We start from the raw sequence: 144,179 nt of genomic DNA on the forward strand, positions 1-144,179 counted from the left end.
AATGCCCTTGGAAAATGTTCCTACAGTTTGATGACACAACTTTTCTGATGAAACCTGTTAAATGTTATTAATTACTTTAATGTTGATGTTTTTATTTGTTTCAATATTTACTGCAGTTTGGTTAATAAAACCCAGATTATTTTAAATATATCTAATGTCCTTATTACATGGTTGCATACAATGAAATGCAATGTTTTGGGGTAAATCTTGGGAGGGATTTTGATAGTAAACTAAACTAGTTTATATGGAAACCGATCTCTTCAACGCCGTTACAGTATTCAACCGTGTCACCCTAGTCTCAACCCTGTCACATAACAATATTTGTTAAATAAAATGGTAAAGATGAATAAATAGGAATTTAAAGTTTTCTGAGTTCAGTCTGAAATGTTAAGGACAATCCCAAAAAGATTAAATAGGTTAAAATTCTGAATTGAAAACATTTATTTAAATGATGATCCCACTGACACATGTCTATTTCAGTGTTTAATATAGCAAAATTCTGAGATTTTACATACATTTTATATTTATAATTGAATTTGTTTAGGGGACACGTGAGCATTAGGTACATGTTGATTTACATAAGTATCTTTCAGAATCACATTCAGACAACTTCCATATTGTCTGGGACGGGGTTGAAAATAAATGGTTTCCATATCCGACAAAAATTGACAATAAAAGAGCTTTAATGCCTGAGGTGCTAAAATATGTTTTCTTGAAGGTTTAATATGTACTTAATGTTGTGGGGGTTTCAGAAAACGCATTTATTCTTTATTTAAAAACAATGTTATTGCAGCGCAAGAATGACTCCTATCATAAAAACATGAATGTGCTTTTTGGTTTTAAATTAAGGTTAGGCATAAGGTTAGGTTTAAAATCACTTTTTAAGAAGATACATTGTAGAAATGTGTGGGGTTTATGACTTTGGCTGTGGTGTGAAGACCAGGCACAAAGTTACCAGGATGTCACGTGTCCTACTTATCAGTACACTCGTAACAAACTAATCATTACGAAACTTCTATTTGATCAAATAAGCCACGTAGCAATAAGCCCTTCATATTTTAACCAAATTCGACACTCATTGACCGCCATACAAAAACGAATGACTTGGTGAACGAAAAACGCCACCTGCTGGACAAGACCGATTTCTGACCCAGTTATCCTTCTCGTTTAGCCCTTTGCTCTCTGGTGATAGCCTAGCAACTACATCTTTTGAAATAGGTTTATTTGAAAGCGCATGAATGTCATATGACGCATTTTTTTGTCAAAACCTACCACAGATGATCTGATCTATAAATCTACCGACTGTCTAAACAACTTGGTTATGAACAGGTTCTTATGTTGCAATGATTAGCATAGCACACACCGACCCTCTTGAACAAACACCTACCCGATACCCGCCAATAAAGACGCGCCCACAGCTGTGGGGGTTACTTTATTGGCTGTTTTAGATTATACATCTCCGTTGATTGGTACAGGAAGTGTCTTTCGAGTGGGCGAGTGCACGGTTGCCGAAAAGGTTGACGCCTCTGTTGATACTTCAGGAAGTCGGTGTAGAACAAGACGTTCTACTGCTTCGTCGAGTATTACTTGTTCAGATTGTGGATCAGGTAGAAAACAAAGGTAGGCATTCATAACATCTTCTTATGCATTTCAGGAGAGTCGCTTATCATGCCTAAAAGCGTAATTGTGTGTTCATCGCAAATCCCCATTGTGTTCTGCAACAGTAACCACTGTTGGACTAAACAAAAGCTATTGGGGTCCTTTTAAACCATGAAACCGCTACATGAAACGGGAATATACACTGCACAATGCATTGAAATGTTGCTTTCAGATCGTTTTAATGTAGCCAGAGATGTAGGCCTGTTGAAAATCAATCACAAGTGTGGAGCTTTGTTGTAAAGGATGATAATGACATCTATTTTCACACCCGGCTCACATACATTCAGGAAGTAGAAAATCAGGATTAACATTAGGTAATTCAGACAGACTGTAACTTGAGATCTAAAGTTTATAACTTCGGCTAGTCTTTGCCAGTGTATCCCTATATTACTAACTCCTCCTCGTCATACGATGTCCATGTGTGTTTTCGTGTAACATTCTGCGGCTGCTCTTTCTGGGTCGAATGATGAAACATTGATACAAAGTTTTCAGAAGAAACAGTGTAGGCTATCTACTCCAAACTAGCACCAGTACTGCATTGTTGATTGGTTACATTTTATCTCCAAGGTTGTTGTTGGTCGAAGTAGCTGAACATATCCTGCCTGTCATGTATCCCATGTTCACATTCAGAGAAATAGAAAATAGTTGTATAAATACATTTTGGTCGAGGTATTTGTTAGACTTGTGAAACTAGTCACCCAGAGTTAACTGCGTTCATGTTAGTCTGATTAATCAGGCTGTAATACACAATTAATTGGCCTGAAACTAATGCCAATATACCAATTAATTGTGTATTACAGCCTGATTAATCAGACTAGGTTCATGTTAGCGGCAGTAGCGGTGCATAGGTAAAATCACTAGGAAAGCCAAGCCATATTACAACCTATGTGTTGTGATAATTGCGTTGTTTGTTTTATAACCTGTTAATTCATATGCCTTGCGACCATGATATTCAGGCCTAAAGGCTGAGACAATAAGAAGACACAATGGCAGAATAAATTCAATCACTTGTTTGGACCAATACTTGTTTGGACCAGATAGCATCAGATATCTACACGTAGAGAGACAGAGGGGCGCTATTTCGCTCGCTCGGATGCTTTCTCCTGTGAGTTACATTCATCCTCTTGCAAATTGAAGGAAAATTATGAAACAGAGAAACTAAAGATATTTATTTATTTTGTATATATTTGGGGAGTGGGGGGGCTGGCTTCCCTTGGCATCCATGAATACATGCCACTGGTAAGCGGCAGGTAGCCTAGTGGCTTTTGGGCAGTAAAAAGGTTTCTGGTTTGAATCCCCAATCAGACTAGGTGAAAAATCAGTAGATGTGCCCTTGAGCAAGGCACTTAGCCGTCATTTCTCCTGTATGTCGCTCTGGATTAGTGTCTGCCGAAAGAATAAAATGTACATATAGCTGGCTAAAATGGCCATAACAGTATCACTCCTGAAATAACTTCCAACGCTCAAAAGGCTTGGCAGTATAGTCTCAAGCTTGCCAGTTGCCCCTTTCTTGTTACAATTGACTCTGACTCTCTCTTCCCTTGTCTATCTCTCCCCCAAGTTCCAGATGTCTCAGAAGATCAAGGCAGGGTCGGTGGTGGAGATGCAGGGGGATGAGATGACCAGAGTCATCTGGGAGCTCATTAAGGAGAAGCTCATCTTCCCCTACCTGGAGATGGACCTGCACAGGTGAGTTATACCTGCTGACTGTATTCATTAGTGAACACCGTAGAAAAGCGTTTTGTAACGGGAAACGTCTTTCAATGAAAATGAGCGTTTCTTATTGAAGAAATTCACGTAGACCCTCCCAGTTCGGGGGGGGGGGGTTGTTAATGGGGGGTGGGGGTAGAAGACTTGTCACACCAGACGAGCTTGTCAACACCTGCTTCAGCTCCTCTGTTATTCAGTTTTTTACCTGATTTGTCGATACTCTCTTTTTCCTGGTCAGGTCACGTAGTCAGGAAAACCCATTTCCCTGTAATTTCCAGGAGTACACACAAGTGATGTGGAAATGCTGATAGTAGCTGTGCACGGCACTGCACTACGCTAACCCTTGACACTAGCACAATATCACCAAGGACACACCTGTGTGTTAGTTGTCACTGCATATTATTGCGCATTATACAACGGGTGGGTCTAATCCGGAATGCTGATTGGTTAAAAATGCATTCCAGCCGTGTCTATTCCACCAGCTAAATCTATGACGTTAAAATGCCTATTTACTGATTGCGCAATCCACTGTCTCATCAGCCCAGCCAAGCAATTTATAAAATTGATCTCCACTATAAAAAGCATCTGGACATTATCTCACATTTCTTTTAGACTAACATTTAGTTTTCAACAGTGACGATTTGTATTAATCTTGCTGTCTGTCTCTGACATTTGCAACATTGTTTCAATATTTAAATTCAATCTCCAGCTGTCCCATGGTAATGAACGTGTCGGGACGAGACAGACAGGCAGGCAGTTTTTCTCCGCCAGTCGAAATCATGAATCAGCTGGCATCATTTTTATGGATATATACAAAGGAATGTCAATTGAAAAAGGGTCAAATGAAATTAAGTGCAGCTAGTTTGCAGTCTTTCCAGCTTCAGTTTGAAGTGATTGTGTTAGCTGTGTTGTTGACCAACTCCTCTGAACAACAGTGTCCTGACGAGTGAACAAATGTTCTATGCCAGACGAAATCACACCTCATTAGCTCATTGTTATGGATGTATCCAAATAAATGTCATTAGAAAACAGCTTAAAGAAATGCAAATGCTGCTACTTTACTGTTATTCTGTCTACACTTTTTGACGTGACTGTAAGTTAGCCGTAGTTGGCTAGCTAGCAAGCAAGGGATAAGAACGTTGCCAGCCAGTATGGCAATGGAACATTTAGAACAAACGACTGGGACACGTCCATAGATACAGAACAAAAAGACTGAATGACTGGGTCGTGTCTAGCAACCAAACTGATTGGCTTGGGTAGCAACCCTAGATTTGTTTCTGGACTATATCTTGTGGAAGGATGAAATGTATGAATAAATTCATAAAAAAATACCTTTTTTAATGAAAATGTCAATCATTTGAATATGTTGGTAACCCGTTGTATAGAAGTGATAATAGCCTTGACGCCGGTGTTTGGAGGATATATTGTCACGGTTTGCCTAACATCACCTGTGCCAATATACCCTCCAAACACCGGATTCTCTGGCATTATCACTTAAACCTGTTTTTTATTGTACTCTTATGCTACCCAGTGTTAGATGTCTGTTCAGCATGTGTGGAGTGTTTCAAGTATTAGATAAGAGAGAAGTGTGCTTCTGTTGTGCTGCCCAGATCAAAGGGAGTTGGTATAATAATTGATCACTTGTATAGACAAATGCATATTCAAATTCTGAGGACAAGTCTGTCCCTAGGTGTAGCATAAAGACCAATGTATTATCCAAACCTGCAGACAATCTGATCACATGACATCAGCAGTCTACTGTACATTTACATTACATTCAAGTCATTTAGCAGACGCTCTTATCCAGAGCGACTTACAAATTGGTAGTTGCTACTCTACTGACTGACCTAGGACGATCAAGAAAATATAATTTTCAAGATGTACAACTCTGGTCTGTATATCTGAACAGTTATAGTCTCATTCTCTAGTACCGTCCATCGATTTCCCACTCCTCCTTTTTGCACAGCCAGTATATGCCCTTTAGACTGTGGACTGATGACACACACACCAGTGTTAATTTTGGCACAATTTATTTTTATTTCATCTAGTCTTCTTTCATTAAGTCTTAGTCACATTTTTGTCATTTGAATATTGATTCAGTCTATTGTCAAAATGACAAACAGTGCGCCATTTTAGTCAACTAAAAGCCCTTTAATTGTAGTCACATCGCATATTTACTGCCTCATTAACTTACAGTAAACATAAATCACTGACTTCCATGTGCACAAACATATTTTTATGCATTACATTCTATCGCATGATTCTCTTCCCAACAGCCAAATTGGCAGAAGAACACATTACTCAGCAGCAGATTGAAAATCCCCCCTTGACAGGGCTCCAGACTAGCATTTTCTCCTGGTGCGACTGGTGCCAATTACTTTTTCAGTTGGCGGCACCAGCCCATGATTTGGTTGCACCAATTTCCCCCGCGGCATCACACCATATAAAAAAGGTGTTATCACATCATTCACAGTGCTTTAGACTGTGTAATATACTACTGAGGTGGTAGGCTATTCAATAAATAAGTTGTTTCATCTAACATGTCCAAGCAGGAATGCATGATTCACTCGGAATGGCCGATCCATGCTTCCTATCTTAAAGCCATATCAAATATCTTGGTTGTAAAATAGTTGCTATTGAGCTCAATATTAAGAGATGACTAATAAAATAAAAAATATAGCCAAAGAAAGTTGAGAACAACAGTAGTTGCATCCAAAGCTTTGTATTTCCCACAATTGCATTTTGAAATGTACAATCAGAAGCCTTTTTTCCCCTCTCCCGGAGCACATCCGGGGAGAGAGAGGGGCTCGCTCATTATTGAAGCAGGCCCAGGAGCTGGGTAGACTTTCATTAAAGGAATTGTGAGGATAATGCACTTTACTGTTTGACCAAATCATGGTTTTATCTGAAAAATAGGACGTTTTGAAACGTTTGATTAATGTGACCCTAATGATGATCAGCTGGCACTGATGCAACCAAGTCAAAATGTGACTAAATGTTTGCAGTCTGGAGCCTTGCCCCTTGACATACTGTAGCTAAATTGCAATTAAAGTTCTGTCAAGAGTGGTCTGTTAGTTTGCTCCAACCTAACTAGCTAGCATTATAAATATTTTATTACCTGAACATATACGGTATATTGGGATGGTGCGCTTTCAGATTTCTCTTGAGGTTGGTAGTATTTTCCCCAGTCAACTTGTGGGTGCCAACGCTGTCTACTCCAGTGGTGGAAAAAGTACCCAATTTTCATACTTGAGTGAAAGGAAAGATACCTTAATAGAAAATGACTCCAGTAGATGAGGAAATTCACACAGTAAAATAGCACTTGAGTAAAAGTCTAAAAGTATTTGGTTTTAAATATACAAAAGTATCAAAAGTTAAACTTATAAATCATTTCACATTCTTTATTAAGCAAACCAGACAGCATGATTTTCTTATTTTAATGTATACTCCAACACTCAGATATCATTTACATACAAAGCATTTGTTTTTAATGAGTCTGCCAGATCAGAGGCAGTAGGGATGACCAGGGATGTTCTCTTGATAAGTGTGTGAATTGAACATTTTTCCTGTCCTGCTAAGCATTCAATATTACAATAACTTTTTGGGTGTCAGGGAAAATGTATGGAGTAAAAAGTACATAATTTTCTTCAGGAATGTAGCAAATATAATATGTAGGTAATATAAACTCATCAAAAAAAGAAACGTCCTCTCACTGTCAACTGCGTTTATTTTCAGCAAACTTAACATGTGTAAATATTTGTATGAACATAACAAGATTCAACAACTGAGACATCAACTAAACAAGTTCCACAGACATGTGACTAACAGAAATGGAATAATGTGTCCCCGAACAAGGGGGGGTCAAAGTCAAAAGTAACAGTCAGTATCTGGTGTGGCCACCAGCTGCATTAAGTACTGCAGTGCATCTCCTCCTCATGAACTGCATCAGAATTTGCCAGTTCTTGCTGTGAGATCTTACCCCACTCTTCCACCAAGACACCTGCATGTTCCCGGACATTTCTGGGAGGAATGGCCCTAGCCCTCACCCACCGATTCAACAGGTCCCAAACGTGCCCAATGGGATTGAGATCCGGGCTCTTCTCTGGCCATGGCAGAACACTGACATTCCTGTCTTGCAGGAAATCACGCACAGAACGAGCAGTATGGCTGGTGGCATTGTCATGCTGGAGGGTCATGTCAAGATGAGCTTGCAGGAAGGGTATCACATGAGGGAGGAGGATGTCTTCCCTGTAACGCACAGTGTTGAGATTCCCTGCAATGACAACAATGATGCTGTGACACACTGCCCCAGACCATGATGGACCCTCCAAATCGATCCCGCTCTAGAGTACCGGCCTCGGTGTAACGCTCATTCCTTCGACAATAAACGCAAATCCGACCATCACCCCTAGTGAGACAACCGAGACTCATCAGTGAAGATGACTTTTTGTCAGTCCTGTCTGGTCCAGCGATGGTGGGTTTGTGCCCATAGGGGACGTTGTTGCCGGTGATGTCTGGTGAGGATCTCACCGGACACAATAAGTACAGTGGCTCCAAAAGTTGCCCCCTTTTCTACGGGGAGCTTGTGCCGTGCACCGGGAGAGTAGCCATGGTGTGTACCTTATTTGCATCAATGATGTGTTTCCGCCAGATTGGAGAGCTGTTCAATCTCTCCAAAAACTCTTGCCCATTCCATTTACTAGTCAGATTTTAGTCACAGAGATAATTTAGTCTCGTCTCATTTTCGTCAACTGAAATTAAAAATAATTTTCATAGAGTTTTTTCTGTGTCTATTTAGTCAGTTCTCGTCTAGTTAATTGCCACTGAAAATAGGTGTAATGAATATTTTCATTATTTTTGTTGACAAAATTAACACTGACACACACACACCCACACACACAGGAGTTTAGCTGCAGTGCAGTTAATATCACAATTCACATGACCTCACCCTCTGTCCTAACTCAACTTCAAAACTGAGTTTTGGACCGTTAAGTTAAAGGCCCGTAATAAATCCATAAGGTCGGTTTGTAAGAGCTGATTTCACAATACTTTCAGTATTAATGCAAGAAGATAAGGTGTAATAGTATTTTTTATAACCAACAGAGCCACATGAGCACAGTCAAGTCATGATACAAACCTCCAAGTGTTCCAAACCCATGACCTAACCTCTGTCATCACAAATGTCCAGGGAATTCTTTTGTAATTTAAAAAATGTATCAAATTATGGCATCTGTGAAGTTGGTCAAGCAAGAATGCCTAACTGATAGCTTGAGGTGGGGGGGTTTCTCGGTGGGTTGTGTTATTCCTGCTGTCTCGGTTTCTGTGTGTCTGTAGGGCACCCTCATTAGTTTCAAAAGTTTTAGGAATGCATTCATTGTGGTGTGGGTGGGGGATGTGGGGTGAGTGGACGGGTCATCTTGGTCAATCCCTTAGACTGCATAAACAGCCTTCTCAGGAGGCAGTGCAGCTTATCTCCATCACACACAATTACACAAAGCCTGTAGTGCTGTTTCACACCGTCTCAGAGATTGTGTGTGGTGTTTCACAGTGACATTGAGTTACACCTCTACTGTGTGCTGATCTGTGGTTGTGTATCCTAATATTTCTTATCTAACGTACAGTATTTCTGTGGTGCAGCACATTGTTGTAATACTAGGCTACGGGGAGGGGAGTGGAATGAGAATCTGAAAAACTGGATGAAAGGTAGTTTCTGAAGGCCCAGTTTCCACAAGGAAAGGCCTACAAGCAAATTATGGGTATTTATGCTTAGTCTTGTCTTTTTGGAAGTACGAGTGCACACAAAGTTCTATTTTTGTGGTGTGATGAAACTGGTTTTCCTTCCTACACTAACTTGTTTTTGTGAGCAGAGCATCCCCATCCCTTGCGAGGATGTGTTGGGTCTTTCAGAGGAGTTCTTTTTGTTTGCATCTTCTACAGTGCCTTCAGAAAGTATTCACACCCCTTGACTTTTTCCACAATTTGTTGTTAATAAGTGGGATTAAAAATGATTTTAATTGTAATTTTTTTGTCAATGATCTATACAAAACACTAATGTCAAAGTTGAAATGAAAAGGGGGAAAAACACTAATATATCTTGATTTAGGTAAGTATTCAACCCCCTAAGTCAATACTTGTTAGAATCACCTTAGGCACCGATTACAGCTGTGAGTCATTCTGGGTAAGTCTCTAAGAGCATTCCACACCTGGATTGTGCAACATTTGTCCATTTATTAATTCTTCAAGCTCTGTCATATTGGTTGTTGATCATTGCTAGACAACCATTTTCAGGTTTTGCCATAGATTTTCAAGTAGATTTAAGTCAAAACTGTAACTCTGCCACTCAGGAACATTCACCGTCTTCTTTGTAAGCAACTCCAGTGTAGATTTGGCCTTGTGTTTCAGATTACAATCTCCCAATGTATGATGGAAAGCAGATTGAACCAGGTTTTGCTCTAGGATTTTGTCTTTGCTTAGCTACATTCAGTTTTTTTTTAATCCTGGTAAAACACCCCAGTCGTCAACGATTACAAGCATACTCATAACATGATACAGCCACCACTATGCTTGAAAATATGGAGAGTAGTACTCAGTAATATGTTGTATTGGATTTGCCCTAAACATTACACTTTGTATTCAGGACAAGTGAATGAATTGCTTTGCCACTTTTTTTTCTTCTTCAGTATTACTTTAGTGCCTTGTTGCAAACAGGATGCATGTTTGAGAATATATTTTTATTCTGTACAGGCTTCTTTTCACTCTGTCAATTAGGTTAGTATTGTGGAGTAACTATGTTTTTCATTCTTCCTCAGTTTTCTCCTATCACAGCCATTAAACTCTTAACTGTTTTAAACTCACCATTGCCCTCAAGGTGAAATCCCTGTGCGGTTTCCTTCCTCTCCGTCAACTGAGTTAGGAAGGATGCCTGTATCTTTGTAGTGACTGGGTTTATTGATACTCCATCCAAAGTGTAATTAATAACTTTACCATGCTCGAAGGGATATTCAATGTCTGTATTTTTTTCCCATCTACCAATAGGTGCCCTTCTTTGCGAGGCACTGAAAAACCTCCCTGGTCTTTGTGGTTAAATCTGTGTTTGAAATGCACTGCTCGACTGAGGGACCTTACAATTATCTGTATGTGTGGGTTACAGAGATGAGGTAGTCATTCAAGAATCATGTTAAACACTTATTGCACACAGTGAGTCCATGCAACTTATTATGTGACTTGTTAAGCACATTTTACTCCTGATCTTATTTAGGCTTGCCATAACAGATGGGTTGAATAATTATTGACGCAGGACATTTCAGCTTTTCATTTGTAAAAATTTCTAAAAACATCATTCCACTTTGGGGTATTGTGTGTAGGCTACTGACAAAAATGTAAACCGAAAGACTTTGTTTCCTGGGTCCCATGCTGCTTTGCTACAGTGTAGCTCTGTGAACTGGTAGAGCAGGTGACTCCATGGTGAGGTGGTTCAGTCATCTGAGGTAGCGGTTTGGATTGGGAATCCCCACTGACTTCATTATAATTATTATAAAACCAACATAAAAAAACACACTAATTATATCAGAATTAAATATGATTGTATCATAGTATAGCCAACTGTAAAACAAATAATATGTCAGATTAGTTTCACAGCCCCACGCACTTTTCATGGCATTTTCCCTCCCATGAAACCTGCATGTAACTAAATTCTACTTTCTCCCTACCCCCTTCCCTGCTCCTCTCTTCTGCTACCCTCTCTGCACTTCCATCAGCTACGACCTAGGCATGGAGAACCGCGACGCCACGGACGACAAGGTTACCGTTGAGGCGGCGGAGGCGACGCAACGATACAACGTGGGCATTAAGTGTGCCACCATCACGCCGGACGAGAACCGGGTGGAGGAGTTCAAGTTGAAGCAGATGTGGCGCTCGCCCAACGGAACCATCCGTAACATCCTGGGAGGCACCGTGTTCAGGGAGGCCATCATCTGTAAGAACATCCCCCGCCTGGTGCCCGGCTGGGTCAAACCCATCATCATCGGCAGGCACGCCCACGGAGACCAGGTAACCTTACCAACCGTTCAGCAGTAGAACCCTTACTAACCATTCATCAACCCTTCTTTACTCCATGCACCCCTAATGAGTCTCTCAAGGTCGCTCTCTAGGCCCTTCTTCGTCCCTCGCTTCCTTAAATCTACCATTTCTGAAGGTAATTCATTACCTCAAAGGTGGAAGGATGGATGCTAGGCCGTAGGTAGACGACATAATGTGTTTATTAGTTCCTTGTATCTGTTAACACGTTTTCAATGAAGGGAGATCTTGTACACCAGTCTCAAAATCAGTAACCGACCCAGTTGATCACATGTAAACTTCATGCCGACTAGAGCTGTGGTTGTCAGGCCTGCTCACAGGGAGACAGATGGGCAGGCAGGGGCCTGGTGTTGTCACTGAAGGCTCAGTCAGTCACTGATTAAATGGATCTGTTGCCCTTTGGACCATGATGTTGACACTTGTCTCCCTGGATCAAAGTCTCAAACTGCTACATCATTCATACTGTACAGCAGCTAGAGGATAATAGAACATGTACGTGGCACCATACCATAGTTAATATGCCCAAATGACAAATGAGGTGAGCGCTAGGTTGATTACTGATTGTTGAGAATCGTGTCACGTTACGGCCTGGATGCATGATACATGTTTTGTTTTACTGCTATTTCTCGATTTGCTTTTTCTGTTGCATCCACACTCCTGATTGGTAGAAGCCATTCGGAACAATGTTTCATATTAGCCCAATATACAACAGCTTTGTAACCTGTCATCTATTCATAAAGAACTGTTAGCATACCCCCCTGAGACGCCCTTGGAGAGTGGGGTCACAACTAGGGTCTGCCATTATTACCTGTTGCACCAGACAGGGGGTGGCATTGCTGTTTTTCTCCACTAGATGGAGTCCTGTCTGTATTACATCTATTGACCTCTCCTCCTGCCTCTTTTCACAGTACAAGGCCACAGACTTTGTAGTACCAGGGCCTGGGAGATTGGAGATGAAATTCACACCCAAGTCTGGGGAGCCAATGAACTTTGTCGTCCATGACTTTGAAGGTAAAACAACATGTTTACTTGTCGATGAAAATATATCTTTGTTCTTGTATAGGCAATAATGTCCAGTACAGATTGTGTCCCTTATATAACACTGTGTTAGTCAATATGATGTACCCAGGCTGGCACCATAGGCTATCTTTACGTTATGTTTGCAGTGTAAATATTACAAAATGAGAATAGCGTTATCTGATTTAACTCTGCTTGTAGGATAAATCAGCCATGGACCTCCCTTTCCTGAACATACTCTAGACAAACCTTGAACTTTGATTAAGGTTGGCTCCATCGTTCTGTTTGAATGAGAAAAGGCTGTCTTAATGAGGCTGTGTGTGTTCATGCATGTTTCTTTGTGTGTGACTGTGTACCGTATCTACATGAGAATGATGCATGTGTCTGTCTCTCTGTCCTCCAGGTTCAGGTGGCGTGGCTCTGGGGATGTACAACACAGACAGCTCCATCAGGGACTTTGCCCACAGCTCCTTCCAGATGGGCCTGGTTAAAGGCTGGCCTCTGTATCTCAGCACCAAGAACACCATCCTCAAGAAGTATGACGGACGCTTCAAAGATATCTTCCAGGAGATCTACGAGAAGTAAGACTGCCTAACCTCAGAACATTTAATCAAGTCGAGTAAATCATTATTGTCCCTACTGGCAATATATTTTTCAGGAAGTAGATCATACACATGAAATATGATCATTATAAATAAAGTATGGTTGATATATGGTCAATGGCAGGCAAGCCCCCCCCTACTACCATGCCTCTTTTCAATGTATGGCTCACAAGTTTAGAATGGACAGATTAAGGTTTTGGTGTGTAAACCCTGTCCTCAGACCTGTTCCTGTGTGTGTCGCAGGGAGTACCGCTCTAAGTTTGAGCAGAAGGGGATCTGGTATGAGCATCGTCTGATTGATGACATGGTGGCTCAGGCTATGAAGTCTGATGGAGGATTCATCTGGGCCTGCAAGAACTACGACGGAGACGTTCAGTCTGACTCTGTAGCACAAGGTGAGATAGTCTACATGTGTACTACAGTAGCTAGCTCTGAGGGATAAACAGTATCACGAGGTGAGTTACTGTTTAGCTAGGCTTTCTGAATGAAAACAATGTCATTGGCTACATTGCTATATTTCTCACCTTAAATGTAGGTTTTCAAGGCAGACTATACACTGTATTCTGATAGAAATTTAGTTATAATTTAGCAACAGGAGTTCCAGGATAATGAGGAGAATGCTTATTTAGTTGTTGTTTTTTGCCAGTCACCCCTTCTGGCTGTACAAGCTTTTAGCTCTAGTTTGCTGTTAAGCACTTTGCGACAGATGTATTTAATGTATTTGTGTGTCCACCAGGCTATGGGTCCCTGGGTATGATGACCAGTGTGCTCATCTGTCCTGACGGCCGTACAGTAGAGTCAGAGGCTGCCCACGGTACAGTAACACGCCACTACAGACAGCACCAGCAGGGCAAGGAGACCTCCACCAACCCCATTGGTAAATAACACATATATAGAAAGAAAAATAGAACATGTTGTATCTATGACTGATAATACCTGCTCTTAAAACTTCTAGTCTAGCTTCTTCCTTTTCACTGTTTTTATATCTGAATGTACCAGCCAAGAGAAATAAAGGCAATACAAGGACCTAGGAAAAGATTTCCCTTATGTGTTGTGGTCGTGTGTGCGCAGCGTCCATTTTTGCGTGGTCGCGGGGGCTGCTGCACCGGGCGAAGCTGGATGACAACGCAGAGCTGCGTGTGTTTGCTGAGGCCCTGGAGGTCGTCTGCATTGAGACCATCGAGGCTGGCTTCATGACCAAGGATCTGGCTATCTGTGTCAAAGGCATGGCAGAGTGAGTCACACACACACACACACACACACACAGTAAACTTGATTATGAAACTAGACTGATTCAAACTTTCTTACTTTTCCCCTCTCCTCCTTTCTTAGTACCAAACGCTCAGACTACCTGAACACCTTTGAATTCTTGGATAAGCTGGCGGAGAACCTGAAGATCAAGATGTCCAACCAACCCAAACTGTGATCTCCTCATCTCTCAATTACACACACACACTGTTGACACCCGGGACTATGGGTCCCAAGCCAACACTAAACCACTGACGGAGGGACTGTTTGACCCAGTACTGAATCAATCATTCCCATCTCCAGGAGTCTGTCTGCTAAAGGAGATTCCTTGTCCAGGAGGAGGGGATGTAGGCTTCAGATGTAGGCTGAGCTGAGGCCCCTCCATTGATCATTCACCACTATAGCAAAGCCATATCTTATGATAACACTCATCCAGTCTAAGTGTCCTGAATCTTAACTTGAGATCCATGAGCATAACTCATGTTTATCATGATTTTAAGAAATCTGTGAGTTAAGTGTGATTATCCAAGTTAGGATTCTGGCAAGTATGATATTATGACTGTCAATACCATCACATACAGATGGTTCCAGAAATCAGACTGGACACAGAGTCAGTAATATATTTTACGATAATTGCACTGTTTTTTTGTTTTTTTTATAATGACGTGTGTGTTTTTAAGTGTTGTCAGTCAGTGATCAGTAATAGTGGCTTGTCCTGCCTGAGTTTGTCTGAGGGTTGTCTTACCCTTGTTGCCTTATTTGTTTTATGTCAAGTAATTGATCTCAGTGTCACACACAATATATTCCATGATGACTACTGTGGTAGACGAAAGCCTGCTTGATTTGACTATGTTGACTTTGATTCACACAAAGGTGTTAGCATCACTTCCTCCTTATGGATGGTTGTGGAAGGGGTTGTTGTGGGCCTGCTCGTTGTCTTTGTGTGTATAATCCATAGCGTAACACTTTACTCCTCAAATACAGAAACCAGTGTCAATGTACGTCTGCCAGTATCAGGGGTTGTTGGTTTGTATTCCACGGTGTGTGTGGTTAGAATATTAACTCAATAAATATTTTATTTTATTGTGGTCTTGTGCTTTTAGTTTTTCTTGTCTATTACCCCATCGATCCAAATTTTAAAAAAGAAAAGAGAACTGTTTATTTAGCTCCACTATATCTTACAAGAACAGATTTGGAAGTTTGTAGAAATACAATTTTCCTCTTAAAGTTTGCCACCAGATGGTGCCATAGTAATCCATGTGACATTGTCATGATTGGTTGTCGTGACGATGTATGTGCATATTCCTTTTAACTGCTCTCAAAACTCTGAAGATAATGGTAGGTTTGCAAAGTAACACTGGGTACAAAGCAGTATCTGTGTAATCATACAAACCGACAAGACTACTATTAATGTACCGTATCATAGGCTGTCAGATTGAATTTGACAACCTGGACTGAGCCATTACTCAGTCACTGAAGTGGAATGAATATATCATCTGTAGCTTCTTTAATTTCATGCAGAGATAAGATAGGCTATTCATATCCAATGTATTATCAGTTGCAGCACGACATCCCTATAATCCTAATATATCACTGTATGGATGACTGACTGGGTGATGCATCCACATTGGGAGTATAGGCCTACAGCAGTGCACTGTCCTCATACACACTCAGGGACACCCTTGACATGATTAGCTTTTTGCACCAGATGGCATCCACTTGGTTAATCCTAGCGGAAGCTGAGATGGGTGGTTAGATAGACACAGAGGAAGGGAAAGCAGAGGCACTTGGTTCTCTCCATCGGATGTCCAAGGTTTCCAAAAAGGTATCAGAGCCTGCAGGGCTGCTACTATTGTCCCAAAGTAATTGGATTTGGTCCGGGGGAAGTATGTCTCATTTGCCAGTCTGAGGCTCCACAAAGATGGCTGTGCCACTGAAAGAGCAGGATCATTATCTGTGAATGTGAACAGTGGTTACTGTTTTCAATCAGGGATGGATGGGACAACATTGCATGTTGCTTGTTGTTGATATCTCTGTGTTATTGATCTGTCAGCCCTCAGAGGGAGTAAACCCAGCTAGCACATAACATTCTGAAAATGTTTCTTAGAGCTTGGTGAGAGTGTGGTTGTCCTATGGTTATTTTGCATTCGGCCATCCTAAAACTTTCTGAGAATGGACCAGGATAGTGGCTTGGCTTTGGAACATTCTCAGCACATTTTAAGGAACTTGACAAAAAAATAATCTCTTGGTACTTCATTACTTTAACAGAACATTTACTGAAAGTTAAAACATGGTTACATTTAATGTTGGTAATTTTCTAAGAACATTATCTAACTGGTTTGACATTGGGAATGTTTTCAGATTGTTCCCAGAACATTATGAAACAACATTCTGCTGTGGGAATGTCAATACTTCAGCATAACGTTTCCTCGTGGTTCTATTTAGTCATGTTCTCATATTGTTCCAAGAACAAAGAAAATGTTCCACAAAAACCACAACTTTAGCAACGTTCAGAGAACATTCTAGGAATGTTATTTAAAAACATATGTTCCATTCTTAGCATCAACTAAACTATTTGTCCTCTTGTTTAGGTGTGTTGCCCTCGCTTGCTATTTGGCCACACCTGATCTTAATGAGTTCTTGTTTCCTTTGAAATGGGGTATGTTTGAATAGACTAAAATTAACAACTTTATATGTGTAAAAAAAGCAAGGCACTACCTCCATCCTGGTGGTGCAGTGGACTTATTCCATTGATAGAGAACAGAAGATTATAGGTTTGAAACTCACTGATGCTGCTGAGGGGAGCGCCGCTCATAATAATGGCTGGAATGGGGTGAATGGAATGGCATGTAACACACAGAATCCATGTGCTTGATGTACAGTATTTGGTACCATTCCACTAATTTCCCTCCAGCTATTACCACGAGCCCGTCCTACCCAATTAAGGTGCCACCAACCTCCTGTGCTTTCTATAGCTGTATGTCTATGGCAACTACAAATCTAGCACATCATGTTGTAAAAACCATATGTTTCTTAGAGCTTGGTTAGAGTGTGGTTGTCCTATGGTTATTTTGCATGCAACCTTTCCACAACTTTCTTGGATTGGTGCAGGATAGTTGCTTGGCTTTGGAACATTGTCAGCACATTTAAGGACCTTGACAAAAAAAACGTTATTCACTTGGTATTTCATTAATGTAGCCCTTTAAACTTTTTGATTGGTGTCTAAATTTAAACGCAGCGGTTGTACAGTAACATTCTATACATGACGTCAGAGCTCTGGGTCTATGCTTTACAGCTCTGATTGGGTTTTGACTGACAAGAAGTTGCCCCCATCCTTCCCGCTAATTGGGCAGCTTTTGTAAAAGACAAATGTACGAGTGAGGGAAATACTGTAAATTAAGGGAACTCAATGTATTTTAAAAGATTAGAGGATTATTTTATTATTGTTCGATTTTTTTAATCCTGTTTTCTCGGTATCCAATTGTTCGTAACAGTCTTGTTTCATTGCTGCAACTCCCACACGGACTTGGGAAAGGCGAAGGTTGAGAGCCGTGCGTCCTCCGAAACACAACCCAACTAAGCCACACCGCTTCTTGACACAATGCCCATTTAACCCGGAAGCACCAATGTGTCAGAGGAAACACCGTACACCTGGCAACCATGTCAGCGTGCACTGAGCCCAGCCCGCCACAGGAGTCGCTAGTGCGCAATGGGACAAGGACATCCCTGCCGGCCAAACCCTCCCCTAACCCAGACGACGCCAGGCCAATTGTGCACCGCCCCATGGGTCTCCTGGTCGCAGCCGGCTGCGACAGAGCCTGGACTCGAACCCAGAATCTCTAGTGGCACAGCTAGCGATGTAGCGCCTTAGACCACTGCGCCATTCGGGATGCCCCAGGGTGTCATGTTCAATGGCGCCCTGAGACCACTAAGTAAAAGATTAAAAATATAATACAATAACAAGTACACCACACCAAAACATCACCATTTAAATAAATCAAAAAATAATTGCACACCTCGGTGAACTAATTTATCATCAGGGTTTTAAAATGCCCTAGTGGTACCAGGGAATCCAAATTTAATTAATTTTGTAAGTGATTCCAAACATGTGGAGTGTGAAAACTAAAAGCGGATTTACCTAGATCGGTGGAGACCCGAAGAATCTGAAGAGTTAACCAGCCCTAAGAACGGGTTTGGTATCTCATTATTTTATATGTTAGCAATGAAGTTAGGTCAATCAAACAAATGTATTGATAAAGCCCTGTTCACATCAGCAGATGTCACAAAGTGCTGTACAGAAACCCAGCCTAAAACCCCAAACAGCAAGCAATGCAGATGTAGAAGCACGGTGGTTAGGAGAAACTCCATAGAAAGGCTGGAACCTAGGCTCTGAGCGGTGGCCAGTCCTCTTCTGGCTGTGCCAGGTGGAGATTATAACAGTACATGGCCGAGATGTTCAAATGTTCATAGATGACCAGCAGGGTCAAATAATAATAATCACAGTGGTTGCAGAGGGTGCAACAGGTCAGCACCTCAGGAGTAAATGTCAGTTGGCTTTTCATAGCCGATCATTCAGAGTTAGAGACAGCAGCACTCTCTCTCTCTCTGGTAGAGAGAGAGAGTTGAAAACAGCAGGTCCGGGACCAGGTAGCACGTCCGGTGAACAGGTCAGGGTTCCATAGCCGCAGGCAGAACAGTTGAAACTGGAGCAGCAGTACGACCAGGTGGACTGGGGACAGCAAGGAGTCATCAGGCCTGGTAGTCCTGAGGAATGGTCCTAGGGCTCAGGTCCTTTGAGAGACAGAGAGACAGACAGACAGACAGACAGACAGACAGACAGACAGACAGACAGACAGACAGACAGACAGACAGACAGACAGACAGAGAGAGAGAGAGAGAGAGAGAGAGAGAGAGAGAGAGAGAGAGAGAGAGAGAGAGAGAGAGAGAGAGAGAGAGAGAGAGATTATTAGAGGGAGCATACTTAAATTCACGCAGGACACCGGATAGGACAGGAGAAAATACTCCAGATATAACAGACTGACCCTAGCCCCCCGACACATAAACTATTGGAGCATAAATACTGGAGGCTGAGACAGGAGGGTTCGTGTGACACTGTGGCCCCGTCCGGCAATACCCCCAAACAGGGCCAACCAGGCATGATATAACTCCACCCACTTTGCCAAAGCACAGCCCCTACACCACTAGAAGGATATCTTTAACCACCAACTTACTACCCTGAGACAAGGCCGAGTATAGCCCACGAAGATCTCCCCCACGGCATGAACCCGAAGGGGGCGCCAAACCTGGACAGGAAGATCACATCAGTGACTCAACCCACTCAAGTGACGCACCCCTCCTAGGGACAGGATGGAAGAGCGCCAGTAAGCCAGTGACTCAGCCCCCGTAATAGGGTTAGAGGCATAGAATCCCGGTAAATTAGAAGCTAATAACAGGGATGCAGGGTTGTGTTCCAAACAAAACAACTACAAGTGTGCTTGCTCTAGTTCGTCAACGGCACAGCTAAGAGAGCTCAAAAAAGCACCTTATAGTTGAAGAGTCTTCTTTGAGTCATAAAAATGCATTTAAATTACTTGGGAACTGTGCACAATGTGTCACTTGGAGTCACCAGTTTTACCTCTCAGTCAAACCCTTGTGATTTTTTTGTTTTATGTTGCAACTAACCCAAATTATCCAAGAATATTCTTATCATATTACTGAATGTATACAGAGTATTTTCAGATTTCGTTATCGACAAATGCGGCGAAATGTACAGTAAATGTAAAATGCACATAAAATCAACAGTGTAATGTTTGGATTCAGTCTTGTGTCAGGTGAACTGTTGTGTCCTCAGCTTTAGTTTAATAATGTTTCCATAATCTCCAAACTGTTCCCTTTTAATTGCTATCATGGTTATGCATATGCTTTCATATTTCTTCTATGAGAAACTTTTAAATTTAGCCCTATCCATATAGGCCAATTCCCACTAGTGTAAAGGGTTAACAGAATGTTTCCTGAAAGTTCAAACATGGTTACATTTCATTTCAAATTTGGTAATGTTCTAGGAACATTCTCCAACTGGTTTGACATTAGGCATGTTCTCAAATAGTTCAGAGAATGTTAAGAAACAACATTCTTCTGTGGGAATTTCAGTACTTCAGCATAATGTTTCCTGCAGGTTTCCTCATGGTTCTATTTAAAGTCATGTTCTCAAATAGTTCTGAGAACGTTAAGAAAACTTTCCATGAAAACCACAAGAAAACTTTAGTAATGTTCAGATAACGTTCTAAGAATGTTATTTAAAAACATACATTCAGTTCTCAGTATCAACAAAACTCTATCTTGTTAATTGTGTTCAGGTGAGTTGGCCGCACCCAATAACAGATCTTAATGAGTGCTTGTTTCCTTTGAAATCTGTTTGAATAGACTAAAATGAACAGCTTTGTATGTGTAAAAAAAGATGGCATGCTAGCTCCATCCTGGTGGCGGGGTGGACTTATTCCATTGACAGAGAACAGAAGATAATAGGTTCAAATCTCACTGATCATTTAAAAAAAAAGTGTTTTCATGATTATTGTTTAAGGAAATTAAGTTCCATGTGTCCTATCTGTGCTTGCAGTTCATAAAAGTTAACTCAAAATAAGCTAGCAGTGTTACTAAAAGTCATATTGAAACATTCAGTGAAAGTTTTAAGGAAGTTATTCAAAAACCTCCAAATAACCTATAATTTCAGTTCTCAGAGCTTTAATAAAACCTCCCAGGAAAACGTTCAAGGAACCAGAGTAAAACATTCGCAGAACCTCCCTGCAACCTAAAAATACTATTCCCAGAAAAGTCAGGAAACATATGGCTTTGTTCCCACAACAAATGTGAAACCAAAAACATATATGTTCCCACAACTTCCAAGGAACCAAATGTGCCAGCTGGGTACATCCAGCCAGGAAGCTGTCTCTTCAGGTTGGTCATATGTTGATACTGTTGGTTTAGTCAGTGCTTTGAATGAACACATTCAGGAGGTCTAGTTTTGTAGTCCTAAATGTTTACTGCTATACATTGGGCCCCCTTTCAATTAAGTCTTTGTCCATTCTCCCTCTCACATCCTATAGTCATGATATTCATAATTATAACATACTATGCCCTTTACAGGCCCCTATGGAACAGCACATATAATGGCAACATAATGGCATGATTATGATTGTTCTGTTTTACATAGATTGAAATGCACTAGATGTCTACTGGTATGTGACTTAGCCTTGCATAGCAAACAGACATCCTGGCAAAATATGCCATTCCAACATGAAAAAAAACAGATCATAATACACAGTCAAATTGCCCCTATTTCTCCTGAAATCACTTCCTTTTCACAGATTTATAAGATAAGAGCTGTGTTTTCCTTTGTGTTCTTCTGTCTGTACTCTAACTCTGTCTCTGTTCTGTGGTGAGGACACCTTGCTCCGGTAGGGAGGACATAAGAGGCCCCTGTGCTGCCGTTTCCATGGGGACCCAACAGCCACTCTACTCTTCAAAAGCGGTCGAGCAGAGCAGAGGTAGCGGGCCCTTTGTGTTGGAGAGGGAGAGAGCAGAACAACACTGGCCAGATGAAAGCACTGCCATCCTTAAACCCAATCATAATTTAGTCATCAGAACAGGAGGGTATAATCAAAATATAGGGGGGAGATGGATGGGAGAAACAGACAGAGAGAAAAGAGATATAGATAGATAGAGTGGAGTGCGTGGGTCAAGAAACGAGAGAGGGAAAGAGTGCTGTTAGATGGAAAGATGAGGGGATACGGACAGAAATGGTCTTGTTCTTGATGTTGATACTCAACCTTATTTGCAATGTCAATCTTGTATCCAGGCAGCGCACTTAGATTGAAAGTTTTGTTGTGTCTTGCTGGATACAGACACTGTGGGAGGAAAATAACATATAATATGTATTATTGTATTACACAAATAAAATCATTACGTGACAAATTTGCATTTATACTTTACTTGGTGAATTAACAATTTTTCCTTCAAGTCTCTGAAGGAAGCAACCAATACCATTCAATGTTAGTAATGTCCGTGCTACAATTGTGTTCAATGCCATGATGTCCTTGAGGTTATCACATTATATACTGCTCTATTTATGTGTATATTATTTCAATATAATCCCATTTCAAAGGGTATTTATCCATTATAGTATTGAGCTATAAAACAGAACTACAAGTCCTTCTCTGCCTCCTGCATCTCTCCCAAAAGCAGCTAGGCCTAATCCCTGACTGCCATAAATGACTCTCCTCTCAGAACAAAAAAAAAGAGAGGAGAGTTTGCTGGGACAAATAGAATTGAGCAGGAATTCACATGCAGCTCTATGTAGGCCATGCACAATATGGCGTCTGCAAGTTTACACCTGGGGCTCATAGCACCATTATCCCACAACAATGCTTCGGAGAGGAACTTATTTGAGCCCATTAGCCCGGGCCAGTCCCCCTCATTAAAAGAAGGCTTTTTAAATGAGCCTAGACAATAAGCACACAGAAAGGGTACAGTGGAGCACTGAGGGACCGAGTGAGGGGAGGTCGGAGGTTTAGCCAGAGAGCCCACGATAATTACTGTGTTTCTCTCTCTGGCCTGAATGAGACTTGAATAATGTTTCTCTTTCTGTGGGGCAAGCACAATGGACGCTGGGTAGCTTCAAGGACCGTTAGCTCTGCCCTATTAGGAAAAATATGCTCTGTTCTCTTTCCTCCACCCCTCCACTCAGATTCGTCATTAGAGAAATGTCTTTATGACCTCTGTAGGAGGACTTTCATTTTGAAATGTTCCCCCCGCTGCTGTCACCTGCCTTAGTCATTAGATTGGTATTATACTGGTCTTGAAGCAACTGTAGGTTAATTTGTGTGAATTAAAAAATACAATTAATGGTAAAAAAAATATATATGTAATAACAAAAGGGGTGATTGAGACAGAGGGATACAGGATGAGGCAGTAACTGAAAGGTTTAGCAACTCACCAAAAGGTTGTCCATTATTATTACACACTTAGGTTATTTCGATTAATGTTGAGATTATAGTAACACCAGCATTATCATGTTAATATTACCATACTATTACATTATTACTTATACAATAATTCATTACTATGCATGATATTGAAGAATGTACAACTCTGTACAGTAATTCTTCTGACCTGATCTGGGGGAATGCATGGCAAACTCACACAAATTGTAAGACCATGCAATAACTCCCCCGGCAGAATTGAGACGGAACATTTAATGACGGAACTATCAGTTCCATCCGGTGAACGTTTTCGCTGACGGACCAGAAAATTACATATTTGTAAACAGATTCAGGTGAGTCACGATTTATATATTTGTTTTTTCTCGGAACCGTACATGTGGGTATTTAGCTAGCTTTATGTTGTTTTTGAAATACAATATTAACAAATATTGATAAATATTTGCGCGTGTAGATGGTTTTACCCCTGCTATCAAAATGACATTGTTCAAGGATGGAGGCTAGCTAACGTTAGCTAGCTTGCTAAGTTAGCTAGTTACAGTAGAGGATGGACGTTCACACCTGCTAGCTAGCTGAGTCGTTTATCTAGATTGGTACCGTTAGGCAAACTCTACAAGCTATCTAATTATTGTTTCAATGACGAATGTTGGAAGTGGTCTAATATTCTGTGCTAATTTGGGGCTTGCTAACTAGTTATGTCAGTGAACCACTCAACAAAGAAGTGCATAGTCTCTCTAGCTATAGACTATATGTTCATGCTTACAGACAGACACACTGATGCTAGCTACTGCCCTAAATCAAAATGTATTGGTCACATACACATGGTTAGCAGATGTTATTGCGAGTGTAGCGAAATGCTTATGCTTGATACCCTAAGGGGGGATGCAATGCCTGCTGTGTGAGAGGGATATAAAAAGTCAGTGAGGAGGCACTGTGTGCTTCTGTGTCACACAGGGTGGTCTGCTGGGAAGGTGAGGACACAGTCGTGACTCAGCTGCTGGGGGTGCTGCTAGCCTCAGACAGTCATGCACTTAACACATTACATGCAACCAAGCCTTTTTGAGTCAAGGTCACTCATGTCAAATGTCATGATTTGTGTTTCCCTTTTTACCGTTTGCTCTTGGGGATGGTTGAATATGTTTTCCTGGTGTTGGGCATACTCTTTAGTGCAGGATGATTGTCTGGATGTTAGTTTTCTATGAGCATACAGTACATAGCCATGTTGACATAGTGTTTCATTAGATGCAGTGAGGTCATTGCTGAAGAGAGATTGAGTCCGATAGCTGCTGAAGCTGGAGTCACAACCTTCCCCAGCCTCTGGCCAGGGTTGTTGTCACGGAGATAACATTCCTAAGCACAGCCTCATCTGGCCTGCCTGCTCTCTGATCCATCCACCTCCCCACCATCACCCCCTTCCTCCACATCACCCTTTCTAAGTGAAGTACTGACTGTATGCCGTCCAGCGATTGGCTAATGGTGATGTAATGCCCTCTAAATAATTCATTACTGGAAGAAAGTGAAAGACCCTGAGCCAGAAGGGGCAAGGGAGGGAGGCAGGGAAAATCGATGGGCCTGTCCGTGAGAGAGAGAGAGAGAGAGGTAGCGATGGATGAGGAGTCAGAGGTTGCATCGGGGAGGAAGAGAAAAATAACAACAAACCCTGACAGTGAGAGGCTAAACTGGCTGGGCAGATGAAAGGGAACCCCGCTCCAACCAGGTTGGTCCATGCCTGAGGCACAGGTTGGCTGTGTGTTGGACTATTCCATTTACTCCCTCAAACTGGGATGATCCAAACATTTGAGGGAGCGTCTGATGATGAGTCTGACTTTGAGGAGACGTCCATTTGAGACCCTTTTTAGCTGATGATTGAGGGTAGGTTCAGATTGATTTACAATGAGTTAAGATTGTTGGTAGTGAGTGTTTAACTATTTTTAGGCTATCTGTCAGGATAATGTGCATGTTCTATTATAATGGGAAATGTGAAGCTTGCTAAGCCTCGTTCAGTGCTAAACCTAACTGATGTTGACCCTGTTCTGTGTTTCTTACTGTCCAATAATCAACCCTGACATACTTCCTTTTTTTTGTTCCCTCTTTTCCATGACACAGTGAATCTTCATATTGACATCATCACCCAATGTGGAGGAGGAGCATTCTTCTTTGTTACACACATCCATATGTGGATTCATGTGAAAGCTCTCTCTCTCTCACTCACACACAAACACACAGCACGTCAGTTCTTCAAGTGTGTGTGTGTGTGTATCGGCCTGTGTAAGAAAAACAGTGCCACCCAAAACTGTGCCATGAGAATTTCTGGCAAAGGCCAGACCTACTCCTCTTACTGTGCCAATCTCTAGCATTAACTCAATAGGATCGTCCGCCTCTAGCTAGTTGATTAACAGAGCTGTGTTAAAGAGGGATTGTTGTCCTGGAAGGAGCTTCCTGCCCTCGAGGAACACCATCCGCTCAGACTGCCTCCCTCTGAGGCTCAGGCGGCAGATGCTCCGGCTGCAAGTTCCAGAGCCACCCTGCCCCATTGAGGACCACCCCACCCCATAGAGGACCATCCAGCCCCATAGAAGACCACCCCGCCTGCCCTAACAGCCTCTCGGAGGGACCCACCCCAGGAGCACCATGGAAGGGCTGGAGGTGGAGGACATTAGTCCTGCCCTGGAGGCCACTGAGGACTTCCTACACTGCCTGGATGGGGGTGGAGGCCAAAGCCACTGCCAGGGTGGGGATGGGTTCCGGCAGCCCAGGCAACAACACCCCAAGCTGCAGGAGATGTCTGCAGCCCTGGGGAAGCTGAGCTCTAGCGGGGTTTGGGGCCTGCTGGCCAGGGAGCAGGGGACTGAGGTGTCCCCCCGTAACGTGGCCTGGGCTGACCAGCCCTCTGCCTTCAGTGTGCTGGCTCTGAGGCAGGGGAAAAGGAGTCGTGCTCGTTCCACCAACGACCTGGCTGCCCACACCAAGGACACCAACAACACCACCTCTAATTCCTCCAACACCGCCTTTAAGAAAGGCCACAACCGCTCACGTTCTGATGTCAACTACCGGCCGTCCTACACAGACAACACTAATGGCCTGCCTGCTGTGGACAAGAACATGCTGAAGAACATTGCTCTCAACGACCAGAGAGAAGAAGGTAAGGCAGGAAGGAAGAGTATGTCCTTCTTTGGTTCGCTGATAAGGACACACAGCTTATGTATTATTAGTTAATAATAGGGCTGTGACGGTAATTGAATAACCGTGTGATGGTTATGGAGGAAGACAGTCATGAAAATAAAATAACTGTCAAAACCATTTAAAAATAGGCCTACATAAAAAAAATTGAAAAACGTTTTTAATAAATATATTTTCATATAGATAAACTTGACCTATTAGCGGTATTATTAGCTAACAATTATAAGCAATTGTTTTGCTAACTAAGTCTGTCTATTAAACTGTCAACATCTCCTCTTTCCAACGGTCATTTGATGATCCAGCAGCTAAACCGCTAACGTTAGATGCGCGGGGGTGTAGAAGCGCTAGCCTATAGACTATGCCACTTGATGAGTGGACTTTCTTTTATACAATGCATGTTTACAGACTCTTATTCCTATAATACGCCAACCCCCCTCCCACGATTATGTCAGTGACCGTGTACATTGCCCTGGCTAATTACCGCAACCTCAAATTCCAAGACCTTCACAGCCCTAGTTTGAAACTAAAATCAATGCTAGTGTCTGAGCTTTAAATCTATTAAAAATGTGATAAATAGGCTTATGCTATAATGACATGTACTTTTCCTTGCTGTGTCAGAGACTAGATTAAGGTTAGGACTAGTTTCCACTTTTGTCTAAATGAAGATAATTTCAGCGTCCTAGAGAAAACAAATAGGCCTAGGCTATGACACAGCTGTACTGCATACAGCAGCCAGTATTGTATTCTTCTGGAACACAGCAATGGCCACTCAGGATCAAATAAATCAAATGTTATTTGTCACATGCTTCATAGACAACAGGTGTAGACTAACAGTGAAATGCTTACTTACGGGTCCATTTCCAACAATGCAGAGTTAAAGATATATAACAAAATAGAAAGTGATGAGGAATAAATGCACAGTGAATAATTAGTAAAAAATAACATGGCTATATGTAGGGAGTAGAAAATAACATGGCTAAATACAGAGAGTACCAGTCGGTTTAGGGGTATGAGGTAATTGAGGTAGCTACAGTATGTACTGTACATACAGTACCAGTCAAGTTTGGACACACCTACTCATTCCAAGGTTCTTCATTTTTACTATTTTCTACATTGTAGAATAATAGTGAAGACAATGTGTGAAACAAATTTAAATATATTTGAGATTCTTCAAAGTAGCCACCCTTTTTTGCTCGATGACAGCTTTGCACACTCTTGGCAGTCTCTCTACCAGCTTCATGAGGAAGTCACCTGGAATTCATTTCAATTAACAGGTGTGCCTAGTTAAAAGTTAATTTGTGGAATTTCTTTCCTTCTTAATGCGTTTGAGCCAGTCAGTTGTGTTGTGAGAAGGTAGAGGTGGTATACAGAGGATAGCCCTATTTGGTAAAAGACCAAGTCCATATTATGGCAGGAACAGCTCAAATAAGCAAAGAGAAATGACAGTCCATCATTACTTTAAGACATGAAGGTCAGTCAATCCGGAAAATTTCAAGAACTTTTAAAGTTTCTTCAAGTGCAGTCGCAATAACCATCAAGTGCTATGATGGAACTGGCTCTCATGAGGACCGCCACAGGAAAGGAAGACACAGAGTAACCTCCGCCGCAGAGGATATGTTCATTAGAGTTACCAGACTCAGAAATTGCAGCCCAAATAGTTACTTCAGAGTTCAAGTAACAGACACATCTCAACATCAACTGTTCAGAGGAGACTGTGTGAATAAGGCCTTCGTGTTCAAATTACTGCAAAGAAACCACTACTAAAGGACACCAGAGGGATGGAGACTTGCTTGGGCCAAGAAATGAGCAATGGACATTAGACCGGTGGAAATCTGTCCTTTGGTCTGATGAGTCCAACCGCTGTGTCCTTGTGATGCAGAGTAGGTGATCTCCGCATCTGTGGTTCCCATCGTGAAGCATGGAGGAGGAGGTGGGATGGTCTGTGATTTATTTAGAATTCAAGGCACACTTAACCAGCATGGCTACCACAGCATTCTGCAGCGATATGCCATTCCATCTGGTTTGGGCTTAGTGGGACTATAATTTTTTTTTCAACAGGACAATGATGGAAGGGCTGTGCTGTGTAAGGGCTATTTGACCAAGAAGGAGAGTGATGGGGTGTTGCATCAGATGACCTGGCCTCCACAATCACCCGACCTCAACCCAATTGAGATGGTTTGGGATGAGTTTGACCGCAGAGTGAAGGATAAGCAGCCAACAAGAGCTAAGGCATGTGTGGGAACTCCTTCAAGACTGTTAGAAAGCATTCTAGGTGAAGCTGGTTGATAGAATGGCAAGAGTGTGCAAAGCTGTCATCAAGGCAAACGGTGGCTACTAGAAGAATCTCAAATATAAAATATTTAGATTTAACACTTTTGTTTACTACATGATTCCATATGTTATTTCATAGTTTTGATGTTTTCACTATTATACAATGTAAAAAATAAAAATAATAAAAAAACCTGGAATGAGTAGGTGTGACCAAACGTTTGACTGGTACTGTATAGGAAGGGGTAAAGTGACTAGGCAACAGGATAGATAATGTGGTGAATAATTCGAACCTCCCTGATGCATGTTGTTTAGTCTGCTTGTTTGTATTTGTTTAGGGAGAGACCATAATATGTAATTCTGTCACCAAATGTACTCAAATTAGGAGAAAGAGAGAGGCCCAATTATCCCTCATATTAGGAGGGATTAGCATACGACTGAAAAGACATTAGTTGGCTCTAGGCAGGGAAGAGGGATGGATAGTTAGGCTTCACAAGAGGATAGTAAAATCATGGGCTGCATTCAACAGCACTTAGCATCCGAACAGATACTGCTGTTTGCCAGTCATTATAGTTGGCAATGCTTTTATGTAGGCCTAATTGTATTCTCGCTTGTCCTGTACAACATATTTCCATGACATTTGATTATGTGTTTACTGTGTAGGTAGGCCCCTAGGTGCACTTTTACCCCCTTTCTCTCCCCAATTTCGTGGTATCCAATTATAATCTTGCCCCATCGCTGCAACTCCCGTACGTACTCGGGAGATGCGAAGGTCGAGAGCCGTGCGTCCTCCGAAACACAACCCAACCAAGCCGCACTGTTTCTTGACACAATGCCCGCTTAACCCGGAAGCCAGCCGCACCAATGTGTCGGAGGAAACACCGTACACCTGGTGAGTGTCAGCGTGCACTGCGCCCGGCCCACCACAGGAGTCGCTAGTACGCGATGGGACAAGAATATCCCTGCCGGCCTAACCCGGACGACGATAGGGCAATTGTGTGCCACCCCATGGGTCTCCCGGTCGCGGCCGGCTGCGACAGAGCCTGGACTCAAACCAGGATCTCTAGTGACACAGCTAGCACTGCACCACTCGGGAGGCCCAGGCTGTCTCTTCTTAGAACAAACCTAAGCAGAACTGTTTAATTGATAAGAGAAAACCATGAAATCCCCACCATCTTGAATAATGTGAATAAAATGGGGATCCACTGCAGTTGTTGTCACATTAGATGCAACAGGGAAAGGAGGCTTTGGTGCCACTGGCATGCAAGAATGCTTCCTCCCTTTCACACTGCCAGCGGTAAACGTTCCCTCATAAAGACCCCAGCCCACGTACTCCTGCAGAGTCCCTGTGGGGTGATATTTACTGATTTCCTCAGCAGCAACACTCACACACTAATGCTGATGGATCTGTTGATTTCAGCATGGCCAGAAGCTAGCCAGTGAGAGAGTGGGCTTCACAGCGACCTTCAGCTGTCAGTGTTATAGTGCTGTAGGGATTTTACTTAATTTACCAATCTACTCGTTAAGGTTTTATATTTTTGTTTAAGACATTAGACTAGACATGTACTTCTGGGATTTGAATGTATAGCCTAGCTGTTAATTGGTCTTTCAATTGGTTAACCTCATCTAATGAATCTCTCAGTTCTGTTGGCTTTTCATCAACACGGAACAAAAATATAAATGCAACGTGTCGGTCCCATGTTTCATGCATGAGCTGAAATAAAAAAAATCCAGAAAATGTTCATATGCACAAAAAGCTTATTTCTCTAAAATGTTGTGCACCAATTTGTTTACTTCTCTGTTAGTGAGCATTTTTCCTTTGGAAAGATAATCCATCCACCTGACAAGTGTGGCATATCAAGAACCTGATTAAACAGCATGATCATTACACAGATGCACATTGTGCTGGGGACAATAAAAGGCCACTCTAAAATGTGCAGTTTTGTCACACAACGCTACAGATGCCTCAAGTTTTGAGGGAGAGTGCAATTAGCATGCTGACTGCAGGAATGTCCACCAGAGCTGTTGCCAGAGAATGGAACATTAATTTCTCTACCATAAGCCGACTCCAACATCATTTTAGAGAATTTGGCAGTACGTCCAACTGGCCTCAACCGCAGACGGTCGTAACCGACTTCAGAGGGCAAATGCTCACCTTCGATAGCCACTGGCACCAGTGGAGGCTGGTGACTTGAAAAATTGAGGAGGATGGGAGATCTACAGTACAGGCACGGGACGCACAGAGACGTCAAAGTGTGTTTCAAAAATCATCAAAGTAATTATTTTAACCTAAAGCATTTAATATTGTACTATAAATGTCTTTGTTATTGGGAATGGTAATGAGAGGGCTAATTAGTGTTGGGTAGGGATCACAGCAGTGATTGAATGAGGGTATGAGGCAGGAGTTGAGGTAACACAGAGGCTTAACTTCAGGGGTTGACTGGGAAGACAAACAATAACAAAACACACCACACAGTTAGACTAAAGAGTTAAGAATGAGTTTGTCCAAGCAAGTAAAATCAATGTGTAATAATGTAATTGTGTATGTGATTGACTATATACAGTAATGAGAGAGAATTGATAGGGTGACTCAGTGATTGGAGAGGAAACGTTCAATGTGCCAGTTGATGAGCGGGCACATGAGACGTGGCTTCAGTTCATGTCAGGACAGAGTTGACAATGGTAGTAGTGTGGAGTGGTCATCACCTCTTAATCAGGGAACAGGAGAGGACTTAGTTGGAAATACAAATAGCAGATACAGTTGAAGTCGGAAGTTTACATACACCTTAGCCAAATACATTTAAACTCAGTTTTTCACAATTCCTGACATTTAAACTTAGTAAAAATTGTCTTAGGTCAGTTAGGATCACCACTTTATTTTAAGAATGTGAAATGTCAGAATAATAGTAGAGAGAATTATTTATTTCAGCTTTTATTTCTTTCATCACATTCCCAGTGGGTCAGAAGTTTACATAAACTCAATTAGTATTTGGTAGTACTGCCTTTAAATTGTTTAACTTGGGTAAAACGTTTCAGGTAGCCTTCCACAAGCTTCCCACAATAAGTTGGGTGAATTTTGGCCCATTCCTCCTGACTGAGCTGGTGTAACTGAGTCAGGTTTGTAGGCCTCCTTGCTCGCACACATTTTCTATAGGATTGAGGTCAGGGCTTTGTGATGGCCACTCCAATACCTTGACTTTGTTGTCCTGAAGACATTTTGCCACAACTTTGGAAGTATGCTTGGGGTCATTGTCCATTTGGAAGACCCATTTGCGACCAAGCTTTAACTTCCTGACTGATGTCTTGAGATGTTGCTTCAATATATCCACATAATTTTTCTTCCTCATGAAGCCATCTATTTTGTGAAGTGCACCAGTCACTCCTGCAGCAAAGCACCCCCACAACATGACGCCATGTCTGGCTTTGGTGACTTCATGTGAAATTGACTGATGGGTTCATCACTTCAAAATGAACAGATGTAAGTTTGTTATAAAGATACTTATTTATTTTACGTTTTTAAAAAGAATAGAAAACAACAGTGATAACTGGCTCAGGCCACAGTGTACTGTGCATTAGTTTGGTCCGCTAGAAAGTGTCATGTCCCATTTCAATCTTCAGGCCACTGCTTACCCCCGTGCTTCACGGTTGGGATGGTGTTCTTTGGCTTGTAAGCATCCCCCTTTTTCCTCCAAACATAACGATGGTCAATATGGCCAAACAGTTCTATTTTTATTTCATCAGACCAGAGGACATTTCTCCAAAAAGTACGATCTATGTCCCCATGTGCAGTTGCAAACCGTAGTCTGGCTTTTTTATTGCGCTTTTGGAGCAGTGGCTTCTTCCTTGCTGAGCGGTCTTTCAGGTTATGTCAATATAGGACTGTTGTTCTGTGATTGATTTGCACTTTTCGCACCAAAGTACGTTCATCTCTAGGAGACGAACGAGTCTCCTTCCTGAGCAGTATGACGGCTGCGTGGTCCCATGGTGTTTATACTTGCGTACTATTGTTTGTACAGATGAACGTGGTACCTTCAGGCATTTGGAAATTGCTCCCAAGGATGAACCAGACTTGTGGAGGTCTACAATTTTTTTTCTGAGGTCTTGGCTGATTTATTTTGATTTTCCCATGTTGTCAAGCAAAGATGCACTGAGTTTGAAGGTAGGCCTTGAAATACATCCATGGGTACACCTCCAATAAGCTAATTGACATAATTTGAGTCAATCAGAAGCTTCTAAAGCCATGACATAATTTTATGGAATTTTCCAAGCTGTTTAAAGGCACAGTCAACTTAGTGTATGTACATTTCTGACCCACTGGAATGGCTATACAGTGAAATAATCTGTCTGTAAACATTTGTTGGATTTTTTTTTTGCATCATGCACAAAGTAGATGTCCCAGCCGACTTGCCAAAACTATAGTTTGTTCACAAGAAATTTGTGGAGTGGTTGAAAAACGAGTTTTAATGACTCCAACTTAAGTGTATGTAAACTTCCGACTTCAACTGTACATTCCATTACAGCTGCACCATAGGTTTGAACAGCAAGTTTCTCCATTAAGTTAAACACAGACTGCGCATCTCACCCACTTGACACATCAAAGTTGCCCAAGAAACATTCCTGAATAATGCCCTGTTCATCCACATAACTGACAACTGCAAGCAGACTGGTGGCTCCATAGGTCCCAGAGTGGCGGGGCGATTTTTACCCCCTGGGGCCCAGAGTTTTTCCTTATCTGTTAACCTAACCAGGAAAACTTGAGACCCTATAAGGTGTGACAGTGATTAATCCGTTGTAAAAATGTAAGAGCTATGATGGGACCAGTTTTTCCTAATCAGGTCACATGGTTTTTAAAAACTCCTGGCCCCTGGGGGGTGAAAACCCTGTCCAACTGCAGCAACATTATACTTGGTCATATGAATTATAGTTAGACTAGATGAGCAAACTCTACCCAGACAGAGACAACAACTGATAGACAATAAATAGCACTCACAGGGCTGAGCTTGCTTGCAGTTCTATGTAACTGGCCTTGTAAAAAAATAAACAAAATGACTCACATCTGTCATCACTATTATGTTGATTGATTAATTCCAGTTAACAATTTGGGATTGAAAACGAATAGGCAGCCTAGCCAGCCACATTTTGAATATAAACCAAATTGGATCACATTCACATTTTCTCCTTAGTTACCCTGACCAAATGGACAGCGCACGTAGGCTGTATGCAGCTGCTCTTATTAGTAGCCTACTGTTGATCAGACTGAAGAAATAGTCTCGTTTTCAACCCGTAAAACATTTGTGTAATACGTTTTTGCTTGGGTCTGTCCGGATTGATTGAGTTATATTTCTAAATAAATACCGGAAGAAAGTGGAACATGTACTTGAGCGCGTGCGAAAAAATACGCAGCGTCCACCTCTTTCTTTAATCTAACTTTTAATGGATGATGCGATGGAAGCTATCAAATCATTCGGAATTGATTTGACATCCTAGAAAAGACAGAACGTTCCATGTGTTCAGCAAGTAAAGCATCGTAACGTGCAATTACCACTGCAAGTTCATTGTAGTTGCACTTGTTAGCGGAACTTTCCCTCTCGTCGTGTCCTTTTAAAAGCCAATGCCCCAAAACGCAGTGGTGTTGATAAGCCGCTTGAGAACATTCCTGTTCCTTCTTACTTTATCGTTGTGTTGCGCAGTTTGAATACGCAAACCTTTGTCATGATCGATGCAACTTTTCCCCAGAAGCTTGAATCTGATGCGGCCATTTATATGCACCTTGCTTTTGTTTTGCCGTTTAGCTGAACGATTAATGTTCTTCAGGTCTTTGTACCCTCTTTCGCCCAAGGCACAGACTTTCCAAAAAGCAGGCAAGGCCAGCAATATCCATAGCAAACACCCAAACGGCGTTCCATAGTTGGCGGCAAAAACGGCACACTGGAGCTGGTAGATAGCTAGCTAGCTACTGCTACTTGCTACTGAAGTTAGTACAATTTATTTCAATTTGCCTTGCAAACTGGACACAAAAATAAAGTTCTAAAACCAAGAAAACAATGTATAATCTCACTCCTGTAATTTGAAGAAACTAATTTGAATGGAATAATAACCAAAAAGTTCAACTATCACTTTTCATCTATCCAATAATGTCACCAAGCTTCTCTTCATCTTCTTTGATGAGGTTTAACAGCGGTTGGCATCCACCAAGCTTCTCAATACATAGAACCCACCATAATGCTTTGCGGCACAACCCCAATACAAAACACCAGGTTTGTTCTCTGGTCCTAATCCTATGATTGGATGGACAACATGTCAGTTCATACTGCAAAGGTTTTAATTGGTTTGAGGTTGTCCTCCAGAAGTGGTCATAATTACCATGTATGTCTATGGAAGGGGGTAAGGCCTTTGAGCCTCCTAGGTTTTGTATTGAAGTCAATGTATCCAGAGGAAGACAGAAGCTAGCTGTTCTCCGGCTACACCATGATGCTACCCCAGAGAGTGCAGTTGAAGTTACTATAGACCATTAAAAACAGTATGTTTTAATAAATTATTTGGTGACATATATATTTTGTATAGTTGTATCTAAAAAGGAAAACTTTTTTAGTGTTTCACAATTTTTATTTTTATGAAATTTCACTGAGTAGGATGGTCCTCCCCTTCCTCCTCTGAGGAGCCTCCACTGACTGGCACGCTAGAGAAGTGTGCTCTTCATGGATGAATCCCAGGTTTCAACTGTACAGGGCAGATGGCAGACAGTGTGGATGGCTTCGTGTGGGCGAGCGGTTTGCTGATGTCAACGTTGTGAACATAGTGCCCCATGGTGGTGGTGGAGTTATGGTATGGGCAAGCATAAGCTACGGACAATGGGAAAAAATAGCATTTTATCAATGGCAATTTGAATGCACAGAGATACCGTGACAAGATCCTGAGGCCCATTGTCTTGCCATTCATCCGCCACCATCACCTCATGTTTAAGCATGATAATGCACAGTCCCATGTTGCAAGGATCTGCACACAATTTCTGGAAGCTGAAAATATCCCAGTTCTTCCATGGCCTGCATACTCACCAGACATGTCACCCATTGAGCATGTTTGGGATGCTCTGGATTGACGTGTACAACAGCGTGTTTCAATTCCCACCAATAACCAGCAACTTTGCACAGCCATTGAAGAGAAGTGGGACAACATTCCACAGGCCACAATCAACAGCCTGATCAGCTCTATGTGAAGGAGATGTGTCGAGCTGCATGAGGTAAATGATGGTTACACAAGATACTGACTGGTTTGCTGTTCCATGCCCCTACTTTTTTTAAAGGTGTCTATTATGTGACCAACAGATGCATATCTGTATTCCCAGTCATGTTAAGTCCATAGATTAGGGCCTACTGAATTTATTTAAATTGACTGATTTCCTTATATGAACTGTAACTCAGTAAAATCTTAGAAATGTATGCATGTTGCGTTTTATATTTTTGTTCGTTTTAACTAGGAACCAGCGAATTAAATAGAACACTAATAATATATATGTATGTTTGGGATGTTTTCCTTACTGGAAACACATAATTCCTTTCTGTTCTCTTTGAGTCTGTCTGTCCTGGTTATGGTGTCCAGGATTCACCAGGGGGTCCATTGGTAAAACATCTCGTCTCTAAAGGCCAAAGTTATAAAATGGCACTTGTTCTGTTGTGATTGGCTGTCCTTGGTCTGTCTGGGTGTGGCAGTCAGTCATTACAGTAAGAGTGACTGCTCTAGCAATTCTGTCTGGACTTTGGCAGCCTAACCGGTACTCCCTATTCCTGGTACAACCCCCCCCCCCCCAAATTACACCCTAGCCCATGTACAGTGTTTATTGTCACGTCCCCATGTAAGCCTTAAGGCAGCTGCTTTAGTGTGATTACAGCTCTGGATGGACTGATATCCTATTTCAGCGTTTTAGCTGCAGGACTGAGGCAAGCGTTAGCTACGTGTTGGTGGTTTTACAGAATGTCAGTTTTGATTTCAGGCTGTTGGGGCCCAAGGCTGCGTGGCGTAACGTTAGCTTGTTCATGTCTCACAGTGTTACTGGAGCATGATGTCACGGCACACAAGCGGTGGTGTAGTAATTGAACAGTGTGTGTGTGTGTCTCACCTCTTAATTCTGCTCCACACTCCACCGAGCGTGGCGACTGTCGAGCGGAGGCTGAATCTCAATCAGGCTCCTGGCTGCATTTACATATTTATTGGTCCCTAAGGAGTATTTTAGCATGCAAGTGCAAGACTCAAAGTGACACCTTGTCTGTCAGTGTTTTTGTGCAGTAAGATGGATGGGACACCCAACCACCACCTTCATTTACCTCAGTAGTCAAGAAAGAAGGAAGGAAAGGGACCATTGCCCATTTGAACCACATTTAGCCTCGTTTCTAGAAGTATTTTCCCATCTTATTAGGCTAGCCGAGTTCATCTAGTGAATCTATTATACTATCACTAAGGAACAAGGTACAGCTAAACTACACAGTTTTGAGTTGAGTATAATATGAACTGATGGCTCAGACACCAACAATGAGTTCATAACAAGATGTCCTCTCCTCACCTGCCTCTGGGCCAGACCATTCACATCACGTTAATGTTAAGTCCCTGTGACGTTTTAGCAATGCTATCGCATCAGGTGGCACTAACGGCCATGCAGGGCCAGGCCAGGACAGCCAGTTCAATCCAGTGGAAGTGTAGGGCCGTGTAGGGCTAGGATGCTGCTGGTTGACCAGGCCCAGCAAAGCAAAGCGCCGACTGCGACTCTACTAATTGAGTCATGTCCGTGCGCCTCGCCTCCTTTGTAGCGTGAAATGAACAGTGACCTACACCGCACCCACGTGCTCACAGGAGCCTTTGAAGCCCAGGGGGACAGGCGAGCCCCCTAGCACCCCCAACCTTTGCCTGAGGGGCTCCCGAAGGACAAAGCACAGCGGCCAACTGGCCCGGCCGTCTGGTCGTCTGTCCCGGGCTTCTGGCATCTGCTCTCTCCGTCTGACAAACGTAGACAAATTAGCCTACAGACCCACAGCCTCATTTTGCCACCCTCGATTGACAGAGGAGAACAGGGAGTAGGTTGGGTCAGAGCCTATTGGGTTTTAAAGGGGAGTGAAACAGCAGGTAGGCTACATAACAGTATAGTACAAGATACATTGAACTGAACTCCAGTCATATTTTTTATTTTTTGGTCAGCTGCTTATCAGTTATTATCATTGATTGGTCAAGGATTACACCCACCTGTTAACCCTGGTATAACATAATTTCTGATAAGGATAAAAACAAGTATACGTCAAGGCTGCGAGTTGTGCTCCAATGACAACTAGTGTATGCTGGAGCACTACAGATAAGGAAAGTGGCTCCTATATGTCTCAGACATTTCTATTTACGTGCAATGCTATTTGGCTTCAGCAATGCTCCTGGGCCACTGGTAGGTGGAGACACGTCTGCCCTTCTACACTCTACGTGCAGCCACAGCACAAGTCAAAATCCACCATGACCACTGAACAGGAAGCTGAGAGATGAGATGCAAAAAGGAGGAATGGAAAGGAAAAGAGATAAAGAAAGGAGTGTGTAAAAGAAACGGATGGAGGGAGGAAGGGCAGAGAGAGGGTGTGCCCCAGATAAGTGAGTTTCTCCTGGTTCTCTGTGTTTGCACAGCGTTCTGGGAAACAATGCTGTTTCTTCCTGCTGACCTCACAGGAAGGACTTTCAAAGCTAACTGTGCTAGTTGCTATCACAAACCAAAATATAATCTCTCACGTTCAGACCTGAGCATCTGTGTTTAGCTCCGATAAATAACGTGTCAAAAGTGCTATCAGACTTGTGGCCCTCAAATGGTGGGAGTTGCATGGTAGCCTAATTCATTTAGTGAAAACGCTGGCTAAGCAAGCTGACCCAGAATAGGCTAGGCAGTTAGAAGTTTGCCCCTGCACTTAGTAATGTGTCGCATTTGAGTTGTTTAATAAGTTGAGAATTTTAGGCTGCGGTTTGAAGATGTGTCCTTAATGATGGGAGAATGAATGTCCTACGCGGTATATTAGCCAAGAGCACACTGCTGACTGTTGAATGGAGACCAGTGTTATTGATCCAATGAGCAGATAATAAGATGAAATTGCTGCAGAGACATTCTGTGAGTGGTAATAGCATAGCCCATTGGAAGGGCCTGCACCCATTTACAATCAGATAGTCGCTGTTCTTTTGTCTGCCCTCTGAATCTTTCTAAGGCAGTTAGCTTCTACATGTAACCTCTTCCAGTAGGCTATACATTGTTCTATATAACAAGTAAGGCCTAATAAATGTAGTTCTAGCATATGTGTTTAGCAGTGGGGTAAAAATACTTTCAAGTACTACTTAAGTAGTTTTTTTGGCTATCTGTACTTTACAATTGATATTTTTGACAACTTTTACTTTACTTCATTACATTCTTAAAGAAAATAATTAACTTTATAATCCATACATTTTCCTTGACACCCAAAAGTAGTTGTTACATTTTGAATGCCTAGCAGGACAGTAAAAATGTAAAATTGACACACTTACCAAGAGAATATACCTGATCATCCCTACTGCCTCTGATCTGGCGGACTCATTATAAACACAAATTGTTAGTTTGTAAAGATGTCTACGTTTTGAAGTGCGCCCCTGGCTATCTGTAAAATGGTGCCGCCTGGTTTGCTTAATATAAGGAATTTGAAATTATTTATACTTTTACTTTTGATACTTAAGTATATTTAAAACCAAATACTTTTAGACTTTTACTCAAGTAGTATTTTCCTGGGTGATTATCACTTTTACTTTAGTCATTTTCTAATAAGGTATCTTTGCTTTTACTGAAGTATGACAATTGGGTACTTTTTCCACCACTGGTGTTTTGCTGTATATCAAATAGTGTTTTCTGCAGATGATCCTGTTGCTGAATTTATGTTGTGTTTGTTCCAGCTCATAAGGACAGCAGCAGCGGCAGTGTGGTGAAGCAGGGCTCCCTGGAGCATCGTGAGGGTCAGAAGGGTCGTTGGAGCATCTGCCACCTAGAGCTGACCCCCTGTGAGCTGCGTCTCTACAGCCTGGACAGCAGTGGTAACCGCCAGCTCTGCACCGCCTACTCCCTGTCCCACTGCCAGGGGGTTAGCCAGCCCCAGCCACCACAGGACGGACGAGTCCTCCAGGCCCTCTTCTTCAACAGGTAAAATAACGGTGCTCAACTCTTAGGAGACCTCTTGCCAGGTCTCCTTCCTAAAATAGGTCTTCTAACCTCAACGGAACTTCCTGGATAAATAAAGGTTAAATAAAATAAATCAAAGATTGTTTGAGTCAATGGTCAATCACATAAACATGAGTTGCAATTGAAGCTATTTCTCTCATAACATGTTTTAATAGACCACTCACTGACCTCATCTTCAACAGCTCCACCCGCCTGCAGTTACGTGCTGCCTGCCAGTGGGAGGCGCTAGACTGGAGGAGGCAGATCTGGGAGAGAGTATTGGCTGCCCGGCCCGCCCACAAACAGGCAGAGGCGCCTCCAGTCTTATCCCCGTCGTCATCCATCTCCTCTGGAGGTCTCGACACCAGACCAGACCCCATTGGTCCTGCTGAGGCTGCCCTGACCCCTCATACCTCGCATCTCCCCCCAGCCCGGCCCACGGCTCTGCCCCTGTTCACCAAGCACTGTGCTGATGTCCTCAAGGTGGGTCTGCTCCACCAGCAGACTGACCTCAACAACTGGAGGGCCTTCACCTTCGTGCTGAGTCGTTCCACGCTGCAGGCCTTCCCAACCGAGGGCCGGGGGCCTGTGTCCGAACCTGTCCTCCACTACCCGCTGGCCTCCTGCCTGGTCGTGCAGAGGGACGAGGTCGAGGGGGCCAGCGCCGCCCGTTTCCAGGCAGTCTTCCCCAGAGAGGTGCTCCGTCTGCGGGCTGAGAGCCAACTCAAGGCCCAGGACTGGATGGAGGCCCTGCTGACGGCCGTGGCGGCCCAGAGGCCCCAGGGGGAGGAGGGTCAGGGCTCCAGCCAGGCCCAGCCAGGTGCAGTGTCGATGGGGACGGGGGTGCTGCTGAGGACCAAGCCCTCCAGGGAGAGGAAGCAGAGGGATGCCCAGAGGGCCAAGAGACAGTCAGTCACCACCAGCTTCCTCAGTATCCTCACCTGCCTGGCTGTGGAGAAGGGCCTGACCACCCAGAGCTTCAGGTGTGCAGGTAGAGACCTCCTCCTGTTACCACACAGACACACACACACGGTCAGCCTGAGAAAGACACTTACCCCTAATTGCTCCAGGTTCGCCGTTGATAATGACTGACCCTGGCCGTGACCCCACACTCCCAGGGTCTCTCAGGGGGAGTTGGGATCGCTAAAAGCACATTTCCCTAACAAAGGTTAAATTTAAAAAATCGAATTCACACATGCATGTTAATACACACTTGCACACGTGTAAAATATAAACCCCCGTAAAATATTTTTTTACACAGACACTAAAGTGACACATTCTTCACTAAAGTTCCAAAAATATTATCTGTCACATCACTGGTTCATCTACATATCTCTACTCTTTATGGAAATATTTTTTACAACATAATCCATCAAAACCGTGGCTTTATATTGACTCAAGGAGTAACCACTGTCATTACTCAAAAATCTATTGATATTACTACAGAAAGAGACAGCATACTTCAGTAGTGCTCTGCAAACAGATGCATTACACAATCTCAGTCTGCTAATGAGTGTGTTCAAGAGGCCTACTTGTTAACTGGATGCATACTCCCGTGAGGGTAGCTAGCTAATGACTGTCAGATGGTGCAATATAGGCTTTGTATCTCTCAATCCTATCTCCAGTGCCTTCAGAAAGTATTCACACCCCTTTACTTTTTCCAAATTGTGTTATATTATAGTCTGAATTTAAAATGGATTAAATTGAGGTATTTAGTCACTGGCTTACACACAATACCCCTTAAGGTCGAAGTGGAATTATGATTTTCCAAAATTTGTTCCAAGTTTTTTTTTTTTAAGTTTAAATGTCTTGAGTCAATAAGTATTCAACCCCCTTTGTTATGGCAATCCTAAATAAGTTCAGGAGTAAAAATGTGCTTAATAAGTTCCATGGACTCCATCTGTGTGCAATAATGGCGTTTAACATAGTTTTCTTTATGACTAACTCATCTCTGTACCCCACACATACAATTGTCTATAAGGTCCCTCAGTCGAACAGTGAATTTCAAACACAGATTCAACCACAAAGACCAGGGAGGTTTTCCAATGCCTCGCAAAGAAGGGCACCTATTGGTAGATGAGTAAAAATAAAAACAGTCATTGAATATCCCTTTGAGCATGGTGAAGTTATTAATTACACTTTGGATGATGTATCAATACACCCAGTCACTGCCGCTTTCCCTCCAACAAAACAAACACAAACAGACAGACAAACAGCATCCCTCCAATGGAACACTTGGTAGACCAACAGATTTTTTGTCGTCTGTAATTTTATGAGTTCCTATTTTATGAGCCCCTATTTTGTTTCTCTTTATTTTTCACTGCACGATGACATGGCATTACCCAGAGTCCTGTGCGGTGGCGTTACCTTTGTTGGCAAAGCAGCTTTGTTGTGGAGGGCTTCATAAGGGCAGCTGGGAGACGGCTGGGGATCAAGGTGTCTGGGGCTCTCACCCACAGCCACCAGTCCTTTGAGCTTAGACCAGTCACCTGTTACACCACTGGGGGTCACAGACCCCCCCCCTCCCCAAATAACCACCTTTCTCACACACACACACACACACACACACACACACACACACACACACACACACACACACACACACACACACACACACACACACACACACACACTGGCTGGCTGCAGCAGTTTTTGTATTTACTAGGCTTATGACCTGACCTGTATGTTTGTAGGAGTTATAGAGAGGTAGCTACAGTTCATAGTTCCCCTTAGAGATGTCGCCACCATTACATCTGTTCCGTTCCCTAAGCCTCAGTGGACCATAACTGATATCTCACTACCAGATAGCCCTCTCTTCTGTCTGACAGCTCAGTAAATGGAGCCATGGCGGCTCTGTGTTTGGTCTTTCTGGGTGTGAAATCTGTGCTCACTAAAAGGGGATGAATGAGGTGGTTTCCTCCTTCTCTTCTGTAACCAGCGCTCTATTAATGCATGCCGTCTGAAAGGGCCACTGAACAAGGGGAGCGGGCACCTGACGATAATTGGCCGGCATAAAGCAGAGGGGAAAAAATCATTTTTTATAATCAAAGACAGGCGCCCGGGAGGCTGGGATGCTATCGTCAATGCGGAAGCTAATTGTTTGATACAGGGGCTCTTTTTGCTCGGGCTGCAGACCTGTTTGAATGAGACACAAGCAGAGAATAACAGCTGGATACAGCTTGTCCCATGCTCTGTTCACAAAACCCTTTAATTATGCGCTCTCTTTCTCTCCCTATTTCTCCTTTCTCTCTTTCTCGTTCATTCAGACTCGCGCAGTCTCTCATGCTGTCACTGTGTTCACTGAACTCTACTCTTTCTCTCTGGCTCATTCTCTCCCTCTGTCCCCCCTCTATCTCCCTCTCTCTCTCTCTCTCTCATGCTCTCGCTCGCTTTTTCCTCTCTCTAGCTCTTCCCGCCCTCCCCAATCCCCTTGCCTGGCTCCTTGGTAGAGTGCCAGTTTCCCTTTGACTGCTTGTTCTTGTCAGTCACTTAGCTTTGGATGGAGAGTCAGGAGCCAGCCTGTTGTATTACAGTTTAATGGCTTTTCCCTAAACAAATATCCCTGGCCTCCACGGCTCTGTTAGGGGGATTAGGGGATGCGCGATGAGGAGGGGTGAGGACAACAGGCAAATAGAGGGAAAGTGAGAGAGTGGGAGAAAGAGAGGAGAGTGGGAGAGAGGGGAAGTTACCATTGTTGGGTCTGACAGAGAGCACAATGGCCAGGGAGTGTAGGAGGGGTGCGTGGGGGTTCAGGGGTCCCCATTACTGTAGCCTTCGCCCCTCTGTCTATTTGGGGGCTGTGATTGAGCACCCTGTGCCTCTTCTGTCCCCCACCTCCCCACCGGCCGACACCCTCTGGCACCAATTTGTTAGCCCCCATAAAGTATAGATGATGGATGGTGGATTGGCCCCGCCTCCTCCTGTGTGTGTGATTCTGGGGGGAAGGTTGAGGGAGCATGTGCACCCTCTTTTCAACTGGGCTCTGGTGTCTACTAATTACCCATCAGACCTCAGCAACTTAATGGTCTAGGAATTTGTAAAGAGGCCAGAGCACAATAGGCAAAAAAATGCAACAAAACAACCAAAAACAATCCTTGAGTTGAATCTTCTTGCCTTCATTCCCCCTGTCTTGCCCTGCTCTTCCCTGTGCTAGCCAAATCATCAAATGTATTTATGAAGCCCCTTTTACTTCAGCAGATGTCACAAAGTGCTATATAGAAACCCAGCCTAAAACCCCAAACAGCAAGCAATGCAGCTGTAGAAACACGGTGTCTAGGAAAAACTCCCTAGAAAGGTAGGAACCGAGGAAGAAACCTAGAGAGGAGCCAGTCTCTGAGGGGTGGCCAGTCGTCTTCTGGCTGTGCTGGGTGGAGAATCTAAGAGTACATGTCATTAAGGACAGATTGGGGAGGAGAATCTGACTCAAATCTCATGTGCTTTACCATTTCTTTTTCGGCTGTTCTTTTGACCCGAAAGTGAAGTCAAATTATCCTTGTTAGAACAGCGGCCTGTAATGAGGAGTTTTGGCATTGCGTCTCAAAGCTTCAGATGAAGGGTCTTAATTTGATCACCCTGTTATTGCAGAAAACTTGTAGTGTATTCTAGGTTAAAAAAATGCTTCTAAAGTTTGTAATTTCCACATTAAAATATCAGACTTGATTTACCTTAACTAAAAATATATCAACCCCTATAAAAAATATCCGTTCATTATAATCCACACAATAATTAACATTTTCACATTATATGTTCCTGCTGTGAGAAAGGGTCAAATTAAGATCTTACATCTGTATTCACATGAACCAGAAACAAAATTCCCAAAACAATTCTGGGCCTGGCTGAACACAATTTTTTTTTAAATCAGTTATTGATGAATATTGAACTGTGACCTAAATGCATCTATAAGATTGTCACTGGTCAAATGGATACTACTATGTGAATGCACTATATTCAGGTTTGGGTATTTATTTTTATTTTTTTATGTAATCCGTTACTAGTTACTTGTCCAAAATTGTAATCAGTAACGTAACTTTTAAATTACCCAAACTCAGTAACGTAATCTGATAACATACTTTTAGAAGACAAACATGTATGTTACCAATTGAACGACATCTATTGCAGGATAAATCAATGTTAAAGATTACATAGCTGGTCATATATAGATGTTAAATTTTACTTTATGGGTTGGTTATGTAGTCTTCTTCTAACCCATCGCTTTCTACTACATATAATAATACAATTAAATGATATCTTTACATTAAAAACCAAAATCTATCAGAATTCCAGTCATTCCAATACATGTTACACCCCTTGATCTTCAAGAATAGGACTTGGAAATATGGAAGTATAGATTAGCCAAATTGTTTTACCTGAGTATAACCCCAAAACTAAGGACTTATTATCCAGCCCTACTCTGTTTATGATTTTGTTGTCATGGAGGACTGATTGGGCTCATTGATTCGAGTTGAAAAATAAATGCTGCCCTTATGGAATGGCATGCTTTGAGCGCACCTGAAAAGTGCTATTTACATTTGAAAAATGAATGACATATGCTGCTTTTGCTATAGGCCTATTGTTTACCTTTTTGTTGGTGACACTTTGATATCTTGCTAATATGCAGCTGTTTAAAGGGAAAATCCACAGACGAAACAATAACAGAATGTGCACCCCGCCTCTGTTTTGGTAAAAACCTGAGGGATGGGACTGGAGAAATGTAATGACTCTCAGAATAATAGACAGAGCAAGGGATGCAAGGACTGACCATCCTTGATAACATGGTTAAAACAATAATTTTGATATGAGGCTATACAGTTTATGTTTACATCTACAATGTTTACAAACATTGGAGAAAACAAGCGTATATTTTGGGTTCCTTGTGGTGTATGACAGTTGAACTAAGCTCATGAGGCATTTATAAGTTATATTCTTCAAGAAGAAATGGATAAATACAGTACCAGTCAAAAGGTTGGACACATCTACTCATTCCAGAGTTTTTCTTTATTTTTTTATATTTTCTATATTGTAGAATAATAGCGAAGACATCAAAACTATGAAATAACACATATGGAATCATGTAGTAACAGAAAAAGTGTTAAACAAATACAATATATTATAATAATAATAATTATAATAATAATATAACAATATATTATATATATATAATTCTTCAAAGTAGCCACCCTTTGCCTTGATGACAGCTTTGCACACTCTTTGCATTCTCTCAACCAGCTTCAGGAGGTAGTCACCTGGAATGCATTTCAATTAACAGGGGTGCCTTGTTAATTTGTGGAATTTCTTTCCTTCTTAATGTGTTTGAGCCAATCAGTTGTGTTGTGACAAGGTAGGGGTGGTATACAGAAGATAGCCCTATTTGGTAAAAGACCAAGTCCATATTATGGCAAGAACAGCTAAAATAAGAAAAGAGAAATGACAGTCCATCATTACTTTAAGACATGAAGGTCAGTCAATGCGGAACATTTCAAGAACTTTTAATGTTTCTTCAAGTGTAGTCGCAAAAACCATCAAGCACTATGATAAAGCTGTCTTTCATGAGGACCGCCACAGGAATGGAAGACCCAGAGTAACCTCTGCCGCAAACATCCTTTCTAAATTTAATTATCTAGTTTTTCAAAAGTATCTGTAATCTGATTGGAATATTTTTGCTGGTAGCGTAATGGATTACAGTTACCGTTCTTTTTGTAATCCGTTACATGTAACGGATTACATGGAATTTGTTACTCCCCAACCCTATCTATATTTGCCAATCTATAAAATAAGATTTTTGGTACAAAGCAGGTTTAAAGTATCTGTCCAGTGAACATCTCACTTTTAAGAGTTCATATTCTGTTAAATAATGTTTTTGACTCGTCCTATACTCATATTTGTGACCATTTAAAAAATATATAGCTATTTCCTCATAGACCTTGACGTCATCTCCCTGAGGAAGATGAGTTGGCCAATCAGCGGTCTAGAGGAGAATGAGCTGGCCAATCAGTGGTCAACTTGCTTGAATATCTTTAATGACCGTTATACAGCCACACCATTCCAACACAAAAAAGCTGATTTTTAACATTATTATTATTATTTTTTAAAGAAATGCTATTTCTACAAATACTACTTTTTTAAGAAATACTATAACTACTATTTCATATTGTTAGTAATTATAGGTAATATTTCATAGATATCTGGAATCACTGGGCAGTTACTTTTGCCAGTGACCCTCCACCTGCGTGTTGTCTTTGTCCTTTTGTTTCATAAGAGTTGTGCCACATGCATATGGGGCAAGTGATTGTTCACATCAAACCCATACTGAAACAGAATTTAATGAGCAATATTTATTCAGCTAATTGCACATGGGGAAACACATGGTTGTTTTTTTGTTGCCGATGTTTGTTTGAAGCCTGATTACCCCCCCCCCCCCCCCAACACCACCTCTACCATTCTATAAGGGGCTGAATGTACCCCCAGGTTCTTCTCAAAGTTTGCTTGACCCCGGTCTTTCAGCCTGTGTGGATTCACAGGGTCCTCAGAGAAGAGGGCTTTGTAGGGAGGAGGACTGGAGTATCCAGAGGGACAACCAGGGAGAGGAGGTTGAGAAAAGAGAGATGCTTTGGGGTTGGGTGGGAATCTGTAGGTGGAAAGGGGTGTTAGGGGAAGAGGTGGGCGTTCACATCAAAAGATGGGCAGTGCATCCCCCACCCTCCCCCCACACACAAGCACTCTCACTCGCTCACATACAATTTTCTCCCTCACACACAAGTGTTCATCTGCCTGAATGAGACACATCAAAGCAGAGGCCTCTTGTCTTTGCCCCCTGTGCATGCACACATATACACACACACACACACACACACACACACACACACTGGTCAATGTCCCCTCAGCGGTGCGGTGGTGTAAAACGTCGGACAGTTGAAAGCGTGGCTGAGTAGGAACCCCTCTCTGAGGACGACAGAGCAGAATGACCCTCTCTAGCTGTGGGACTGGGACCTGAGGGGCCACAGTTTCATCATAGCAGCAGGTAGACCTGTGGTGCCTCAGTATTACAACAGTGGATTTCTCTCACGTTCCATCTCCTCCCATCACCTCTCCTCCCCTCAGTGTCAGCCATTTTGAGGCGACACTGGAGGTTTTGGGGAATCCCTACAGTGGCCTCAAGTGGGAGCTTGAGATGGTGGGTCCATGGTTTTATTCCTCTTCTTTCCCACACTGGTGGGCATAGACAATCCTAGAGGGCATGTTGTTACCATGAGCACCACTGCTCTGCCCTCTGCACTCTACACTAGAAGGGTACTAGAATGTACCTAGCTGTGTTAGGGGGCTGTGGCTTTTAGGGAGGACATAACCATGAAGTAAGCTCCCGTGTGGCTTAGTTGGTAGAGCATGGCCCTTGCAACACCAGGGTTGTTGGTTCGATTCCCATGGGGGACCAGTATGGATAAGTATTAATGTATGCACTCATTACTGTAAGTTGCTATGTATATGAGCGTCTGCTATATGACTAAACTGTAAAAATGTAGATCAATATGCGTTTGTTTTTTTGTGTGAGGGTTTTTCTTGTTGTTTTTTTACTGACAGTGACAGCAGACCCAGCGGCCGTTCCAGCTGTGGTTTGCTAGTGGCCAGCTCCTTCCCAGCAGTTACACAGCGTTTGGCCGCTGGCACTGACCATCCTCTCCTCTCTGCTGGACATTGCTCATGGAGGCCATAACGTCCATCACATACTCACTAAAATAAGCCACATCATCAGTATAGGATCTGTATTGCCAAGGCACCATCCAACACAACAAGTTACCGTCCAGATTTAAACATGCTGGATCCTATTTCAGAGAATCTAACTTATACAGAAGCCAAGGTGTAGTTCTGGAAACGACAATGTTAGTGAATGCTATCAATAATTTCCGAGAACACTTGGAGGAGCCCTTTTCAGAAAACCCCAATGGCTAAATCCAGCCCTAGTGAGTGAGTTGATGGGCATCAGAGCAGCAGCAGGCTGGTTTGTTTTCTGGGGGAGTGGATGGGATGTGTGTATTTATGGAGCGGAGTGGTTAGTGTGGGTTTGTGCTGCGCTCCTACACTGATTACAGGGCAGCCCCGACACACGACACCCCGCCGCATGGTCTGTGGTACACTCCACACTGCAGCCTCCTCTGTGTGTGTGTGTGTGTGTGTGTGTGTGTGTGTGTGTGTGTGTGTGTGTGTGTGTGTGTGTGTGTGTGTGTGTGTGTGTGTGTGTGTGTGTGTGTGTGTGTGTGTGTGTGTGTGTGTGTGTGTGTGTGTGTGTGTGTGTGTGTAAGCACAGGGATGGATGGTAAAGAGGGAACTAGAGTTGAGGGGGGAAGACACCAACTCTCTTTTTATAGTTTGGGGTCCCTGCCGCAAAAACCTCAAGTTGACATTAGCTCCAGTGTGCCTGATCGGCTGATTGGTGCGTGGCTAACTCCTTACCTCAGCCAGAGGCAGTGCAGCCCCTGTGTTTATGCCATATTGCCTTGGGTTTAGGAAGGCATAAGGAGGAGATGGGTTCTCTCTCCAAGAGAAACGGGCACACCACATCGGTCCCTGCTTAGTCATTTATCTGACTCATTGGGGCCTCTTATATTGCTTTGGGTTGTGTTCTTCACCGGCTTTCCCTCTGACTGAATCATAGTAGAAACTAATGGGCCTCAAAGTTTGTCCCCAGAGTTTGAGGTAATTAAGATGTTGGCTGGAGAGGCTATTGGGTTAATGTAGTGTTTGCGATCTGTAAGGTTTTTACATTGGTGTCCCTTGTGTACACAGTGGTGAATGTTAAACCAATTACTCCCAAATTTATTTTACACCTGGACTAAAAAGCATGCTCATTGAAGAATCTCCATTACAAGTGCTCGGCCTAATGTCTGTCCAGGAATAGGCTTGAGCCACCGGCCCGATGTTTTTATTTGAGACGCATTACCCTTTGGTTTCTCTCTGTAGTCATAGAAGGGCACTAGTGCTCTATCGGGTACTTCAACAACAACATCCCATAGAAAGCCTCCGCAGATAAAGCAGACAAAATCAGAGACTTGTATTATGTTCATTCTAAGTCTCTCAGGTCCTGATCTGCTGCTCTGATAGCTGGCATCGGTGTCCGGCTATGGAGACGGTGTTTTCCTCTCTGTCTTTTCCTCTCCTCTGTCTCTTTTCTTTCTTTCTCTCTATCCACGTCTGATCTCTTGCCCCTCTCTTGTCTCTGTGAAGTTAAGAGGAAGGCACCACGCTCCATCGAAAAAGAGCAAGAGCGTGCAAGTCTTTATCCATCTGAGGTCCTTCTCCCTCCATTGCCTTCTCCCTCTTCTCTTGTTCCTTTCTTCCTCCGTGGCGCTCCCGGCCCTACCAGATCATCCTGGGGATAAGGGATACCTGCCGTTGCCCCGTTCACCTGTTTGGGTTCCAATCGTCACCCGTGGCGTGGGACCTGAGTATTTGGGGGAATGCAGACAGGAACAATAAAAGAGGGTTTTCAGAGGATAGCAGCACTACTAAAGAACCTCAATAGAAGCCTAGGATCTCTCTCTTTAGTGTTCATTAGACAGCAGAGCATTGAAGTCCCTTCTTGTTGTGACTGCAGGTAGGAGTGGGGGAACCTATTGATCTCTGCCTCAGTCTCAACTGAGTTTGAGGGATTTACTGAACAGGTGATGTGGCTGCAGTTTAATGGTTCTCGTAGTTATAGATGTTTGTTTGCTTGGTTGAACGTGGTTAGTGTGGCAATTAAGAGGTGCCATAAACTGCTACATATTAACACTGTGTTTAAGAGCCCAGACCGACTGGGTCGCTCCTCTCTAATCATTAGCCGTAGCAAAGGGGACTTTCAATCTCCTGACAACAGCTTCTCTCGGTGACCTGAATATGAGCTGTCTTTAGTGTCTTACCCAACAGGTAATTTCTAATGAATGAGGGACTTTATTGCTCAACTTTGAGCTCCAGATACAGAGAGCACTTTGTGCTTTAGTTCAGCTGTAGACACACACACACACACACACACCCTTATCCAGTATCTCCTCTCTATCTCTGTGCAGGGTGTCAGAAGCCAGTAGGGTTGTCGCGGGGCAAGGCCAAGGTGTGTTGCTACAGTGGCAGGTACTACTGCCAGAGCTGTCATCAAGACAACCTGTTCCTCATCCCTGCCCGCCTGCTGCACAACTGGGACACCAACAGACACAAGGTGAGAATCAATGGTGATAAATGCACACATTTCAGAAATATGTCCAGCTTATTGAGATGCACTTGGGAACGTTCCCTAGTTACACACATGCTTATCTTAAATAGGGTCGACCCATGGATGTGGGTTTGGGTGCCACCATACAGTATAGAGATTGCTGCCAGGTTACATTTTCCCTCCAAACTATCCCATGTGGTCCCACAACTCAAACACACACACACACACACACACACACACACACACACACACACACACACACACACACACACACACACACACACACACACACACACACACACACACATACATACATACATACATACATGTATACACAGTCACAACCCCACATCCCTATGCGTTCTCCACCACTCAGCCCTCCCATCCCTCCCCTGTGTGTCCTGTCCAGGTGTCCAAGCAGGCCAAGGAGTTCCTGGAGTTTGTGTATGAGGAACCCCTGCTGGACGTGCAGCAGCTGAACCCGTGTCTGTATGAACACTGTGAGGGCCTGGCTGCAGTACTGCGCCTGAGACAGCAGCTCCAGTCCCTTAGAGCATACCTGTTCAGCTGCCGCGCTGCCGTGGCCGAGGACCTCCGTAGAAGGTGAGAGCGGGGCAATTTCCAAACGGTAGTAGACCCAGTTCCTCCTCAGAGCATACCTGTTCAGCTGCTGCCCTGCTGTGGCCGAGGGGGGCTTTGAAGGCGAGGGGCATGGGGAGAGGGGAGGAGTTAAAGAATGATTCATCAAGGCCTTGATTGTTCATTGAGTCAGGTGTATGAGCACTGAACTGAAACTCCATGACCATCTTTAGTGACTACAGATATAAAGAGTTGTGAATGGGCAAGATGTTGGGGGGGCACGACAGTGAAGGGTGATGTGAAGGAGGAAGAGAGAGAATGGTGTGTAATGAGACTGCAAGCATCAAAGTAGGATTTCATAAAACACAGGAATATAGTGAAGAAGTTTGGAATGGTAATTGTATGTCTGATGTCCATTGAAAGACCCTTTGTTGACTTGATTCCTAGCCCATGTTGAGTATGACTGTATGTAGGCCTTAAGGCCCCTACATGCTCTCTCTGTATGATGGGAATGAGGGGATTGTGTTTATGTGGGGGGGTCCAGACTAAAAGGCCTGTCTCTGGGGTGATGGATGCTCACTGCCCTGGATGGGGTCACTCCCATGGACTACAGACACTCTTCGTACCCCCTCCCCACACTATACTCTTGTACTCGCACTTTGTGAAGTACACTCAACACATCTCTAAAGAACTGGTTAGTAAGCTTCTCATTTTGTCCAGGTTAGTCACATTGTTTTTAAAGACAGTCCTGGTCCATATACTTGTGTCTAAAACATGTACTTCTTTATATGCTTTTGAGAGTCTGACTGGCAGGTTTATGTCCTCTGTCTACAGTGAGTGTGTAGGTCGATGTAGACTGCAGACATCCCAGGTTCACCTGTCCTTTTGATGTCTGTCTCTGCTGTGCTGAGGTCTGTTTGAAGTAACCTACTGACAGAAACCATGGGGGTGGGGCTCTGAGACCCTCCTACTCCTCCACACCCACCCTGGGCCCTCAGAGCCATCCCATCTGGCTGTCGGAAAGAGGGTGTAACTTCATCTAGCTGTGATGTTTACGGCAATGGTGGCGACCCCGGAACGATGCTCGCTCACCGGGGCCCATGTTTACCGCTACACCATTAGCCCACAGCGGCTAATGCCCCACACTTCAAAACACTACAGGATTAATGAGGCCGGAGGCGCTAAAACCTTCCCCCGGCCATCCATCGGCCCTCCATAGGCCTACCATGGCCCTGAACAGGGCTAAAGGGCTAGGGAGCTCGGAGGAAGCCTGCCCTGTGTTTATACTCAACCCCTGGGAGATGGGAGAGAGCTGTCACGGCCCACACTGCCTGCGCTGATCTAACGCACACCTCTGAACCCCACGGGTACCCCACATACACAGACACACAGAAACGCTGCAGACGCTCAGACACACAGAAACGCTGCACATGTGTGGATAGTCTGCACACATACATATGAACACACAGGCATGCACCATACTGTTTACAGACATCGTTCATAGTTCACGCTAAGTGTACAATACTCTATCTCCTATTCACATAATCCGAAGTCATAACCTCCATTAAACAGTGAACCTGTTGTAATCAATATATAATAATTATAGTCTTATCAAACCACACACTGACTGACTGGCTGTGATCTTACCCCAGCAGGGTGTGCTGGTCGGTTACTGGCAGAGCCAGCGCTGATACCCACAGGAAGAGTCAACACTGCAGAATCAACACTGTGTGTGTGTGCGTGCGTGTGTGCGTGCGTTCAAATAAAATGTTATTGGTCACATTGTTAGCAGATGTTAATGCGAAATGCTTATGCTTCTAGTTTTGACAGTGCAGTAATATCTAACAAGTAATCTAACAATTACCCAACAATTACCTAATACACACAAATCTAAAGGGGTGAATGAGAATATGTACATATAAGTATATGGATGAGTGATGGCCGAGCGGCATAGGCAAGGTGCAATAGATGGTATAAAATACAGTATATACATGTGATATGAGTAATGTAAGATATGTAAACATTATTAAAGTAGCATTATTTTAAGTGGCATTGTTTAAAGTGACTAGTGATCCGTTTATTAAAGTGGCCAGTGATTGGGTCTCAATGTAGGCAGCAGCCTCTCTGAGTTATTGATTGCTGTATTGCAGTCTGTTGGCCTTGAGATAGAAGCTGTTTTTCAGTCTCTTGGTCCCTGCTTTGATGCACCTGTACTGACCTCGCCTTCTGGATGGTAGCGGTGTGAACAGGCAGTGGCTCGGGTGGGTGTTGTCCTTGATGATCTTTTTGGCCTTCCTGACATCGGGTGCTGTAGGTGTCATGGAGGCCAGGTAGTTTACCCCCGGTGATGCGTGGTGCAGACCGCACCACCCTCTGGAGAGCCTTGCAGTTCAGGGCGGTGCAGTTGCCATACCAGGCTGTGATACGGCCCGACAGGATGCTCTCGATTGTGCATCTGTAAAGGTTTGTCAGGGTTTTGGGTGACATGCCAAATTTCTTCAGCCTCCTGAGGTTGAAGAGGCGCAGGTGGGCCTTCTTTACCACACTGTCTGTGTTGGTGGACCACACTCCGAGTGCCCTCACCTCCTCCCTGTAGGCTGTCTCGTCGTTGTTGGTATTCAAGCCCGCTACTGTTGTGTCATCTGCAAACTTAATGATTGAGTTGGAGGCGTGCATGGCCACGCAGTCATGGGTGTACAGGGAGTACAGGAGGGGGCTGAGTACGCACCTTTGTTGGGGCCCCAGTGTTGAGGGTCAGCGAAGTGGAGATGTTGTTTCCTACCTTCACCACCTGGGGGCGGCCCGTCAAAGTCCAGGACCCAATTGACAGGGCGGGGTTGAGACCCAGGGCTCCAGCTTAATGATGAGCTTGGAAGGCACTATGGTGTTGAATGCTGAGCTGTAGTCAATGAACAGCGTTCTTACATAGGTATTCCTTTTGTCCAGATTGTGCAGTGTCATGGCGATTGCGTCGTCTGTGGACCTGTTGGGGCGGTATGCATACTGAAGTGGGTCTAGGGTGGTCGGTAAGGTGGAGGTGATATGATCCTTGACTAGTCTCTCAAAGCACTTCATGATAACAGAAGTGAGTGCTACGGGGCAGGAGTCATTTAGTTCAGTTATCTTTGCCTTTTTGGGTACAGGAACAATGGTAGCCATCTTGAAGCATGTGAGGACAACAGACTGGGATAGGGAGCGATTGAATATGTCCGTAAACACACCAGCCAGCTGGTCTGCGCATGCTCTGAGTACGTGGCTAGGGATGCCATCTGGGCCAGCAGTTTGTTTGGAAGCGTGACGTCGGTGTCCGTGACGTGGCTGGTTTTCTTTTTGTAGTCTGTGATTTCCTGTAGACCCTGCCACATACGTCTCATGTCTGAGCCATTAAATTGCGACTTCACCTTGTCCCTGTACCGGCATTTCGCTTGTTTGATTGCCTTGCGGAGGGAAACACTGTTTATATTCATCCATATTCCCAGACCTCTTTCCATGGTTAAATGCGGTGGTTTGCGTTTTCAGTTCAGGGGACGGCTTTGTATGCATCGCGGAAGTTAGAGTTGCAGTGGTCGAGTGTACTACTCCTGCGCGTAGTGCAATCAATATGCTGATAGAATTTAGGTAGCCTTGTTCTCAAATTTGCTTTGTTAAAATCCCCAGCTACAATAAATGCATTCTCGGGATATATGGTTTCCAGTTTACATAGAGTCCAGTGAAGTTCCTTGAGAGCCGTCTTGGTGTCTACTTGTGGGGAAATGTACACAGCTGTGACTATAACTGAGGAGAATGCTCTTGGTAGGTAAAATGGCCGGCATTTGATTGGAAGGAATTCTAGGTTGGGTGAGCAGAAGGACTTGAGTTCCTGTATGTTGTAATGATTACACCATGAGTCGTTAATCATGAAGCATACACCGCCGCCCTTCCTCTTCCCAGAGAGTTGTTTATCTCTGTCGGCGCGATGCATAGAGAAGCCCGGTGGCTGAACCGATTCCGACAACATATCCCGAGAGATGTTTCCGTGTTTCCGAATGTTACAATCTCTGATGTCTCTCTGGAAGGCAACCCTTGCTCGAAATTTGTCTACCTTGTTGTCAAGAGACTGGACATTGGCGAGTAGTATACTCGGGAGCAGTGGGCGATGTGCACGTCTACGGAGCCTGACCAGGAAGCCGCTCCATCGGCCCCTTCTGCGGCGCCGTTGTTTTGGGTCGGCTGGGATTAGATCCATTGTCCCGGGTGGTGGTCCGAACAGAGGATTTGCTTCGGGAAAGTCGTATTCCTGGTCATAATGTTGGTAAGTTGACGTTGCTCTTATATCCAATAGTTCTTCCCAGCTATATGTAATAAGACTTAAGATCTCCTGAGGTAACAATGTAAGAAATAATACATTAAAAAAACAAATAACTCATAGTTTCCTAAGAACTCGAAGTGAGGCAACCATCTCTGTCGGCGCCATCGTGTGTGTGTATGACAGACGTGATACAGTCCCGTCGAGGTGCTAAGTCACCACTGATAAGTGTCCTCCTAGCTGGCTCTGCTCCGTTTGCTAGCCAGGCCTGTATCTGGGGGTTACCACCACTGCAAACACTTGACCAACGAGAGGAAAGGAGAAAAGGAGATTACTGTCCAGCCCTTGTGGACTGGCACGCAGGCAGGCAGGCCCCTGAGAAAATGACAATCACACAAACCAGGGGATTTAACAGGGATTGACACGGCAGACTGGGTGGCTACTGGATGTCTCTATTGGAGGCTTAAACACTCAGGTTAGATATCACAGTTATGATGCCTTTTTTTAAACCACTTTTTCTGTCTCCAGTGATTTGTTGTTTTGGGAAGGAGTTCTCTGGGGGTATGTTCTTTACAATGTAGAACGAAAGTGAGTGAAGATGAAGATCCATAGTGGGTTGTCATGTCATATGGCCAAAACATATTTTGCAGCAATCAGGGTGAGAGGCAGGTAGTCTCCCCTAAATATGTCTGTCAGTAGACATACACCCTATGCTCCTGCTTCCCCGAACATAACACTGATATCCTCCAATTAAAGCTGGTGCTGTCCCTCTGATGAACCCTGTACTATAGCAGTTACATTAGTCAGTTATGGCATGGACTGTACATTCCCTAGCTGTGTGTCTGGTATGTATGTATGCTCTATGTTGTTCTGACTCTGGTTGCGTTCCATATGCTACCCTATTCTCTATGAAGTGCACTACTGTTGTCCAGGGCCCATAGGGCTCTGATCAAAAGTAATGCACTATGCAGGGAATAGGGTGACGTTTAGGAGAAGCCTCTTACTGCTTGCTTCACTCTCTCAGTAGGGGCTAGTCTCTCTGACAGTCCCCCCAACTCTCTGTCTATCTCTTACTGACTGGAAAGCTACACACACACACCTCCCTGGCTATCGCTTAACTGTAAAGCTTCCCACAAACACATGAAAAGGGAATTCATCCTCAGCTAAACAAATTGCCCGCCCTCTGAGCCTGTGTGTGTGTCAGGTTAGTGCTGTAATGAAGCCTGTCTAATGAGGCCTGAGGCTGATGTGTGAATGGGGCTTTGCTCTCTCTGACTGGACCTTTGCCATGCCTCCTCTCACAATGACCACATAAAGTCTGCCTGTCTGTGGGCATACACACACACGCTCTGCCTCTATATCTGAGCAAACTCATACATGCTTGATCACACACTCTCTGTCTCTCTCTCTCTCTCTGTCTCTCTCTCTGTCTCTCTCTCTCTCTGTGTCTATCTGTGTCTCTCTCTGTCTCACTCTCTGTCTCTCTGTCTCTCTCTCACTCTCTGTCTCTCTCTCTCTGTCTCTCTGTAGAATACTGATGTACACACACATTCCACATAATTTATATAGATATTGCAACCCTCTTCAGATTAAGGCATGCCATAGAACCTGCATAGAGCTGTGTATGTGTGTGCCTCTCTCCACTCTCAGGAGTCACATTAGAGTTGTGTGTGTGTCTCTTTTCACATTGTTAATAGTGCAGAGAGTGAGTGCACCCAAATTGTCCATGTGATCCCATATCTCCCCCTCTCCATCTTCTACTCTCTCTCTCTCTCTCTCTCTCTCTCTCTCTTTCTCTCTCTCTCTCTCTCTCTCTCTCTCTCTCTTTGTCACTTTGTGGATTCTCGAGCTGTAATGTGAGCTAGCGTGGGCGAGAGTGTGTGTGTGTGTGTGTGTGAATTAGTGTGTGTATGTTTGTCTGTGTGTATGTGAGTATGTATGCTAACGTTTGTATGTATGTAGTTCAGGCAGATGAGCGTAGAGAGGGCTGTAATAGCGAGACAGGCAGGATGAAGAGAGCATTGAGGGTACCCCGCTTCACCCCGTAATAAAGGCAGAGGGATTTTAAACCCCTATACCCCAGCCTCCACTGCCACCCCAACCCAGCTCCCACTCTATTGAATTGACCCCCATTTTCAGGGCAATTTGGCCACTCGTTGCCACAGTTACACAGGCCCGATCATGGCGTGTGTGTGAGAGACGTGACTCATGGTGTGCATTCTGTTATCGTCCTAAATTAATCTGAACACGAAATCAGAATCTCCTTTCTGTCATGTATGATACTGTCATATTGATGTATGAATATACTTTCATGTTTAATATGCTGTATGTAATACTGTAACTAATAATAATAATTTCACCTTTATTTAACCAGGTAGGCCAGTTGAGAACAAGTTCTCATTTACAACCACGACCTGGCCAAGATAAAGCAAAGCAGTGTGACAAAAACAAAAACACAGAGTTACACATGGGATAAACAAACGTGCAGTCAATAACACAATAGAAGAATCTGTATACAGTGTGTGCAAATGAAGTAAGGAGGTAAGGCAATAAATAGGCCATAGTGACGAAGTAATTACAATTTAGCAATTTACACTGGAGTGATATATGTGCAGATGAGGATGTGCAAGTAGAAATACTAGTGTGCAAAAGAGCAGAAAAACAAATATGGGGATGAGGTAGGTAGTTGGTTGGATGGGCTATTTACAGAAGGGCTGTGTACAGCTGCAGCGATTGGTAAGCTGCTCTGACAGCTGTCGCTTAAAGTTAGTGAGGGAGATATGTCTCCAACTTCAGTGATTTTTGCAATTCGTTCCAGTCATTGGCAGCAGAGAACTGGAAGGAAAGGCGGCCAAAGGAGGTGTTGGCTTTGGGGATGACCAGTGAAATATACCTGTTGGAGCGTGTGCTACGGGTGGGTGTTGCTATGGTGACCAGTGAGCTGAGATAAGGCGGAGCTTTACCTAGCAAATACTTATAGATGACCTGGAGCCAGTGGGTTTGGCGACGAATATGTAGCGAGGACCAGCCAACGAGAGCATACAGGTCGCAGTGGTGGGTGGTATAAGGGCCTTTAGTAACAAAACAGATGGCACTATGATAAACTGCATCCAATTTGCTGAGTAGAGTGTTGGAGGCTATTTTATAAATGACATCACCGAAATCAAAGATCGGTAGGATAGTCAGTTTTACAAGGTTATGTTTGGCAGCACGACTGAAGGAGGCTTTGTTGCAAAATAGGAAGCCAATTCTAGATTTAACTCTGGATTGGAGATCCTTAATGTGAGTCTGGAAGGAGAGTTTACAGTCTAACCAGACACCCAGGTATTTATAGTTGTCCACATATTCTAAGTCAGAACTATCCAGAGTAGTGATGCTAGTCGGGCGGGCGGGTGCAGGCAACGATCGGTTTAAAGCATGCATTTGGTTTGACTAGCATTTAAGAGCAGTTGGAAGCAACGGAAGGAGTGTTGTACGACGTTGAAGCTGGTTTGGAGGTTTGTTAACACAGTGTCCAAAGAAGGGCCAGATATATACAGAATGGTGTCATCAGCGTAGAGGTGGATCAAAGAATCACCCGCAGCAAGAGCGATTGATATATTATATATTGTATATTATATATTGATATATTGATATATATACAGAGAAAAGAGTCGGCCCGAGAAATGAACCCTGTGGCATCCCCATAGAGACTGCCAGAGGTCCGGACAACAGGCCCTCCGATTTGACACACTGAACTCTATCTGAGAAGTAGTTAGTGAACCAGACGAGTCAGTCATTAGAGAAACCAAGGCTGTTGAGTCTACCGATAAGAATATGGTGATTGACAGAGTCGAAAGCCTTGGCCAGGTCGATTAAGACGGCTGCACAGTACTGTCTTTTATCGATGGCGGTTATGATACTGTTTAGGACCTTTTAATGTATGATATACCATTAAACGGTGTTATACATTTACATACGTGTACTTTGAAGTTACCGGTCAGTTTATTTCAAGCGTGCGAGACAAAATTACGAAATAAACATGAAAATATATGCACGCGCTGCTGTAAAGTGTCTGTCAAATGGTATGTATTATTATACATTATGAAAGGATATAAGTCATGGTTCTAAGAAAATATTCCAATATTTGAATACATACGGTAAAGAAGTCAATCTAACTCGACCAAAACAATGGAAATGCCATGGAAATGCATGGGGGAAAGATCTGCGGGGAAAGATTCCAAATATCCTCATTGCCCCCCAGCAAAATTAGCCTACATTTTGGCTATTATTTATTTGTATTTCACACTATGTTGAGGTAAAAATCTGAGTATAATGCTTGTATGGATGTTATCCCCAACACATGTTCATGTCACCTTAACCAATCAACTGCATTACAGTTCAAAATGTCTTTAACTACCACCACCAATTTTTTATGCTAGCTATGCTACCAGCTTATACGAACGGGAGTTAGCATTTAGCTGTCACTTCTTCTAAACCTTAAAAAGGACAATTTCTAAATGTTATGCAGGGAAAACAGCGAAATAGATACACATCGGACTTTAGTAACCACATTGTGGGCCTGTTGCTTGTACCAATCATTACGGATTTGACAAATATCTGCTTTGTTAGATCAGATTTGTTAAATATGCACCAATCCAACGTCCTCCTTCTATTCCCCAGTCTGCTTTCCATTGACCTCTTTACTGCATCTATGCATTAGTGTAATGCTCTCTCTCTCCCCATAGGATCTTCCCCAGAGAATACCTCCTGCAACACATCCACCTGTACTCACTGGCTGACCTGCAGCAGGTAAGACACACAGGCTGCTTTTAGGCCTTGTCTACACTTGATAGTTGATGCAGCTTTTGTATTCTGATCATTGAGTTCTGATCATGGAATTTCGAACATGTCATGCTTCTACACTAGGGATCATCAACTAGATTTTCTTTTTTGAGGGGATGGTCAGTGAGCCGGAATATAATTATAAATCATTTGTAGACTGCAAATTGACTGCAAGAAGCACAGACGGATATAATATTTGACTAAAATATAATCATTTCAAACCTTACTTACATTTGTGTCTCTCTATTATGCGTTGGAATACTTGGGAGCAGAATTCCACAATTAAAATCACTTGGAGCTGATTTCCTGGTGTTTTTACAGTCATGTTTTTTTTAATTACATTTTCTTAAACTTTGGGGGCCAAATAAAACCACCGGTGGGACAAATTCGACACGAGGGCCACCAGTAGGTGAACCCTGGTCTACACCTACATTTTAAATATGTCTACCGTGTCCACATTGTGTCCAGATTCCCTTATCTCACACTATATATGCCTGTATGCATTCTGAAAACGGTGGAAAAGGCTAAATCTGATAACACAACAACAACTTGATGGCAGTAGCCAACTACTGTAGCTAACTAGTCAGCTAACCTCTCTAACTAGCCAGCAAGCTAGCTAGCAAAGCTAAAGGGATTGCAAATAGGTTAGCATTTATGAAGCCAGCAAACACATTCCTCATACGCTAGGAATGCATTTATTCCAACGTTTAAAAATATACTTTGGGATTTTAGCAATGAGGTCCTTTATCTACTTCCCCCAGTCAGGTGAATTTTTATGTCTCTGTGTCCAGTATGAAGGAAGTTCGAGGTAGTTATGCGAGCCAATGCTAACTAGTGTATGCTAGCAGATACCCATAGACTTCCAGTCATTGTGCTAACGCTAGTTAGTATTGGTTCACAAAACTACTTCTAACTTAACTCTGGGGAAGTAGATATTTGGTATTTTATTAGGATCTCCGTTAGCTGTTGCAAAAGCAGCAGCCACTCTTCCTGGGGTCCACACAAAACATGAAACATAATGCAGAACATCAATAGACAAGAACAGCTCAAAGACAGAACTTTTTTTAATGGCACACGTAAACTACATATCAATGCATACACACAAACTATCTATGTCAAATAGGGCCTCATTGACAAAATCCCGAAGTATACCTTTATTAACCCCCTAAATTCAATCGAATTAGCATAATAAAACAATTCCCTGAATTATCAATGAATTATCACAGTGAATTATTGTAACGTTTGTTTATGTGTCAATTAATCCTGATTTGACACGGGGGGAAAATGTCATTCGTTCAGTCAGTTTAACTTCTACTTGGTCACAATCCCGGTTCCGGGAGCACCCTCATCAGTAAAAAAGCTGACTAGCATAGCCTAGCATAGCGCCACAAGTAAATACTAGCATCTAAATATCATGAAATCATAAGTCCAAGACACCAGATGAAAGATACACATCTTGTGAATCCAGCCATCATTTCTGATTTTTAAAATGTTTTACAGGGAAGACACAATATGTATTTCTATTAGCTAACCACGATAGCAAAAGACACAACTTTTTTTTCCCACCATTTTTTTACTGCATAGGTAGCTATCACAAATTCAACCAAATAAAGATATAAATAGTCACTAACCAAGAAACAACTTCATCAGATGACAGTCTGATACCATATTTATTGTATAGCATATGTTTTGTTCGAAAAATGTGCATACTTCAGGTATAAATCATAGTTTTACATTGCAGCCACCATCACAACTCTCACCAAAGCAACTAGAATAACTACAGAGAGCAACGTGAATTACCTAAATACTCATCATAAAACATTTATGAAAAATACACAGTGTACAGCAAATGAAAGACAAAGATCTTGTGAATCCAGCCAATAATTCAGATTTCTTAAAGTGTTTTACAGCGAAAACACAATATAGCATTATATTAGCTTACTACAATAGCCAACCACACAACAGCATTGATTCAAGCCAACAATAGCGATAACGAATAAACCAGCAAAAGATATACATTTTTTCACTAACCTTCTCAAACTTCTTCAGATGACAGTCCTATAACATCATATTACACAATACATATAGAGTTTGTTCGAAAATGTGTATATTTAGCGGCACAAATCGTGGTTATACAATGAGAATAGTAGCCAAGCTGCAAACAAAATGTCGGGAGAAATCTTGGGAGAGGTACCTAATCTAATCAATAACTAATCATAAACTTGACAAAAAAATACAGATTGGACAGCAAATGAAAGATACATTAGTTCTTAATGCAACCGCTGTGTTAGATTTTTTAAATTAACGTTACTACGACATACAGCGTGCGTTAAAGCGAGACCGCACCGAAATTAATGGCGGAATAGTAGGTCAACATTTTTCAACAGAACAATGAATTAACTTCATAAATAGTTCTTACTTTTTGATGAGCTTCCATCAGAATCTTGGGCAAGTTGTCATTTGTCCAGAATCATCGTTGCTCGGTTGTAGATTGCCGTCTTCAACTTAGGAATTAGCAGCAAACATTAGCTATGTGGCCCAGATGTGCCCAACTCACTATAACGCAGCACAAAGAAATATCCGAAAATCGCAATATACTGATATAAACTGATATAACTTGGTTTAAATAACTACATTATGATGTCTTTAACACCTATATCGAATAAAATCAGAGCCGGATATATCTAAGGCCTATAACGAGAGCTTTCCAGAACGCCATCCTGAGGTCTGTCTCGCGTCATGGCGAACGTTGAAAAGAGTGCACCCCACGTTCCAAGACCATTTATATGGCCTCAGATCTGCCTAGCAACTCCATTACAATTCTCACTGCTTGCTGACTAGGGGAAGCTAGGGGAAGGCGTATGCAGTGCATGTCGACCAATAGAATACATGCAAATTAATAAACTGACCCTGGAACAGATTGCCTGATTTCAGATTTCTCACTTCCTGACAGGAAGTTTGCTCCAACTTGAGTTCTGTTTTACTCACAGATATAATTGAAACGGCTTTAGAAACTAGAGAGTGTTTTCTATCCAATAGTAATAATAATATGCATATTGTACGAGCAAGAATTGAGTACGAGGCAGTTTAATTTGGGAACAAATTTTTACAAAGTGAAAACAGCACCCCCTATTGAGAAATTAAGCTAGAGATATCTGTTTTTTGCATTGGATGCGTCTATATGTTGTTCCATGTAGGGAATCTGTTATTGAGTGCGTTTGTATGGGCTGATGGCAGTTTTTTTCATCAAATAATGTTTTCATATTTTTTTGTTGTTATGCTTCAAGGGGTCTTAAAATTCGAAATCAAATAGCAAAATTATCCTTGGTATGACCTTATTAAAACAATTCCATATATATTATATATACAAAAGTATGTGGACACCCCTTCAAATGTGTGGATTTGGTGTGGATTTTGATTTGGTGTATATAATCGAGCACACAGCCATGCAATCTCCATAGACAAACATTGGCAGTAGAATCACCTTACCGAAGAACTCAGTGACTTTCAACGTGGCACCGTCATAGGATGTCACCTTTCCAACAAGTCAATTCATAACATTTCTGCGCTGCTAGAGCTGCCCCGGTCAACTGTAAGTGCTGTTATTGTGAAGTGGAAACGTCTAGGAGCAACAACGGCTCAGCCACGAAGTGGTAGGCCACACAAGCTCACAGAAAGGGACCGCCGAGTGCTGAAGCGCGTAGTGCGTAAAAATCATCTGCAGCACAAGAACTGTTCATCGGGAGCTTCAATAGACTGGGTTTCCATGGCTGAGCATCCTCACACAAGCATAAGATTACCATGCGTAATGCCAAGTGTCGGCTTGAGTTGTATAAATCTCGCCACCATTGGACTCTGGAGCAGTGGAAACGCGTTCTCTGGACGAATCTGGGTTTGGCAGATGCCAGGAGAACGCTACCTGCCTAAATGCATAGTGCCAACTGTAAAGTTAGGTGGAGGCTGTTTTTCATGGTTTGGGCTAGGCCCCTTAGTTCTAGTGGAGGGAAATCTTAACGCTACAGCATAAAATTACATTCTGGACAATTCTGTGCTTCCAACTTTGTGGCAACAGTTTGGGCATGATAATGTCCCCGTGCATAAAGCGAGGTCCATACAGAAATGGTTTGTCAAGATTGGTGTGGAATATTTGTCTAAATATTTTGATATTGTTTTGTATTTTTTACCTCTTTCTCCCCAATTTTGTGATATCCAATTGGTAGTTACGGTCTTGTCCCGTCACTGCAACTCACAACCCTGCAAAGCCGCTCTGATTATTGACACACTGTTCGCTTCACCCGGAAGCCAGCCACACCAATGTGTCAGAGGAAACACCGTACAACGGGCCACCGAAGTCGGCATGCATGCGCCGGCCCGCCACAAGGAGTCGCTAGAGCGCGGTGTGGAAGAACTTGACTGGACTGCACAGAGCCCTGACCTCAACCCCATCAAACATCTTTGGGATGAATTGGAAGCCAGGCCTAGTCGCCCAACATCAGTGCCCAACCTCACTAATGCTCTTGTGGCTGAATGGAATCAAGTCCATACAGCAATGTTCCAACATCTAGTGGAAAGCCTTCCCAGAGGAGTAGAGGCTGTTATAGCAGCAAAGGAGGGACCAACTCCATATTAATGCCCATGATTTTGGAATTACATGTTTGATGAGCAGGTGTCCACATACTTTTGATCATGTAGTGGGGTACCGCTCACTCCCTCTCTCTCTCTGACCCCCCCTCTCTTAACAACCCAGGGAGAGTCCACAGCCCTCTACTCCCCCTTCCCTGCTCCCTCCATGTCCCCCTCTCCCCCTGGCCCGTTCACTAATTACACACATTCAGAATCAACAGGCAGGAAAACAAGAGTGTGACAGTCCACCATTCTTCCGTATATCCCCTGCCTTGACACTGTCTCTCTCTTCCCCCTCTTTTGCTATCCTTCTATCTCCTTTCTCCTCCGCTTTACCCCCTCTATCGCTCTGTACTTCTATCCCCTCTCACTCCTCTCTCTATCCCTCTCCCCCTCTCTCTCTTTCTCTCTCTGGGTGTCTCCGTGTGTCATTGTCACATTCTCCAGTGGACTGCACACAACACTCAGCCAGGTTATGATGCCCATGTCAAACAAACTCTAATAGATGGCTTAAAGTGTACCTCAAGTTGAGGACACCGCAACATGCTACTACAGACATGCTGCTACAGGCAACTTACTCAGGGCTTGACAACTGCTTTAAAAGTTGCAAACAGCTCAACAAATAAATTGATGGATGGCTGCATTTGTTTTCCCCATAATTGATCAACTATATTAGAACCTATTTGCCAAGTACACTTTTCCCCATATATTCTCTCTCTCTCTCTCTCTCTCTCTCGCTCTCTTACAGCTTCTTAATTGGCTTTCCATATTAACGAGCTGTTTCTTTTATTTCTCCTGAATAATCAGAGCTCCTTCATCAAGCCTGGCTTTTATTGTTGCCCCGCGAGATCAATGAAGACTGAACCGTCTCTCCCTGGCTAGTTATAGACTAGACCCAGTCCTTCATAGAAAGCAGCAGTGCACTTGGCTCTTTGCTATTGAACTCCCAACAAACGCGTCCTATTTGGAGCAGCCTCCGTCTTTAAACCATCAGACTGTTGGCCATATTTGTTTGCCCAGGGCCTGCCCAGAGGCTGGACTTGTTTGGCTACTGGCCCTTTTGTTGCTTCATTGAAATGTTTTTTTGCTTTTCCAGTTGTAAAGTAGTGGGATGGGGAGATAGGCTTGTTGTGGAGGACTGAGGAGTACCATATAGATGCTAATTGTATTGTGTGTCGTGTACCGGGGCAGCAGTCCTAGTCCTGCCAACGACCTACAAACAACTGGAGGGGACAAAGGGGCATTGAGCAGCCCCGGCCCAGATTGCACGGTGGCCATGGTGACACGCACATACGTGCAATAGGGCAGATTCCCACACTGACACCCTGGCATACAACTTACGCACACCACAGGCTATCTAGTAGCCACACTGACGTATACACAAGCACTTCCTAGTTGAGCCCAGATACAGACATAGACACAGGCATTAGGCATGTATGCCCTTACACTGGCACGCTCATTGGAATAGGGGCATGTTGGTCATCTTGAGAGCTGTTGGGTAAATCGTAATTATGCAGCTTTTTCTGAACTGTAAGATATTGATTTTAAACTCAAAAGTTGCATATATTTCTGCATTTAAACATTTTAAAAAAGCTTGAACACCGCTGCCTCTCAGTCCCACACAGACCTACACGGACATTCTCTCTATCTCTCACTCGCTCTCATCCATAATCACACTCCCCACTACACGTCTTACACACACACACACACACACACACACACACACACACACACACACACACACACACACACACACACACACACACACACACACACACACACACACACACACACACACACACACACACACACACACACTGGGGCTGGTAGTAATCCTGTTTGGTGAGAGGGGTGTTATCCAAACAGAGCTCACCCTGTCTTTATGTGTGTAATCCGGGTGGCTTTCTGAGCATCACTAATGGAGGCCCGGCCTTCATCAACGGAACACTAGAGAGGGATAACGTAGCGGGTGTTAAACAGAGGTTTTAGGGGATTAAGCCGTTTGGACCACAAAGCCCCCACACGGGACAGGGCCAGAGGGGTGTGACTTTATGAGGAGTGGGGGCTGAGGAGGATTTGATTGAGGGGTGTTGGTGGAAGGAGGGGGGGTGCTGGGGCTGGTGTTTCAGGAACAATGACACTGCAGCGAAGGAAGGCAGCTGCAGGCAGGACAAACGAATGGTAGCCCCTCTCTTCCCCGCTCTGTCTGCACCTCTCCCTCAGACCAGCTGTAGGTGGGGTATCACTTCTCTGAGGAGAATGTATCCACCTGGTTGGCAAAGAAAGGGAAACCTGGGGCTACTGCCATTTTCTGTTTTTATTTTTTCCTAAAGCATCTCCCATTCACACCTCTCCTGCCCTTTCTTTCCCTTCAATTCCAACTCTCTCTATCTCTCTCACTTCCTCGCTCTCTCCCTCTGCAACTTTTGCCTTCTCTCTGTCCCTTTCCCTCTGTTTCCCTTCATCTCCCTCTCTCCTTGTCCACTGAGCATCAGTCCCAGTCAGAAGAACCCAGTGTGGTGTGTTGCCAGTCGTTTCATTCTGCTAAACTAAATTATGGAGTGTCTTAATTACCTCTGGTGTCAGCATTGATCAGGGGTGGCATATATCATCTGGGCTGGGCTTGGCTAGGGGATGGGGAACACTGCCTAGCTGGCTGGCAGGCTGCTCTGCCTGTCTGGCTCTCTGGATTGCTGGCTGACTCACTGACTGGCTGCTCTGCCTCACTGCTCCACACTACACACAGCCTTTGATTGCTGGGCTACAGCCTGACTCATGTCACCATGCTAGACAGCATTATTCACAGTGTTGTAGCTCTCCCAGACTGGGGTTGCCACAGCCTCCGGGCTGGAGGGATGGAAAGATGGAGGTGTGGTGTGTTTTCAGCCACTGCTTGAGGAGTTATAAGGACTGTTCCTGGTTGTCGCCCATTCTCTAGGTAGTTAGTCATGAGCTGTTGTAGACCAGTTAGTATTACATTATGTAATCTCTCATTCTCTGTCCAAACCATACAGACATAACCTCCCTCCCCTGCAGAGCACCTTTTCAGTTATCCATCTCCATTGTGTGTACGTATGCATGTGCGTGCGTGTGTAGGAGTGGGGGTCGGGGTGGTCTCCTCTCCTTTCTTCGTTCTCCTTTCACCTTCAGCCCCCCTCCTCACCCCCATCCTCCTTCTTCAGCCTCTCCTTCCCTCTGTCCCCCTCTCCCTCTCTCTCGTCTTTTCTCCTTCTCTTCTCTCCCCCAGGCTGAAGAATGCCTGGCAGGCCTTAATTGGTGCAGCCCCAGCGCTGCCAGGTGTAGCCACTTGTCTCTGCCCCCTCAGCTTCCCTCAGTGTTCTCTGGAGGTCCACTCAGGCCCATTCCCTTCCCCAGCCCCATTCAACAGAGCCACAATGCACTCTACCAGGCCCTCACCAATCAAAGGCCCTGCCGGTTTTAACTACTCGCCCACCGGCATTCACATATCATTTTTTGCTAAAACGGCCCCCAAAAAAAGGAATTCCCCCCGCCCCCCAGGCCTCTCCAGCCAGCCTTTCTCCCAGGGCCTTCATTAGTTTTGATGTAAATTCCCGATGTGAATTCCTGACGTGAACTCTTGTCCATCTCCTCTATGCGCTGCGCTGCAGTGGCTCCCAATGGGACCTGTATTAAAAGTGTTTATCCTCCCAGGGAAAATTCTGCTGTCTTCTTCTCTCTGTATAGTAGAATATATTACGACAGTACATTCTTATAGATGGGAAATAGAATGGTTGAATTAGAATGAAAATGTTGAATTTGAATTCTATTGTGGAGAATGAGGAAGAGAATGTTTTGGAAAGTACATTTTATTTCACTTCATCCATTATTCCCTTTTTTCCTTCTCTCTTGTCTATCTCCATCTCCTTTTTTCCCTACCTCTCTCTCTGTACAGGTGATTGATGGGAAGCTGGCCCCCTTTCTCTCCAAGGTGATTAAGTTTGCCAGTTCCCACGTCTTCAGCTGCAGCCAGTGCAGAGAGAAGGGCTTCATCTGTGAGATGTGTCAGAACGGACAGGTCATCTACCCCTTCCAGGAGAGCGCCACTAAGAGGTGAGGCCCCTTCATGCACAGATATAGGATCAGCTCAATACTTCAACAATCTTAACCTTATTAACTATTCAGGGTAACAGAGAAAACGGATGTTAGATCAGCGACTTGCATGATGGCATCCTGGAAGAATGAATGGAGTAAAGAGGAGTGTGTCTCTGTCTCTTGTTAATTACACGCTGGCAGGGGCACGGGTGACAGGGAGAACATGGTGTCCTGTTGGAGAGGAACAGTTCATCCCCCTAGTCCCTTGCTCCGTCCCGTCCTGTCCTTGTCTCCCTCTGCCTGAGCCTTATGACATGCCACTGTTAAGGAATGGCCCTCTCTCACCTCAGGGAGGTTTCATTCACTTTGAAGAGAACAAGACAGGAAGGGGGAGAAGAAGAGGAAAGAAGATCCTCTCTTTTACAGGAGAGGATGGTGGAGAAGAGGAGAAGAGAGGACACAGAAGAGGACAGCGTAGAGGACAGGGGAGATCGCCAGACGTGGCTGTGCTGCTCTTGGCCAGAAGCCAGAGAGCGAGACAGGCAGATAAAACATTCATTAATGTCTAGTCTGTCCACACACTCTTAAATGATTGATCTCTGCTGCCTCAGCTCACACATCTCTCTTCTGGGTTAACGGAGAGCCTCTGAAGACAGGGCCGTGAGAAGCAGTGGTTGTGTGTGTGTGTGTGTGTGTGTGCGTGCGTGCGTTACGATCTTTGCTGAAGTGAATATATAATATATATTAATCTGTGCTCAACTAGCTTTAAAGGTATCAATTTCCCACATAAACATTATGCTGTTTCTTCAGCTGACAGAAGATGCTGTAGACCAGAGCTAATGATTTAATTGCAGTGCTTGGTACACACACACCCTTCACTATCAGGCTGGATGGCACACCTCAACTGTTGACCAGGGTTTATTGCCCTTGGCAAGGAAGTATCACGTTAACTGATAGTGATAGTACACCAGTTATACTGTAGTAAGAGTAACAGCTTAGTCCCTGGGCCAGACTTTGACCCCCGAGAGCAGGACCTGCTCTTTTCCTGGTTGCATCAGCTTTACCACCTCATCCATGACATAGCCTGGGACACTCAGTTAGCCTGCCATATAGACACTGTTAATCATCAATAGGTGAAGAATTGGATTCTTTGGGACTGGTGCCCCATTTTAATTAGAGTGGCTATGAATATGTTGTGTCGGATGCATTCCATAGTCATTTCTGAAATATGTTCTACATTGTTTATTCCAATTTATGGTCTTTTTTTTTAACTTTCGAAATGTCACTACAAATGTATTTATTTTCAGGCAAAGTAAATGCTTTCACCATTCCATGTTCCAGAAGTTTTAAGGTGAACTGTGTAGCCTAGTTAAGTGGATGCTGAACAAGGTTTCTCTCGTCTTATCTTCTATACATATGCTCAGCAGATCGCTAGATACTGCCACCTGTGTATAATGCTGTCCTGTCCTATAGATACCTGGGAGGGTGGCAACGTGATCAAGCCTCCAGACGGGGCTGGACAGGGCTGGGTGAAACTAATGTTTATCCAGTCTTTTAGTACAGTGATGTGTTCATCTGGAAATGTACATTTCCAGCTCATACATTTCTGACATCAGTGACCAACCTACAAGCTAAAACTAATATGCTTTTTTCCACCCTTCAGATTTGTGTTGTATTGATGTTTGTGACTCTGTGCTTGGTCTGTATGTGTCCAGATGTGATGGTTGTGGAGCGGTGTTCCATACAGAGTGTCATCAGAAGGCCCAGCCGTGTCCACGCTGCGTACACAGAGAGCTCCACCATAAGAGAGCCTCCTCTTTCTGGAGCCCTGACGACGATACACCAGGCTTCTTCACACTGCCTTACCAGTACACCTGATCACAAATACACACACATCCTGGGACACACACACACACACACACACACACACACACACACACACCCAACACCCGGAGATACACACACACACACACACACACACACACACAGAGATTGAAACAGCAGTTCCACTCCACAGAGCTACTCTCACCAAAGTCAATGGAAGCATGTGTGTTTGTGTGTGTGAGCCAGCCAGGATGCACAGTGAGAGTGTTGATGACTAAGAAAGGGTTATGCTCTCTCACACACACCTGCTTTGTGAGCTAAGCTGACATCACTCTCACCTGGGAGCCTCTCTGCTATGTGCTATCTTCATAGTGCTGCACACACACACACACAAACACAGATACACAGATACACACACACAAACACAGACACCACAAATAAAGGGAGAGGGACTATGCTGACTCAACAGCAGGGATTGGTCCTCTTGACTTTCTGGACACAGTCGCGCGCACACACACACACACACACACACACACACCACCTGAAGGTGTTACGAGGTGACCTGTCCACATAGACATACACACACCAGGTGACCAAACAGCTGCTTAAAAGAAGAACAGCTGGTGTGATGTCACTATAGCCTATATCTATAGCCTATATCTGGACTGTTGGTGTGATGTCACTATAGCCTATATCTATAGCCTATATCTGGACTGTTGGTGTGATGTCACTATAGCCTATATCTGGACTGTTGGTGTGATGTCACTATAGCCTATATCTATAGCCTATATCTGGACTGTTGGTGTGATGTCACTATAGTCTATATCTATAGCCTATATCGGGACTGTTGGTGTGCTGTCACTATAGCCTATATCTATAGCCTATATCTGGACTCTGTTGGTGTGATGTCGCAACTCGCTATATATTTGGACTATATATCTGAACTCTACATGTCCCTCCTTCCCCACACTGTCCCTCTGCCCTTCACTCTCTCTTTATCCTCCCCGTCACATGTTTTTGCACTATTTATGCATGTTCATTAGGATGTCAAGCCACAGACTGGGCTAGTAGCCACTGTATTTAAGGATGAGTTTGCTTATTTAACTCACCTATTAGCCCTTAGAGCCCCTCTAACCAACCAACCTTTATCCAGACATATTAAATAGGAGAGTCCAAGTGGGGGGACGCTTATTATGATCAAGACACACTTGAAACTAGAATGAGATTGAGTCATAGTTATTTTCAAATCACATATCATCCTACCATGTATGCTTTTTCCTTGAGAGTGATAGGACAGCAGTAGGGAGTAGCTGCCCCTATGGGGCTAGAGGCTGGTGGATGTATTGACTGTCTCCATTATACTCCGTAGGAAAGGCTCCATCAGGTCAGCCCTACATCCCCCAGGCCTCAGCCACAGAGGGCCCAAATTACAGTCTATGGAAAAGACCATGCAGGGCTTAGTTATGTTACGCAAGCCATCTCAAACCCACAGGAGCTGGGACTCTTCTACTGCTATGACTCAGTGCTCTCACTCTAGAGTGAGTGAGTGAGTGAGTGAGTGAGTGAGTGAGTGAGTGAGTGAGTGAGTGAGTGAGTGAGTGAGTGAGTGAGTGAGGAGGGTGGTTATTTGGGGAGGGGGGGTCTATGACTCCCTAGTGTGACTGTTCTAAGCTCAAAGGACTGGTGGTGGAGGATGAGAGCCCCAGTGTGTGTACTGTATGTGTGCTTTAGGATCCCCTTTTTCCATTACTTGAACTCTACTTGGGCAATAATATGTTTTCTCTGCATTGTTGCCTTTTCCTCTCCTCTCTTTCTTCTCCTACTTTCTGAGGTACTGTGCTTTAATCGTACAAAACTTTACAAGACAGAAGCTTTAGCTTGAGTTGTGTCTTCCTTATGCAGCTAGGCCTTTATTTTCAGATTCTGCTTTCCCTAGAATGTCTTTGTTTATCACTTTCCACATTTTTTCCCATTTTGTCCCATCTCTCCTGAAAGGGCCTTAGTACCCCTTAAGCTGCTCATCCAAGTTTTGGTTTGTTTATTTATTCACGTATTTGTATGTAAGTGTGTATGGTTTACATTTGAAGTTACAAGTCATGTCACCCTCTGGAAAAAAGCTTGATTAAAGCTGGATAAGAGCTAACTCTGGTTCAGGCTGTTTGTGTGGCCTGCTAACACTGAGCCAGTGTTACCAAGCAGCACTAATGCCCTGAACAAGAGCAAGATAACGGCTAGCTAAGTGGCTGTGCTTGTTTAAATGCAGCTACATTATCATTTGGTTTTCAGTATTTTTACATTTTGCACTATCAATTATTTTGCTGTTATAATGTTTGGGGTTGTATGCTATTATGTCCAGTAAATCAATCGCTTGTTTTTTGTGTGAATTATAATTATCTGCTCTGACCATTTCATTCATGTTATTTATTGAGTGTCTTTTCGCCTGCCTTAAAATGAAAGCCAATCCTGTTACAGCGATAATGTAGTTTGTGTGAGACTGACGTGTGGGCTTCCATCTTTAATCATCAAAATGCCTCAGATGCCCATGTAGTATTAAGCCATGTTTCTGTTTTTCATTGTATAGAAGAGATCCAAAACCGATGGTCACTGTTGCTTGAATAAAGGTGTTTACTCCAATCTGGAAAGCAAAGGAGATAATATCTTAAATATGATATTTTCTTTTAACTGGCTTCTAGCAAAGCTCAATGTACTAAGAGCAGAAAGGGAAGGCTTATAAACCGTCTGTTCTTTGAAGTAAAACTCTGTGCATACTTGCAGTAAAATGTACATAACTGAAGTCTATCAGAGTGCCGGCTCTCATAGACTGTCTTAAAAAGCTTATATGACTAGTAGTGTTACTGCTTCTCTTAATGTATGTTGAGCTTAAACATCAGGAATTCACTGCACTGGAAATGGTGGACAATACAGTCACTACTGAGGGACTGATGAGGGCATTGAACCTAAGGGAAGTATTCTCCTGGACATGTTTTTCCTGTTCAGATGGACCGACAAATAGGGATATCTTTCTTTCCACATACATTCTCCAACCTTCACACCATGAGCACTTAGTTTCTGGATTAATGAATACACCCTGCTATTCAATACTGGGTTTTTATTGTGGATTTTACTCTGCCTTTGTTACATTTTGTTATTTTGTATCACTTATTTATTTTATTTATGTTGTGTACCAACCAGCACTTTGGACTTCAGCACTGTTTCAGGTTTACCTACTGTTCTATCTTTCTGTTTCGATATGTATCACAGCCAACAGCCAACCTCTTACAGAGACTTGTGTTTCAGTACCTGATCCCTCCTTCCCCCTGCTTTTCTTTGTCTTTTTTTTTCGTTTTTACCACTGATGCCAATAAAACAAACAACTTAATACAGGCTGGTGTGGACAGTGATTTTTTGATCTGGAGTGAATACTCATTGGAGGCAGGTGTATGATGACACTATAGGGACAGGAGTTTCTCCATAACAGGTAAAAAGCCAGTCCCTAGAGATTTACCTTCTATGGTCACATGGTCTGGAAAAACTGGTCCTAGTTAGATAATACATTTGTGAAATGCATAAGTCCCTGCTTGTGAGTCAGAACCAACCTAAGAATGGTAACAGTCGAACAAATGATTCAGACCTGTCTATTTCTATTTGAAGTCCTGTTGATCGCCCTGAATTACGTTTCATATTGGGCTTGGTTTGGTTTAGGGCCAGACACTGACTCTCTGACTCTCACTAATCCCAAATTACAAACCTGACTGAATGTATCAGGTTCCTTTCCTCATGGAAGAGAACCAAGACCCAGCCAGCCTGAGGACCTGTCACAAACCACACTTTACTAGCAGCCTTGTAATCATCAAGGCTCTGACTGCGTTCCACCACTTGCTTTGTGGCTTTTTTTAATAGTGAATTGCCTTATATTGTTTATGCTGGCACAGGCTGGTACATTACCTTGTTCTGTACTTATTCAAAGGTTAAGATCTGAAAGAATCCTTGAAAGAATGGATTAATCCAATGGCATGCCGTCATGGGCGAGGCAGGGTCCACCTGGCATCACCCAGCCACACCTCTCCAGCCTGGCATAGGATTGGGGAGGAGTTGTTCCTAACCACTGTTACAGGGTCAGATATTATTTCATCTAACCCAATGGTTAACAACAGGACTGGATGCAGGGTAGTCTCATCCTAGATATGTGGGTAGGGCCAACTTCTACCTCGAGCCCTGGCATACAGCAGCCAATGGGATCCCTGCTCCATCTGTCAGAGCAAACCACTGAGTCCACACAAAGCCTGAGAAACCCACTCTCCCACCATCACCCCCACGCCCCCCTTTTCTCCCTGCCTTTTTGGCAGCAGCCATTCCTCCAGGTCTTGTCCAGGAGAGAGCACTAAAGCTTTCCACCTGACAGACAGTAATCCACCGGGATCTGAGGCCCACCGATGGGCTGGAACATGCCCGCCCACCATGTGTGCGTGTGTGTGTGTGTGTTCGCCACTTTTTTTTTGTTCTCTGAAGTGGCAGAGAGGTTTGGGTGGTTTTTAGAGGGGCCTTGAGCCTCGCCGCTCTGTTGATTCCAAACTCCATTAAGTTCTTAATGTTGGACAGGCCAGAGTTGATCTCTCTCTCTCTCTTTTTTTCCCCCTTCCCCCCCTTTCCTAAATGGAACCCTCACACATTTCTTTCCCTAGGGGACACGGGGGTTACAGGCGTTGTAACCCTTTGAGATTTTAAACAGATTTTCAGTGTGAGGTATTAACGACACCAAGTGTTTGTACTTGTATGCAATGAGTGAGTGGAGCGGTTGACACATTCCTTCCCTTCTATTGGAAATATATCTACTGTAGTTACCAGAGGAATGGAAGCCCTTTAAAATGTCATTGGACTTTGAACAATAACTCTGTATGTAAATTATGTATGTACCGTAGTTTGCCGACATGACAAAAGATATGTGTCCAAACATGGTTGGGAAAAAATGTTGCTCAGCCTTTATAGGTCCTATCCTTATTCTCCTCCCGAATCTCTCAGCAGGCTTCCCAAACAAGACGGGTAAAAGTGTAACAACTGTGTGTGTGTGTGGATGTAAGTGTGTGTGTGTGGGGGGGGGGGCACGTGCATGTGTGTGTGCAGACTGTGTATTGCCTGACTCATTTGCCTGTGATTTGTATTGAGGAGAGGGCAAATTGAACCTGAGTGTCGACCGCGCTTAATTGTCATCGCCAATTAGTGCATTGTCAGCGGCCACAATGGCTCAACTGTACCGAGTGGAACACGGTCCTTTGTGCTTCTCCAGTGGCCCGGGGGCCAGTCAAGACTCATTTAGGGCCTTGACAACAAGAGAGGAGAAATGCAATAAAATAAAAAAAGAAAGAAAACAAAAGGCGGTTTAAGGAGAAAAAGACGATTGGAGAGAGGAGGGGTGGAGAGAGGGAGGAGGGCGGTGGACACTGGTAACATGGGATGGAACACAAGGCTGAGGGTCCTTTTGAAAGGGGGAAGAGAGTAGTGCTACGACCCCCCTTACTAACCTTCCCCTTCTCTGACACACACACATACACACACATACACACAAACTGGCCCTCTGACATGGGGCAGCCACACAAAGGCACACAGGACCCTGCTGTTCTGGGTGACCTGGATCAGAGGAGAAAGAGTAGCTAGTACTTCTGCTCTGTACAGTTACAACTGTTGCCTTATGGTGCATTCTGACTGGGGCCTCTAGCATAGACCTATGTCCATGTGTAAAAGCCTATGAATCTAAACTAGGTCATTGCTCTGCTCAGTCCACATTATCAAAAATATTGTGCTTTACTCAAGTGAGTAGCTACACTATTTTGATTGGTTGGGGTCAGTTCCATTTCATTTCAATTAAGGAGATACAGTACATTGAAATTCCAATTCAATAATTTGAAAGAGGCCATTTATTTTCAATGAGGATTTCTCCATTCCTGAAGTGGAATTCCAATTCACTTTCTCTAGTTTACTGAATAGAGATGGAGTTGACCCTAGCTCTGGTTGCTAATGGCTACTGATGCCTGCTGTGATTGTTGCTTTCTGTTGGACAGACAGGGATGGACAGTGATGGACTGCTACGAACACACAGCAGTTTAGCCATCTCTGACAGGCAGATTCATTGACTTCCCCAGGTAGACGCTAAATTCCCACAGCAGCACCCTAACCAACACCAACCCAACCCCCTCTACAACATGTCACACCACTCTCAGTCTAGTGATGCTCTCTTTGCCCTCTGACTAAAGGTTTGAACTGGTTAGTAAGTCATTTGTAGGGCCCAGGCTCATGGATAGAGTCACATAGCAGGATATATTCCTGGCCCCAGGTATGTGTTATAAATAGGGCCAGGGTTGTTTTCCAAACCATGTTAACTGACCAGGAAAATCTCTGGTCCCTAGCTGAGGCTTCTCACTGTATGACAACACTGAACAACACTGAAAATATTACTGTTATACAAAACACTCAAACTATTATAGAAGTGGGGATTGGAGTTACAATCTTATCACACAAACAGTGGGATTTACACATGATTGTAGGTCCCTAAATGTGGGATTATGGTTGTTTTGAGTAATTATGTCCGGTATTGTGTATCCCTGACCTCATGTCTATGTATATAAAGGTTAAATCATAGAGTGGGAGGGGGAGTGGAGACAGGAAAATGAGAATGCATTTACAAATGTAACATTGTGTGATTAGCCTTTTGTGTGTGTGTGTTAGTGTGTGTGTCTATGGAGCTGGCTGAATGAGGAGCAGGATAAAGGCTTTTGTGTAGACACCTGTACGGGCACGTAGGCTCATCCCTGGCCCTGGAAAGAGAGAGAGGGGAGGGAAGGAGGAAGGGAGGGGGACGGAAAAGCCAGGGAGGGGAGCATTGTGCCACAGATTTTGCCACAACACTCAATTTTACTCACATACCCAAGCTAACTGATATGGAACCCACAATCTTTACTGTGTGTGTTTTGTAGGTGAGCTAAGGTTGTTATTTTGATTCCAAAGAAATCAGAAGATCTAAATAAACGGACCTGTGATTAGATGTTGTGTCCAATCTCTGAGCAGCTCCACCTGTGTGGTCAATTGTTGATTAGGTTTGCCTAGCTGTCAGATTTGTTGATATGCTGTGGCTCTGTAACCTGTGGTTACCAGACTGGTCAATGATGCAGGTCAGGGTTTGTTTGAATGTGTCAAGTCTTAGTCAAACATCTCAGGTACCAGGGAAATTTAGCAAGAGTGACCCAGCGTGTGTGTGTTTTTGTGAATGTGAGGTTTAGTGTGTGTGTGTGTATGTCACAGTTTTTATTTTTTTACATTTAACCTTTATTTAACTAGGCAAGTCAGTTAAGAACAAATTCTTATTTACAATGATGGCCAAATACTAAACCGGACGACACTGGGCCAATTGTGCGCCGTCCTATGGGACTCCCAATCACGGCTGGATGTGATACAGCTTAGATTCTAACTAGGGACTGTACAGTAGTGACGCCTCTTGCACTGAGATGCAGTGCCTTAGACCGCTGTGCCACTTGGCAGCAGTCTTTTGATTGATACCACAGAGTCTTTCAGGAATGTGGACCTTTCTATTGACTCTTATCTTGGTAACATGCAGTTTATCCAATGGAATCTGGGTGTGAACAGGTAATCGAAATGCTTGACTAGGCAGTTAATTAAGAGACACAGTCAGTCAGACAGACACATAGATGCATTTGCGCACATACACACACAAACACACACACACACACACACCCTGCAAGACCTTTGGACTTCAGAAAGCCTCAGCACCTCTGTGTCACCTGGGCAGGAAATGTGTGTGTGTGTATCAACCCTATCCTGTATGAATGTTCCCTGACCTTAAAGAGACAGGTCAAAAGAAACAAGCTGAGCGAAACCATTGGCTACGTCCCAAATGGCACATTATTTCCAATATAGTGCACTACTTTTGACCAGGACCCAAAAGTAGTGCACTATATAGGGAATAGGGTGCCATTTGGGACACATACGTGCTTTGTGGAGGGGCCTTCCATGTGATCACAGTGTATGTCTTGTGTGTGGGACCCATTGTCATGAATGTTTAGACTCACTCCTGCTAGGTCAACACACTCACAAAGCACGACTGTTGTTTACCTTCCCTATATGCCTACTTATTTACCTTACCTATATGCCTACCCTCCCTCTCTACCACAGGAGGCTGCTGAGGGGAGGACGGCTAATAATAATGGCCGGAACGGAGCTGATGGAAGGGCATTAAACATGTGTTTGATGTATTTGATACCATTCCACTGATTCTGCTCCAGCCAGTGGATGACCCCGTCTTCCGCAGTTAAGGTGCCACCAACCTCCTGTGCTACCTACCTGCCTCCCTATCCAGCCTGGTCTCATAGACTAGACATAACATAGTAAGCATAAATCTGGGACACTCAAATTAGTAAGATATGCTACATTTGGTATGGTTACAAAAGACAGAAGGTTACTTAATGCAAAAACGAAAGGAGGGTGGTTGGGTGGGCATATATAACGCGAACGTCTAGCAACCTAAAGGTTGCGTGTTCGAATCTTATCATGAACAACTTTAGCATTTTAGCTAAGCAACTTTGCAACTAGTTATTACTTTTTAGCTACTTTGCAACTACTAAACCTTCCCCTAACCTTAACCATTTAAACTAACTCTTAACCCTAACCTAAACCTAACTCCTAACCCTAACGTTAACACTAACCTTAACCCCTAACCTAGGTATTCCCGTTGGGGGTACGCCAAATAAAAATGTGATTCACATTTTTTTATTTTTTATAATAATAATAATAAAAAATATTCACATTTTCAAATAGTACATTTATATTTTCCAACTGGGCTATACATTTGGGTGAGTTTTTTTCTCGCATGAGTAGCCTCGTTTCACTGCCAAAAATAAAATTAAACCATCTAGCGTTCAGCAAAATAACAACACAATGTCAGATACAGGTAGCCTAGTCAAATAGTTAACATCCAATCACATTAACCATTACTCTCTTGCGGGAAACCTTCACTCGTGCACAGACATTTAGAAACCAAACAATTTGAAAAATAAGCAACTGTAGTTTTTTGAGCGAGAATCAAGACAACTTTCGAGTAGTAACTTGTTTAAGAAGTTCTTTTTACATTTTAAGACACTGATGCCCTTTGCAACCACGTACCTACAGTTGAAGTCGGAAGTTTACATACACTTAGGTTGGAGTCATTAAAACTAGTTTTTCAACCACCAAATTTCTTGATAACAAACTATAGTTTTGGCAAGTTGGTTAGGACATCTCATTTGTGCATGACACAAGTAATTTTCCCAACAAATGTTTACAGACAGATTATTTCACTTATAATTCACTGTATCACAATTCCAGTGGGTCAGAAGTTTACATACACCAAGTTGACTGTGCCTTTAAACAGCTTGGAACATTCCAGAAAATGATGTCATGGCTTTAGAAGCTTCTGATAGGCTAATTGACATCATTTGAGTCAATTGGAGGTTTATTATTTGTGCCCTGGTCCTGTGGATGTATTTCAAGGCCTACCTTCAAACTCAGTGCCTCTTTGCTTGACATCATGGGGAAATCAAAGAAATCAGCCAAGACCTCATAAAAAAAATTGTGGACCTCCACAAGTCTGGTTCATCCTTGGGAGCAATTTCCAAATGCCCGAAGGTGCCACGTTCATCTGTACAAACAATACTGTAGTACGCAAGTATAAACACCATGGGACCACGCAGCTGTCATACCGCTCAGGAAGGAGACGCGTTCTGTCTCCTTGAGATGAACGTACTTTGGTGTGAAAAGTGCAAATCAATCCCAGAACAACAGCAAAGAAACTTGTGAAGATGCTGGAGGAAACAGGTACACAAGTATCTTTTTCCACAGTAAAACAAGTCCTATATTGACATAACCTGAAAGGCCACTCAGCAAGGAAGAAGCCACTGCTCTAAAACCACCATAAAAAAGCCAGACTACGGTTTGCAACTGCACATGGGGACATAGATCGTACTTTTTGGAGAAATGTCCTCTGGTCTGATGAAACAAAAATAGAACTGTTTGACCATAATGACCATTGCTATGTTTGGAGGAAAAAGGAGGAGGCTTGCAAGCCGAAGAACACCATCCCAACCGTGAAGCACGGGGGTGGCAGCGCCATGCTGTGGGGGTGCTTTGCTGCAGGAGGTATTGGTGCACTTAACGAAAGGAAGCCAATGCTACCAAATAATAATTAAGTGTATGTAAACTTCTGACCCACTGGGAATGAGATGAAAGAAATAAAAGCTGAAATAAATCATTCTCTCTACTATTATTCTTACATTTCACATTCTTTAAATAAAGTAGTGATCCCAACTGACCTAAAACAGGGGATTTTTACTGGGATTAAATGTCAGGAATTGTGAAAAACTGAACTAAATGTATTTGGCTAAGGTGTATGCAAACTTCCGACTTCAACTGTATGTGTGCATTCTCGGCCCTCACTAGCATGAAAACGTAATACAGGCGCAGACTGTGTGTGGAAATGATTTAAGACTGAAACTCTCTCCAATACAACCCAACATTGCAGAGTTATGTGCATCCTTTCAAGCACACCCATCTCATTAACCTGTGGTGAGTTATTCACCCTTTTTGATAAACAAATAAGGTTTTATATGTAAGATGGCTAAAGAAAGAGCAAAATTATTGATTATTATTATATTATTATTTGTGCCCTGGTCCTATAAGAGCTCTTTGTCACTTCCCACGTGCCGGGTTGTGACAAAAACTCACACTCATTCTTATGTTTAATAAATGTATTGTATAGTGTGTGTGGCAGGCTTACAATGAGGGCAAAAAACAACATTTGAGATTGAACTGACCCTGGTGCTAGAGGGGGCACGCAGCTGGAGGTTGAATGTTTGAAGGGGTATGGGACTTTAAAAGGTTTTGTAACCACTGCCCTGACCCTTAGCCTAGCTAAGCCTAGCTACCTAGCTAACGTTAGCCACAACAAATTGCAATTCGTAACATATCATACGAATTGCAATTCGTAACATATCACAAGAATTGTAATTTGTAACATATGATACGAAATTAGATGATGGACATCCACAAATTAATACATACCATGTCATACTAAATTGATTTTCCTGGATTTACATACAGCATAATATGTCGCATTTCGCTTCGCTCCACAGGTAGTATTACATTTCATTTCATTTCATTTCATTACAGTACAACGGTTTGATTTGTTTGATCTTAGCAATTTTTTCTTAGCTAGCTACATAGCCGTCTTTGTATCAAAGATTATTGTGTAGTTTAGAGTAATTATCGAGGTTAGCTAGCCAGCTATTTTCGTCCTTCTAACGTAGTCAACACTGCTAGCTAGCCAGCTAGCCAACTTCTACCGAAACATTACAACGGAACGATTTGATTAGTGTAGTGTTAGCTAGCTACATAGTTGTCTTTACTGTCTTTGTATCTAAGATAATTGTGTAGTTTAGAGTAATTATCGAGGTTATTGAAGTTACCTAGCCAGTTATTGAGGTTACCTAGCCAGCTACACTTTCAAACAAAGTCAGCTAGCCAGCTATTTTCGTCCTTCTAACGTAGTCAACACTGCTAGCTAGCCAGCTAGCCAACTTCTACCGAAACATTACAACGGAACGATTTGATTAGTGTAGTGTTAGCTAGCTACATAGTTGTCTTTGCTGTCTTTGTATCTAAGATAATTGTGTAGTTTAGAGTAATTATCGAGGTTATCGAGGTTACCTAGCCAGTTATCGAGGTTACCTAGCCAGCTACACTTTCAAACAAAGTCAACAACGCAGCCACTGCTAGCTAGCCTACTTCACCAGCCAGCAGTACTGTATCATTTTAATCATTTTAGTCAATAAGATTTTTGCAACGTAAGCTTAACTTTCTGAACATTCGAGACGTGTAGTCCACTTGTCATTCCAATCTCCTTTGCATTAGCGTAGCCTCTTCTGTAGCCTGTCAACTATGTGTCTGTCTATCCCTGTTCTCTCCTCTCTGCACAGACCATACAAACGCTTCACAACGCGTGGCCGCTGCCACTCTAACCTGGTGGTCCCAGCGCGCACGACCCACGTGGAGTTCCAGGTCTCCGGCAGCCTCTGGAACTGCTGATCTGCGGCCAACAAGGCAGTTCATCTCAGCCTATGCTTCCCTCCAGTCCCTCGACTTCTTGGCACTGACGGAAACATGGATTACCACAGATAACACTGCTACTCCTACTGCTCTCTCCTCGCCCGCCCACGTGTTCTCGTACACCCCGAGAGCTTCTGGTCAGCGGGGTGGTGGCACTGGGATGCTCATCTCTCCCAAGTGGACATTCTCTCTTTCTCCCCTGACCCATCTGTCTATCGCCTCCTTTGAATTCCATGCTGTCACAGTTACCAGCCCTTTCAAGCTTAACATCCTTATCATTTATCGCCCTCCAGGTTCCCTTGGAGAGTTCATCAATGAGCTTGACGCCTTGATAAGTTCCTTTCCTGAGGATGGCTCACCTCTCACAGTTCTGGGTGACTTTAACCTCCCCACGTCTACCTTTGACTCATTCCTCTCTGCCTCCTTCCTTCCACTCCTCTCCTCTTTTGACCTCACACTCTCACCTTCCCCCCCTACTCACAAGGCAGGCAATACGCTTGACCTCATCTTTACTAGATGCTGTTCTTCCACTAATCTCATTGCAACTCCCCTCCAAGTCTCCGACCACTACCTTGTATCCTTTTCCCTCTCGCTCTCATCCAACACTTCCCACACTGCCCCTACTCGGATGGTATCGCGCCGTCCCAACCTTCGCTCTCTCTCCCCCGCTACTCTCTCCTCTTCCATCCTATCATCTCTTCCCTCTGCTCAAACCTTCTCCAACCTATCTCCTGATTCTGCCTCCTCAACCCTCAACTCCTCCCTTTCTGCATCCTTTGACTCTCTATGTCCCCTATCCTCCAGGCCCGCTCGGTCCTCCCCTCCTGCTCCGTGGCTCGACGACTCATTGTGAGCTCACAGAACAGGGCTCCGGGCAGCCGAGCGGAAATGGAGGAAAACTCGCGTCCCTGCGGACCTGGCATCCTTTCACTCCCTCCTCTCTACATTTTCGTCTTCTGTCTCTGCTGCTAAAGCCACTTTCTACCACTCTAAATTCCAAGCATCTGCCTCTAACCCTAGGAAGCTCTTTGCCACCTTCTCCTCCCTCCTGAATCCCCCCCCCCCCTCCTCCCTCTCTGCGGATGACTTCGTCAACCATTTTGAAAAGAAGGTCGACGACATCCGATCCTCGTTTGCTAAGTCAAACGACACCGCTGGTTCTGCTCACACTGCCCTACCCTGTGCTTTGACCTCTTTCTCCCCTCTCTCTCCAGATGAAATCTCGCGTCTTGTGACGGCCGGCCGCCCAACAACCTGCCCGCTTGACCCTATCCCCTCCTCTTTTCTCCAGACCATTTCCAGAGACCTTCTCCCTTACCTCACCTCGCTCATCATCTCATACTTGACCGCTGGCTACGTCCCTTCCGTCTTCAAGAGAGCGAGAGTTGCACCACTTCTGAAAAAACCTACACTCGATCCCTCCGATGTCAACAACTACAGACCAGGCATCCCTTCTTTCTTTTCTCTCCAAAACTCTTGAACGTGCCGTCCTTGGCCAGCTCTCCTGCTATCTCTCTCAGAAAGACCTTCTTGATCCAAATCAGTCAGGTTTCAAGACTAGTCATTCAACTGAGACTGCTCTTCTCTGTGTCACGGAGGCGCTCCGCACTGCTAAAGCTAACTCTCTCTCCTCTGCTCTCATCCTTCTAGACCTATCGGCTGCCTTTGATACTGTGAACCATCAGATCCTCCTCTCCACCCTCTCCGAGTTGGACATCTCCGGCGCGGCCCACGCTTGGATTGCGTCCTACCTGACAGGTCGCTCCTACCAGGTGGCGTGGCAAGAATCTGTCTCCGCACCACGTGCTCTCACCACTGGTGTCCCCCAGGGCTCTGTTCTAGGCCCTCTCCTATTCTCGCTATACACCAAGTCACTTGGCTCTGTCATATCCTCACATGGTCTCTCCTATCATTGCTATGCAGACGACACACAATTAATCTTCTCCTTTCCCCCTTCTGATAACCAGGTGGCGAATCACATCTCTGCATGTCTGGCAGACATATCAGTGTGGATGACGGATCACCACCTCAAGCTGAACCTCGGCAAGACGGAGCTGCTCTTCCTCCCGGGGAAGGACTGCCCGTTCCATGATCTCGCCATCACGGTTGACAACTCCATTGTGTCCTACTCCCAGAGCGCTAAGAACCTTGGCGTGATCCTGGACAACACCCTGTCGTTCTCAACTAACATCAAGGCGGTGACCCGTTCCTGTAGGTTCATGCTCTACAACATTTGCAGAGTACGACCCTGCCTCACACAGGAAGCGGCGCAGGTCCTAATCCAGGCACTTGTCATCTCCCGTCTGGATTACTGCAACTTGCTGTTGGCTGGGCTCCCTGCCTATGAATTAAACCCCTACAACTCATCCAGAATGCCGCAGCCCGTCTGGTGTTCAACCTTCCCAAGTTCTCTCACGTCATCCCGCTCCTCCGCTCTCTCCACTGGCTTCCAGTTGAAGCTCGCATCCGCTACAAGACCATGGTGCTTGCCTACGGAGCTGTGAGGGGAACGGCACCTCCGTACCTTCAGGCTCTGATCAGGCCCTACACCCAAACAAGGGCACTGCGTTCATCCACCTCTGGCCTGCTCGCCTCCCTACCTCTGAGGAAGTACAGTTCCCGCTCAGCCCAGTCAAAACTGTTCGCTGCTCTGGCACCCCAATGGTGGAACAAACTCCCTCACGACGCCAGGTCAGCGGAGTCAATCACCACCTTCCGGAGACACCTGAAACCCCACCTCTTTAAGGAATACCTAGGATAGGATAAAGTAATCCTTCTAACCCCCCCCCCCCCCCCCCCCTTAAAAGATTTAGATGCACTATTGTAAAGTGGTTGTTCCACTGGATATCATAAGGTGAATGCACCAATTTGTAAGTCGCTCTGGATAAGAGCGTCTGCTAAATGACTTAAATGTAAATGTAAATATGCAGGGCCTCAAGGTGGGTCCTTGTGGTCCTCTGTAGCTCAGTTCGCAGAGCATGGCTTTGACTTTGGCGCTATTTTACTCATGCTAGGCTGTCAACCATGTCCAATCACCATCTCCATGTCCATGTTTCAAAAGCCAATCATGTATAGCTTCTCATTCTTTGGAAGAAGGACTCAGCCTATTGCGTCGTTCCATCTTTTGAAAGATGGAGGGGTGTGATGCTATTGGTTGACTCAACCAGACAGAACTGTAGCTAGCTAGCTACTGTAGCCAACCGTCTCCAACTTTCTCCTAAATTATCAGCATTTCATACCACAAGGTAAGATTAAACACCATAGTGCAATGGTGATATTAACCAGAGCAAACTTGTTTTCCAACAGTAGAAGTTAAATAGCAACCGCTGGTAACGGTACAGTAAAGTTACAGTAACTCTAGCATTAGTTTTCATAGGTAAGAAAACTCTCAAAGTTGGTGAGATCTAAAATATAATACAATCTGCTAACGTTAAGTTATTGCCCATTGTAGTAAATGCTATTCTGCTAGCTAAGTTTATTAGCTATCTAGCTAATGTTTGCAATCTATGTAAACAGCTTAAGGTACGGTCACGCATTACATTTTGACATTTTTTGCTAGGTAGCTCTATTATTATGCCAGCTAGCTGTATTATTATGCTAGCTAATTTAGATAATGCTTTTATATCCAGGGGATGAACTTTGTTCTAGCCATAGCTAACATATGTTTAGGAATTTAGGAATTAAAATCAGTCAGTCCATGATATTTTATTTAACCAGGCAAGTCAGTTAAGAACACACTCTTATTCAAAATGATGGTCTACCCAGGATGACACTGGGCCAATCACGGCCGGTTGTGATACAGCCTGGAATCGTACCAGGGTCTGTAATGACGCCTCTAGCACTGAGATGTAGTGCCTTAGACCGCTGCACCACTCAGGAGCCTAGCTGATATATCAAATCAAATGTATTTATATAGCCCTTCTTACAGCAGCTGATATCTCAAAGTGCTGTACAGAAACCCAGCCTAAAACCCCAAACAGCAAGCAATGCAGGTGTAGAAGCATGGTGGCTAGGAAAAACTCCCTACAAAGGCCAAAACCTAGGAAGAAATCTAGAGAGGAACCAGGCAATGAGGGGTGGCCATTCCTCTTCTGGCTGTGCCGGGTGGATATTATAACAGAACATGGCCAAGATGTTCAAATGTTCATAAATGACCAGCATGGTCAAATAATAATAATCACAGTGGTTGTCGAGGGTGCAACAAGTCAGCACCTCAGGAGTAAATGTCAGTTGGCTTTTCATAGCCGATCATTAAGAGTATCTCTACCGCTCCTGCTGTCTCTAGAGAGTTGAAAACAGCAGGTCTGAGACAGGTAGCACGTCCGGTGAACAGGTCAGGGTTCCATAGCCGCAGGCAGAACAGTTGAAACTGGAGCAGCAGCACGGCCAGGTGGACTGGGGACAGCAAGGAGTCATCATGCCAGGTAGTCCTGAGGCATGGTCCTAGGGCTCAGGTCCTCCGAGAGAGAGAGAGAAAGAGAGAAAGAAAGAGACAATTAGAGAGAGCATACTTAAATTCACACAGGACACCGGATAAGACAGGAAAAGTACTCCAGATATAACAGAATGACCCTAGCCCCCCGACACATAAACTACTGCAGCATAAATACTGGAGGCTGAGACAGGAGGGGTCAGGAGACACTGTAGCCCCATCCGATGATACCCCCGGACAAGGCCAAACAGGCAGGATATAACCCCACCCACTTTGCCAAAGCACAGCCCCCACACCACCAGAGGGATATCTTCAACCACCAACTTACCATCCTGAGACAAGGCCGAGTATAGCCCACAAAGATCTCCGCCACGGCACAACCCAAGGGGGGGGCGCCAACCCGGACAGGAAGATCACGTCAGTGACTCAACCCACTCAAGTGACGCACCCCTCCTAGGTACGGCATGGAAGAGCACCAGTAAGCCAGTGACTCAGCCCCTGTAATAGGGTTAGAGGCAGAGAATCCCAGTGGAGGGGAACTGGCCAGGCAGAGACAGCAAGGGCGGTTCGTTGCTCCAGTGCCTTTCCGTTCACCTTCACACTCCTGGGCCAGACTACACTCAATCATATGACCTACTGAAGAGATGAGTCTTCAGTAAATACTTAAAGGTTGAGACCGAGTCTGCGTCTCTCACATGGGTAGGCAGACCATTCCATAAAAATGGACCTATAGGAGAAAGCCCTGCCTCCAGCTGTTTGCTTAGAAATTCTAGGGACAATTAGAAGGCCTGCGTCTTGTGACCATAGCGTACGTGTAGGTATGTACGGCAGGACCAAATCAGAAAGATAGGTAGGAGCAAGCCCATGTAATGCTTTGTAGGTTAGCAGTAAAACCTTGAAATCAGCCCTTGCCTTAACAGGAAGCCAGTGTAGGGAGGCTAGCACTGGAGTAATATGATACATTTTTGGGGTTCTAGTCAGGATTCTAGCAGCCATATTTAGCACTAACTGAAGTTTATTTAGTGCTTTATCCAGGTAGCCGGAAAGTAGAGCATTGCAGTAGTCTTAACCTAGAAGTAACAAAAGCATGGATTAATTTTTCTGCATAATTTTTGGATAGAAAGTTTCTGATTTTTGCAATGTTACATAGATGGAAATAAGCTGTCATTGAAACAGTCTTGATATGTTCGTCAAAAGAGAGATCAGGGTCCAGAGTAACGCCGAGGTCATTCACAGTTTTATTTGAGACGACTGTACAACCATCAAGATTAATTGTCAGATTCAACAGAAGATTTCTTTGTTTCTTGGGACCTAGAACAAGCATCTCTGTTTTGTCCGAGTTTAAAAGTAGAACGTTTGCAGCCATCCACTTCCTTATTTCTGAAACACAGGCTTCTAGCGAGGGCAATTTATGGGCTTCACCATGTTTCATTGAAATGTACAGCTGTGTGTCATCCGCAAAGCAGTGAAAGTTAACATTATGTTTTCGAATGACATCCCCAAGAGGTAAAATATATAGTGAAAACAATTGTGGTCCTAAAACGGAACCTTGAGGAACACCGAAATTTACAGTTGATTTGTCAGAGGACAAACCCTTCACAGAGACAAACTGATATCTTTCCAACAGATAAGATCAAAACCAGGCCAGAACTTGTCCGTGTAGACCAATTTGGGTTTCCAATCTCTCCAAAAGAATGTGGTGATCGATGGTATCAAAAGCAGACTAACGTCTAGGAGCATGAGGACAGATGCAGAGCCTCGGTCTGACGGCATTAAAAGGTAATTTACCACCTTCACAAGTGCAGTCTCAGTGCTATGATGGGGTCTAAAACCAGACTGAAGCATTTCGTATACATTGTTTGTCTTCAGGAAGGCAGTGAGTTGCTGCGCAACAGCTTTTTCTAAAAATGTTGAGAGAATTGGAAGATTCGATATAGGCCAATAGTTTTTTCTATTTTCTGGGTCAAGGTCTGACTTTTTCAAGAGAGGCTTTATTACTGCCACTTTTAGTGAGTTTGGTACACATCCGGTGGATAGAGAGCCGTTTATTATGTTCAACATAGGAGGGCCAAGCACAGGAAGCAGCTCTTTCAGTAGTTGGAATAAGGTCCAGTATGCAGCTTGAAGGTTTAGAGGCCATGATTATTTTCATCATTATGTCAAGAAATATAGTACGAAAACACTTAAGTGTCTCTCTTGATCCTAGGCCCTGGCAGAGTTGTGCAGACTCAGGACAACTGAGTTTTGGAGGAAAACGCAGATTTAAAGAGGAGTCCGTAATTTGCTTTCTAATGATCAGGATCTTTTCCTCAAAGAAGTTCATGAATTTATCACTGCTGAAGTGAAAGCCATTGTAACGCTCGTCCTCCTCCTCGTCTGAAGAGGAGCATGGATCGGACCAAAACACAGCGTGGTTTGAATACATTGTTTTATTAAAGAAAGACGAAAAACACGAAAAAAACACTTGATAAACTACAAAACAATAAACGACGTTAACAGACCTGAACTTGTGAACATATAACATGAACGCACGAACAGGAAGGAACACACGAATGAAGTGAACGAAAACAGTCCCGTGTGGCACAACCACTGACACAGGAACAATCACCCACAAACAAACAGTGAGAACAGCCTACCTTAATATGGTTCTCAATCAAAGGAAATGTAAAACACCTGCCTCTGATTGAGAACCATATCAGGCTAATTGAACATGAACCCAACATAGAAACACATAACATAGAATGCCCACCCAGCTCACGTCCTGACCAACTAAACAAAGACAAAACAAAGGAAATAAGGTCAGGAACGTGACAGCCATCCTCTCTTGGGGAATGCTGCTTTTTAGTTAGCTTTGCGACAGTATCAAAAATATATTTTGGATTGTTCTTATTTTCCTCAATTAAGTTGGAAAAATAGGATGATCGAGCAGCAGTGAGGGCTCTTCGATACTGCACGGTACTGTCTTTCCAAGCTCGTCGGAAGACTTCCAGTTTGGTGTGGCGCCATTTCCGTTCCAATTTCCTGGAAGCTTGCTTCAGAGCTCGGGTATTTTCTGTATACCAGGGAGCTAGTTTATTATGACAAATGTTTTTCGTTTTTAGGGGTGCAACTGCATCTAGGGTATTGCGCAAGGTTAAATTGAGTTCCTCAGTTAGGCGGTTAACTGATTTTTGTCCTCTGACGTCCTTGGGTAGGCGAAGGGGGTCTGGAAGGGCATCAAGGAATCTTTGGGTTGTCTGAGAATTTATAGCACGACTTTGATGATCCTTGGTTGGGGTCTGAGCAGATTATTTGTTGCGATTACAAACGTAATAAAATGGTGGTCCGATATTCCAGGATTATGAGGAAAAACATTAAGATCCACAACATTTATTCCATGGGACAAAACTAGGTCCAGAGTATGACTGTGACAGTGAGTAGGTCCAGAGACATGTTGGACAAAACCCACTGAGTCGATGATGGCTCCGAAAGCCTTTTGGAGTGGGTCTGTGGACTTTTCCATGTGAATATTAAAATCACCAAAAATTAGGAATTCAGGGAACTCAGTGAGGAATGCTGTATATGGCCCAGGAGGCCTGTAAACAGTAGCTATAAAAAGTGATTGAGTAGGCTGCATAGATTTCATGACTAGAAGCTCAAAAGATGAAAACGTCGGGGTTTATTTTGTAAATTGAAATTTGCTATTGTAAATGTTAGCAACACCTCCGCCTTTGCGGGATGCACGGGGAATATGGTCACTAGTGTAACCAGGAGGAGAGGCCTCATTTAACACAGTAAATTCATCAGGCTTAAGCCATGTTTCAGTCAGGCCAATCACATCAAGATTATGATCAGTGATTAGTTAATTGACTATAACTGCCTTTGAAGTGAGGGATCTAACATTAAGTAGCCCTATTTTGAGATGTGAGGTATCACGATCTCTTTCAATAATGGCAGGAATGGAGGAGGTCTTTATTCTAGTGAGATTGCTAAGGCGAACACCGCCATGTTTAGTTTTGCCCAACCTAGGTTGAGGCACAGACACGGTCTCAATGGGGATAGCTGAGTTGACTACACTGACTGTGCTAGTGGCAGACTCCATTAAGCTGGCAGGCTAGCTAACAGCCTGCTGCCTGGCCTGCACCCTATTTCATAGCCTAAGCTGATTATTTGCTAACACCATGTATTCTTGTAGGCTGACTATATTAGCATAGTTTACATTAGCTTTGCTGTGTATTGCTAATTGTTCTTGTGGTAGTGTTATACATCCATCCTGTTGGTTTCAGGACTCCGGCACACTGCAGGCGGGAGGTGGGGCGACACCGTGTGCTTTTGTACTTTTTGTTCGTCTAGAAAACATACTGTATTACTAGAAAAAGCTGTCATTAAATATAGGCCTTTACTACTAATGAACAGCAACTTTATTATAATATTTGGCCATCAAATTGTTATTGCATAATGTAACAAAGAGTATACACAGTGTCAAAGTCCCAAGCTGTGATCTTGTCAACCAATCACAACAGGTTAACAAAAGTTCCAGAGAGAGGTAGAGTTCATCACCCCTTGACTCACGGTTTTGGGTGTGGGGGATGGGTAGTGGGGTGAGCTGCTTGTGAGTTCTGGGAGATGGTGAAGTCACCAGCAGGTGACTTCATAACAGGCTTCCTTATGTATTGTTACAGATAGAGAATTGTCCAATGCAGGTCCATGGACAACTCTGCTCGGGGGGCTTCAGAGATGTGTCTGTGGATTTCACCCCCAGGAGATCAAATGAATAAAGCTTACAGGCTAAACGAACATGCATTCTCTTTTCTGATTTACTGAAAATAGATACCATACTCTAGTGTTGTCTCTGTATTTTCCCCCCTATACTTGAAGCAGGTCTCTATCTACAGCTTTGCCAGTGCCTGTGTCTGTGTCTGCTGTTCAGACTCCTCCATTGAGGACTGCAATTGAACTTGTTGTCAATGGTAAATGTTACATTTCTTTTTTTTACTATTAGGTTTTTCTTTCTCTTTTGCAGTTCAATAAGCAAAGTTTTTGGAGGCTCTCGTTTCTGCAGTAAGACCAAACCTTAACTTGGCAAGGAAGCCTTTTAATTTTTTATTTATTTAACCTTTATTTAACTAGGCAAGTCAGTTAAGTCAGTTAACAATGATAACTAGCCTGTTGTTCAGGCTAGTTATCATTGTTTTGGTTTGCAATGGACCCCGTAGTTCCACTCTCCGTACCTCTGATACCTCCTTTGTCCCACCCCCCACACATGCGGTGACCTCACCCATTGAGACCAGCATGTCCAGAGATACAACCTCTCTTATCATCACCCAGTGCCTGGGCTTGCCTCCGCTGTACCCGTGCCCCACCATACCCCGGTCTGCACATTATGCCCAGAATCTATTCTACCACGCCCATAAATCTGCTCCTTTTATTCCTTGTCCCCAACGCTCTAGGCGACCAGTTTTGATAGCCTTTAGCCGCACCCTCATCCTACTACTCCTCTGTTCCTCGGGTGATGTGGAGGTAAACCCAGGCCCTGCATGTCCCCAGTCACCCTCATTTGTTGACTTCTGTGATCGAAAAAGCCTTGGCCTCGTGCATGTCAACATCAGAAGCCTCCTCCCTAAGTTTGCCTTACTCACCGCTTTAGCACACTCTGCCAACCCTGATGTCCTTGCCGTGTCCGAATCCTGGCTTAGGAAGGCCACCAAAAATTCTGAGATTTCCATACCCAACTATAACACTTTCCGTCAAGATAGAACTGCCAAAGGGGGAGGAGTTGCAATCTACTGCAGAGATAGCCTGCCAAGCTCTGTCATACTTTCCAGGTCTATGCCCAAACAGTTCGAACTTCTAATTTTAAAAATTAATCTCTCCAGAAATAAGTCTCTCACTGTTGCCGCCTGCTACCGACCCCCCTCAGCTCCCAGCTGTGCCCTGGACACCATCTGTGAATTGATCGCTCCCCATCTAGCTTCAGAGTTTGTTCTGTTAGGTGACCTAAACTGGGATATGCTTAACACCCCGGCAGTCCTACAATCTAAGCTTGATGCCCTCAATCTCACACAAATCATCAAGGAACCCACCAGGTACAACCCTAAATCCGTAAACATGGGCACCCTAATAGACATTATCCTGACCAACTTGCCCTCCAAATACACCTCTGCTGTCTTCAATCAAGATCTCAGCGATCACTGCCTCATTGCCTGTATCCGCCACGGGTCCGCGGTCAAACGACCACCCCTCATCACTGTCAAACGCTCCCTAAAACACTTCTGCGAGCAGGCCTTTCTAATCGACCTGGCCCGGGTACCCTGGAAGGATATTGACCTCATCCCGTCAGTTGAGGATGCCTGGTCATTCTTTAAAAGTTACTTCCTCACCATATTAGACAAGCATGCTCCGTTCAAAAAATGCAGAACCAAGAACAGATATAGCCCTTGGTTCACTCCAGACCTGACTGCCCTCGACCAGCACAAAAACATCCTGTGGCGAACTGCAATAGCATCGAAGAGCCCCCGCGATATGCAACTGTTCAGGGAAGTCAGGAACCAATACACGCAGTCAGTCAGGAAAGCAAAGGCCAGCTTTTTCAAGCAGAAATTTGCATCCTGTAGCTCTAACTCCAAAAAGTTCTGGGATACTGTAAAGTCCATGGAAAACAAGAGCACCTCCTCCCAGCTGCCCACTGCACTGAGGCTAGGTAACACGGTCACCACTGATAAGTCCGTGATAATCGAAAACTTAAACAAACATCTCTCAACGGCTGGCCATGCCTTCCTCCTGGCGACTCCAACCTTGGCCAACAGCCCGAAGCCCCCCGCCACCCCGCTGCTACTCGCCTAAGCCTCCCCAGCTTCTCCTTTACCCATATCCAGATAGCAGATGTTCTGAAAGAGCTGGAAAACCTGGAACCATACAAATCAGCTGGGCTTGACAATCTGGACCCCCTATTTCTGAAACTGTCCGCCGCCATTGTCGCACCCCCTATTACCAGCCTGTTCAACCTCTCCTTCGTATCATCTGAGATCCCCAAGGATTGGAAAGCTGCCGCGGTCATCCCCCTCTTCAAAGGGGGAGACACCCTGGACCCAAACTGTTACAGACCTATATCCATCCTGCCCTGCCTATCTAAGGTCTTCGAAAGCCAAGTCAACAAACATATCACTGACCATCTCGAATCCCACCGTACCTTCTCCGCTGTGCAATCCGGTTTCCGAGCCGGTCACGGGTGCACCTCAGCCACGCTCAAGGTACTAAACGATATCATAACCGCCATCGATAAAAGACATTACTGTGCAGCCGTCTTCATCGACCTGGCCAAGGCTTTCGACTCTGTCAATCACCATATTCTTATCGGCAGACTCAATAGCCTCGGTTTTTCTAATGACTGCCTTGCCTGGTTCACCAACTACTTTGCAGACAGAGTTCAGTGTGTCAAATCGGAGGGCATGTTGTCCGGTCCTCTGGCAGTCTCTATGGGGTACCACAGGGTTCAATTCTCGGGCCGACTCTTTTCTCTGTATACATCAATGATGTTGCTCTTGCTGCGGGCGATTCCCTGATCCACCTCTACGCAGACGACACCATTCTGTATACTTCCGGCCCTTCCTTGGACACTGTGCTATCTAACCTCCAAACGAGCTTCAATGCCATACAACACTCCTTCCGTGGCCTCCAACTGCTCTTAAACGCTAGTAAAACCAAATGCATGCTTTTCAACCGTTCGCTGCCTGCACCCGCACGCCCGACTAGCATCACCACCCTGGACGGTTCCGACCTAGAATATGTGGACATCTATAAGTACCTAGGTGTCTGGCTAGACTGCAAACTCTCCTTCCAGACTCATATCAAACATCTCCAATCCAAAATCAAATCTAGAGTCGGCTTTCTATTCCGCAACAAAGCCTCCTTCACTCACGCCGCCAAACTTACCCTAGTAAAACTGACTATCCTACCGATCCTCGACTTCGGCGATGTCATCTACAAAATAGCTTCCAATACTCTACTCAGCAAACTGGATGCAGTTTATCACAGTGCCATCCGTTTTGTTACTAAAGCACCTTATACGACCCACCACTGCGACCTGTATGCCCTAGTCGGCTGGCCCTCGCTACATGTTCGTCGTCAGACCCACTGGCTCCAGGTCATCTACAAGGCTATGCTAGGTAAAGTGCCGCCTTATCTCAGTTCACTGGTCACGATGGCTACACCCACCCGTAGCACGCGCTCCAGCAGGTGTATCTCACTGATCATCCCTAAAGCCAAAACCTCATTTGGACACCTTTCCTTCCAGTTCTCTGCTGCCTGCGACTGGAACGAATTGCAAAAATCTCGGAAGTTGGAGACTTTTATCTCCCTCAACAACTTTAAAAATCTGCTATCTGAGCAGCTAACCGATCGCTGCAGCTGTACATAGTCCATCTGTAAACTACCCACCCAATTTACCTACCTCACCCCCCATACTGCTTTTATTTATTTACTTTTCTGCTCTTTTGCACACCAGTATCTCTTCTTGCACATGATCATCTGATGATTTATCACTCCAGTGTTAATCTGCTAAATTGTAATTATTCGATTTATTGCCTACCTCATGCCTTTTGCACACATTGTATATAGATTCTCTTTTTTTCTACCATGTTATTGACTTGTTTATTGTTTACTCCATGTGTAACTCTGTGTTGTTGTCTGTTCACACTGCTATGCTTTATCTTGGCCAGGTCGCAGTTGCAAATGAGAACTTGTTCTCAACTAGCCTACCTGGTTAAATAAAGGTGAAATTAAAAAATAAAAATAAAAATAAAAAAGAAAGCCTGCTCATGTAAATCAAATACAGACTAACTTGTCAAAAGCTTGGCTTGTATTGATCTGTTTTTATAACAGTATAACCTTAAATAATCTTAATTTAACTACATAGATGTCCGTAGCCCGGCCAAGTTCTCTACAGCCTCTCTGAGTGCCCCCACCACTACACAGCGTCTGAGTACCCCAATCCCTGCACACCTGTCTGTGAGTGGAATTGTACCTGCTACATTATACACTGTTGTCATTTTAGAACTAATACCTAGAACTTACATCAATCAAACATGATGGAGAAAAACTATTGTGTGTCATGTTTGAAATATCGCATGACCATATTGTCGGTATTCATACACATATTTTCCTTTAGCATTTCAGCATGATGTGCCTAGGAAGCCTGTTTGGGAAAATATTATATAGCTTAACCTGTCAAGAGCTTGTTTGATTAATACTGTTCACCCTCAAATCATTTTCATATTAGGTTACATAATAATCTTCTACCATTTCCCCTTCCTCTCGGCCCTTCTCCAGCCCTGCTACAGCCTCTGTGAAGACCACCTTGCCTTTCTCCCAGACCCCCTCTGCTACATCCTCTGTGAAGACAGCCACTCTGCTGTTTCTAATGGGCACCGCCAGCTCTTATAGAGCTTCTGAGTGTTCTCCTCTGATAGAGCCTCTAAGTGCTCTCCTCTGATAGAGCCTCTAAGTGCTCTCCTCTGATAGAGCCTCTAAGAGGAACCTCAGTACATAACACGCTGTCATTTCTTAACTAATATTTTTTATTAAACTGTGTCAGTGTTTTGATTTTATTAAGATATTGTGAGTAATCATATTAATCTATTTTTGGCTTGTTTTGCATTCAGTTGTCTTTGTCATTCTCAGGAGAGCTGATTGGTGTGTGGACAAGCTGCTCAGGCAGACTGGGAAGGCCATACATGACATGGACCTGACTCAGAAGAGACTGATATTCAGGACTATTCAATGGACCCTAGAGGCTAGTCTTTTGGATGGCTTCACTAACACCACCACTGCTGACTTCTCTGCTGCCAGGCCCACCCAAACTGCTCCCACTACAGTCCAACCTGCTTCCTCCAGTGTCAAGTCTGCTGCCACCAATACCTGGCCTGCTTCACCCACAGCCCAGTCTGCTGCCAGCCAACTCCTCCCATGCAAAAAAACTTGAGTGGCAACGCGTCACTAGTTTCCATATAGACCCTGCTATACTCCAGCCCTTTTTATCTTTCTAAAATTAGGGTTATCGAGTAAATCAGACTGAGCATTAACCCACAGTTGTTCTCGTGTGTCACAAACAACTAGCTTCCTTCCCACTGGGCACACCTGGGTAGAATCTATTTGGTTCCCACGTCATTTCAATGAAACTATGTTAAACTACTACGTTGAACTACTACGTTGAACTACTAAGTTGGTTCAACGTAGTTTCATTGAAATGACGTGGGAACCAAATTGAATTGACATCTGTGCCCAGTGGAATGTGATGAATTTATAATTATATCAGGTAATATGCAGTCCACAAGAAACTGCAACAGATAACTGAATATTTAAGATACTAATTGCAAGATACTAATTGTATAGTACTCGAACTGGGGACCTTAGGGTCCACTCTTCCCCTTCCTCTCCCCTCCCCTTAACTTATTATTGTTCCCCAGCTTTGGCGCTTGCTTTGATTCCCAGGACCACCCGTATGTAAGAATGTACGCACGCATGACTGTAAGTCGTTTAGGATAAAAGCGTCTGCTAAATGGCATATATTATGTTATTATTATATGAATTTGTTTTTCCTGACCATGTGCAAAGCTGAGACTGACCCTAGGGACCTATAGGAAGTGAATGGGATGTAGTTCCTTTTTCTGCAGGTGTGTGTTGATCATTCAGGCTGCATTTTAATAGCTAAGCAGACGAGTTTCATGCCACTTCATTCCTTTGCTGGAATAGGCCCTTAGGGTAAACACACACTATACAGGGACCCATGAATACACACACACACCCTCCAAGACAATCCCCACCCGTCATTTGTCCCTACATTGACTCTTTAGCTATTTGTTTGACCCACGGTGCATATACATATACAACCTGCTGGCTGCATCCATGTATTGTGTGAAATCCTGTATTAAGACTACACTACAGTAGGGTCTGGCTGCCATCATCTGGGTCACAAGTTCACATACTGAGGGTATGTAGGCTACATTTCCCCACATACTACTCAAAAGGTTGTATTCATCCCACAGTATTCATCTAGAGTATGGCATATTTGGTGTGTGTTATCATACTTTATTTTTTTCACCATCATACTTTTCCTTGAAGTGCAGGTGCGTTACGTCTCCAAATGCCACCTGCCCCTCCACATCCGGTGGGCTACATTTTAGTCCATAATTGAACTGATTTGGTCAATATTGTCGCCCACAACTCAAGTCCTGATTGGCACAAAAGGTACAAGGGGCGCGGCGTTGAAGTGCGAGTAGGCGTGGTAAAACGATCCAAACAGTCCTGGGCAATGAAACCGAGTGCTCGAGGACTGGCGCTCTGAATGAGGTGGGCGTTCTGTAGCGGGACGAGAGGGGTCTCCTGAGTTATTTCGGCTCGAGCGCAGTGAGATGTGTAGCGCAACACAGTGATACCTGCTAATATCATTGGATACAAATTTGGAAAACAAGTGCTTTAGTTTGGAATAAAACGTCTTTGTGGTTATCCAAGTGATCGGACAAAGGCAAGCGTAACGAGTTTCCCAAACTTTGGATAGAGAGGAGTGTAAACCTGTTTTCTACCTCTACATTAGGACCCCGAGAGCGGCTGCATAAAGAGTGGATTCTGTTTTTATTGGATTTTAATCTGGACTTCAAATTAAACACATTATTTTCCTAAAATGTATTCAAACATTTTTGCTTCCAAATGTTTTTTATTGAATATAGAGCCGCTGTGACCGAGGCACGGGTGACTTCACCTGTCATGCGGGATACAAACTAGGAATAGGAAATCGTTTCCGGATTAAGCCTGCGGTTACAGTTGTTACATTTATTGGCGCGTGACTTAACTGCAAGTAAAGAGGAAATTCATTTTAAACTCATGTAATTGTAAAGCTTGGTGAATGATTTACAATTCGACCTCTTTTGACCCTCGACTTGGTGCTTTAGTCCATCTTTCGAAATCCTCACACATGTTTAATTGATTCGTTGGATTAAACAACAGTGAACGTTTATTTAGATTTTTTCCCGGACCTTAACTGCATTTATAATCACCATGCTTCATTCGAAAGGTGCTCGTGCTGTTGGAACAGAAACTTGTGGTCTGGAATGAAACTTGTCGGTGATTTATAGAACAGAGGACTCTGGGCATGCTGCTGGAGCAATTACTCTCTCCTGGGATTTCATATTTCCGAGATGCAGTCATAAATTAAAGGAAGGACTGAGCTGAGAAAATACTCAAATCCACAGCACACAGTGCAATTTTTCTACCTATATTTCTTTCTGGAAATATCCCACTTTCCAATGGCGACCACAGTAAAAACCCCGCTATGCGGTGTCGTCCGTTGGCTGCTCGCGCTGCTCCTCTCCCAGCTGCCCCGGCTCGCGCAAACTGCCTCCAAGGATATAGTGTGTGAGCCCATCACGGTGCCCATGTGTAAGGGCATCGGATACAACCTCACCTACATGCCCAACCAGTTCAACCACGACACCCAGGAGGAGGTGGGCTTGGAGGTCCATCAGTTCTGGCCCTTGGTCCGCATCCACTGCTCCCCAGATCTGCTCTTCTTCCTGTGTTCCATGTACACCCCTATCTGTCTGCAGGACTACAAGAAGCCCCTGCCCCCCTGCCGCGCTGTATGTGAGCGGGCCAAGCGAGGCTGCTCACCCCTCATGATCCAGTATGGTTTTGAGTGGCCAGAGAGGATGAGCTGTGAGCAGCTGCCTCAGCTGGGAGACGAGACTCTGTGTATGGACCAGAACAGTAGCGAGACCACCACCCTTTCCCCTCCCTTGCCCAAACCCACCCCCAAAGGCACCCGTCGCAGGCAGCCCGCCCCCAAACCCCCTGCCCCCCAGGAGTGTGACCGGGACTGCCGCTGTCGGGACCCTCTGGTGCCTATCAAGAAAGACGCCCACCCCTTATACAACCGGGTCCACACTGGCCCTGTGGATAACTGTGCCCAGCCCTGCCACCACCCTTACTTCTCCCAGGACGAACGCACCTTCACCACCTTCTGGATCGGCCTGTGGTCCGTCCTGTGCTTCGTCTCCACCCTGACCACCGTTGCCACCTTCCTCATCGACATGGAGCGCTTCCAGTACCCTGAGAGACCCATCATCTTCCTGGCTGCCTGCTACCTTTTTGTCTCCCTGGGCTATATTATAAGACTAGTGGCGGGTCACGAGAGGGTGGCGTGCACTGGGAGCGGAGACCAGCAGCACATCCTGTATGACACCACTGGTCCACCCCTGTGTACCCTGGTCTTCCTGCTCATCTACTTCTTCAGCATGGCCAGCTCCATCTGGTGGGTGGTGCTCTCCCTCACCTGGTTCCTGGCCGCGGGCATGAAGTGGGGCAACGAGGCGATTGCTGGTTACTCCCAGTACTTCCACCTGGCTGCCTGGCTGATCCCCAGCGTCAAGTCCATCGTCGTCCTCGCTCTAAGCTCTGTGGACGGAGACCCAGTGGTGGGGATCTGCTACGTGGGGAACCAGAGTCTGGAGAGCCTGCGGGGATTTGTGTTAGCTCCCCTGGTGGTCTACCTCTTCACCGGCTCCCTGTTCCTCCTAGCGGGCTTTGTGTCTCTGTTCCGCATCCGCAGCATCATCAAACAGGGAGGGACCAAGACAGACAAACTGGAGAAGCTGATGATCAGGATCGGATTGTTCACGGTGCTTTACACGGTTCCTGCTACTATAGTAGTAGCCTGCCTGGTGTACGAGCAGCACTACAGGCCTGGTTGGGACCGGGCTCTATCCTGCTCCTGTCAGGCTGAGAGACAGAGGCTGGGCCTGGGGCCCGATTACGCCGTCTTCATGTTGAAATACTTCATGTGTCTGGTGGTGGGGATTACGTCCGGTGTGTGGATCTGGTCCGGAAAGACCCTGGAGTCGTGGAGGAGGTTCACCGCTCGCTGCTGCCTCTGCTGGGCCTCCAAGCCCACCGCACCCCCCTCCATGTACAGCGAGGCCAGTACGGCCCTCACAGGACACCCCAGTGCAGCCCTGCCACCAGGGTCCTACCACAAACCTGCCCTGCCCTCACACGTGTGAACGGGACCCTAGAGGGTAGAGGAGCCACGAATGCACATGTCCAGTGATAGCCCCCTGTCCTATGTTGACTGTGAACGTGCCTCACCTGGAAATTGGACAAGATGGTGCTTGTGATAAAAACACCATACAGCTCTCTGGAAGGAAAAGGGACAGAGGACAAGGAGATAACCAAGTAATTCCACAAGTTCTAAATAGAACATTTATTGACCAACCAGCCTCACTAGCTCTTCTTCTTGGAACATGAAGAACAGACACAAATGTGTTTTAACAGGAAAGAAATGGAACGTTTGTATCATATGAACTCTGTGGTACTTCTGATGCGCCTTACTGCTTTGGTAAAGTACCACTACTTCAAAAGAGCCACTAGAACATTCTCTGAGAGGGGGAAAATGGAGATGTGTTTTTATGTGTATAAACCAGTACTCCTGTCAATCTATCTGAACCATTAGAGATTACTCACTATTTATTCCTGTATACAGTACCAGTCAAAAGTTTGGACACCTACTCATTCAAGTTTTTATTTTATTTTTTGAAACTATTTTCTACATTGTAGAATAATAGTGATGACATCAAAACTATGAAATAACACATATGGAATCATGTAGTAAACAAAAAAGTGTTAAACAACTCAAAATATATTTTAGATTTTAGATTCTTCAAAGTAACCACCCTTTGACTTAATGACAGCTTTGCACACTCTTGGCATTCTCTCAATCGGCTTCACCTGGAATGCTTTTCCAACAGTCTTGAAGGAGTTCCCACATATGCTGAGCTCTTGTTGGCTGCTTTTCCTTCAATGATTGGTCCAACTCATCCCAAACCATCTCAATTGGGTTGAGGTTGGGTGATTGTGGAGGCCAGGTCATCTGATGCAACACTCCATCACTCTCCTTCTTGGTCAAATAGCCTTTACACAGCCTGGAGGTGTGTTGGGTCATTGTCCTGTTGAAAAACAAACGATAGTCCCACTAAGTGCAAACCAGATGGGATGGCGTATCGCTGCAGAATGCTGTAGTAGCCATGCTGGTTAAGTGTGCCTTGAATTCTAAATAAATCACAGTGTCACCAGCAAAGCATTCCCTCACCATCACCCCTCCTCCTCCATGCTTCACGGTGGGAACCACACATGTGGAGATCATCCGTTCACCTACTCTGCGTCTCACAAAGACACGGCGGTTGGAACCAAATATCTCAAATTTGGACTCATCAGACCAAAGGACAGATTTCCACCGGTCTAATGTCCATTGCTTGTGTTTCTTGGCCCAAGCACGTCTCTTCTTATTGGTGTCCTTTAGTAGTGGTTTCTTTGCAGCAATTCGACCATGAAGGCCTGATTCACACCTCTTCTGAACAGTTGATTTTGAGATGTGTCTGTTACTTGAACTCTGTGAAGCATTTATTTGGGCTGCAATTTCTGAGGCTGGTAACTCTAATGAACATATTTTCTGCAGCAGAGGTAACTCTGTGTCTTCCTTTCTTGTGACAGTCCTCATGAGAGCCAGTTTCATCATAACGCTTGATGGTTTTTGCGACTGCACTTGAAGAAACTTTCAAAGTTCTTGAAATTTCCCAGATTGACTGACTTTCATGTCTTAAAGTAATGATGGACTGTCATTTCTCTTTATTTTAGCTGTTCTTGCCATAATATGGACTTGGTCTTTTACCAAATAGGGCTATCTTCTGTATACCACCCCTACCTTGTCACAACACAACTGATTGGCTCAAATGCATTAAGAAGGAAAGAAATTCTACAAATGAACTTTTCACAAGGCACACCTGTTGATTGAAATGGTGACTACCTCATGAAGCTGGTTGAGAGAATGCCAAGAGTGTGCAAAGCTGTCATCAAGGCAAAGGGTGCCTACTTTGAAGAATCTCAAATATATTGTGATTTGTTTAACACGTTTTTGGTTACTACATGATTCCATATGTGTTATTTCATAGTTTTGATGTCTCCACTTTTAATTTACAATGTATAAAATAGTAAAAACAAAGAAAAACCCTTGAATGAGTTGGTGTGTCCAAACTTTTGACTGGTACTGTGTATGATGCTCTATAAAAGATTATGGATTGAGCTGGCCCAGAATGCCCCCATTATCCAGGGTATTATTCATTGTGGACACTGAGTCCGTAATGGGTGAAAATAAAACTCGAGGAACACTGATGAAAATATATATTTTTTATTTTCAGCATGATCCCGTGATTTAAATCACAATATTCTGTATGAATCAAGTACATATGTGGTATGGATGCTGCTCGAGTTGAATCAATCAGTATGTACCAATGCACAAAATCTTTGCCATATTCTGCCTGGTAAATCCAGCTTGGTTGACTGGCCGGTCTGTGAACAACCTAGCCGGTCAGTACAATAGTAGGATGAGGACCTCTAGCCCAACTGTTGACCAGTTGCTGGACTGGAGTTATGGTAAAACAGCCTCCCAAGAGGTAATCAGAGTATGGATGTGGAGCAATGTACCAGTAAACAACAGTTATGAAGTCTATACTTTTCTCAAACAGTGTATTATTTTATTTTAGAAATCAATGTCAAAGGTAACCTCTAAAAACCACAAGCCCCATAATAGCCATTGCAGTAAATGTAGTGCTTTGGAATAGCCTTGATACGGAACATGTTGTAAAGTGGTTTGGAGAGACTGTCTGTCAGATCAGTCTCCCAGGCCAGAAGAGAGTAGTCTCAAAGTGCACCTGGCTTTTGCTCAGTGAGTCCTTTGCCATTGTGTAACTACCCCTAGTGGTACACACAGGAACTGTTCACACCAACCCAATTTTATTTATTTTTATTTTACCTTTATTTAACTAGGCAAGTCAGTTAAGAACAAATTCTTATTTTCAATGACGGCCTAGGAACAGTGGGTTAACTGCCTGCTGTTCAGGGGCAGAACGACAGATTTGTACCTTGTCAGCTCGGGGATTTGAACTTGCAACCTTTGGGTTACTAGTCCAACGCTCTAACCACTAGGCTACCCTGCCGCCCCATGGTGAACTTATGTATCTCTTAGGGCTCTGTATACATTTTCAATGACCGTGTCAGTACTTATCTTGTGAGTTTTACAAGACAGAGGTTTACAAAAAATGGCAAAACATTTCTGTTCAATGGTATCCTGCAGACATCAAAAACTGTCTTCTCACACTTGATATACTAATCATCTATAGGAACTGTGGTGGAGAGCCAGAGTATGGTTGAACCAAAACTCTGGGTGAACCAAAACCTTGTCAAGTAGCCGTTTTACTCTGCTGTGCTTGTCCAAGTTGTCGTGTGCCTCATTGTTTTTCTAACCAGACTAATGTGTAAATGGTCCAGTGTCTGTTTAATTTATTAGCCTGTTTCCTCTGTGTGTGTTCTACCCCATCATTTGTACATCTGCTTTGGCATCCTTCCACAGGAGTCTGGACTGCATCGTTGTGTGTACTTAATTCTCCAAGAATGAAATGTCAGATTTCTTTAAATAGATATTTATGAATGCTTTCTTTCACTCGTTTCATTTGTCTCTGACTGATAGAGAATTAAACTGTGGACCAATCTGTTTCTGAGTATGTGTCATTTGATGTGTAAAGTAAAATGTACATTTTCACAATGCGCTGTGCCACTCTTGCATAGTCTCATCTCCACTCCAATGAAAGCCACACGGATGTTTCATGATTAGTGTTTATTTAAAATACTCCATCTGCAAATTATTTTTCCATTTAAAAACAGAAAAATGTCACAGCTAGCAGCCTACATAGTAAGCAATTGTTTTGTTTTTTAAATAAACAGGAAAGGAGTCTTTTCTTTTCTCTCTGTAGTGAATAAGTTATTTTGCACAGGGGTCTGGGACCAGCCAGTCAGGGGAGTGGGCATGAGGGGCTGCCAACGACAAATCCCTGAGAGGTACGAGTGGTATGGGGTTTGTGGCGAGTCATGGTTAGGTATCCTGGAGTGTTTGTTGGTTAGGCCGTAGAGGTCAGATATTGTGTCGCTGTCCAGTGAGCACAACATTGGAGTATGGCTGTCCAATAAGAGAACAGCATTCGAGTGACATTTGTCCAATGAGAGAACAGCACTGTAGTATGGCTGGCCTATGAGAGTACAGCATTGGAGCAGCGGATGCCCACCAGGTTGTCAGCGCTAAAGGACCTCCTCATGGCTGCTCGGCTCCGGTCCTTATACTTGTCCTCACACAGTCTGGAGATGGCCTGAACACACACACAGAGATGAGTGACTAGTCACTGTGGCTTCAAACCTAATGGACTGGTTAAATTCCCTTTCTACAACTCTTATGTGTCCCTTTCTGCTACCATCTTTTCTGTGACGCATTCTCAAACCTCTACTGATACCTGTAAGCTCCATCATAGCCCTCTCCCACCCACCACCCTTTAACTACCCCTCATTGCCGTACCTCCAGTTTCTGTGCCCTCTCGTTGCCAAGTGTCTCCAGTGGGAAGCGGAGGTTGTTGTCGTCAGCCAGAGAGCGCAGGTCGAAGTAGTACTTGGCATAAACACTAGCCGGGACGTTGATGTTGAACTGCAGCAGCTCCAGGAATTGGCGTTCCATCTCATTCCTGAAAGGGGAGAGAGCGAGGGAAACATGGTTAATATACACATTCCTAGTAAAAGTTGCTCTAAGGCACAGCTATAGGATCAACCTCCCCAAATGAAATAATAACCCTGACAATCAGTGGGGGAGAAATGCCAAATGGACTTTAGATCAGTGATAGGGGTAGCTTCATCCACAGGCAAGCGCTCAGGGCATCAATCTAATCAATAGCAAACTCCACTTGTCTTTCCCTGGAGCAGCAAGGAGAACGGTACATGAGGGCTATTCATTCTAACTGTCCTGCAGTGAAGACCATACTGGCTTTCTGACAGAGCGGCTTGCTTCAGGTATATCATGTCACTCCCTGTACAGATCCCCCTCATCATCCTCATCTTCACGACAATGAATAAGAGCGGCATGCCGGTCACCATGGAGACAGCATCCAGGATGCTTTGTGGGAAAGGAGACATGAGAGGGCCAGGGTGGCTGAAGGTTGGTGTGTGTGTGTGTGTGTGTGTGTGTGTATTGGAAGGCTGGTCTCCCAGGGAAACTAATGGAGCGGGCGAGGGCTGGGGCCATTATGTAGTAGCGGTGAGAGCCACTCCAGACCCTCCCTCCCCTTTCCTACCCCCGCCAGTCCCCGGCCCAGCTCACAAAGAGCACTTCAATGGAGGAGATGAAACTAGACCGCGAGAAGAGAGGGAGAGCACACACACAGAAAAACATGTACACACGTGTACTGTTAAACAAATGAGACATACAACACACTCCAAAACCTACTAGAATGATGGCCAGTAGTGTAGTGAGGAGCAGCCTACTGATTGCTTTGAGATTGCCTTCTGAACACAACCTCACTCAGCCTCTGTAGTCTCCTCTCAGTTTGATCCTAACACAGGGGCCCACATCACACAGCCCTGATCAGCGCTAGAGACAAGACTACTATACCAGTCTACAGACCACCGTCCAATGACTGATCATCAGACCAGGAAGGCGGTCTACGTCTGTCCTCCACCTGGACATGACTCAAAAGAATGACTGCCAATGAGCCTCTTCCTTCAATGTGAAAAGATGACATCTGAACCAGCACAGTACTGTTCAGGTTGGCACAATAGTGAAAAAAGGGTATATTGTGTGTAATGACTCTATATAAAAGTGACAACTGTGGCAGACGTACATGTCCTCCACGGTGATGTCTTTGAGGATCTGGCAGTAATCTACGTTCCAGACAGCCTGGTCATCCCACACCTTGGAGGCCAGCAGGATGGCCCCCAGTACAATGCGCTTCCAGTTACATGGACAGATGTCTATCTCAGCGTAGGTCAGCAGACGCTCCAGGTACACCTGGTGAGGTAGATAGCCACCGCAGGTTTATTTCACTTCAGAAATGTGATTGGCACAACAAAGAAAATAAGTAAGCGCAATCAGTGGGTAACAGCATGTTATTGATTTATTTGAACCAATCACACTGTAATAAACAAATGCAGGTCTACTCTGTTCATTGAGATGAGGCTCTGTTCTGTTCACTTGACTTGCTGTGCTTTATCAATGGTTTCTAATACTTTGCTGCCCTCTGGTGGTACATTAGTGCAGATGCAGGTTAATACAAAGTCAAATCAAACTTTGTCACATGCACAAGTGTCGATCTTACCGTGAAATGCTTACAAGTCCTTAACCAACAGTGCAGTTCAAGAAGAGTTAATAAAATATTTACCAAGTAGACTAAAGTAAAAAAAAATAATAAAAAGTAACAATAACAAGTCAGTGTGGGTACAGCTTAGAGGTCATTTCTACATGCAGGTATGGGTGAAGTGACAATGCATAGATAATAAACAGCAAGTAGTAGCAGTGTACAAAACAAATGGGGGGGGGGGTCAATGTAAATAGTCCGGTGGCCCCTTGATTAGTTGTTCAGCAGTCTTATGGCTAGGGTGTAGAAGCTGTTAAGGAGCCTTTTGGTCCTAGACTTGGCACTCCGGTACCGCTTGCTGTGCGGTAGCAAAGAAAACAGTCTATAACTTGGGTGACTGGTCTGACAATTTTATGGGCTTTCCTCTGACACCGCCTATTATATAGGTCCTGGATGGCAGGAAGCTTGGCCCCAGTGATGTACTGGGCCATACGCACTACCCTCTAGCGTCTTATGGTCAGATGCTGAGTAATTGCCATACCAGGCTGTAATGCAACCGGTCAGGATGCTCTCGATGGTGCAGCTGTAGAACCTTTGAGGATCTGGGGACCCATGCCAAATCTTTTCAGTCTCCTGAGGGGGAAAAGGTTTGGTCATGCCCTCTTCACAACTGTCTTGGTGTGTTTGGATCATGATAGATCGTAGGTGATGTGGACATCAAGGAACTTGAAACTCTCGACCCGTTCCACTACAGCCCCGTTGATGTTAATGGGGGCCTGTTTGGCCCACTTTTTCCTGTAGTCCACAATCAGCTCCTTTGTCTTGCTCACATTGAGAGAGAGGTTGTTGTCCTGGCACCACACTGACAGTTCTCTGACCTCCTCCCAATAGGCGGTCTCATCGTTGTCCATGACCACTGTTGTGTCGTCAGCAAACTTAATAACGGTGTTGGAGTCGTGTTTGGCCATGCAGTCGTGGGTGAACAGGGAGTACTGGAGTGGACTAAGTACACACCCCTGAGGGGCCCCAGTGTTGAGGATCAGCGTAGCAGATGTGTTGTTGCCTACCCTTACTACCTGGGGGAAACCAGTCAGAAAGTCCAGGATCCAGTTGCAGAAGGAGGTGTTTAGTCCCAGGGTCCTTAGCTTAGTGATGAGCTTCGTGGGCACTATGGTGTTGAACGCTGAGATATAGTTAACAAACAGCATTCTCACATAGGTGTTCCTTTTGTCCAGGTGGGAATAGGCAGTGTGAAGTGCGATTGAGATTGCGTCATCTGTGGATCTGTTGGGGCGGTATGCGAATTGGAGTGGGTCTAGGAGGATGCTGTTGATGTGAGCCATGACCAGCCTTTCAAAGCACTTCATGAGTACCGACGTGAGTGCTACATGGTGGTAATCATTTAGGAAGGTTACCTTCGCTTTCTTGGACAACAATACCTAGCGGAATACATCTACAGCACAGGAGGTTGGTGGAACCTTATTTGGGGATGGGCTTGTGTTAATGGCTGGAGCGGAATGGTATCAAATACAGCAAACACACGCGCCGTTCCAGCCACTATTATGAGCCATCCTCCCCTCAGCAAACTCCACTGATCTATTGTATCCTTTCATATATGTGTTGATTAATCATGTATTCGCTGCTGATACGTGGGTGTATAATGTGTTTTGATTGTGTTGTTGCTGACTGGGCTCACCAAGGTGACGATGGCACACTCTGCAGTGAGCTGTGCAGCGCTGAACAGAGTTCTGACAAAGCGGTAGATGAGTTTGTGCTCGGGGTCCGTACGAGAGTAGTCACCAGGAACCTGCTCTCTCTTTAGGGAGAAGACCGTGTTAGACCCAGATACAATATACACCAGTGGAGGCAGCTGAGGGGAGGACGGCTCATAATAATGTCTAGAAAAGGAGCGAATGGAATGGTATCAAACCATGTGTTTAATGCATTTGATACCATTCCACTCATTACCACGAGCCCGTCCTCCCCAAATAAGATGCCACCAACCTCACATGATACACCAGCCCAGATTCAACACATTCAGTCTTAAATGGCGTAGACTACTCTCAACAAGATACAGTTGAAGTCGGAAGTTTACATACACCTTAGCCAAATACATTTAAACTCAGTTTTACAATTTCTGACAATTAATCCTAGTAAAAATTCCCTGTCGTAGGTCAGTTAGGATCACCACTTTATTTTAAGAATGTGAAATGTCAGAATATTAGTAGAGAGAATGATTTATTTCAGCTTTTATTTATTTCATCACATTCCCAGTGAGTCAGAAGATTACATACCAAATACTAATTGATTGTATCATTGCCTATAAATTGTTTCACGTTTCAGGTAGCCTTCCACAAGCTTCCCACAATAAGTTGGGTGAATTTTGGCCCATCTCTCCTCACAGAGCTAGTGTAACTGAGTCAGGTTTGTAGGCCTCCTTGAGCACACACACTTTTTCAGTTCTGCCCACAAATGTTCTATAGGATTGAGGTCAGGGCTTGTGATGGCCACTCCAATACCTTGACTTTGTTGTCCTTGAGCCATTTTGCCACAACTTTGGAACTATGCTTGGGGTCATTGTCCATTTGGAAGACCCATTTGCAACCAAGCTTTAACTTCCTGACTGATTTCTTGAGATGTTGCTTCAATATAGCCACATCGTTTTCCTCCCTCATGAAGCCATCTATTTTGTTTAGCGGACCAGTCCCTCCTGCAGCAAAGCACCCCCACACCATGATGCTGCCACCCCCATGCTTCACAGTTGGGATGGTGTTCTTTGTCCCCATGTGCAGTTGCAAACCGTAGTCTGGGTTTTTAATGGCGGTTTTGGAGCAGTGGCTTCTTCCTTGCTGAGTGGCCTTTTACTGTGGATACTGTGGTACCCGTTTCCTCCAGAATCTTCACAAGGTCCTTTGCTGTTGTTCTGTGATTGATTTGCACTTTTCACACCAAAGTACATTCATCTCTAGGAGACAGAACGCGTCTCCTTCCTGAGCAGTATGACGGCTGCGTGGTCCCATGGTGTTTATACTTGCGTACTATTGTTTGTACATGTTTTCTTTCTGAGGTCTTGGCTGATTTCTTTTGATTTTTCCATGATGTCAGGCAAAGAGGCACTGAGTTTGAAGGTAGGCCTTGAAATACACTGCTCAAAAAAATAAAGGGAACACTTAAACAACACAAAGTAACTCCAAGTCAATCACACTTCTGTGAAATCAAACTGTCCACTTAGGAAGCAACACTGATTGACAATAAATTTCACATGCTGTTGTGCAAATGGAATAGACAAAAGGTGGAAATTATAGGCAATTAGCAAGACACCCCCCAAAACAGGAGTGATTCTGCTGACACATGCACATTTGTGGCCTGCTGGAGGTCATTTTGCAGGGCTCTGGCAGTGCACCTCCTTGCACTAAGGCGGAGGTACCGGTCCTGCTGCTGGGTTGTTGCCCTCCTACGGCCTCCTCCACGTCTCCTGATGTACTGGCCTGTCTCCTGGTAGCGCCTGCATGCTCTGGACACTACGCTGACAGACACAGCAAACCTTTTTTGCCACAGTTCGCATTGATGTGCCATCCTGGATGAGCTGCACTACCTGAGCCACTTGTGTGGGTTGTAGACTCCGTCTCATGCTACCACTAGAGTGAAAGCACCGCCAGCATTCAAAAGTGAACAAAACATCAGCCAGGAAGCATAGGAACTGAGAAGTGGTCTGTGGTCACCACCTGCAGAATCACTCCTGTTTTGGGGGGTGTCTTGCTAATTGCCTATAATTTCCACCTTTTGTCTATTCCATTTGCACAACAGCATGTGAAATTTATTGTCAATCAGTGTTGCTTCCTAAGTTGACAGTTTGATTTCACAGAAGTGTGATTGACTTGGAGTTACATTGTGTTGTTTAAGTGTTCCCTTTATTTTTTTGAGCAGTGTACATCCACAGGTACACATCCAATTGACTCAAATGATGTCAATTAGCCTATCAGAAGCTTCTAAAGCCATGGCATCCTTTTCGGGAATTTTCCAAGCTGTTTAAAGGCACAGTCAACTTAGTGTATGTAAACTTCTGACCCACTGGAATTGTGATACAGTGAATTATAAGTGAAATAATCTGTCTGTAAACAATTGTTGGAAAAATTACTAGTGTCATGCACAAAGTATATGTCCTAACCGACTTGCCAGAACTATAGTTTGTTAAACAAGAAATTTGTGGAGTGGTTGAAAAACTAGTTTTAATGACTACAACCTCTGTGTATGTAAACTTCCGACTTCAACTGTAAATAAAATATTTAAGTAATTTCTAAATGTAGGTGAACTATCAAACCTAATGGGTTTATGTTGAGTTTTCTACTAGCTAAACTAAATATGATTCAATCCCCCTGCAGTGGTGTGCTTTATGCTGAAGTTGGAACTAGAGGTGCACTGGGCTGGGCTATGGCATAAAGTTACAGTGTAAGGTCTAGAAGGGTGTGGGCAGACTGGCTGATGCCAGATATTGATGTAGACAAGGGCAGACACACCAGGACAGACAACAGTAGATCCACTGCAGATCCCTGTTTGGATGTAAACCTATATTAGAAGCTATTCTTTGGAATACATAAGATTCTGCCAACCCAGAGTGGATTATGGCAAAACTGGAACTGCCCACTCACCGATAAGGGGTGCATCTTCTCATCAAAAATGTCCAGTGACCTGTCAGAGTCCCTGAGACAGAGAGAACACCACTCTTTCACAAACCCCAATACACAGACATTTTGCCAGGCCCAGAGACCACCAACAGATCCATAATACCTACTACCTATGTATACTCAAAATGAACAAGTCAAGACACTGCCACTCACCTGTTTTTAATGTGGTAGTATATCGCTAGTGTAACACTGGAAGAGGAGAAAGATAATTCATGAGGACCTGTGTTCAACTAGAAAAGGTACATGTCTTGTATGTGCATATGAAGGTAGCAGGTACCCACCATTTTATTGTGCTTTTCAAGTTGGGCTGGCTGACCGTGCTGTCATCTATAAAGATGGTGGAACAGGAACTGTACTTCTTAGAGAGAGGAGAGGTCTGCAAAAGGAAATGTGTGACATTCAGTGGAAGTTGTCTTGGAAGTCAGACAATGCTACACTGCTCAAAAAAATAAAGGGAACACTTAAACAACACAATGTAACTCCAAGTAAATCACACTTCTGTGAAATCAAACTGTCAACTTAGGAAGCAACACTGATTGACAATAAATTTCACATGCTGTTGTGCAAATGGAATAGACAAAAGGTGGAAATTATAGGCAATTAGCAAGACACCCCCAATAAAGGAGTGGTTCTGCAGGTGGTGACCACAGACCACTTCTCAGTTCCTATGCTTCCTGGCTGATGTTTTGGTCACTTTTGAATGCTGGCGGTGCTTTCACTCTAGTGGTAGCATGAGACGGAGTCTACAACCCACACAAGTGGCTCAGGTAGTGCAGCTCATCCAGGATGGCACATCAATGCGAGCTGTGGCAAGAAGGTTTGCTGTGTCTGTCAGCGTAGTGTCCAGAGCATGGAGGCGCTACCAGGAGACCTGCCAGTACATCAGGAGACGTGGAGGAGGCCGTAGGAGGGCAACAACCCAGCAGCAGGACCGCTACCTCCACTTTTGTGCAAGGAGGAGCACTGCCAGAGCCATGCAAAATGACCTCCAGCAGGCCACAAATGTGCATGTGTCAGCATATGGTCTCACAAGGGGTCTGAGGAACTCATCTCGGTACCTAATGGCAGTCAGGCTACCTCTGGCGAGCACATGGAGGGCTGTGCGGCCCCACAAAGAAATGCCACCCCACACCATGACTGACCCACCGCCAAACCGGTCATGCTGGAGGATGTTGCAGGCAGCAGAACGTTCTCCACGGCGTCTCCAGATTCTGTCACATGTGCTCATGTGCTCAGTGTGAACCTGCTTTCATCTGTGAAGAGCACAGGGCGCCAGTGGCGAATTTGCCAATATTGGTGTTCTCTGGCAAATGCCAAACGTCCTGCACGGTGTTGGGCTGTAAGCACAACCCCCACCTGTGGATGTCGGGCCCTCATACCACCCTCATGGAGTCTGTTTCTGACCGTTTGAGCAGACACATGCACATTTGTGGCCTGCTGGAGGTCATTTTGCAGGGCTCTGGCAGTGCTCCTCCTGCTCAAAGGCGGAGGTAGCGGTACTGCTGCTGGGTTGTTGCCCTCCTACGGCCTCCTCCACGTCTCCTGATGTACTGGCAGGTCTCCTGGTAGCGCCTCCATGCTCTGGACACTACGCTGACAGACACAGCAAACCTTCTTGCCACAGCTCGCATTGATGTGCCATCCTGGATGAGCTGCACTACCTGAGCCACTTGTGTGGGTTGTAGACTCCGTCTCATGCTACCACTAGAGTGAAAGCACCGCCAGCATTCAAAAGTGACCAAAACATCAGCCAGGAAGCATAGGAACTGAGAAGTGGTCTGTGGTCACCACCTGCAGAACCACTCCTTTATTGGGGGTGTCTTGCTAATTGCCTATAATTTCCACCTTTTGTCTATTCCATTTGCACAACAGCATGTGAAATTTATTGTCAATCAGTGTTGCTTCCTAAGTGGACAGTTTGATTTCACAGAAGTGTGATTGACGGAGTTACATTGTGTTGTTTAAGTGTTCCCTTTATTTTTTTGAGCAGTGTATATTGAACCCTATCCCTTTGAGGTAATTGATGCTAACGCTAGCCTGTGGTGGCTATAGCCAAATAATGACGTCACCAATTGGTTGCAGTCACTCCTGACAAACTACTTCCAAGGTAAAAAGTTAGGTTTGAAATGTGGGTGAACTAGGCTATGTAATCTTGGGTCAGGGCAGTCACTATAATACAGATGTGTAGTTGAGGCAGGACAGTGGACACACTTAAAACATTCATACCAGGTCTCCTGTTTAATTGTGTTTGTCTTCTAGCTGACCGGACACCCCAGCCACTTACTACAGGGCTAGTCTGTTCTGTTCACCACAAGCACATAGGCAACATGAACACACACACACAGTAGGTTATTTGACCAGGTCAAAAAGTCTAGGCAATTAGTTAGTTTCCACAGTGGAGATATTAAATAGAGGTCAGAGTAAACAAAGATTAAGAGGGCAGCTATAATGTCAGCCAACCCTCTGCTCAGACCCTATAAAAGCTGACCAATCATCAGGTATGATGTCAGATAGTTACATTTGCATATGTATTAGTTTGGTGTTGTCCTCCAGAGTAGGAACACAATGTTTTGGTGTCTCATCTGCCAGAGCCACAGTGCATCCGATGACCCCAGGATAACTCTAGAGCATGTGATGAATACACACAGTAGCCACCCCCCACACACAAAACCTTAATTATTGTTGGTTGACAAAAACCCAACCTAACCATGAAATACTTACATGACTAACATGGTTTATGTGATTGCTTTTCCTTTTGTCTTGCACTGGAAGGAAAAAGAAAATAGGCCATGTCAGACTCTGGCAAAACAGACACATTGAAAGGGAAAGGATGAGGAACAGTCACATTGTGCTTATGAGAGAGCATAGAAGAGTCACTTACAGTAGCCTAAGTATCATCTCTTTACATAGCGTGCTAGAGCAGAGACATTGGTGGTGGAGAGGGCGAGTTACCACCGTACCAAGTAGCTAAAGTGCATAAAACGAGAGTTTGACATGTGTGCCGTATGGACTCTCACGGCATCATGATCATGTCTCGTGTGATGATGTGATGCGAGCAGAGTAGATTACTTACACGCACAGTCTGTCTGGGACTTGCTGAGGAAGATGGTGCTGACTCGGGCATGGTTCGATGGGTGGGACTCCTGGGCCAGGTCTGAAACACACAAAGTCACCATGGACCAATAGAAAACAGTAGATAAAAGGAGGATAATGATACAGACTGTTATTGAAGAGACTGACTTGTTCCATGGTTAGTGATACAGAGAACAGCCTGTGTAAACTCTTAGTTCACCGGAGGCCAGTATGTTGACCCGAGGCCAGTATGTTGACCAGAGGCCAGTATGTTGACCAGAGGCCAGTATGTTGACCCGAGGCCAGTATGTTGACCAGAGGCCAGTATGTTGGCCAGTATGTTGACCCGAGGCCAGTATGTTGGCCAGTATGTTGACCCGAGGCCAGTATGTTTACCAGAGGCCAGAATGTTGGCCAGTATGTTGACCAGAGGCCAGTATGTTGACCCGAGGCCAGTATGTTGACCAGAGGCCAGTATGTTGGCCAGTATGTTGACCCGAGGCCAGTATGTTGACCAGAGGCCAGTATGTTGACCCGAGGCCAGTATGTTGACCCGAGGCCAGTATGTTGACCCGAGGCCAGTATGTTGACCAGAGGCCAGTATGTTGACCAGAGGCCAGTATGTTGACCAGAGGCCAGTATGTTGACCAGAGGCCAGTATGTTGACCAGAGGCCAGTATGTTGACCAGAGGCCAGTATGTTGACCAGTATGTTGACCAGAGGCCAGTATGTTGACCAGTATGTTGACCCGAGGCCAGTATGTTGACCAGAGGCCAGTATGTTGACCAGAGGCCAGTATGTTGGCCAGTATGTTGACCCGAGGCCAGTATGTTTACCAGAGGCCAGTATGTTGGCCAGTATGTTGACCAGAGGCCAGTATGTTGACCCGAGGCCAGTATGTTGACCAGAGGCCAGTATGTTGGCCAGTATGTTGACCCGAGGCCAGTATGTTGACCCGAGGCCAGTATGTTGGCCAGTATGTTGACCCGAGGCCAGTATGTTGACCCGAGGCCAGTATGTTGGCCAGTATGTTGCCCCGAGGCCAGTATGTTGCCCCGAGGCCAGTATGTTGACCAGAGGCCAGTATGTTGACCAGAGGCCAGTATGTTGACCCGAGGCCAGTATGTTGACCCGAGGCCAGTGTGTTGACCTGAGGCCAGTATGTTGACCAGAGGCCAGTATGTTGACCCGAGGCCAGTGAGAAGAAAATTAGACCTGATGCTCCATAAAGACAGTAGTGACCTGAATGCATACCATTACCCAATTAGATGAATGCATGAATGAATACATTAATTAAAACAAAACAAATGTGTATAGGACAGCCAGGCTATGTAACCAAACACTCTTGGACAGCAGCATCATCGCATACTAAACGATGAAGATCGATTTGATGACCTAATTTGAAACCACACCACATAATGGGTCCATTACACACAGGTTCAATGGTTAGGCTTAGCAATTAGACAACCTGAACCAACCGTAATGTAGTAACAGCTGCCTCTGTCTGGGATTGTGAGCCCCTGGTGTGGAACGTGGCAGGCAGGGCCAGGGGGATATCAGGTCAGGCGGCTTGGCAGAGCCAGCATACCCCCCGTCCACTCAGGCTGTGGCAGGGGATGGTGGTATGGGACTGGCAGGGAAGGGGCAACAATGAGGCCTTTGTCTGGGGTCTCTGTGGAGAACACTGGGTCCTCTCTCCTTGAGCTCCACCCATACTGGCCAGCATGCTGAGAAACAGAAGGTGGAGCAGAGAGGAGGGGTGCCAGTCATGCCTGCCCATCTGCAGACATGCTACCGAACAGCGTGTGCACTTTGCAGAGCATAGAGAAGCATCATGGACAACTTGGACCAACAGGTAAAACCAGTGGTTTTCAACCTGTGGTCCAACCACTGTTGATCCGTGGGGTACTGGAGGTAGTTTTTTGGTAAAAAGCAATTTGATATTACAATAGGCCTTTAAATCTGTTATAGTCACTGATAAAATTGACTCTTAAATTTGACCACTAAAATATTTGTGATTTGGTGGTCCCCGGAACAGAAAATGTTGAGAACTGCCGAGGTAGACTTTTGCAACACAGTGCAACATACACACTTCTGCCACTACCGATCAGATAAATGACACGTTGTCTGGGATTGTGAGCCCCTGGGCTCCCGAGTGGCGCAGCGGTCTAAGGCACTGCATCTCAATGCTAGAGGCAACACTACAGACCGTGGTTCGATTCCAGGCTGTATCACAACCGGTAGTGATCAGGAATCCAATTGTGCGCCACCCTATTGGCCCAGCGTCGCCCGGGTTAGGGTTTGGCCGGGGTAGGCCGTCATTGTGAATAAGAATTTGTTCTTACCCGACTTATTAAAAGGTTAAATAAAATACAACTCAGATTAGAGTACATCAGACACCATCATGTGATTACTGCATCCTAGATAAGATGGAGCGTCAGCTCCCCTACCCAGTCACACATCTCCTCCCTCCACCAGCATCTACCATTCACGCCCTGCCCTCTACATGGACTGGAGTCTTCCTGCCGGGGAATCCCCTGAGCACTGTCTGTGCCCGTCATGGTATTTCTGTCCCGGCTCCACTGCTCCAGTTTAAGAGGTATGCCACTGCCATGTGATGCCAGGAATGGAATGTGGAGTTGGAGCCAGGCGGGCATACAGTATCTCTCAACAGTAAGGAGGGCAAGCCATGGTTAGCATGTTACCCACTAGCCTATACATACCCACTACTGCAGTAATAGGCCTATATGAGAATCTGCCCTGCCCCTGGACCTACTACAGCAGGCATAGGTCTTCCGAGTCATAACCAGTGGTCACACAAACTGGATACACAGATTACTTCATTCAGACCCCTTCACTCGTATTGGTCCCTTTTTGCCATGGCTCATGCTGTGTTCTTATACTATCCGAGTGACTCAAAATCAATGGGGGCCCCATGCCATGTTTGAATTTTAGTGTTGCGATTCAGTGATGTAAATGCGAAAGCACAACCGTCACTCACTGCTCCGTTTTCCCTCTATGTCACGGGCACTCAGAGGCTGCGTGACAGCGAAGTCTGACTGGCCTGTTTGTTCTTCCATGCTAAATAAAAACAGATCTAGTATCCACTTTGCTCGCTTGTGATGGTGATGTAGTCTATTGTGCTAAAATGTGTCACTGGCGCTAGGCCGAAGAGTGGCTGTCTGAAGTCTCTGTACATGGTGATTACGCTCTAAAACTTCTCATTTCCTGGCTCTCACAAGACAACACTTTGGCATGAGTGGCCCTTATCAGGTGATCTACCCTCAGTTCAGTCTACTACTCGTTATCATCCACCTACAGCTGGTCCTAGACCTGTGACGAAAAGCAGGAGGACTGTCTTCATAATAGTGCTGAGCAATTAGTGCTTTTTGAGGTCGGTTCGGTTATTAAAAAATAAAGATTTTCGGTTTTCGATAATTGTTTTTAAACATGAAATGCACTATGCATTATGTGGGTTGAATGCTGTAAAAACAATAAAACAATGAATAAAAGTCACATGACGGTAGTGACTGCCATACCCATGACACTTATTAACAATCAGTTATTCACAATATTTAATACAAATATTTCAGGTTGTGTATTTAACATGTTTTATTTGATAACTTGTATTTCATTCCAAATCATCTCTATAGAGCTGTTTCCTATGCTGTCTAACAAAACCACTATTGTAGTAGTTCAAAGTCAATAAGAATACTTTTGTAACAGTTGAATACCAATTATTAATCACTTAGATAATGTATTTTCAGGTAAAGATGCCTCATGAAAAAACTGCTCTCTTGATCGTGGATTCTTCTGTCTCCTATGTAGCAGGCGTAAAAGAAACAGACTGGACAAGTTTAGCAGTCAATGGACTATGGTCATTGTAGTTAATTATCAAGTTGTCTGCGGTAAACTATGTAGAAACTATGTTGGAAACTACAACTCCCTTCTACATCACACCGTTTGAGCTTGATCCGATTTATCTCTAGAGAAACTGCAGCACACATTGAGTTCTCCCAACAACAAAAAATAACATGCAATTCAAATAATTTAACCAAAGTCCGTTTAAAAATGAAAAATAACCGACATTTCAGTAAAAAAACAACTCAGCACTACTACATAAGGACACAAAGAGAGACTGACCATCTAACCCAGGGTTAGCCTTACAACAGCTGGGTCCAACACACTAGGCTTAGTGCTAGTAGACAGGCAGACCCTCTCTCTCTCTGGTCAAAAATAAACCAAGGGGGCTGGGGAAAGTGCTCTCTCAAGGAAATGCCTCTGTTACAGTAGGGTGGGTAAGGCGTTGCAGAGATCAGAGGCTATATCAAGGATTCATTCATCCGTTTATGGCAAGGACTGCTAAAACAAAACATCCTTGTAACATTGCTGCAATTCTTTCATGAGGAGGATATCCCAAGCTGGAAGGCATGCAATGAAATCACATGGGTGTCATCCATAGACACAAGGGGTCTTATACTCACTGAGGATTAAAATAGTTATACTGTAGCTACATAACACTGCTTATCAGAGCATAGTGTACATAGTATTGGTTTAAAACAGATTTTCCACTTGTATATGATGTGTGTATGTGTCAGCTGTCCTGTGGTATAACATCGGGATAAGGGGGATATCTGGCAGATTTGGGGAATAGATTCTTGGGGGTCTGTGCCATATTACACCAACCAGCCAGCCTCACAATGCAAAAACTATGCCATAGTGCAGTACTTTTGACAAGGGCCCATAGGGCTCTGGTAGTGCACTAAATGTAGTCCTTTGTAGTGCAGTTGGTAGAGCATAGCACTTGTAATGCCAGGGTAGTGGGTTTGATTCCCAGGACCAACCATGTGTAAAATATATAAATGCATGACTAAGTCACTTTGGATAAAAGCACCGGGTAAATGGCATACACTCACTAGCGTTTTAGGTACACCCACATTTTAGGTACACCCATTTAGTACCGGGTCAGACCCCCCCCCCCCCCCTCCTTGCCTCCAGAACAGCCTGAATTATTTGGGGCATGGACATGTTGCTAAATTGGTATCAAGGGACCTAACGTGTGCCAGGAAAACATTCCCCACACAACTACATCAACAGCCTGTACTGTTGAGACCAGGCAGGATGCAGATGACCACACCGGGTTCCACTCCGATAATGCTGCTTACGCCAAATCCTGACTGCCATGAGCATGATGCAACAGAAACGGGGATTCGTCAGACCAGGCAATGTTTTTCCACTCTTCAATTGTCCAGTTTTGGTGATCATGTGCCCACTGGAACCACTTCTAGTTTTTCCTCTGATAGAAGTGGAACCCGGTGTGGTCGTCTGCTGCAATAGCCCATCCTTGACAAGGACCGACAAGTTGTGTGTTACGAGATTTTGTTCCACACACCACTGTTGTACTGCGCTGTTATTTGCCTGGATCAAACACCCCTCCTTCCCAGGCAGCCTCACCACATCTAACTTTATGTGCATGTAATTCAATTGGCTACAGACCTGAGGGAGATGTATGAGAAATGGTGTGCGCAAAATACTAAATGTGTGTAAAACTAATCAGAATATTGTACCTTTAGTATCTCTACTGCAGCAACTAAACCCAACTGCGCGTGCTTGACACCTACCGTCAGGCTCCTCTCTGTCGCTAATGTGCTGCAGGTACGGGCGGGTGTCTTCCCTCACGTTCGCGCTTATTTGGTAGTCTTCCTGGCGGTTTGCCAGTTGCCTTGGTAACTTTGGGCTTCTCTCCGGGGACACGCAGCATGCTATCGTATTCCCCATTCCGCACGAGGAATAACTTCAATACTATTTTAGAATCAAGAGTAGTGCAAAATTCCTTCAAATCAAGTATGCCAGCTAGCTAGTTCCAGCTACCAACAAATACATACGCTTATCATTCAGCTACAAAAAACATTAAAAACAGAAAAGATTAAATTATAAACCAAATTGCTGACAAGAAATATCAATAAATGTCACTTCTGTCCATGGGGGTGTGCTTGCCTGTTCTCCTTCCGCACCATGCATTAATCAAGATTGCTGGCTGTGCAACAAAAATAAAAAGCGATGTTTCTTCGTGTATACTATATTAGCTACATTGAGCAAAAACAAGGTTGCTCGCTACTTAACGACATAAATAATTTGTAACACCGAGGTCATCAAGAAGCTATTTAAACCTGAGCAATACAAGTGGCTGCCCATTCATCCATTGGCCATTCCTTTACAAGCAAAGTCAGCTAGCCAGCAAGCTAGCTATAGCAGTAACGGAACACTGTCTGTATGAGCGATTAGCTTGTCCCTTTAAACAATATAACTACTCCACGCATATGCAACTAGTTTCCAACCGTCGATTCCGAGGTAAATTAGATCTCTCACGCCAGTCCCTTCTTTGATTACCAATCCCAGGATCAGACGCCAACTCTATCCCGAGGCTTGGTGTTCACGTAGCTGCCGTCTTGATAAAGAAATCAAAGCCGGAGCGGTTCAAATCATTTATCGAAGTCAATCTGGTCAAGTCTTCCCGAAGTTCATCTTCGACCCCACCCCCATAACTTTCGGACTCAGGATCATCCGTTTCCCCTCCTCCCCACCGGCCAGTTCTGCGTACTGCTCGCAGCCACTACCGCCATCTGTTCCGAACACCGCTACCTGGCATGCACAGTTGACAGAATTTCTTAAATTACTATTGGGCGTGTAATCAAAACGAGTGGAATTTCTCAATGGCCATTGGTTCAAAAACGTTTAGATTGAAATTAATTCGGGAAAATAAATACGTTCAGAGCATACATCTTCATCCTTATTGCTCTTCAAAATATGAATAATTAAGAATGAACGTCTCCCATTGTTCAATGGGCGGATTCGATCATTCTGAGCCGCGGGACACCGGCCCATGGCCCGTGACGTGACCGGGCAATGGCGGTGAGGCATGAACGCCGTAATCTACGTCGCGTGGTCCTGTCGTCAACAAGGCACCATGGTGCATCGTCCAGAAACATAGATATATTTCCCATAAAACATACACTCGCCGAACAGTTTATTACTAAAACGAATGCAATCAACTTTCACCCTGTGCAAAACACGCCGACCCGACCGCCTGATTAATCGAATCCCCTCATTGTACATGTCCAATTTTTATTTTGATGTAACCTTTATTTAACTAGGCAAGTCAGTTAAGAACACATTCTTATTTACAATGACGGCCTACACCGACCAAACCTGGACGACGCTGGGTCAATGGTGCGCTGCCCTATGGGACTCCCAATCACAGCCGATTGTGATACAACCTGGATTCGAACCAGGGTGTCTGTAGTGCCAGTCAGCTGCGCCACTCGGGAGACAATCAAGTTGTTCCATATAACGACACCGCTTGTTTAATCGTCATTTGATTGGACAAAAAACAAGGAAAAGGCCATTCCTCAATTATTCTTACAGAAGCAGCGCCTTTATATTGAGATAGCTCTTCATTCTGAACATAATTAAAATTCCAATTAGAAGATGCTCAGGTCAGAAATTATAACACATACTGCTTGCAGTTAGAGAGGTAGGAGGTGAACCAGTTTAGGGCAGTCCCACAGATGGCAGTGTGCTCTCTGAGGTGCTGCTGTGTTCTACTGTGTCAAAAGCAACACGGAGGTCCAGAAGAATCAAGATGGTGGGGGATCCTGTATCTGCAGCCATGAGCAGGTCATTAGCAGCCGCCTTCACCAGGGCTGTCTGTGCATGGGTCTGAAGCCAGACTGGAGAGCTTCGTAAAGCTGGTTAGCGCTGAGGTGTGAGGGAAGTTGAGTTGCCACCATCTTCTCCAGGAATTTAGATATAAATGGGAGGTTGGAAATAGGTCTGTAGTATGAGAGGAGGTCTGGGTCAAGGGATGTTTTTTTGAGAAAAGCGGTGATGGCAGCAATTTTGAATAGTGACGGCACCTGCCCGCTGTGGAGGGACTTGTTGAACAGATTTGTTAAAAACTGGATGAGAGCAGCTGAACATGTTTTGAACAGTGATGTTGGAATAGGGTCGAGAGTGCCACTGGTAGTTTTCATTTTTTATATTAGTTTATATTAGCAAAGTTACTTAGAGAATGAGCAGATACGGGTGGTGGTGTAGGAGCCAGAGTGGGGTTCGATTTGGAGGATAGTATGTTCTCTCGGATGGTGTTGATTTTAGCCTTGAAGAACTCAGCAAATATATTGCATTGTTTGGTAGTTGCTGTGGGAGGGCCAGAGTCTGTAGGGTGGAGGAGGTGACTGATGGTGGAAAACAAGGTCCTAGGATTTCCTCGGTTGGTGTCTATCATGGCAGAGTAGAAGGTGGAGCGGGCTGCTTTAATGCTTTGAAATAGCAAGCCTGGTGGTCTTTTTGGTTTGCTCTAGCTTGCGGCCATGGGTATTCATCAATGATGTACTGTATATAAACCCTGGATTGCTGATGCTATATATTGGACATTGAGAGGCTTTGAAGCCACCGGTCGGTCATATTGGCACTCCCCAGTAGCAGCAGTCCTCCATAGGAATGAATGGAATTCTACAGTGTTTCAATCAAATGTTTCAAGGACGAAATTAAATGTATGGAAGTATTTTTGTTGTTATAGTGGGAACAGTAACATTTGTGCGCTACAATAATTTTTTTTAAGGAAAATGTTTTATTTTTATGTTTATTTATATAATATAATTATGTACGCATTAAGGTGTCTAATAGAATAAACGTGTCAAAAACAAATGTAGACATTAATAAGTGCATTTTTATAGCTTCCAAAATCTTTTTAACAATGGTAGAGGAGTAACAAGATTGCTGTGCGGTGGCTTCAATACAGCGCCCCCTGTCAGTCATCCAGGGTTTATACACATCATTAGTCTTCATGCAACTCAGCTCCTCTGTGAACCATGGGGATGACCATTGGAAGGACAGTTTACGTGTTTTTTCAGGGGCAAGGCTGTTTATGGTCCTTAGAGTGCTGTTATACAGGTCAACCATCACATCAGGGGTGGACTCATGACAGTCAGCTTGTAGGGCAGGGAAAACAGACTCCTGGAAGATGGGGGTGTCTAGGGACATGATGTTTCTGAATTGAATAGTGCGCTTTAATAGGCTCATTTTAATGGCTGGAATGGAATCAATGGAACAGACTCAAACATGTGGTTTCCGAGATGACGAACCAGCACAGGTGTAACCATACTGACTAACGAGGTGACACCAATTGGTGCGCCCCACGTGCTAACATCCAACCTCGAAATATAAAAACTAAAGCCAATTTCTTTGAAAAGTACCCCATAGGGAGTTTAACATTGTTATCGTCTTTCTGTTACTACTGGACAGCGACGTCTTTCTGCTACTACTGGACTTTTTGCAGGAACTTGCTGTGATTGTTGCGCTACTTACAGATTTGATCAGTGCGAACGTCGTTTTCTGGCTTTTGAGAAGACAAAGACCCTTTCGGTGCTAGCTGCTCCGGATTTTCGTTTTCCATTTGCTTTGTACACCGATTCCAGCGACGTAGGAGCAGGGGCCTACGTCGTGGGCTATACTCGACCTTGTCTCAGGATGGTAAGTTGGTGGTAGAAGATATCCCTCTAGTGGTGTGGGGGCTGTGCTTTGCAGATTCTCACTGGCAAACTCACACGTGCGGTGCAATCTGTATCGAAAAGCGTAAACGTGCTCCAACAGATTTGTTTTTGTGTTTAAGGTGTTTCCCTGCAACAACCTCTCTCTCAGCAAGCTCAAAGGATCTCTGACATGATGTCCAAACACAAGCTCATTCGGACTAAAACCAAGACATTCCTGAACAACCTCCTGGGCTGAAAACAGCGGGATCCATTCATCCCAGTCTTTCTCAAACTCAAAGCAGTAAGCTCTTAACATTGACTTCAAAGTCTGATAAAATCTCTCAAGAGCACCTTGAGACTCTGGGTGGTATGCACTAGAGGGGCAATGGGTAACACCCAATTGCTGTAGCAGTGACGGGAAGACCTTTGACATGAAATCCGAACCTTTGTTCGATTGCACTACCTGCGGAAGCTCAAACTCTGAAAATAATTTCACCAGGGCCTTAACAACACAGGGAGCTGTGATTTTTCTCAGTGGAATGGCCTCAGGGAAATGAGTGGCAGTGCACATGATGGTCAAGATAAAGTGGTTACCACTCTTTGCTTTGGGCAAAGGACCAACACAATCCACCAGAACCCTTCTGAAAGGTTTGTCCAAAGCAGGAATAGGCAGCAAAGGTGCAACAGGTTCAACTTGGTTCAGTTTACCCGTCCGCTAGCAAGCACAACAGGATTTATAGTAAGACACAGTATCCTGTTTCAGACCAGGCCAGAAGAATTTATGCAAGATACGGTCATACGTCTTGTTGACCCCAAGATGGCCTGTCATACTACCATTGTGAGCCAACCTCAGTATCTCTTGTCAAAGTGTAACTGGAACAAAAATTTGAGAAACAATGGGCCAATCGACTTGCCCAGAAGTGGCGCGAGAATGCCATTTCCTTATTAGAACACCATCTCTGTCAAAGTAACCCCCACAAATTTAATCAAACTCCTCCTCTGGACGTATCTCAGCGAAAAGAGGGGAAAAGGAAACATCTTTACTTTGTTCAGCAATCAGCTGCTTCCTAGACATCAAGTCCTACAAACTCGCTCACCTTTGGGGTTTCTTTTTTTTGTTTATTACCCCTTTTTCTCCCCAATTCCGTGGTATCCAATTGGTAGTTACAGTCTTGTCCCATCGCTGCAACTCCGATACGGACTCGGGAGAGGTGAAGGTCCAGAGCTGTGCGTCCTCCGAAACACAACCCAGCCAAGCCAAGCCGCTTCTTGACACAATGCCTGCTTAATAATCCTGAAGCCAGCCACACCAATGTGTCGGAGGAAACACCGCACACCTGGTGACCGTGTCACCGTACACTGCGCCCTGCCTGCCACAGGAGTCACTAGTGTGCGATGGTACAAGAACATCCCTGCCTTGCCAAACCCGGACGACACTGGCCCAATTGTGCGCCGCCCCATGGGTCTCCCATCACAGCTGGCTGCGACAGAGCCTGGACTCGAACCATGATCTCTAGTGGCACAGCTAGCAATCAATCAATCAATCAAGTTTATTTTATATAGCCCTTCGTACATCAGCTAATGTCTCGAAGTGCTGTACAGAGACCCAGCCTAAAACCCCAAACAGCTAGAATGCAGGTGTAGAAGCACGGTGGCTAGGAAAAACTCCCTAGAAAGGCCAAAACCTAGGAAGAAACCTAGAGAGGAACCAGGCTATGAGGGGTGGCCAGTCCTCTTCTGGCTGTGCCGGGTGGAGATTATAACAGAACTATGCCAAGATGTTCAAAAATGTTCATAAGTGACAAGCATGGTCAAATAATAATCATGAATAATATTCAGTTGGCTTTTCATAGCCGATCATTAAGAGTTGAAAAACAACAGGTCTGGGACAGGTGGCGGTTCCATAACCGCAGGCAGAACAGCAGCAAGGCCAGGCGGACTGGGGACAGCAAGGAGCCACCACGCCCGGCAGTCCCGACGTATGGTCCCAGGGCTCAGGTCCTCCGAGAGAAAGAAAGAGAGAAGGAGAAAATTAGAGCGAGCCAAGATTTTCAAAATGTTCAAATGACAAGCATGGTCAAATAATAATCAGGAATAAATCTATTGGCTTTTCATAGCCGATCATTAAGAGTTGAAAACAGCAGGTCTGGGACAGGTAGGGGTTCCGTAACCGCAGGCAGAACCGTTGAAACTGGAATAGCAGCAAGGCCAGGCGGACTGGGGGCAGCAGGGAGTCGTCATGCCCGGTAGTCCTGACGTATGGTCCTAGGGCTCAGGTTCTCAGAGAGAGAAAGAGAGAACGAGAGAATTAGAGAAAGCATACTTAAATTCACACAGGACACTGGATAAGACAGGAGAAGTACTCCAGGTATAACCAACTGACCCTAGCCCCCCAACACAAACTACTGCAGCATAAATACTGGAGGCTGAGACAGGAGCGGTCAGGAGACACTGTGGCCCCATCCGAAGATACCCCCGGACAGGGCCAAATAGGAAGGATATAACCCCACCCACTTTGCCAAAGCACAGCCCCCGCACCACTGGAGGGATATCTTCAACCACCAACTTATAATCCTGAGACAAGGCCGAGTATAGCCAACAAAGATCTCCACCACAGCACAAACCAAGGGGGGGGGCGCCAACCCAGACAGGAAGATCACGTCAGTAACTCAACCCACTCAAGTGACGCACCCCTCCCAGGGACGGCATGAAAGAGCACCAGTAAGCCAGTGACTCAGCCCCTGTAACAGGGTTAGAGGCAGAGAATCCCAGTGGAGAGAGGGGAACCGGCCAGGCAGAGACAGCAAGGGCGGTTCGTTGCTCCAGAGCCTTTCCGTTCACCTTCACACTCCTGGGTCAGACTACACTCAATCATATGACCTACTGAAGAGATAAGTCTTCAGTACAGACTTAAAGGTTGAGACCGAGTCTGCGTCTCTCACATGGGTAGGCAGACTGTTCCATAAAAATGGAGATCTATAGGAGAAAGCCCTGCCTCCCGCTGTTTGCTTAGAAATTCTAGGGACAATTAGGAGGCCTGCGTCTTGTGACCGTAGCGTACGTATTGGTATGTACGGCAGGACCAACTCGGAAAGATAGGTAGGAGCAAGCCCATGTAACGCTTTATAGGTTAACAGTAAAACCTTGAAATCAGCCCTTGCCTTAACAGGAAGCCAGTGTAGGGAAGCTAGCACTGGAGTAATATGATCAAATTTCTTGGTTCTAGTCAGGATTCTAGCAGCCGTATTTAGCACTAACTGAAGTTTATTTAGTGCTTTATCCGGGTAGCCGGAAAGTAGAGCATTGCAGTAGTCTAACCTAGAAGTAACAAATGCATGGATTAATTTTTCTGCATCATTTTTGGACAGAAAATTTCTGATTTTTGCAATGTTACGTAGATGGAAAAAAGCTGTCCTTGAAACAGTCTTGATATGTTTGTCAAAAGAGAGATCAGGGTCAAGAGTAACGCCGAGGTCCTTCACAGTTTTATTTGAGATGACTTTACAACCATCAAGATGAATTGTCAGATTTAACAGAAGATCTCTTTGTTTCTTGGGACCTAGAACAAGCATCTCTGTTTTGTCCGAGTTTAAAAGTAGAAAGTTTTCAGCCATCCACTTCCTTATGTCTGAAACACAAGCTTCTAGCGAGGGCAATTTTGGGGCTTCACCATGTTTCATTGAAATGTACAGCTGTGTGTCATCCGCATAGCAGTGAAAGTTAACATTATGTTTTCGAATAACATCCCCAAGAGGTAAAATATATAGTGAAAACAATAGTGGTCCTAAAACGGAACCTTGAGGAACACCGAAATGCACAGTTGATTTGTCAGAGGACAAACCATTCACAGAGACAAACTGATATCTTTCCGACAGGTAAGATCTAAACCAGGCCAGAACTGGTCCGTGTAGACCAATTTGGGTTTCCAGTCTCTCCAAAAGAATGTGGTGATCGATGGTGTCAAAGGCAGCACTAAGGTCTAGTAGCACGAGGACAGATGCAGAGCCTCGGTCTGACGCCACCAAAAGGTCATTTACCACCTTCACAAGTGCAGTCTCAGTGCTATGATGGGGTCTAAAACCAGACTGAAGCATTTCGTATACATTGTTTGTCTTCAGAAAGGCAGTGAGTTGCTGCGCAACAGCTTTTTCAAAAATATTTGAGAGGAATGGAAGATTCGATATAGGCCGATAGTTTTTTATATTTTCCGGGTCAAGGTTTGGCTTTTTCAAGAGAGGCTTTATCACTGCCACTTTTAGTGAGTTTGGTACACATCCGGTGGATAGAGAGCTGTTTATTATGTTCAACATAGGAGGGCCAAGCACAGGAAGCAGCTCTTTCAGCAGTTTAGTAGGAATAGGATCCAGTATGCAGCTTGAAGGTTTAGAGGCCATGATTATTTTCATCATTGTGTCAAGAGATATAGTACTAAAACACTTAAGTGTCTCTCCCGATCCCAGGCCTTGGCAGAGCTGTGCAGATCCAGGACAGCTAAGCCCTGGAGGAATACGCAGATTCAAAGAGGAGTCCGTAATTTGCTTTCTAATGGTCATGATCTTTTCCTCAAAGAAGTTCATGAATTTATTACTGCTGAAGTGAAAGCCATCCTCTCTTGGGGAATGCTGCTTTTTAGTTAGCTTTGCAACAGTATCAAAAAGAAATTTTGGATTGTTCTTATTTTCCTCGATTAAGTTGGAAAAGTAGGATGATCGAGCAGCAGTGAGGGCTCTTCGGTACTGCACGGTACTGTCTTTCCAAGCTAGTCGGAAGACTTCCAGTTTGGTGTGGCGCCATTTCCGTTCCAATTTCCTGGAAGCTTGCTTCAAAGCTCGGGTATTTTCTGTATACCAGGGAGCTAGTTTCTTATGACAAATGTTTTTCGTTTTTAGGGGTGCAACTGCATCTAGGGTATTGCGCAAGGTTAAATTGAGTTCCTCAGTTAAGTGGTTAACTGATTTTTGTCCTCCGACGTCCTTGGGTAGGCAGAAGGAGTCTGGAAGGGCATCAAGGAATTTTTGTGTTGTCTGAGAATTTATAGCACGACTTTTGATACTCCTTGGTTGGGGTCTGAGCAGATTATTTGTTGCGATTGCAAACGTAATAAAATGGTGGTCCGATAGTCCAGGATTATGTGGGAAAATATTAAGATCTACAACATTTATTCCATGGGACAAAACTAGGTCCAGAGTATGACTGTGGCAGTGAGTAGGTCCAGAGACATGTTGGACAAAACCCACTGAGTCGATGATGGCTCCGAAAGCCTTTTGGAGTGGGTCTGTGGACTTCTCCATATGAATATTAAAATCACCAAAAATTAGAATATGATCTGCTATGACTACAAGGTCTGATAGGAATTCAGGGAACTCAGAGAGGAACGCTGTATATGGCCCAGGAGGCCTGTAAACAGTAGCTATAAAAAGTGATTGAGTAGGCTGCATAGATTTCATGACTAGAAGCTCAAAAGACGAAAACGTCATTTTTTTTTTTTGTAAATTGAAATTTGCTATCATAAATGTTAGCAACACCTCCGCCTTTGCGGGATGCACGGGGGATATGGTCACTAGTGTAACCAGGAGGTGAGGCCTCATTTAACACAGTAAATTCATCAGGCTTAAGCCATGTTTCAGTCAGGCCAATCACATCAAGATTATGATCAGTGATTAGTTCATTGACTATGACTGCCTTTGAAGTGAGGGATCTAACATTAAGTAACCCTATTTTGAGATGTGAGGTATCATGATCTCTTTCAATAATGGCAGGAATGGAGGAGGTCTTTATCCTAATAAGATTGCTAAGGCGAACACCGCCATGTTTAGTTTTGCCCAACCTAGGTCGAGGCACAGACACAGTCTCAATGGGTATGGGTATGGCTGAGCTGACTACACTGACTGTGCTATTGGCAGACTCCACTAAGCTGGCAGGTTGGCTAACAGCCTGCTGCCTGGCCTGCACCCTATTTCATTGTGATGCAGTGCCTTAGATCACTGCGTCACTCGGGAGGCCCACTTTTGGTGTTTTCAAGGAGAGGTCAACTCAGGAGGTTTACCGAAATCAGGATAACCCATAAACGTCTCAGACAGATTGACCATGGTGGGATTGTTGACATCCTCCTCAACACTAGACTTGTTCCCGGTGACTTTCTTAGACAGCACGTGTAACGGCACACGCTGGGAACACTCTAGGGTACTTTCTGATTATCCATCAGGTTCCTATACTCTGGGTTCCTTACAAACGACAGGATTTGGCACGACCTTCCCTCCAGCCAAATCGTTTCCCAAAATGAATGAGACCCCTGTCACTGGTAGGCTAGGCCTCACTCCAACGATCAGACTCAAGTTCCACATTATACGAAAGAACTTCCATGAAACCCATCTCCACGCCTTGCACTAACACACTGTAACCAGTTGTTGAAGTGTCAGACAAAGGCAATACACCCTTCAAATGAATGACTGGGCTGCCCAGTATCTCGCAGTGTCTTCACCGGCTACTTAACAGCATTGCCACTCTGCAGAGACACGAAACCGTGTTCATGCACATCTGATCCAAAATCTTGTTTAGGAGCTACACCAGTCACAACCAGAAACTTAATGGGCTGGAGTGCTCCCACAAGAACAAACTGCTTTTTCTCTCATTTTTATGTTTTAACTTAGGACACAGAGACAATGTGTCCTTTCCCACGGTAGTAATGACAAACTGGCAGATACAAAAAATACTGTTTTGCGCCAATCCTTATCTTTGGGCACTGTAGAAAAGGACTGAAACCTAGCAGTAGGAGGTGACTTCTCTGGATTGCTTTTTTGCGTAGGGATAACTACTGGGTGCTTTGTTCATCTACAAGAACTGCAGCTTTCTCAGGAGTGAGATCCATAAATGTAGGTAGCAACCCTTTTCGTGAAGGCAATTTTTGAACTGCTTGAGAAGTATGAGTGTCTTTAAATCCTCAAAGTCCAAAAAGACAGGCTTGTTCCCTTAAGAACTTAACATGGCTTTGTGATTCCGTCTTTTGTAATTTACGGAATTGTTGTCTGTTGGTCTTGAGAGAGGTGGAGGGTTAACACCTTTACATTTACATTTAAGTCATTTAGCAGACGCTCTTATCCAGAGCGACTTACTTTAGTTGTCTCTCCGTATTTGATTTCTAGACACACAATCCTTTATCTGATCTTCCCTGTATTCGTTTTGCTGCACTTTTTGGTTTGCTTTTGTCTTGAAGTTTGGTGTGGGTTTTAATTTTGTTTACCTGTTCTTAGGCTAATTTAGTGCGTGCTCATGGTGGGTGTGTTTTAGGTACCAGTTGTTGTTTCTAGTCAACTTTCAGTGGACACCCCTGTTGTCACGCTGTATAATGATAGGAACCTAAAATAAAGTACGTCATGAAAACAATGAGGACGAAGCCCAAAAACAAACACGTATATATATATAACACAGGGATGTAACCCAAACAATAGAGTGAGGTGTAAACCTCTAGAAAATACACGGGACGAGACCCGTACACGGGACGAGACAAGTGCACAAAAACACGTAGCACGAAAGCCGATACAACGGAGCACAGGACCAACGGACATGGGACAATGATCGACAAGGACAATGGGGAACAGAGGGCACATATATACACATATTAATCAGGGGGAATGGGAACCAGGTGCGCGTAATGAGATAAGACAGTCCGCGGTTGGTGGTAGTGAATTCAGTTCAGTGACGCCTAGAAGGCTGGTGATGTAGACCTCCGGAGCTGGTGAACTCAATGAGCAGCAGTACCGGGGGAAGAGTGTCTTTCAGGACCCCTCTTAGCTTGACCTGGTAAAATCAACGATGTTAGCTACATAGCTAGTAGCTAGCTAATGAACAGCTTTCCAGTCCCAAAGAGAGAACTATGAAAATACAAAAACACAATTGCAACAAAAATATCAAATGTTATATCACTTCAAAATAATGATGCAAGTCCAGGTCTAATTTCTGTTTCCTAACCTCAGATACAGAGACCTGTGAAAGCTGATAAACCCTGTCTGCTGATGAATGTCCCAAAGAAAGTCCCAAGTCCTGGAGAGACTGAAGGGTATATCTCCAACGTGTCATATATGCTATTGGTTTACTGTTACAATTGGTTGTAGGACTGCCAAAATACTGTTAAAAGTAACAATGCATAGACCTAGAACATGCATGGACAACCTTGCTCTTAGAGGTCTAGCTACTGGGTGTGCAGGTTTCTGTTCCAGCCCTGACATTCTGGCTATTATTTGTAATAGACACTTGTTTTAGAGTAAGATGAATGTTTAAACCCACTAACCATTTACATATGCGTTCTTTGTATGATATGAAATAAAGTGTTGATTCTTTGAATTAAGTATAGTGTATTTTTTGGTAATTTAACATTCCTTGTTTGTCTGGTTTATTTGGTTGTCATTTACTCTTATTTTGTCTGATTATATTGCACAGATTTGCAGCTGCAGCTGATGTCCTTGATCATTGTTATAGGTGTAACAATCTCTGTATGGCTGACCTAGGATGCAACCCCTGTCCACAACAGCACTTCATACCCACAAAGCAGCGTCCATTATCCTACAAAAAACATAATCTTGGTTGGGCTAGGATAACAGTACTTTAGTTCGCAGGGCAGGTGACATCACCACACGAAGGCTACTAGGGCTTTGCCATACTTTGTCTTTCCTTGATTACTCACATTCTACCTCCTCAACTGTATTGTCTTGCAACTGTATTGGAGGAGAAGGTGCAAGCTCCCTCCCATCAGACCTATCCATGCTCTACCCTTTTGGTTACAGTGGATGTGAGATTATTTATGGCATGCATGCCAAATGCAGACATACGATGAGATTAATATTGACCTCGTGGGCATGACAATTAATCTTGATGGTTGTACAGTCGTCTCAAATAAAACTGTGAAGGACCTCGGCGTTACTCTGGACCCTGATCTCTCTTTTGACGAACATATCAAGACTGTTTCAAGGACAGCTTTTTTCCATTTACGTAACTTTGCAAAAATCAGACATTTTCTGTCCAAAAATTAATCCATGCTTTTGTTACTTCTAGGTTAGACTACTGCAATGCTCTACTTTCTGGCTACCCCCATAAAGCACTAAATAAACTTCAGTTAGTGCTAAATACGGCTGCTAGAATCCTGACTAGAACCAAAAAAATTGATCATATTACTCCAGTGCTAGCCTCTTTACACTGGCTTCCTGTTAAGGCAAGGGCTGATGTCAAGATTTTACTGCTAACCTACAAAGCATTACATGGGCTTGCTCCTACCTGTCTTACCGATTTGGTCCTGACGTACATACCTACACGTACGCTACGGTCACAAGACGCAGGCCTCCTAATTGTCCCTAGAATTTCTAAGCAAACAGCTGGAGGCAGGGCTTTCTCCTATAGAGCTCCATTTTTATGGAATGGTCTGCCTACCCATGTGAGAGACGCAGACTCGGTCTCAACCTTTAAGTCTTTACTGAAGACTCATCTCTTCAGTAGGTCCTATGATTGAGTGTAGTCTGGTCCAGGAGTGTGAAGGTGAACGAAAAGGCAACGAACCGCCCTTGCTGTCTCTGCCTGGCCGGTTCCCCTCTCTCCACTGGGATTCTCTGCCTCTAACCCTATTACAGGGGCTGAGTCACTGGCTTACTGGTGCTCTTCCATGCCGTCCCTAAGAGGGGTGCGTCACTTGAGCGGGTTGAGTCACTGACGTGGTCTTCCTGTCCGGGTTGCCCCCCCCCCCCCCCCCCATTGGTTGTGCCGTGGCGGAGATGGGCTATATTCAACCTTGTCTCAGGATGGTAAGTTGGTGGTAGAAGATATCCCTTTAGTGGTGTGGGGGCTATGCTTTGGCAAAGTGGATGGGGTTATATCCTGCCTGTTTGGCCCTATCCGGGGGTGTCATCGGATGGTGCCACAGTGTTCCCTGACCCCTCCTGTCTCAGCCTCCAGTATTTATGCTGCAGTAGTTTATGTGTCAGGGGGCTAGGGTCAGTCTGTTATATCTGGAGTATTTCTCCTGTCTTATCTGGTGTGCTGTGTGAATTTAAGTATGCTCTCTCTAATTCTCTCTTTCTTTCTTTCTCTCTCTCGAAGGACCTGAGCCCTAGGACCATGCCTCAGGACTACCTGGCATGATGACTCCTTGTTCAACTGTTCTGCCTGCGGCTATGGAACCCTGACCTGTTCACTGTGATTACTATTATTTGACCATGCTGGTCATTTATGAACATTTGAACATCTTGGCCATGTTCTATTATAATCTCCACCCGGCACAGCCAGAAGAGGACTGGCTATCCCCCATAGCCTGGTTCCTCTCTAGGTTTCTTCCTAGGTTTTGACCTTTCTAGGGAGTTTTTCCTAGCCACCGTGCTTCTACACCTGCATTGCTTGCTGTTTGGGGTTTTAGGCTGGGTTTCTGTACAGCACTTTGATATATCAGCTGATGTAAGAAGGGCTATATAAATACATTTGATTTGAAATTTGATTTGTTTAATGGACTTGAACATTTGGCTTGTCATTTCTATACTGAAACCGGATTAGCAAATCCTCACACTTTGTTTACATTTTGTTGAGATGTTTTCTCCATTTCAAATTATACTATTAGAAATAGGAAACGCAATCATATATCAGTGATAATTTATATGTGTCACAGATGGCCTGAGGCACCTTAATTGGGGAGAATGGGCTCATAGTAATGGCTGGAACGTAAAAAATGGAACGCATCGAACAAGTCAAACACATTGTGTCAGAGTGTTTGATACCATTCCATTAACTACATTCCATCCATTATTATGAACCGTTCTCCCCTCTGCAACCTTTTGTGGTGTGTGGGAATAATTTGCTAATAACATGAAAGAATAGAAAAGGCTGATACTGGCAAGATCAGTGTGTGGGTTTTTCTTTTCATAAGACAATTAATGAGGCTAACCATGTTGAAGGATATCCAATTTGACTTCTACAGCTACTGTATATCCTGTCATTAAATGGATTAGTGCAAGCCCTATCCTTGTAATGAAGGTAGGTAGGCCTTAAGGATGACATGCACAGGAGAGATATTACTAGCAAATATCACTATGAGTGTGTGCAGAAAGGAATTATTTAAGGTTATTTGATTTAATTTCAAAATACATGTTTCTTTAAATAAAGTTGCAATTTGTTTGCTTCATTTATCATCCTAGTGTAATTAATATGCAGTTCTACATTATCACCACAAGTTGCCTTCCGACTGGTGCAGCGGTCCAAGGCACTGCATCGATCCTGGACTGTATTGCAGGCTTCGACCGGGAGACCCATAAGGCGGCAAACAATTGTCCCAGCGTCGTCCGGGTTAGGGGAGGGTTTGGCAAGGCAGTGATGTTCTTGTCCCATCGCGCCTGTGGAGGGTCGGGCGCATGCACGTCGCCAGTTTGACGGTGTTTCCTCTGAAACATTGATGCGGCTGGCTTCCGGTTTAAACGGGCAGTGTGTCAAGAAGCAGTGCGGCTTGTGTTTCGGAGGACGCATGGCTCTTGACCTTTGCAGCGATGGGACAAGACTGTAACTACGAATTGGATATGACGAAACTGGGGAGAAAAAGGGGGTAAAAAATAAATTTAAATGATCTGCGTTAGCATTTGTACAATAGTCTCCTATAGCTTTACAATGTAAACAAACCACTAGCTAGGTCTAGTAAAGTGAGGTCAATAATACATGCCTAGCACAAGCTAGTGGGTCATTAAAACTACAGTATATTTCGTAATTGAAACTAAGTGAGCTATACGCTTGGTAAAATATATTTGCGTTTTGGAGGAAGTAGACGAAGAGCTAGGAGAAACAGATTGGTGAGGGGGGAGAGAGAGGTTGATAGTGAGATAATTACTGCTGCTAGTGTAATAAATACCATTTAAAATAACACAAGCATATTGCTATTACATTGTTATAACTAACTTCTTTTTAAGCAGGGTTTCTCACAAACTTATAAACAGATACAGAGACCCACAGACACACCCAAGGACAGAGGGCTGACGTAAACCTTTCATAAACACTGATTAAATAGGAACATCTGCGCACACACCTAATCTCCTGTTTTAGCTGAACATTTGGTAACAAAGAACTTTTGCTGCAAGACTCAGAAGGATGACGCACAGCTCATCAGGACCAATCTGAGAAGACAACAACCTGATCAGGACCAACCAAAGGACCAGAACTTCCAGACTCTACCTACTTTCTGTGTTGTATAAAATGTCTATGCATTCTGTTATCTGGGCTTTTTCTGGAGGTTCTCTATGAGCTAAAGGAACGAGACCGTATACGCTTGTACCAGATATCTTTACTCATAATTAAACTGTCGCTTGTCATACAATTTATCACCTTGTCTGAATCGATCCTTGACCGGCTCACCCTTCTCCATATCCAATTATCAACACTAGCTAACTTTTGATGTAAACAATGTGGCCATCAAACATTGGACTCGTATGCTAGCAACATTTAGTTTAGTTATATTGTTGGCTGTCTTGAGATAAGTTATCTGGCTAACAAGGTAAGCTGATCTTTACTTTGACATCACGCTAGCTCTGTGGTTATTTGCTGTGCTCGCCAAATGTAACACCACCAGAGCAAACGGATAATAACCAGGAAATTAACGTTGTCCGATGATTTGCGCGTGCATATCGAACATGTTATTGTTTTGACAGTTAAAAAGTTCTATAAAATGATGACAAATAAAGCACTTTGAATGCAATTTATTGTGGCATAAATGTTTACAAAAGAGTGGTACAATGTGTTACATAGCGCTTTCAAAATGTCTATCTGTCCATAGCTGTGGAAAGATGTTTCGGGGGTGGTGACATTTTTTAAAGATTTTTTTTGTCTGCTGACAAGTACTTTGCTTCGCTCCACTTGTACAGGAGTAATAAAGGCCTAGTGCACTAATTTGATTAAATGTTTATTTCTTTATTGATCAGAGGACAGCACCCCTATTCCCCGCGGCTTTGTATCTGTCTAAAGTGTGGCTCGTTAAGCGCTTTAGTTTAATGCTGTTCACAGACAGTATATACAATGGACAGATACACAACTGGAACACAATAAAACCTCCCTTAACAGGAGTACATTATGTACAATAAATGGTATTTAAAGATTACAATTTGTAAAATTGGCAATATTCAAACAGGGCACAAAAGTTTAGAAAAAGGTTATTGTTCAAAGTTCCACTATGACAGGCTGTTCATGCAAGAAGTAAAGCCAGGTTATGTACCTCAAAATGATACAGAAACCAAACCACTAGGCTATTGATCTTTTTTGAATTCATTCAGCTACTTAAATTTAATTAAATGCTAAATAAAAAAGCCTATAGGCAAGTTTACCTCTTGGTATCTTCACTGGTATTTTGTCAAGATGAATTCTTCTGTTCAAGCAAACCTCACCTACTGTTTTGTAAGCGCCATTGACCTGCTCTGCTCAGTTCTGCTCTTCTGTCATAAAATAATTAGTTTTACAGAGCCGGCAAAGCCGAAGCTCAAGGTGTGCTGTGTCAAATTGCATCCCTTCAGCATGAATCCATAATCTACCCTGAAAAAGCTTTGCTAAGAGATTACCTCTGCAATTTGTCATGCTTGGATTCAGCAGCACAAATGACTTGTCAACGCGTCTGTAAAAACTGAAAGAGTAGGGCCAGGACAAGGTAATGATTCAAACGACTCAATAGATGGCTTTGCCTTTTGCAAGCAACAGAAGAACAAAATTACAGTGCTACCCTTGCACAATGATAATCAGAAACATTACTTTCTGTGACCATTTCACACGAACCCAACCCACTTTTCTTTTTACAATACCATTCACATAATATGATGAATGGTGTACATTATAAACAGTCTTTTAATGTAGAAAAATAAAGCAAGCAGAGTGACACTGGATTGACTGAATCTCAACGTACAAACACAGTAAAAATGATAACCATTAACAAACTACCCCCATCCTAACTGAAAACTGAAAACTCAAGAAGCTATGCTGTTTGATGTGCATGAGATGAATCTGGGTATTCACACTGAAGATACATTCCAATTCCAATGTGTTGATTTGTTTTTCATGGTTCACCCAGGATCAATATATTTAGATTCCTGATGCGTCCTCCTGAATACAAAAAGACTAACAAACTAGGATTTTGGTACTGATTATTTCCACAAATAATGTTTTTTTTAAAAGATATTACTGTTTTGGACTTGGCTGAACCATGTATTTATTTCACATTAAATTCAGGAATATTCTAGTGTCTAAAATGTATTCTTATTTATAAAGTACAAACAAAGACAAAAAATGTAGGAAGAAATGCATTTACTGTACCGTGACATTACATATGACATAATATCTAACAAAAAGAAAAAAAGCTTTTGTTGCATGATGGTGTTGCTTCCTAATCTAGGGGGGGGGGGGGTGCTCTGTGATGAAATGCATTTATAGTAAGCATGTTACAACATTCGCAAGAGGCTTTTACAACCACTTAGGGCTCTCAGTCCTCTGTACAGATGAGTTGTGTGGCCGGCAGAATCACATTTATTTCTTAGCCATTTACAGCTTAATGAAACCCAGAGGAATAATTGAACTAATATGTCTTGTGGGTCGTAATAGCTTCCAACAGGCTGTTCACTCGCCTGCCTCAAAAGAAGATGAGCAGAGCACCACAAAGCATGATGAGTTTAAAAAAGGCCTTTTTCTTAAATAGCTGCCGACATTGTAATAGGCCTGGTAAGCTAAAGGAATATACATGTATATATTTTTATATTTTTTTTATGTGCTGCAGTATATGATACAAATATGTTAATCTATATTGGTTTCATATTATGCATAACAATTTTCTTATCAAATCAATAGAAATATCATAGTAAAATCTACACATGCTGTAGGCTCCATGTACAGTAATTATATCAAAAGAAAAATAATCAATATGTAATACAACATGGTACTACTTTATCCTATCATAAACAGAATATAAAGTATCTCTGTCTGTGATGTTGGAAGATTGATCCCAAGTCCTACATAAACCTACTAACAAATTGTTAATGTAATCGTATACACTACCATTCAAAAGTTTGGGGTCACTTAGAAATGTCCTTGTTTTTGAAAGAAAAGCAAATGTTTTGCCCATTAAAATAACATCAAATTGATCTGAAATACAGTGTGGACATTGTTAATGTTGTAAATGACTATTGTAGCTGGAAACGGCAGATTATTTTTATGGAATATCTACATAGGCGTACAGAGGCTCATTATCAGCAACTATCACTCCTGTGTTCCAATGGCACGTTCTGTTAGCTAATCCAAGTTTATCATTTTAAAAGGCTAATTGATCATTAGAAAACCCTGTTGCAATTATGTTAGCACAGCTGAAAACTGGTGTTCTGAATAAAGAAGCAATAAAACTGGCCTTTACACTAGTCGAGTATCTGGAGCATCAGCATTTGTGGGTTCCATTACAGGCTCAAAATGGCCAGAATCAAATAACTTTCTTCTGAAACTCGTCAGTCTATTCTTGTTCAGAGAAATTAAGGCTATTCCATGCGAGAAATTGCCAAGAAACTGAAGATCTCGTACAACGCTGTGTACTACTCTCTTCACAGAACAGCGCAAACGGTCTCTAACCAGAATAGAAAGAGGAGTGGGAGGCCCCAGTGCACACTGAGCAAGAGCACAAATACATTAGAGTGTCGAGTTTGAGAAACAGACGCCTCACAAGTCCTCAACTGGCAGCTTCATTAAATAGTACCCGCAAAACACCAGTCTCAATGTCAACAGTGAAGAGGCGACTCCGGGATGCTGGCCTAGGCAGAGTTGCAAAGAAAAAGCCATATCTCAGACTGGCCAATAAACATAAAAGATTAAGATGGGCAAAAGAACACAGACACTGGACAGAGGAACTCTTGCCTAGAATGATCAATTAGGCTTTTAAAATGATCAACTTGGATTAGCTAACACAACGTGACATTGGAACACAGGAGTGATGGTTGCTGATAACGGGCCTCTGTACGCCTATGTAGATAATTAATAAAAAATCTGCCGTTTCCAGCTAAAATAGTAATTTACAACATTAACAATGCCTACACTGTATTTCTGATCAATTTGATGTTCTTTTAATGGCCCCAAAAAATGTGCTTTGATTTTAAAAACAAGGACATTTCTAAGTGACCCCAAACTTTTGAACGGTAGTGTATGTACTGAATGTATGTACAGTAGTACACTCACCATAAATATGTGTATCCCGGAGATTACAAATGTATCTATTCCAACAAGATTTACTTGGGTGGATTTAATCTCAGATAATTGCCATTAACCCATAGATGGCTATGTGGTGTGTACTGCCAACTTTCCCCTGTATTCAGACATTAATCTGTTTTCTTCAGTAGTTATATGGGATCCATATTCCACCACCACCTAGCAACAGCCCAAATCTTTAGAGCGTAACAAAAGTAGCTCAAATCTCAGATATCAAAATGTAACGAAATAAAGAAAATACCCAAGACACTTGAAATGGAAGATGAATCCGAGTTGATGGGTTATACTGATTATGGAGGTTTAACCTAAGCACTGAGATCTAGAAAATAACATAATCTGATCTCATATGATCTACTAAGCAGGGCCCGGTTTCCTGATAGCGATGGAATTTAGGCGTGTTTTAACAATGTATCTTTCCCGAAGATGTAACATGCGTTTCCCAAAACCACACAGAGAGAACGCTCGCCAAGAGCGTCGTTTGATCATGTGTCGATACTGATAGGATTGAAAGAAAGGGAACTTTCCTCAACATTATAATTATTTCACAATACTGACGACAGATCAGCTCCTAGAGTGATATTACCATGGCCGCAGGAAGTTGTTTTGGGGTGGGGGTGCTGAAATGTTTTGTCGACGGGGGAGTTGGGGGGTATTTCCCCGCTCTGCTGTTGAGTATTTTTCTCCGCTCATACAGGGGTAATAAAGGCCTAGTGCACCAATTTGGTTTATTCAAAGGCCTAGTGGACTAATTTGGTTTATTGTGATATATCAGGGGGTGATTCAGCACCCTTACTTCCCGCGGCTATGGATATTACCACCTATGGATGCAAATATTGAGGCGCCTTTAGTCTAATGCTTACCCACTAAATCAAAGATTTGGCACATCATTGAGCACGTTAGGCTACACATCATGAAATATATTGAGACAAATTACAAACAGTAGTCTAGTAGCAAAATAGAACTCAATTGATTGAACATGGTATGTATTTCAATAGGACTGAAATAGGCCTATATCCTACTGTTTCTATTTAAATGCAGTCATCTCTGTTTTCATTTGAAGCATATTTTTAGACGTTGCTTGTTTGTATCAATTACAAAGACATTGTCAACTTTGCATTTGTAGTCAACTTTTTTCTGAAGTTATCGGCGGTCACAGAGAGACGGATAAACCATGTGATGTTTAGCAGAGATCTTCTGTATATAAAAGAGGGCAAAAAAGCATCTAACGACGCACTGCTGTTCTACGAGTGGTCTGAAGCATGCGTTAGATTACGAGCGCTTTCAAGTGCAATGTTAATAACGAGATTTAACGAGGCTCCTACAAAGGTTCTAACGATGAACTTTGCCTTAAGATGCTTTTGGGAAACCGGACCCTGGGAAATCTACAATGTCTTAACTGACTCCAATGCCAGGGTTCTGGAGGGTACCTTGACTTCCTTGTCTTGACTTCCTCTTGAGCTGATTGGACATTCAGACGCTAACCCTCTTGTTTGATTGGCTAACCTTTGTTAGTGAAGACATAAGAGGCTTTGGGTTAATAAAAAATGACTATGTCAGAAGTCTGTGACTTCTCTTCCCAGTAGTCAAACCCCAAACAAGAAGCTTGAATAGGGTAAAAGAGTTAGTGTTGTGTTTCACCACGTTATCCCTGGAACCACAACTGACGAATGAATCCTCATCCTTTCAGTTCCGTGGTGGGATCATATTGAGAGAAGTTGGGAGAGGCAAAGAAAGATGAAAAGGTGGATAACAAGTGAGCGGGAGAAGAAGGAGTGGAAGCAAGAGGATGTGAGAGAGAAGACAGGGTGAAAATGGATTGGTGAATGGGAGATTGGGGGACGTATGGGCCAAAGTGGTCGTGTTTACTACAATTCCCACAAAGCACTGTCCATCACTGATCTCCCGTCCATCAATCCATTTTCATTCTGTCTTCTCTCTCACATCCTCTTGCTTCAGATGTCATGGGTCATGCCCGTAGGCCAATGCTTGGCAGAGTCTCTGTACAGGTCAGTGGGCAGTCTGATGCCCGCTGACTAGGGAGTGACAGTTGAGCTAGGATGGGTTATTTTGAAGCTACTCAGATTTATGGCAGTACAGGTCTTTAAGTGCTTTCAGTTCCTCTATGAGGGTTTTGTTCTGGTTCTCCAGCACGGCCACGCGGTTCTCAAGACACTTGACATACTCCTTCTTCTTCCTGCGACACTCGCGGGCCGCCTCTCTGTGACACAACAAGGACCAAGACACAGTTAGGGAAACCTCTGGCTATTGGCTCAGCTAGCATGGGATGGTACACATCATCTTCTCTAGAGCAGCTTCTAGTTTTGTGCCAAAAACTCTTGAAGTTTTTCTTCATTTGTATTTGTAAATATGTATATATATAGCCTGTGACTGCATAGAATTCTTCCAATCCTTTATGCTGTACATGTTTTGTGTTGTATGTTATCTGTCTTGTATCTAGCAATCCGTCACCACACATGAAGTTATTGGAATTGAATGAATTGATGGTCTTGGTTACACTTTACTTAATGCAAGCAGGTATAATGCTTTATTACTTGTAGCATGTATAAGCCCTAAAATGGC

The 144,179-nt window shown here is 44.0% G+C and overlaps 5 protein-coding genes across 11 annotated transcripts in view; 3 read left to right on the plus strand and 2 right to left on the minus strand.

Annotated features, from left to right (window-relative positions):
• The first annotated feature begins 1,510 nt into the window (after positions 1 to 1,510).
• On the plus strand, positions 1,511 to 15,400 carry idh1 (isocitrate dehydrogenase (NADP(+)) 1). The gene is made up of 9 exons (XM_055878488.1): positions 1,511 to 1,620; positions 3,221 to 3,348; positions 11,127 to 11,418; positions 12,354 to 12,456; positions 12,866 to 13,043; positions 13,308 to 13,459; positions 13,801 to 13,941; positions 14,136 to 14,298; positions 14,397 to 15,400. The coding sequence occupies exons 2-9, from the start codon at positions 3,227 to 3,229 to the stop codon at positions 14,488 to 14,490; spliced, it is 1,245 nt and encodes a 414-aa protein (XP_055734463.1). The 5' UTR covers positions 1,511 to 1,620; positions 3,221 to 3,226; the 3' UTR covers positions 14,491 to 15,400.
• An 8,155-nt stretch (positions 15,401 to 23,555) lies between these two features.
• LOC129821152 (pleckstrin homology domain-containing family M member 3-like) lies at positions 23,556 to 74,695 on the plus strand. Of its 4 annotated transcripts, none has more exons than XM_055878490.1 (9): positions 23,556 to 23,643; positions 25,415 to 26,450; positions 39,686 to 39,929; positions 40,151 to 40,938; positions 50,984 to 51,129; positions 51,533 to 51,726; positions 60,715 to 60,778; positions 69,348 to 69,505; positions 69,838 to 71,296. In XM_055878490.1, the coding sequence occupies exons 2-9, from the start codon at positions 25,940 to 25,942 to the stop codon at positions 70,073 to 70,075; spliced, it is 2,343 nt and encodes a 780-aa protein (XP_055734465.1). In that variant the 5' UTR covers positions 23,556 to 23,643; positions 25,415 to 25,939; the 3' UTR covers positions 70,076 to 71,296. The 4 variants fall into 4 exon arrangements, with proteins under 4 accessions (XP_055734465.1, XP_055734464.1, XP_055734467.1 ...); XM_055878489.1 differs by lacking the exon at positions 23,556 to 23,643 and adding an exon at positions 24,907 to 25,180; XM_055878492.1 differs by lacking the exon at positions 23,556 to 23,643 and adding an exon at positions 24,908 to 25,180 and having other exon boundaries at positions 69,689 to 69,930.
• A 20,764-nt stretch (positions 74,696 to 95,459) lies between these two features.
• On the plus strand, positions 95,460 to 105,459 carry LOC129821153 (frizzled-5-like). The gene has a single exon (XM_055878493.1). It carries the CDS (start codon positions 100,166 to 100,168, stop codon positions 101,915 to 101,917), a length of 1,752 nt encoding a protein of 583 aa, XP_055734468.1. The 5' UTR covers positions 95,460 to 100,165; the 3' UTR covers positions 101,918 to 105,459.
• A 108-nt stretch (positions 105,460 to 105,567) lies between these two features.
• Positions 105,568 to 122,734, minus strand: LOC129821154 (cyclin-Y-like protein 1). Of its 2 annotated transcripts, XM_055878495.1 has the most exons (10): positions 121,455 to 122,734; positions 115,835 to 115,915; positions 115,483 to 115,526; positions 113,043 to 113,137; positions 112,915 to 112,950; positions 112,726 to 112,777; positions 109,773 to 109,892; positions 107,624 to 107,790; positions 106,312 to 106,474; positions 105,568 to 106,108 (listed from the first exon to the last, which is right to left on the minus strand). In XM_055878495.1, exons 1-10 carry the CDS (start codon positions 121,609 to 121,611, stop codon positions 105,992 to 105,994), a joined length of 1,032 nt encoding a protein of 343 aa, XP_055734470.1. In that variant the 5' UTR covers positions 121,612 to 122,734; the 3' UTR covers positions 105,568 to 105,991. The 2 variants fall into 2 exon arrangements, with proteins under 2 accessions (XP_055734470.1, XP_055734471.1); XM_055878496.1 differs by lacking the exon at positions 109,773 to 109,892 and having other exon boundaries at positions 121,455 to 122,733.
• A 15,327-nt stretch (positions 122,735 to 138,061) lies between these two features.
• LOC129821155 (cyclic AMP-responsive element-binding protein 1) overlaps positions 138,062 to 144,179 on the minus strand; it is a 12,401-nt gene continuing 6,283 nt past the window's right edge. For all 3 annotated transcript variants that reach the window (XM_055878498.1, XM_055878497.1, XM_055878499.1), the window contains exon 8: positions 138,062 to 143,817. In XM_055878498.1, coding sequence (XP_055734473.1) covers positions 143,673 to 143,817 — 145 coding nt within the window. In that variant the 3' untranslated portion in view covers positions 138,062 to 143,672. The remainder of the gene's footprint in view (positions 143,818 to 144,179) is intronic.

Source organism: Salvelinus fontinalis, chromosome 23, assembly GCF_029448725.1.
Source record: "Salvelinus fontinalis isolate EN_2023a chromosome 23, ASM2944872v1, whole genome shotgun sequence".
Classification (NCBI taxonomy): domain Eukaryota; kingdom Metazoa; phylum Chordata; class Actinopteri; order Salmoniformes; family Salmonidae; genus Salvelinus; species Salvelinus fontinalis.

What these genes read in the sequence shown, in the direction of transcription:
- idh1 (XM_055878488.1), top strand. Translation starts at nt 3,227, where the DNA reads ATGTCTCAGAAGATCAAGGCAGGGTCGGTGGTGGAGATGCAGGGGGAT. An exon ending in GTCTGACTCTGTAGCACAAG is followed by an intron (nt 13,460 to 13,800) that starts GTGAGATAGTCT and finishes TGTGTCCACCAG; the next exon opens with GCTATGGGTCCCTGGGTATG. An exon ending in GACCTCCACCAACCCCATTG is followed by an intron (nt 13,942 to 14,135) that starts GTAAATAACACA and finishes GTGTGTGCGCAG; the next exon opens with CGTCCATTTTTGCGTGGTCG.
- LOC129821152 (XM_055878490.1), top strand. Translation starts at nt 25,940, where the DNA reads ATGGAAGGGCTGGAGGTGGAGGACATTAGTCCTGCCCTGGAGGCCACT. An exon ending in GGGACACCAACAGACACAAG is followed by an intron (nt 51,130 to 51,532) that starts GTGAGAATCAAT and finishes TGTCCTGTCCAG; the next exon opens with GTGTCCAAGCAGGCCAAGGA. An exon ending in CACTGGCTGACCTGCAGCAG is followed by an intron (nt 60,779 to 69,347) that starts GTAAGACACACA and finishes CTCTCTGTACAG; the next exon opens with GTGATTGATGGGAAGCTGGC.
- LOC129821153 (XM_055878493.1), top strand. Translation starts at nt 100,166, where the DNA reads ATGGCGACCACAGTAAAAACCCCGCTATGCGGTGTCGTCCGTTGGCTG.
- LOC129821154 (XM_055878495.1), bottom strand. Translation starts at nt 121,611, where the DNA reads ATGGGGAATACGATAGCATGCTGCGTGTCCCCGGAGAGAAGCCCAAAG. An exon ending in AGAAGATGCACCCCTTATCG is followed by an intron (nt 109,893 to 112,725) that starts GTGAGTGGGCAG and finishes TTCTCCCTAAAG; the next exon opens with AGAGAGCAGGTTCCTGGTGA. An exon ending in AGAGGGCACAGAAACTGGAG is followed by an intron (nt 106,109 to 106,311) that starts GTACGGCAATGA and finishes GTGTGTGTTCAG; the next exon opens with GCCATCTCCAGACTGTGTGA.